Raw genomic sequence first — 115,777 nt, 5'->3', positions numbered from 1 at the left:
TGTTGCCTACCAGCTATGTGCCAGGCTGAATTCTAGGCTCTTAAACACAGATAAATATTCAACAGATAAACTCAAGCAATTTCTATATCTGAGGATAGAGCAGAAACCAAGGTCAATTTAGGACCCTGCCCTCCTTAGAATTTATACTCCATTTAGGGTTTTTCAGTGTGCTAGATAATGAGTTTTCCCCTCATATTATGGGATTTTTAGCACCATCTCTAGACTCTACCCACTGGATGTAATACCACCCCCAAGTTGAAACAACCAGAATTATCTCCAGATATTGTCAGGTGTCCTTAAGTTAGATTCAGGGAAGAGGGAGAGGGGTATTGAAGGGCAAGATTGCCCCAGCTGAGAACTGTCAATCTGTTGGGAACCAGAACATTAATTATAGATAAGGGTTAGGGATACAGAGTGGACAGCTTACTATAGTTAATAAGAACATGGGCTCTGGAACCATATTTCCTGGATTTCTAATCCTTGCTCTGCCACCTCCTAGCATGAAAGCCTGGGTAGGTTCCTCAGTTGCTTTATCTGTAAAACGGAATGTTAGTAACATCTATTTCATAGGCTTTAAAGGGGCTTCCCAGGTGGTGCTAGTGGTAAAAACCCTGCAATATAAGAGATGTGGGTTCGATTCCTGGGTTGAGAAGATCCCCTGGAGAAGGACAACCCACTCCAGTATTCTTAACTGGAGAAACCCATGGACAGAGCAACCTGGTGGGCTACAGTCCATGGTTCACAGTCGGACACAACTGAGGCGACTTAGCATGCATGCACAAAGAGAGTGAAGTACTTGGCCAGTGTCATCCTCCAGGTCAGTATTTGTGTTGTTTCTTATTTTGTATCCTGCTAACAGAAATAGGGCTGGGGTTTGGCAAATGCACCATTTGTCTCCTATACAAAATAACTGCAGCTTAGGAATGCAAATAATGGACTTTTCTGGTGCTTAATGGGGGGGGGGGGGACTAAAAATAAGTCAAAAAACTTGAGTTCTTTTTCATGTCCCCAAGGATACTTGGAGAAAGGTTTAAGTTTTTGGAGAAAACAGTGGTATTTCACTTTTTTCTAAAAAGTGTAAAAACCCTGTTTTAACTTTCATGTTGATTCAGCTCTTTTTCTTAAATGTATAGTCTTTACCACATGTGGATATTATGAGTAGGAAGTTTTAAAATCTCTATTTATGAAAATGTTTGCTTTTTTAAAAGTCATCTTTAGATGTGGGGCAGCGAACTTAGAATCAGTACTTTTTAGTGCAACATTTTTTATTCTAGTTTATCTGTTTTTCATTGAATTTAATCCTTATCTATTATTCTACCTCTTTAAATCATGAAGTGTAGAGTTTGTTAGTATTTTATAATTAATACTCCTATGACCTTGTCTTAGAAATCAGTGTTTGCAGTTGTATCTCTCAAACTAACAATGAGCCTTAAATTGTGACTTATAAGACTCAAAAAATTTTAATCCATTCTGTAATTTGTTACAGTGCATCCATACATCTGGTATTTTGTGACTGCATGAGAGAAGTGAAATAGATTGAAAATAGAACTAAACTTCTGTTCCCTTAACTGACCATTAAAAGAAGAATGTATGAGTCCTTGTTATGATATTGATGATACTTGTCAAAACTCTAAACCTGTTAATGAAACAACTAAGTTTGTAGGCTTAACATTAGTTTATCTTTGAAAGGTACAAATAAAATACTGCTAAATAGGTCAGTTTTCTTAATTCTGCAGAAGCATTCCATATGTTGCACATACTCTGAACTTGGTCCCTTAAAATCCTTTGGGTTACCTATAGATTACTGACCTTGGAAATGATTTATTTTTTCCAAAATTAGGGGTATCCACGCACATTTTGTATCATAAAGCATCAACAAACGCATTTGGTATCATATTTACTATGTTGCAGGCACTGTTTACTATGCTAGTGGGGATAGAGCAGGGATGTTCTGTCCTCACAGAGCTTAGATTCTACTGGAGGAGAGGGAGTCATCAAATGAGCATTAAATATCTCAGAACTTTCATTTGGGACAATTGAATGATTTAGGAAAGCATAGTATCATTTAATATGTATAAAGATTTTATCATTTATCGGCAGAATTGTCTGAAAGGGTATGGAGAGAATTTTTACTGTTCTTTTGTTGTGTTACAAAACGGTCAACCTGATTTTTAACCTTACAAAAGCAGGTTAAACTTAGTTTAACCTGATTTTCCTTATACAATGTCTTAAATGCAAAATTATCTATATTTAGTGTTTGAGTCAGAACACAGCTTTTTTTTCCTGAAAACTAAATAATGCAGATTCTACAAAATTTGAATATGAATAATGTATTCAGTTACATCAAAAGGTTATAGGAGTTTTCAAAAGCCTTCAGTGTTTTTGTCATCTGTCATTATTACTCACTCAAATTTCTATTTATAGTGTGTTACTTTATGTCCCCTGGGAGAACTAAGTTCATAATGGGAAATTCTGTTACTGTCAAACTTCTGAATAAGAAAGGTGCTGTGCTTGGAGGAGAGGGGAGTAGCAAAAAGTAAATGAGAGAATAAACCCAGTCCCTGTTGCCAAGTTTCTTAATGCTTCAGTGGTGGGGAAGGCCAGTCAGAATAAGCAAAAATCCAATACCTCATTTCTAACCACAGAGTTCATGCTCCGTTATCCATACTAATCCAAGTGACTAACATAAAAAATTGTATTTTGCTTTAAAATGTATGGACTGTTGATTTATATTTCTCTTTTATTCAGGTCAGTGTTAATTAGATTCTCAGAGCAGATCAACCAGTGATGGAAAACTAGACAGAAAGAAATGAGTGTCTTTACATACTGGAAATGGAGAAGATAAAGTAGTACAGAGGGGGTAGTTACTAGAGAGCCGCTCTGCTGTTCTAAATGGGAGTAAAGGAAAGCAGTGTAATTTTTTTTCAAACTTAATTGAAGGAAAATCACCTCACAGTATTAATATTGTGTTGGCCTCTGCCATACATCAACATGAGTCAACCATAGGTATGTGCGTGTGTGTATATACATACATATATATATATATATATCCTCTCCCTTTTTAATGCCCCTCACACGTCTTACCCTCGAGTCCCGGTTTGAGTCCCTGAGTCGTATAGCAGATTCCCATTGGTTATCCGTTTTACACATGGTGGTGTATATCCTTCCATTATTCTCTTCATTCAGCCCACCCTTCTGCTAGGCCATGTCCATAAGTCTGTTCTCTATGTCTGCATTGCCATTTTTGCCCTGTAAATAGGTTCATCAGTACCATCTTTCCAGATTCTATATATATGCATTAATACACAGTATTTGTTTTTCTCATTCTGACTCAGTTCAGTTCATTCATTCGTGTCCGACTCTTTGCAACCCCACGGACTGCAGCACGTGAGGCCTCCCTGTCCATCACCAACTCCCAGAGTTTATTCAAGCTCATGTCCGTTGAGTCGGTGATGCCATCCAACCATCTTATCCTCTGTCGTCCCCTTCTCTACCCACCTTCAGTCTTGCCCTGCATCAGGGTCTTTTCAAATGAGTCAGTTCTTCGCATTACTGGAGTTTCAGCTTCAGCGTAAGTCCTTCCAATGTATACTTAGGACTGACTTCCTTTATGATTGACTGGTTGGAGCTCCTTGCAGTCCAAGGGACTGTCAAGAGTCTTCTCCAACACCACAATTCAAAAGCAAAAGTGCCAGTTCTTTGGCACTCAGCTTTCCTTATAGTCAAACTCTCACATCCATACATGACTACTAGAAAAACCATAGCCTTGACTAGACGGACCTTTGTTGGCAAAGTAATGGCTGTCTAGGTTGGTCATAACTTTTCTTCCAAGGAGCAAGCATCTTTTAATTTCATGGCTGCAGTCACTGTCTGTAGTGATTTTGGAGCCCAAGAAAATAAAGTCTGTCGCTTTTGCCAGTGCTTCCCCATCTATTTGCCATGAAGTGATGGGACCAGATGCCATGATCTTAGTTTCCTGAATGTTGAGTTTTAAGCCAACTTTTTCACTCTCCTCTTTCACTTTCATCAAGAGGCTTGTTATTTCTTTTTTGTTTTTCTGCCTTAAGAGTGGTGTCATCTGCATTTCTGAGGTTATTGATATTTCTTGCAGCAATCTTGATTCCAGCTTGTGCTTCCTCCAGCCCAGCGTTTCTCATGATGTACTCTGCATAGAAGTTAAATAAGCAGGGTGACAATATACAGCCTTGACATACTCCTTTCCCAATTTAGAACCAGTCTGTTGTTCCATGTCCAGTTCTAACTGTTGCTTCCTGACCTGTATACAGGTTTCTCAAGAGGCAGGTCAGGTGATCTGGTATGCCCATCTCTTTCAGAATTTTCCACAGTTTATTGTGATCCACACAGTCAAAGGCTTTGGCATAGTCAATAAAGCAGAAATAGATGTTTTTCTGGAACTCTCTTGCTTTTTCGATGATCCAGTGATGTTGGCAGTTTGATCTCTGGTTCCTCTGCCTCCTCTGCCTTTTCTTAATCCAGCTTGAACATCTGGAAGTTCATGGTTCATGTACTGTTGATGCCTGGCTTGGAGAATTTTAAGCATTACTTTACTAGCGTGTGAGATGAGTGCAATTGTGCGGTAGTTTGAGCATTCTTTGGCATTGCCTTTCTTTGGGATTGGAATGAAAACTGACCTTTTCCAGTCCTATGGCCACTGCTGAGTTTTCCAAATTTGCTGGCATTTTGAGTGCAGCATTTTCACAGCATCATCTTTTAGGATTTGAAATAGCGCGACTGGAATTCCATCACCTCCACTAGCTTTGTTTGTAGTAATGCTTTCCAAAGCCCACTTGACTTCGCACTCCAGAATGTCTGGCTCTAGGTGAGTGATCACACCATGGTGATTATCTGGGTCATGAAGATCTTTTTTTATAGTTCTTCTGTGTATTCTTGCCACCTCTTCTTAATATCTTCTGCTTCTGTTAGGTCCATACCATTTCTGTCCTTTATTGTGCCCGTCTTTGCATGAAGATTTCCTGTGGTATCTCTAATTTTCTTGAAGAGATCTCTAGACTTACCCATTCTATTGTTTTCCTTTATTTCTTTGCATTGATCACTGAGAAAGGCTTTCTTTCCTTCCTTGCTGTTCTTTGGAACTCTGCTTTCAAATGGGTATATCTTTCCTCTTCTCCTTTGCCTTTCGCTTCTCTCTTTTCTCAGCTATTTGTAAGGCCTCCTAAGACAACCATTTTGCCTTTTTGCATTTCTTTTCTTGGGGATGATCTTGATCCCTGCCTCCTGTACAATGTCACGAACCTCTATCCATAGTTCTTCAGATACTCTGTCTATCAGATCTAATCCCTTGAATCTATTTGTCACTTGCACTGTATAATCATAAAGGATTTGATTTACGTCATACCAGAATGGTCTAGTGGTTTTTCCGTACTTTTCTTCAATTTAAGTCTGAATTTGGCAATAAGGAGTTCATAATCTGAGCCACAGTCAGCTCCCCGTCTTGTTTTTGCTGACTGTATAGAGCTCCATCTTTGGGTGCAAAGGATATAATCAATCTGATTTTGGTATTGACCATCTGGTGATGTCCAGGTATAGAGTCTTCTCTTGTGTTGTTGGAAGAGGGTGTTTGCTATGACGAGTGTGTTCTCTTGGCAAAACTATTAGCCTTTGCCCTGCTTTATTCTGTACTCCAAGGCCAAATTTGCCTGTTACTCCAGGTATTTCTTAACTCCATACTTTTGCATTCCAGTCCCTTACAGTGAAAAGGACATCTTTTTTGGGTGTTAGTTCTAGAAGGTCTTGTAGGTCTTCATAGAACCATTCAGCTTCTTCAGCATTACTGCTCAGGGCATAGACTTGGATTTCTGTGATAGTGAATGGTTTGCCTTGTAAACGAACAGAGATCATTCTCTCGGTTTTGAGATTGTACCCAAGTACTGCATTTCAGACTTTTGACTGTGATGGCTACTCCATTTCTTCTAAGCGATTCTTGCCCACAGTAGTAGATATAATGGTCATCTAAGTTAAATTCACCCATTCCAGTCTATTTTAGTTCGATTGCTAAAATTTGCCATCTCTTGTTTGATCACTTCCAATTTTCCTTGATTTCATGGACCTAACATTCCAGGTTCCTATGCAATATTGCTCTTTCTGACTGACTTCACTGTATAATGGGCTCTGGGTTCATCCATGTCATTAGAACTGACTCATGGATTCCTTTTCAATGGCTGAGTAATATTCCACTGTGTATATGTACTACAGTTCCTTTATCTGTCTGTGTGATAATGGACATCTAGGTTAAAGCAACAAATTTTGACAGCTGTGTGAAAGATAGCTCAGGAAGTGTGATGTTAGAGCTAGAGCCAACCCGCCCAGTGTGTATGCTGCTTGATTCTGTAAGCATGAAGTGATTCGCTGGAGCTGTGGTGAGAAAGGGAGCCCAAAAAGTTTTTAAAAGGAATAATTGGAGAATTGGTTAGTGGCTTAGGTGTGGGAGCTGAAGGAAAGACAGACAGTGGATTATATTAGCCAATTTGGAGGAGATGAACACCAATGGTGATAAAATACAGAAGCCAGCAAGGAATTTCGGGTTTTAGTGCATGAATAAAGAACTTTTTGGTATGACAAAGTTTAAGTGAGATGCTTTAAAGAGTATCTTCTGAGGAGAGATGGATTTTAACAGACTTTGAAGTCATTGGTGTACAAGAGGCAACTGAAACCACAGTGAATAAAATTATAAGGATTAAATATAGAGAAATATAAGAAAACCTGGTCTAAATGGGGTGGGGAAGAGAAAGATTGGAGTGCAAAGGATTGTTCTTAGAAAGATAAGGGCAAAAAAAAAAAAAAAAAAGATAAGGGCAGAGGAGGCAGCAAATAGCCTTCTATAGCCAGAGAATACAGCATCTTCAATGGCAAAAGAGTAAGACTGTGACCCTACTATTTGTCTTGCACTGTTCAGTTCAGTCGCTCAGTCATGTCCGACTCTGCAACCCCATGAACCGCAGCATGCCAGGCCTCCCTGTCCATCACCAACACCCGGAGTCCACCCAAACCCACGTCCATTGAGTCAGTGATGCCATCCAACCATCTCATCTTCTCTTGTCCCCTTCACCCCCTGTCCCTGGTCCCTCCCAGCATCATAGTCTTTTCCAATGAGTCAGTTCTTCGCATCAGGTGGCCAAAGTATTGGAATTTCAGCTTCAACATCAGTCCTTCCAATGAACACCCAGGACTGGTCTCCTTTAGGATGGACTGGTTGAATCTCCTTGCAGTCCAAGGGACTCTCAAGAGTCTTCTCCAACACCACAGTTCAAAAGCATCAATTCTTCAGCTCAGCTTTCTTTACAGTCCAACTCTGACATTCATAGGCCAGCAGTAATTCATTCTCTAGATGTATCATAATTTATATTTGTCTCTTCATATACTTCTTGGTGGGGAATTGGCTACTGATCTGAGGAAATGATAGGATAGTTTTGGAAATACCATCTTCTTGTTAGTACCAGGTCCGTGTATGTCTGCAGCAGCTACAGGTACACTTCAGAGTTATTGGCAGGTTTAATTCAGACCACTCTAATAAAGTGAATATTGCAGTAATGGAAGTCAACGAATTTTTTTAGTTTCCCAATGCATGTAAAAATTGTACTATACTGTAGTGTATAAAGTGCACAATAACATGTCTTAAAAAAAATACAAACATCATTTAAAAGTACTTTATTACTAAAAAGATGCTAATCGTCATTCCAGCCTTCATCGTGTCCTAATCTTTTTGGTGGTGGGGAGTCTTGCCTCAGTGTTGATGGCTGCTGATGGATCAGGGGAGTACTTGCTGAAAGCCAGAAAGGCTGTGGCAGTTTCTTAAAATAAGGCAACAGTGAGGTTTGCCACATGGGTCAGCTCTTCCCTTCATGAACAACTTTTCTGTAGCATGCAATGCTGTTTGGTAGTATTTAACAGGAGGAAAAGGGGATGACAGAGGATGAGATGGCTGGATGGCGTCACCGACTCGATGGACGTGAGTCTGAGTGAACTCAGGAGATGGTGATGGACAGGGAGGCCTGGCGTGCTGCCTGGCGATTCATGTCACAAAGAGTCGGACACGACTGAGCGACTGAACTGAACTGAACTGAACCCACAGTAGCATTTCTTTCAAAATTGGAGTCAATCGTCTCAAACCCTGCTGTTGTTGTATTGTTTACATAATATTCTAAATACTTTGTTGTCATTTCAGCATTTTCATAGCACCTTAACCAGGAATAGATTGCATCTCAAGAAACCACTCTGTTGATCCATAAGAAGTGACTCCTCATCCATTTGAAGTTTTATTGTGAGATTGCAACAATTCCGTCACATCTTCAGGCTCCACATCTAGTGCTAGTTCTTTTGCTACTTCCACCACATCTACCGTTACTTCGTCTACTGAAATCTTGAACTCCTCAAAGTCATCCATGAAGTTGGAGTCACCTTCTTCCAAGTTCTATTAATGTTGGTATTTTGACTTCTCTTTCTGAATTAGGAGTATTCTTGGGGTTTTTTTTCCCATTATGATTTATTATAGGATATTGAATATAACTGCCTGTGCTATAGAGTAAGACCTTGTAGTTTATCCATTCTGTATATAGTAGTTTGCATCTTCGAGTCCCAGACTCCCAGTCCAACCCTCCCCAACCTTCCTACCCCTTGGCAACTACAAATCTGTTCTCTGTGAATTTTCTGTTTCAGAAATAAGTTCATTTGTGTCATATGTTAGATTTCCAGTGTAAGTGATACCATATGGCATTTGTCTTTCTGATTTCACCTAGTATGATCATCTCTGGGTCCATTCATGTTGCTGCAAATGGCGCTGCTTCATTCTTTTTTATGGCTGAGTGCTATTCCTGTGTATGTGTGTACACACCACATCTTTATCCATTCTTCTGTCAGTGGACATTTAGGTTGCTTCCATGTCTTAGCTACTATAAATAGTGCTGCTCTGAACATAGGGGAACACGTGTCTTTTCCAGTTATTGTTTTGTCTATATATGTGCCCAGGAGTGGGATTGCTGGATCATATGGGCAACTGTATGTTTTTTTAAGGAACCTCCATCTAGTTTCCCATAGTGGCTGCACCAATTTACATTCCCACCAAAGTGCCAGAATGTTCCCATTTCTTCACACCCTCTCCAGCATTTGTTATTTGTAGACTTTTTAATGATGGCCATTTGAATTAGGAATATTCTTAATATCATCTAGAAAGGTGAATTCTTTCCAGAAGATTTTCAAATTACTTTGCCCACATCCATCAAAGAAATCACTGTGTGTGGCAGTTATAGCCTAACAAAATGTAGTTTTTTAATAAAACTTGAAAGTCAGAATTACTTCTTGATCCATGGGCTGTAAAACAGATGATGTGTTAGTAGGCATGAAAACAACATAAATCACCTTATATATCTCCATCAGAGCTCCTGGATAACCAGGTGCATTGTCAATGAGCAGTACTGAATTTGAAAGAATCTTATATTATGAACAGTAGATCTCAACAGTGGGCTGAAAATCTCAGTAAACTGTTGTAAACAGGTGTGCCGTCATCCAGGCTTTAATTTTCTATTTATAGTGCATAATCATAGGAGGGAGTGAGTGAGTGAAGTCACTCAGTCGTGTCCGACTCTTTGCGACCCCATGGACTGCAGCCTACCAGGTTCCTCTCTCCATGGGATTTTCCAGACAAGAATACTAGAGTGGGGTGCCATTTCCTTCTCCGAGAGATCTTCCCAACCCAGGGATTGAACCCAGGTCTCCCGCATTGTAGGCAGACACCTTACCGTCTGAGCCACCAGGGAAGTCCGCTGCTGCTGCTGCTGCTGCTAAGTCGCTTCAGTCGTGTCCGATTCTTTGCGACTCCATAGACAGCAGCCCACCAGGCTCCCCTGTCCCTGGGATTCTCCAGGCAAGAACACTGGAGTGGGTTCCCATTTCCTTCTCCAATGAATGAAAGTGAAAAATGAAAGTGAAGTCGCTCAGTCATGTCCGATCCTCAGCAACCCCATGGACCACAGCCTTCCAGGCTCCTCTGTCCATGGGATTTTCCAGGCAAGAGTACTGGAGTGGGGTGCCATTGCCTTCTCCAGGGAAGTCCACTAAATTATGCTAAATCATAGTAGATTTAGCATAATTTTTAAGGGCCCTGGGATTTTCAGAATGGCAAATGAGCATTGGCTTCAACTTAAAGTTGCTAGTCATGTTAACACCCTAACAAGAAAGTCAGCCTGTCCTTTAAAGCTTTGGAGTCAAGCATTGACCTCTCTAGCTATAAAAGTCCTACATGGCATCTTCTAATAGAAGACTGTTTTGTCTCATCAATAATCTATTGTTTAGTGTAGCCACCTTCATTAATTATCTTAGCTAAATCTTCTGGATAATTTGCTGCAGGTTCTCCATTAGCACTTGCTGCTTCACCTTGCACTTTATGTTCTGCAGGTGGCTTCTTAAATCTCAGGAACCAACTTGTGCCAGCTTTTGTTCTGCAGTTTCCTCATCTCTCTCAACTTGTGTAGAATTGAACAGAGGGCTTTGCTGCGGATTAGATTTTGGCTCAAGGGAATGTTGTGGCTGGTTTAGTAGTTCCACTACAGCTTTCTCCATAGCAGCAATAAAGAGTAGCACTTTTAATTTCCTTCAAGAAGTTTTCCTTAGACTCACACTAGGGCTGACTGGTACAAGAGGCTTTGGACATGATTCTCTCACTAATTTTAATCATTTCTGGCTTCTGATTTAAGATGAGAGACATTCAACTCATTCTTTCAGTTGAATGCTTAGAGGCCATTGTAGGGTTATTAACTCGCCTAATTTCAATACTGTTGTGTATCAAAATAAGGAAGCCTGAGGAGAGGGCAGGGGACAGGAATAGCCAGCCAGTGGAACAGAAAACCATGCACAAAGTTTGAGGCCATACACAGACATCCCATACAGTTACAATACTAACATCAGAGATCACTGTAGCAAATATAATAATAATGGAAAAGTTTAAATATTACAAGAATTATCAGAATGTGACAGCAAGCAAAATGTGAGCAAATGCTGCTGGAAAAAATGGTGCCCTTAGAGTTACTGGATACAGGGTTGCCAAAAACAATTTCTAAGAAACTCTGTATCTGCAAAATTGCAATAAAGTGAGGCATGTATAAAGTCTGTTTCAGAACCAGTGTTGACAGCTGTACCAAGTCCACAAGGCATCTTTCAAATATGTATCATTGAAATATTTCTCCTTTGCAATGATACATTTTTGTTCCTCTTAATGTTACCAAGTCCAAGCTTGCTCTGCTTACTGCACAGCAGACCAATGAGAGCCAGAGCTGAAGTGTTAAGAAATACAATGTTATTCAGTAAGTCAACTGACTGAGAAGATGGCAGACTAATGTCTTAACCATCTTATTTGGGTCTGGATGCCAGGTTTCTTTTTATGGATCAGAGATGAGGAAGCGAAGTAAGGCCATTAATCTTGCAGATATCTTCTAGAATGGCGAGCCTTCTCCAGGGAATCTGTTTACTTCTTTCCTGCCATCTACAGGTGGACAGAGTTCTGAACAAAAGCACTATAGTTGAACAGGTAAGGGGCAGGATTCTCTGAGGCAGACCTTTATGTATGATTATAGTAACAAAAACAACAGAAAGCAAGTCAAATAGTTTGAACATGGAGTCAGAATTGACTTCTTGCGACATTTTTTTTTAATGTGACAACTTGGTGCTTCACCCCATAAAAATATCTTAGGAAGGTAAATTACTGTTAACTGGGTTCTCATTATTTTTACAACATGTTTCTTAATATCTTCTAAAAAGATACTATTGTCCTAGCTAGGCAGTATATATTAGTTCCTAGGACTACTGTAACAAATTACCACAAATTTGGTGACTCAGAAACTTTATGAGGGTTCTAAAGGCCGAAAGTCCAAAATCAAAGTGTTGGCAAGCCTCGCTCCCTCTAGTAGCTCCAAGAGAGAAATCGTTCCTGCCCATATTCCTTGGCATGAGGCCTTGGTCTCTCCAAACTGCCTCTGTCTCCGTATATCTGTATGTGTCTCACCTCTCTTTTAAAGATACTTGTGTTGGCATTCAGGACCCACCTCAATAATCCAGCATAATCTCAGGATCCTAAATCACACCTGCAAAGACCTTTTTTTTCAAATAAAGATAAAATTAACAGGTTTGGGGATTAGGACGTGAACATGCCTTTGGAAGCCATTATCCGCCTACCACACAGTGTTATTAATTTTGCAATGACAAAGATCAGCATAGGTCTACTCTAGGATAATCCAAAATGTGCCGAATTGAGTCAACAGACCCACGGGTCTCTAGAGAGATCCTACCTACGAAAGCTTCAGAATTAAAGCTACTCTGCAGAGATCCTTCTAAGGGAAACCTGGAGAGTCAGTAGAGACCTTCAGGAATCAATACGAGGTCCAGTCTGGGCTATTTCCACAATTCTAGAACCAATAGAGTGAAATTCTGTTAACCATTATCCCTGAATTACTTTATTACTTATTACTGAATTACCTTCCACTTGGGTTAGCACACATCCTGTCTGTGCAACATGTTTTGTATTATTCATTGATCAATGATGACAGAAACTTCCCCCTTCTACTGACTTAGATTTAGGAGTGATATAAATAGCAAACTTTATTTTCTCTGCTTTTCATTTCCAGACACAACAAAAAGGGTTTTCCCTCCACCTCACCCTCTCACCTTTAATCAGACTTGAATGATTCATATGAGAAGAAAATGAGTGCTTCTGAAACCAGTGTCATGATTTAGAAGGTTTTATTCAACTCCCACACTGAATTGAATGGTTTGTTTACTGCCTTTGTTTTTAGAAATGAGAATAATGGATGGGCACAAGAATTAAATAGTAAAAATTCATTTGGTTGGAGTAAACTACATTGAACATTCAAGCAAAGTAGGGATTAATTCAGCCCAGTAGGGTTTGGGGTTTTATATTTGTTAGGACATACTGCATTGAGTTTCTGCAGGGTTTCTCAAAAATGAATTTGGACCTTCTCCGGATAGGCTTTATCTGTTTATTATTTCTGGTAACTATTTGAGGTAATGGTAAAATGAGAGTAACCATCTGTAGGATTTACACGTTTAAGATTTACAAACTTAGAGTTCCCAGAAGTTGATTGAATCATTCTCTACCAGAACTATTGTGGAAAATGTTCTCGTTTCATTCATTTATTCCTTTGGATCTTCAAACTTCACTAAAGCATGACTTGGATCATGCAAGTCATAGAGGATGGCACCACAGAAGAAAGAGGCACCCAGCATGTCTCCCTTCATCCTTCTCCTCTGAGCCAGTATAGGATATTCTGATGGTCAGGGCTTCCTCCCCTTGTCAGGATGTGGCTAATGCTGGATACAGAACTAATGATTTTGTTGCCCTGGGCTCCCTGCAGGGAGGGTAAAGAGAACAGATCAGGATGTCATCCAAATAGGAGAGAAGTAAAATGTCAAACCATGTCACCCCTGGACAGTGAAGACAATTTGCAGTGCCACCTCCCCCCAGTTGTCTGCTGGAAGATACCAACAGCTCATCTCCCCAAGGCTATTGCATAAGGGAGGACTTTTTTTCTTAGCTCAGTTACTTGTGAAACTCACTGAGAGGAGCAGTAGAATTAGTCAAAATTGGCTCAACTGCTCTCTCTCACTTTGAAGAAGAGAGAACAAATTCTAGGAAGCCATAGATTTTGTGACAGGTCTTGACCTGCAAACAATAAACTGAAAAACACCCCATGAGTTAAAATATATTCAATATCTAGCATTAAACCTAGTGTGTAACTTCTCTTTTTGAAAGGAAGATAACTGTGAAGTGGTAATGTTTCCTGAGATAGTTGTTATAAAAAGTATGTATTAATTTTTATTTATTACATAATAATCTATACATAGACTAAATTTCTCTGCTCTCTTGCTGTCATTGTATCATGATGAAAGAACCACAAATAAAAGCTTAAGAAAGTTGTTATCAAGGCTCCACAAAACCAATTAAAATGGAGAATGATGAAAGAATAAGAAAAATCAGCGATAGCTGAATTCTTATTCTTTGGCATGATGTTCCCATGAGAAACTTGAGATTGAAGAACTCATAAACTCTTGATAGTTGAGAAGTAATAACAATATTAATTATTTCTTGGACCCCTTACTATGTGCCACCCACTGCTCTAAGCAATTTCAGGTGTTTATCTTAGCTTTTTGAACAATGCTATAAAATGGTATAAAATATTAGTGTTCCCTAATAGTGCTTATGGATGTCTTGTCAATAGACTGAAACATTAGAAACACTAGAAAATGAAAGTATTACAAATGAATACCCTAAAGGCTCAAAAAGTTTATTAGAATTATTCAGGAACTTAGGAAAGTAGGGCTTCCCTTGTGGCTCAGCTGGTAGAGAATCCGCCTGCAATGCAGGAGACCTGGGTTCGATCCCAGGGTTGGGAAGATCCCCTGGAGAAGGGAAAGGCTATCCTCTCCAGTATTCTGGCCTGGAGAATTCCATGGACTGTATAATCCACAGGGTAACGATGAGTTGGACATGACTGAGCGACTTTCACTGCTGCTGCTGCTGCTAAGTTGCTTCAGTTGTGTCCGACTCTGTGCGACCCCATAGATGGCAGCCCATCAGGCTGGGATTCTTCAGGCAAGAACACTGAGCCACCAGGGAATCCCTGTCATATCAACTTAGGAGTTGATATGAGGGTAAATATTATAACAAAAATTATAAATGTCTCAAGGAATAAAGCAAACAAAGTTATATAAAAGTCTTATTGGGGCTTCCCTGGTGGCTCAGTGGTAGGGAATCTGCCAATGCAGGAGACAGGTTCAAATCCCTGATCTGGGATGGTTCCACAAGCTACAGAGCAACTAAGCTGGTGCACCACAACTCCAGAACTGTGCTCTGGAGCCCAGGAGCTGCAACTACTGAGCCCACGAGCCACGACTACTGAAGCCCGTGCACCTAGAGCTCGTGCTCCACAGAAGCCACCACAATAAGACTTGCACCTGGCAGCTGGAGAGTGGCCCCCACTCCCCACAACTAGAGAAAAGCCCGTGCAGCAAAGATCCAGCACAGCCAAAAGGAAATTAAAAACTATTTTAAAAAATAAGGCTTATTAAAAACATAAATCATAAATCTAAACAAATTCTTTATTCTTGAATGGGGAGACAGCATCATAAAATTTCCCCATATTAACATTTTAATGTAATAACGATTCTAATTTGAATTTCAACTGGTGAACTATTGAAATTGACCTAAATGATCTTAAAAGTTCAGGTGAAAGGAGAAATAACCTTAATTGGTAGAGTTGAACTGAATCCAGAAGTAGCTTCTAGTATACAACGAGTTACTCTTATGACAAAATTTTATTTCAATAAGAATGTTACTTGGAAAATGCTAACACAGCTAGCTATCTGTTGGAAGAAAATGAAAGTGCAACCCCTTTATCACACAAAAAGCAAATTCCAGATATATTAAATTTTTTAAATTAAGTATAAAGTAAAACAAAGCTAAGAGACTGGAAGTATAGTCTGGAGATAAGGGAGAACTTATTAGCAAATTTAAGAAACTCAGAAGCTACTTTAAATGAAAATATTTTATACATTTAAATTAATGAAATTAAAGAATTTATAAATTTAAAATTTGGCAAAATACATTACAAAGTCAATTGATTTGGGAAAATACAACAAAATATATAATTGTTGGTGCTGCTGCTGCTAAGTCGCATCAGTCGTGTCCAACTCTGTGTGACCCCATAGACAGCAGCCCACCAGGCTCCCCCGTCCCTGGGATTCTCCAGGCAAGAACACTGGAGTGGGTTGCCATTTCCTTCTCCAATGTATGAAAGTGAAAAGTGAAAGTGAAGTCGCTCAGTCGTGTCCGACTCTTCACGACCCCATGGACTGCAGCCTACCGGGCTCCTCCGTCCATGGGATTTTCCAGGCAAGAGTACTGGAATGGGTTGCCATTTCCTTCTCCAATGCGTGAAAGTGAAGTTGCTCAGTTGTGTCTGACTCTTCGCGACCCCATGGACTGCAGCCTACCAGGCTCCTCCGTCCATGGGACTTTCCAGGCAAGAGTATTGGAATGGGATGCCATTGCCTTCTCCATATATATAATTGTTAATATCTATAAAATACAAAAGGTTCTTAAGAATGGAGAAGAAACAGTCCAAAAGAAAAATGGGTGAAAGATGTTATAGGCAGTTCAGAGGAAAGCAAATTCAAATGGCCCATAAACATAAAAAGTTGCTCAAAGGAACTAGTAGCCAGAGAAGTGCAAAACCATGTACCAAAGAACCCCAAACACAGGCAAAATTTGAAAAGGAGATAACAATCAGAGAAGGAAGGTGAGAGGGCAAGAAAGGAGTCATGTATGGCTGATGGAAATGTGCCTTGTAGAGATTTTGGTAAGCAAAAATCTTAATTTGCTGTCTGCTATTATCTATTACAAGTCAAACTAGGCATATTTGACTCAGCAATCCTATTCCTGATAACTACACCAAAGACACACACACACACACATACAAGGCTGATACAATGTAGTAGAAAAAACAGAACCAGGGTGAATGATCATCAAAAGTGAATAAATTATGATGCATTCATCATATAGAATATTATACATCCATTAAAAATGAATGTGATGTTTGATCCATTCATTTGACTTAGAGGGATTTCTCTGAGGTATTGAAAGTGAACAAAGTAAAATGCAGGGAAGGCGTGTGTGTGTGTGTGTGTGTGTGTGTGTGTGTGTGTGTGTGTGTATTACATGAGCCTGGAAAAGGTACTGAAAAATACCTTCCAGGTTGTTAACATGGTTATAGAGGACAGGAAGGTTAAGGAAGTTAGAGCTAGGGAGATCTGAGTACGTAAGGGAAGAAAAGCAAAAACATACCTATGGGAAAACAAATCAGGATCACAAGGACATAGAGAATTCCTTATTGTCAGTAATACATAAATAAATTTCTGGAATATAAAAGCTATCTGAATATCATTACTGTATGTAAAATATCAGTGTCAACATGTGGTAGATAACATGCAATAATAAAAATTATTGTCCTAAGCAGTTGTAATATGGATGACTTAAATTATTCCTTTTCCCCCTAACATTCTTATGCTACATCTAAGTAAAGATAAATTTTTAAAAATTTGAGTAAAGTCATAATTTTATGAAGCTAAATCAGGAAAAAAAAAGTCATTGTTCAAAAAGCCAAAGGAGTTTAGCTTTCTTCTATTACTTGAAATTCAACCTTCTTACATAGCTGAAGAACTTCAGTTGATCTTGTGAAGGACAAAGAAGCAGAAGGACTCCCCTAGGATGGCAGGCAGTTTCCTAAAGAATTAAACTCAATCATTTAAAGATGGCAAATAGGAAACCAGGATGGATTTGGAAGCACAGACGTACCTAATGCCCTTTTGTGGCACAGACTCCAGCTTCCTAACGAATTTCAAGGGCAGACTGACACAGCTTTTTCTTGGCATTATATCCCACTGCCAATACTTACATTATATCATTTTAGGCTTTTAAATGTTCTTCTATTTATAGAACCTGCATAGTTGGCTCCTATATGACAATATGTTTGTGGCTCAAAATATCCTTAAAGTATTTTAAAAGTCAGTTCCCGCTCTTGATTTATGAACTACATATGCTACATTTTCAGTCATGAAAATAACCCCTTGAAAATTGTGTTGTTAACAGATTCATAGCATCGTGGGTGCATGATGCATCCTCTTGAGGATACATTTCCATAGAACATCTAATAAGGTATTTACTTACAGGAAAAGATAACTGTACACATATGGTGTCCATTACAATTTTAAAATTATTTGCTACATTGTTTCTTAAAAACAGATTACCATTTAGTCACATAATAATAGTGTGCTTGTTTTCCCTGTTTTCTTTTAACCCCTCCTTGCCCTCTTCGACTGGGTATGCTGCATATGCCTCCCATCTTTCTGACATTTGTCAGACGCAGAGATCTGGACAGTGACCTGCATTTGGTAAAGTGGAGTGAGGGCTAGATATCTTTATTTGTGTGCCTAGCACCATAGAAGCCACCCTATGGATGATGCAAACCCTAGAGAAGAGGAAAGAACCCCTATAATGTGTGATGTTGAATTTCCTGCCTTCAAACCTCCAAACCAGGCAGGATGAGGGCTCAGTTAGAAATAAGATCATATAAGAAAAAAATTTTAACGTGACTTTTCTTAGTCAAATTTATGGGGTAGGTTTCATGCTAGCTCCCTTCTTTTTACAATAAAAGCTAAACAGAGTGTAAATCATGCTATTTAGAGAAAACAGAACAAAGCAATGCTGTCTCAAGGGCCCTAAGAAATCATTCATCAGAAATGAGAGTGTGTATTTGATTTACAGGATTTCTATGCCAAGCAGAGAAGTATCCAAAAACAGCAAAGCAAAATGCATAAACTGCAATACTAATTTGTGATTTAGCTGGAGAATGTCCCGTATCAACAGGGAACAATGATTTTAGTTTTTCAATCACCCCCAAGATCATGTTCTCTATTGATGCCTGAGATGTCTGTAGGAAATCACTGAAATTGATTTATTTGTCCAGCAAACTTTTTGTCAGCAAATTCACCACTACCTTCAAAATGTCACTGACCACTCAATGCCTTCAAGCACAAGCCACAATGAAACCTGTACTGAGCTCACCCTTACTGTCAGAATTCTAAGAAGCAATAATATATTTATGATTTCATGTTAAAAATATCTCAGACATCACTGTTTAAATCACAATTCAGCAATACCAGTAACTTGAAATTACAAAATTTTACATTTCACCATTCCATTTTCCTCTTCACATTGCACACAATTTGAAAGGATTAAGAGAAGAAGCTGTAACATAAATTATTCAAGAGTTCTTCCTGTTTTTAAGCTCCACAAGATTGAGATGATAAATCTTTTGAAGTGGTAGAGAGTACTGTGAGATATCTGTATATGACTGAAAATAATATAAATGCAAGTAAGTTCAGTCTGATTATATAAAGGTAGATACTCTTTGTTGAGGGATTGAATGTAGTGCATTCAGTTGGGCTTCCCTTGTGGCTCAGCTGGTAAAGAATCCACCTGCAATGCGGGAGACCTGGGTTTGATCCCTGGGTTGGGAAGATACCCTGGAGAAGGGAAAGGCTACCCACTCCAGAGTTGTAGCCTGAAGAATTCCATGGACTCTATAGTCCATGGGGTCGCAAAAAGTTGGACACAACTGAACAGCTTCCACTTTGACTTTGAATGTAGTTGTATCAGTTGGAGATGACCCACTCATTCAAGAAAAGTTTGAGCACCTACAAAGTGACAAAAGGTAGAGATGAATGAAACAGATACAGTCCCTGGCTTCTTGGAGCTGAACATACTGAACCTTTGTATAGCTACATATATGGTATCCATTCAATACTGTATGTGATCCGTTATTGTATTACCCTATGAAAGGACAGGGCTTCCCTGGTGGCTCAGAAGGTAAAGCGTCTGCCTGCAATGCGGGAGACCTGGGTTCGATTCCTGGGTCGGGAAGATCCCCTGGAGAAGGAAATGGCAATCCACCCCAGCACTCTTGCCTGGAAAATCCCATGGTCGGAGGAGCCTGATAGGCTAAAGTCCATGGGGTCACAAAGAGTTGGATACGACTGAGCGACTTCACTTATGACAGGACAACCCACTCCAGTATTCTTGCCTGGAAAATCCCATGGACAGAGGAGCCTGGTGGCCTACAGTCCATGAGATGGCAAAGAGTCAGACACAACTGAGCAACTAAGCAGCAACAGCATTGAGTGGTTTTATATACCAAACACTGTTTTAAGTGACTTGTCTATGTAAGTTTATATAATCCTCATGATGAATTCTTGAGTAGGTACTGTTATTATACAGAAACAGGGAGGTAATTTGTCCAAAGCTCCACAGAGTAAGTAGGGGAGCCAGGATTCAACCCAAGAAGTCTTTGTGTTCTCTGCCACCTCTCAAATTGCTACACAAATAATATTTAATCACCAGGGCAAATTTTTGAGGACAATACTAAATTTTACAGAAGAGGAAACTGAAGTCTGAAGAGGTGAAATAACTCATCAAATGTTAACTGACAAGATCCTACCCACAACACACGGCATTCCTAAGATGGACAAACAAGGGTCAACTAGGCTCTGTATTTAAACTTTGACCCCATTTGACCTCAGGGTAAAGCATTTGCCTTCGAACCACAATGACCACATCCTTTCCTGGCCTCCTGTCAGTGTCTCAAGGAGTCCTTCCATTAGCATTTCTCTTATACATGAAATTCCAATAATACATCTGAATCTTCAAGAGCACACGCAGTTTACACTCCACACTTAAGTATATTTTTCCTTCCCTGACTTATGAACTTCTTAAAATTTAACATTTTTTTTCTGTCCTTTTTGCTCCATGATCTCTCCAGAACAAATTCGTATCTTGCAGATTCCTCCCTAAAATCCATTCAAATTCTGTTTTGCTTACCATCACTAGTGTTTAACTGCTTTACAATATCACTTCTACTTATGCATAAAATGTGTGTCAGAATTTGATTCTGACCACCAAGATGCAGCTTGAGCAGGAAGCCAAATTAAAAATAATTTAAGGTTCATTTTGGCTTATAGTTTGGTGTATATGTTTAAGGCTAAAATATTTCTTTGCACAGCAATGTGAAATGTATTCAATGCCGCTGAATTGAACACATGAAAATGGCTAAAATGTTAAGTTTTATGTGATATGTATGTCACCACAATTTTTAAAATAAATAAAAGCTAAAAGATCTAGTCAATGTCAAGAAGGGGAAAAAAAGAATAAAACATTGCCAACCAAGCCTTAATATCAATTTACAAGATCTAACAGTTTTACCTCATAATAGGTTTTGAGACTATTTTAAGAAAATAACGGCCAAATTTTATGACTACAATGGTGACCTAAAATATTTATGTATTCCAAGTTTATTATCAATTAAAGATGTTTGAATAGGTAAGTTTGCATGATTTAAAAATCAGCAAAGTCCTTTATCTCCCAATCAATATCTTCTAGGTACAAGCAGAGTGCTAGTACATAATAGATACTTTATAATTATTTGTGAATGAATGAATAAGGATTCTTCAAGATTATGTCTATTGAACTTCTTTATACAGAGAATAAAAGGAAGCTTTGCAGTTATATTGATCAGTGGTGGTGGTGGTTTACTCACTAAGTTGTGTCTGACTCTTGAGACCCCATGGACTGTAGCCTTGCAGGCTCCTCTGTCCATGGGATTCTCCAGGCAAGAATACTGGAGTGGGTTGCCATTTCCTTCTCCAGGGGATCTTCCCTACCCAGAGGTCGAACCTGGGTCTCCTGCAATGCAGGCAGATTCTTTACTGAATCTAAGCCCATATTTATCAATATAAAGTATTAAATATAAAGTATCAATATAAAGTATTTTGAGCTTTTTATATAAACAGGGAAAAACGCTTTTGCATCACAAAAAAATGCATCACAAGAAAAAAAAAGATTGGAATTGGTTCAGTTCAGTCTACGTTACTAATGCCTCTATCACTACATCTCAAGTTTGATGTTGTAAAACAAATGGATAATTATTATCAGTAAGAATAAGAAAAATTTTAATATGTATAACATGCCACACATATAATGACTGCTACTATTGTAAGGCTTTACACATATTCAGTTCAGTTCAGTTGCTCAGTCATGTCCGACTCTCTGCGACCCCAGGGACTACAACATGCCAGGCTTCCCTGTCCATCACCAACTCCCAGAGCTTGCTCAAACTCATGTCCATTGAGTCAGTGATACCATTCAACCATCTCATCCTCTGTTGTCCCCTTCTCCTCCTGCCTTCAATCTTTCCCAGCATCAGGGTCTTTTCCAATGAGTCAGTTCTTTGCATCAGGTGGCCAAAGTATTGGAATTTCAGCTTCCCCATCAGTCCTTCCAATGAATATTCAGGACTGATTTCCTTTATGATTGACTAGTTGGATCTCCTTACAGTCCAAGGGACTCTCAAGAGTCTTCTCCAACACCACAGTTCAAAAGCATCAACTCTTCAGCTTTTTTTTTAAAGTTCAACTCTAACATCCGTACAAGACTGCTGGAAAAACCATAGCTTTGACTAGACGGACCTTTGCTGGCAAGGTAATGTCTCTGCTTTTTAATATGCTGTCTAGGTTAGCCATAGCTTTTCTTCCAAGGAGCAAGTGTCTTTTAATTTCATGGCTGCAGTCACCAACTCACTAAATTTTCTTAATAACCTTATGATCTTGTATACTGTTACACCCCAAAAAACTAAATGGAGGCAGACACTTGCACCCAAGGTCACGTAGCTAGTACTTAGAGGATCTAGGATGTAACCCCAGGCAATCCAACTCTCAAATTTGAGCTTTTGACCACTTTGCTCTATTGCTGTTTTTGTGTTTAGTCCTCAACTACCCTAAGAGAATATTTTCATTTTCAGAGGTGAAAGTGAAGTCGCTCAGTTGTGTCCAACTCTTTGCGACCCATGGACTATAGCCCACCAAGCTCCTCCGTCCATGGAATTCTCCAGGCAAGAATACTGGAATGGGTTGCCATTTCCTTCTCCAGAGGTGAGAGTTAGAATAAATAGCTGATAAATTGCAGAACTGACATCCAAACCTGGGAAACCTGAATCCAAGACCCTTCTTGATTCCTCTAAGCAATATTGTCTCCTGAGTCAAGCTAGATCTTAAAACCTGCACACAGTTTTGATATACATTCTGACAGCAAATGTGCTGTGTGATAAATCACTTAAGTCGTGTCCAACTCTTTGTGACCCCATGAACTGTAGCCAGCCAGTCTCCTCTGTCCGTGGGATTCTCTAGGCAAGAAGGGTTGTCATGCCCTCCTCCAGGAGATCTTCCCAACCTGAGGATTGTACCCACATCTCTTATGTCTCCTACATTGGCAGGTGGGTTCTTCTATACATGTGGTTTTGGTTCAGCCAAAAACTGATATTTGTATTCAATTAATGATTCATTGTTATTTACTATACTTTTGGTTTGTGATTCAATTTAGTTCAAATCCATGACCTGAAATAAATCACTCCATCTTTCTGTAATTCTACTTCTTTAGATAAAAAGACTATTAGGAAATTTTAATAGCATGTTGGCAATTAGAGATACCAAGGGAACATTTCATGCAAAGATGGGCTCAATAAAGGACAGAAATGGTATGGACCTAAGAGAAGCAGAAGATATTAAGAAGAGATGGCAAGAATACACAGAAGAACTGTACAAAAAAGATCTTCACGACCAAGATAATCACGAAGGTCTGATCACTCCCACTCACCTAGAGCTGGACATCCTGGAATGTGAAGTCAGGTGGGCCTTAGGAAGCATCACTATGAACAAAGCTAGTGTGGGCGATGGAATTCCGGTTAAGCTATTTCAAATTCTAAAAGATAATGCTGTGAAAGTGCTGCACTCAATATGCCAGCAGATTTGGAAAACTCAGCAGTGGCCACAGGACTGGAAAAGGTCAGTTTTCATTCCAATCCCAAAGAAAGGCAATGCCAAAGAATGCTCAAACTACCGCACAATTGCACTCATCTCACACGCTAGTAAAGTAATGAATGCTCAAAATTCTCCAAGCCAGTCTTCAGCAATATGTGAACCGTGAACTTCCAGATGTTCAAGCTGGTTTTAGAAAAGGCAAAGGAACCAGAGATCAAATTGCCAACATCACTGGATCATCGAAAAAGCAAGAGAGTTCCAGAAAAACATCTATTTCTGCTTTACTGACTACTCCAAAGCCTTTGACTGTGTGGATCACAATAAACTGTGGAAAATTCTGAAAGAGATGGGCATACCAGATCACCTGACCTGCCTCTTGAGAAACCTGTATACAGGTCAGGAAGCAACAGTTAGAACTGGACATGGAACAACAGACTGGTTCTAAATTGGGAAAGGAGTATGTCAAGGCTGTATATTGTCACCCTGCTTATTTAACTTCTATGCAGAGTACATCATGAGAAACGCTGGGCTGGAGGAAGCACAAGCTGGAATCAAGATTGCTGGGAGAAATATCAATAACCTCAGATATGCAGATGACACCACCCTTATGGCAGAAAGTGAAGAAGAAATAAAGAGCTTCTTGATGAAAGTGAAAGAAGAGAGTGAAAAAGTTGGCTTAAAGCTCAACATTCAGAAAACTAAGATCATGGCATCTGGTCCCATCACTTCATGGCAAATAGACGGGGAAACAGTGGCTGACTTTATTTTTCTGGGCTCCAAAATCACTGCAGATGGTGACTGCAGCCATGAAATTAAAAGACGCTTATTCCTTGGAAGGAAAGTTATGACCAACCTAGACAGCATATTAAAAAGCAGAGACATTACTTTGCCAACAAAGGTCCATCTAGTCAAGGCTATGGTTTTTCCAGTAGTCATGTATGGATGTGAGAGTTGGACTATAAAGAAAGCTGAGAGCTGAAGAATTATGCTTTTGAACTGTGGTGTTGGAGAAGACTCTTGAGAGTCCCTTGGACTACAAGGAGCTCCAACCAGTCCATTCTACAGGATATCAGTCCTGGGTGTTCACTGGAGGGACTGATGTTGAAGTTGAAACTCCAATACTTTGGCCATCTGATGCGGAGAGCGGACTCATTGGAAAAGACCCTGATGCTGGGAAAGATTGAAGGCAGGAGGAGAAGGGGACGACAGAGGATGAGATGGCTGGATGGCATCACCAACACAATGGACATGGATTTGGGTGGACTCTGGGAGTTGGTGATGGACAGGGAGGCCTGGCATACTGCGGTTCATGGGGTTACAAAGAGTCGGACACGACTGAGCAACTGAACTGAACTGAACTGGCAATGTTTTGAGCTCAGAGAAGAAAACTGCTCCCCAAATGTTAAAATTAAAACAAAAGCCACCATTATCTGAACCATATTTGAACATCCTGTTAATTACTTACTGTTCTATATAAGCTACAGAGTATCTTCTTGACCTGCAAACAGATTTCTCATGAGGCAGGTAAGGTATGCAGGTCAAGAAGCGACAGTTAGAAGTGGACATGGAACAACAGACTGGTTACACATCAGGAAAGGAGTACGTCAAGACTGTATACTGTTACCCTGCTTATTTAACTTATATGCAGAGTACATCATGAGAAATGCCAGGCTGGATGAAGCACAAGCTGGAATCAAGATTGCTAGGAGAAATATTAATAACCTTAGATATGCAGATGTCACTACCCTTATGGCAGAAAGCAAAGAAGAACTAAAGAGCCCCTTGATGAAAGTGAAAGAGGAGAGTGAAAAAGTTGGCTTAAAACTCAACATTCAGAAAACTAAGATCATGGCATCTGGTCCCATCACTTCATGGCAAATAGATGGGGAAATAATGGAAACAGTGATAGACTTTATTTTCTTGTGCTCCAAAATCACTATAGATGGTGACTGCAGCCATGAAATTAAAAGACGCTTGCTCCTTGGAAGAAAAGCTATGACCAAAGTAGACAGAATATTAGAAAACAGAGACATTACTTTGCCAACAAAGGTCCATCTAGTCAAAGCTATGGTTTTTCCAGCAGTCTTGTACGGATGTGAGAGTTGGACTGTAAAAAAAGCTGAGTGCCAAAGAATTGATGCTTTTGAACTATGGTGTTGGAGAGACTCTTGAGAGTCCCTTGGACTGCAAGGAGATCCAACTAGTCAATCATAAAGAAAAGCAGTCCTGAATATTCATTGGAAGGACCGAGGCAGAAGCTGTAATTCCAATACTTTGGCTGCCTGATGCAAAGAACTGACTCATTGGAAAAGACCCTGATGCTGGGAAAGATTGAAGGCAGGAGGAGAATGAGATGATTGAATGGCATCACTGACTCAATGGACATGAGTTTGAGCAAGCTCTGGGAGTTGGTGATGGACAGGGAAGCCTGGCGTGCTGTAGTCCCTGGGGTCGCAGAGAGTCAGACAGGACTGAGTGACTGAACTGACTGACTGATAGTATATCTTACACCTATATTCAAAATTCTTCACTGTTTTGGATATGGCAAAAAAAATTTCAGCACCTACCATAGTTTAATTCACCTGATTCATATCTGACTCACTGGAATTTTGTTTTTCCTTTTGTTTTTTTATTGAATTTTTAATGAATTTATTAAAATATTCCTTTGAATTTCAATTCAACTATGTTATATGTTATGAAAATAAACTGCTTTTTATAAAAAGGCACAGTAAACTAGACAATAAAAACAAGACAGTTTCAAATCTCACCAAAGACAACGACTATCAACATTTCATGTGATCTTTCAGATATTTTTTTAATGACTTGCTTTTTTTTTTAAGATCAGTTTTCGGTTCATAGCAAAAGTTAGAGGAAAATACACAAGTTTCCCATATCTTCCCCTGACCCCCGTTCACAGATGTAGTGCCTCTCCCATTATCAGCCTGTATCACCAGAGTGGGATATTTTTTTCACAATTGATGAACCTGCATTAGCGTCATAATCATTCAACATCCACAGAGTTTCCAAAAGGGTTTACTCCTGATATTGACATAAAGGTTCATTCACTCTTGGTGTTGTACATTTTATGGGTTTGGACAAGTATTTATGATATGTGTCCACCATTATATTATCATACAGAATATTTTCAGTGCCCTAAAAAAACCTCTGTGACCAGTTCATCCTTGATCACTATCATCCCAGCCCCTATTTAGTATTTTTACACTGTTTCTGAACATACTGATGTATAATACATGTCCACCCACTTTACTGACTTAAAACAGAAACATTTCCAGGTTATTATGAACTATCTCTAAACATCCTTTTATGACTGCATAGCATTTGTGATGTGGGCATTGATTACTCCTTATTTGCCTCTGCTGGTAGACCTGGAGAACGTATGGCATGTGTGGAATTGTATCTGAACATGCCTACAACACAGAATTTGAGATAAAGAGAGTGGTAAAATGATGCCAGAAGGCTGAGTCAAATAGTTTGAAGTTAAAAATTGAGATCACATAGAAACTGAAATTTGAGTGACATGATCAGACTTATATTTTTAGAAGATCACTCTCCCAGCAAGAGGAAGAAATAAGTTCAGCTGGAGGATCTACAGTGAAGAGATGAATACCTCTGCCCTGTGAAACTTCCCTCCTACTGAAATCAAACCCCAGCTTTTGGCCTGGGCAACTGCATGTGGCCATTTGCGAAGATGCAAAATATATGAGAGATAGGGTTGTAGTTCTGTTGTTTTGGTGGGACGTGAGCAAGGAGGCAGATCTGTTGAGTTCAAGCTTAGAATCAGAACATATTAAATTTCAGGTACTCTGTATCCTCAAAGTGGACATGTTCAGTAAAAGCAAAATATGGACAAGAAGTATAGATTGAGAATCCTGGAGGGAAAAGTTGGTAGTTTAAAGACTGAGGATTGTGCAGGGTTGAAAAAAAGAGAGCTTAGGTTAGGATTCTGAAGAAAATGAATCAACATTTAAGGGAAAGGCAGATTTCAAAAGCCCACATAGGAGACTAGTTAAGAGAAGCCAGACAGGACTCAGACCGGAGAAGCCCATTAGTAAAGTCCCAACACCCACCTTTAGGAAGGTGGCAAACAAGAAAGTGGTCTACAGGGTCAGATGCACCCAAGATGATGAGAGATGAAAAGTAAACTTTTACTGACAAAGAGAGCTTTGGTGACTTTTCTTGGAGCAGTTTTCATTTAGCAGTGAGTGTTGAAGTCAGACTATGTTAAGCTGTATTTTTAATGTAAATAGAGACAAAGTTTCCTCTTTTAAAATATTTGGCTAATTTAAGAATGATGGAGATGAGTAATACTTGACATGATAAAATGTTCACACTGTTAAGTGGAAAAGCAGATTATAAAACAGTGTTATAGTCTAATCCCATTTGTTCCAGTTATCTATGGCTATGTAACAAGCAACCCCCAAATGTAGTGGTGTAAAACTGAAACAGAAGAGAATGGGGCAGGGTACATCCTTTTAAAAAATGATATAGACTTTGAACTTCCCTGGTGGCTCAGTGGTAAGGAATCTACCTGCCAATGCAGGACATCTGGGTGCCATCCCCGGTCTGGGAAGATCCCACATGAACAACTAAGCCCATGCACCACAACAACTGAGCCTGTGCTTTAGAGCCCAGGAGCCCCAACTACTGAAGCGGGCCTGCTCTAGAGCCTGTACTCCTCAACAAAAGAAGCCACTGCAATGGAAAGCCCACACACCACAACTAGAGAGCAGTCCCTGCTTGCCACAAAGAGAGAAAATCCTGCTCAGCAGTGAAGCCCCAGCACAGCCAAAATAAACAAAATTATTATTTAAAAAAATGACATAGCCTTTGAGAATATGACATAAACTGTTAGAACCAGTCAGGTCCAAGATGACAGAAGATTCAATTTCCCGTAGACACTGAGCCTCATAAAGTGAAGTGAAAGTTGTTCAGTTTTTTCTGACTCTTTGTTACCCCATGAACTATACAATCCATGAAATTCTCCAGGCCAGAATACTGGAGTGGGTAGCCTTTCCCTTCTTCAGGGGATCTTCCCAACCCAGGGATTGAACCCAGGTCTCCCGCATTGCAGGTGGATTCTTTGCCAGCTGAGCCACAAGGGAAGCCTGAGCCTTATAAGCTCATTATGATATATTAGTCTCTAAATAACAGTTGCCATGACAGTTCTGAGGCCCACCCACCGTAAAAGGCCATCAAGTGGTGGTGGCCTAATTCCTCGAAATCCTCCTGCCTTCCCCAAAATAGTTGAAATAATTCTTCCACTTGTTAGCCTATGAAATTACTGCTGCTGATTAGTTACTAAATCATGTCTGAATCTTTTGGGACCTCATAGACTATAGCTCTACAGGCTCCTCTGCCTATGGATTCTCCAGGCAAGAATACTGGAGTGGGTTGCCATTTCCTTCTCCATGGTGTCTTCCTGACCCAGGGATAGAAACCACGTCTCCTGCTTAGCAGGCAGATTCTTTACACTGAGCCACCTGGAAAGCCCCAGTCTATGAAATTACCCAGCCCACAGAAATCATTCCTTATTTCTGGGCTTCCTAGTGCCTTTTGAATGAGGCACTTTTAATTGTTAATTTTTTGATGTGGACCATTTTTGAAGTCTTTATTGAATTTGTTACAGTGTTGCTTCTGTTGTTTATGTTCTGGGCTTTTTTTGTTGTTGCTGTTTTGGCTCAGAGGCATGTGGGATCTGAGCTCCCTGACCAGGGATGAAAACTACACCCATTTCAGTGGAAGGCAAAGTCTTAACAATTGGACCTCCAGGGTAGTTTCCTGGTACACTTTTTACACAAATGTTCTGGACAGGGAGGCCTGGCGTGCTGCGATTTATGGAGTCGCAAAGAGTCGGACACGACTGAGCGACTGATCTGATCTGATCCCTCTTTACATATGAACTGAACCTTGGAGGTAATCCTTTGCTCCAAACTGCTCTTCCCTTTTACTGTGTGCCTTATGGTCAATCACTGCAAATACATTTTACAAATAAAACACTTTACAATTCATTTGCCAGGGGACACATGGCAAGAACCTGAAACAGGCTCCTACTTTGAATAAACCTGATTCCAGTACTGACAAAAAAACATTAAGGCCACATTTCATTTTCCATTAAGAGACAAGTACTCTTTTGTACAAGAAAAATTAGAATATGGGGAAAAACGAGGGTACTAGAGTGAGACTCAAGTAGTTATTGATGGAGGAGAAAATTAACATTTCGATGACTACTATGTGCAATGCACATTTGACATCTCCTTTTAATCCTCCCAACAACTCTGTGATGAACGCGTTATCTCCGTTTTACAGGCAAGCAATCTGCAGCGCCGGGGTTTCTAACCTAGATGGAGCTCAACGCCACGTTTTTTCAAAACCCCACGCTGTCTCAGCAGGAATTAGGTATGAAGTCCTCCTGGAACGACATTGCCCAGGATTAGGGTGGAATATGTCGACAAATGCCTAAGGAAAACGCAAATGTATTCCTTTAGGGCTAGAATATACAGCTCTTTGACTACTGCATTTTGAAATAGAGGGCGATACCAACACCTTTTATACTTTTTAAGACAGGCTGATCATTTTCCCCTTAATAGGGAAATATACCAAGTAAAGAATAATTAGCCACTATGGAAAACAGTTTCAAAAACTAAGCGGTTTACACTACAGCTCAAACAAGGTGCGTACAGTCAGAGATATAAGAACCTCCAAGATGTAGGGCAGAGCCGGCACGTCTGAATTCAACGTCCAGGGTATGAGGAAATGGCTTCACGTTTTTCTATACCATCAATATACATCAGGACCTCCAGTAGAACCCCGGTGCCTGGATCACGCCCACAAATGTCAGTCAAGCAAAGTGGCAGCCGCGCAGTACGGGTAAACGATCAGGCCCCGCCTCCTACCCCACTCCTACCCCGCCCCTGGTCCGGTCCTGCCCAGCCCGGAGCCATTAATCGCCGACCCAACTTTGCGCCTGCGCAGACCGAAAGTGCGGCTGCCGGCGAAAGAATTTGTGCATGCGCCTAAAGGGAAAGTTGGTTCTTTTCCCCTCCCACCCCTCGCGAGAACGTGAAAACTTGCTTCCGGGTCGAAGGGTTTACTTCTGGTGAGCGGGTAGACTGAAACGCGGTTGCTAAACTGGAGGTGAGTTTGCGAAGTTCTCGGTGGAGAAGGCTGTAGCCATGGACAGGTAAGTTCTGGTGGTGACGGCTGAAGTCGGTCACTTTCCTCTCCAGCGTGTTGGAGGAATGAAACAGGTGAAACCCGACTCAGAGGAAGCAGACGAGGGCCTGGAAGCTGACCCTAGGCCTCCTTTTCCGGCTAGGAGACTGCAGCTAAGGGAGAAAGGCCGCTTGGGCCGGGGACGGATATAGTTAATGATAATCTGGTTCCCCCGGAGAAGGCAATGGCACCCCATTCCAGTACTCTTGCCTGGAAAATCCCGTGGACGGAGGAGCCTGGTAGGCTGCAGTCCATGGGGTCGCTGAGAGTCGGACACGACTGAGCGACTTCACTTTCACTTTTCACTTTCATGTATTGGAGAAGGAAATGGCAACCCACTCCAGTGTTCTTGCCTGGAGAATCCCAGGGATGGGGGAGCCTGGTGGGCTGCTGTCTCTGGGGTCACACAGAGTCGGACACGACTGAAGTGACAGCATAGCATAGCATAGCAGTCTCTTTCCCACGGCAACTCTGCCATCTACTCTTTTTCACGCAACACCTTAGGCTCCAGGGGTGGGCGAGGTCGGAGGTGGCCCGGCATTCGAGATGCTGAGTTACTGCCCGAGATCACAAAGCCAGACAGCGACGGAACGGGCTCTTACCCTAGGCTTCCTGATTACAGGTTTCAACACCAGATAGTTAATCTTTATGTGACCTCGAAACTATGGTAGGCTCCTGCATAAAGATGAGTTATTCAAAGTTCTTGGCCTCGGGGAATGTATAGTGAAGGAGACATTGCGGAGCAGTGCGGAATGATAAATGTTTTGTACTACTTTGTGGGGAAACAAATGGAGCAATGAAGTCTCCTTGTCATGGAAAGTATCAAGAAGACCTCTCAAAGGAGGGTACATTCTAGGTGGTCTTTGAATAGTGGCAGTAGCCGACATCGAGTGCCTTAACCGCTTTAAATATATTATTGTTGTTCAGTTGCTAAGTGGTGTCCGATTTTTGCGACCCCAGGAACTGCAGCCGGCCAGGCTGCTCTGTCCATGGGATTCTCCACGCAAGAATACTGGAGTGGGTTGCCATGTCCTCCTCCAGGGGATCTTCCCGACCCAGAGATCGAACTCGCGTGTCCTGCTTTGCCGGGGGGGTGGGTGGGTGTGTGTGTGTAAGCATTTGTGATGCTATATTAGCTATTTTAATCCTAACAATCCTAAGAGGGACAATCCTATGAGGGTAGCTACTGTGATCCTCTTTTCACACATAACATTGAGGCTAAAAGAGGTTAAGGAACTTGATCAGTTAGGAAGCTAACAAAGGAAGCTAAGAACCAAGTTGCCAACCTGGATATGTGTTTCTAGATTCTAGGGAGCTGTTTGATGAGTAAGACTTATTCACCAGATAGACCAAAGAGGTGAATGTAGGCCTCTGAAAAGAAGCATGGGTACAAAGGTGTAAGGATATGAACGTGTAGCTGAATGGTCACATGCAGTGTGTGTTTGTATGGAAGTGATGTTTGTGGCTGAATTGGTAAGCTGGGGTCAGATTATAAAAACCATTGTAGGAAATTTGGACTTGATTCTGTAGGCCAGATATATCTATCTGAAGATTTTAAGTGGAGGAAATACACATTAGATTCTTATGATACAGATCTCATAATACAGTTTATTTTCTAGATGTTGGGCTATACATCTGTGACTATAATAGTGCTGAGACAGGAGACACCCTTAGTGTTCTCTGGGAAGAAAAGCTTGAAGGATCATTTCTTTCCAATATATTAGATTTATTTTTTACTTAGTCTCCCAAGTCACCAGCTTAAATAGAGGTATCCATGGTTTGAAGTACTTTGGAGACTACAGAACATCCTTTTAAGAGTTCCTGTAACTTTAGGAACCTCCTCAATCCAACGAAGAAAGGTTTATCTTCACGAAGCAATTATTTAAAGCACCGTTAGAATATAGATTTAGATTCCAAGTGTTAAAATAATTCCAGAGGAGGAAAAAATTAACAAGTAAGTCAGAGAAGACTTTATGCAGGTAAAATTTAAGCAGGACTTTGAGAGATAAGCTGGATTTGGAGTCAGAGAAGTATTAGCAACAAAAAAACAAAGACTTGGCAGTTGTGATGATCTGCGCCTTAACTGACTTAGGATCCTTTGCTTCAGTCATAATGATAAAGTTTTTTGCAAATGCTCCATTCTCATTTCATTCACGTGAATTTGGTTATTGCCATTTTAGGAGTGGCTTTGGAGAGATGTCATCTCCTGTGATCCGGGAGGCAGAGGTGACTCGGACTGCACGCAAACAGAGTGCCCAAAAAAGAGCTTTACGTATCCTTTGCATTTTAAGCATCATTATAGAAATTGTAACATGTTTGGAATTAGCATTATAGACTTCATGAGCGATGTTAAACACCAGCTGTAATAAAATACTGTGGAAAATAATTTTTTTAACTCTCCCCATGTGTTATTTGGTAAATATAATGCTGAAATTCAGTGAGATTCATATTTCCTTGAAAATAAGGATGTTCCATTTTACTGCTAACTATCATATTGTGGTTAGCTTTTGCTGAGATTAGATTTTCTTTATTATTTGAGATCTAAGAACTCTTAGTTCAGTGTGTGGTAACCTAAGACTTGAGCTCTTAGTTCAAGACTGTAGTAATTGATAACTAGAATTTAAAGGGGAAAAGGAATTATTTACTCTTTGCATAGAAAATATGGTAGCTGTAAAATACCTTGTCTTTGAAAAACATTCCCATATTTTGTATAGTGTAAATATGGTTCATGCTGGGGGGATTGGGGGCAGGAGGAGAAGGGGACGACAGAAGATGAGATGGCTGGATGGCATCACCAACTCGATGGACGTGAGTCTGAGTGAACTCCGGGAGTTGGTGATAGACAGGGAGGCCTGGTGTGCTGCGATTCATGGGGTTGCAAAGAGTCAGACATGACTGAGCGACTGAACTGAACTGAAATATGGTTCATTCTAACTTTAATGATGTTTTTTTCTATACGAAAAACTTTCCTTAACATTTCCTGTAGTTCGGGCAGCCCAAGATGAAATTTTTTCTAATACCACTCCAAGAAACCAGGTTATGCCCCGAACTCCCAGCTCATTTCGACAACCTTGTAAGATTTTTTTGCTTTTAAAGCATTTAATAATGATAAGAGTAATAGCAGCTAATACTATAATATATATTATATTTTTAAGTTATTTTTAATTAAGAGCAAATAATAGGGATTGCACTTACTGTTTGTTGAACTCTTACCATGTGTAAGCCTTTACCTAATTGCATGATAGCTGTGAAGTAGATATTGTCTCTATTTTGACAAATCTGAACATGAGACCTAGAGAAGTTGATTAAAGCAGATAAAATAGCTAGGTAAGAATGTAAGTAATGGAACCAAAATGCAAATCATAATCTGCTTACTTCAGAGCCCATGTCTTCTATACTATAGTATGCTTTATAAAATTAGAATTTGATAAACTCATGAACTCATGAGTGTCTTTTTTTTTTTTTTTTTTAATGTTCAGTTATGTTATAATGAAAGCATCTCTGTTTGCAGTAAAGTTTTTTTTGGTGGGCTCAGTAGTGCCAAAAGTTCGTATTTAGAAAAATAAGTTAAATCTTTATATTATAGAAATGTTAATATTGAAAGTATTTATTCACTTAGAATCTAAATAATTGAAAAATGAAAATTATTTGTTTTTATTTGCTTGTTTCATTGTCATGATCAATGCTCATGCACTTCGAATTCTTTTTACTAACTTCTTGCTTGTAGTTACTCCACCAAGCCGGAGCTTACTGAGGCAACCAGATATATCCTGCATTCTTGCAACTGGAGGGAGGTCTCCCCGGCTTACACAGTCTTCAGGGTTCTTAGGAAATCTGTCTATGGTATGTAGAAAAATGGGGCTGAAATTTTCTCCCTTTTTTAACTATGGTATGATATTTAGCTTAAAAATTTTTTTATGAGGATTGAAGTCTTATTCATAATAAAAGTAACTCAGTTATGTAGGTTGAAATTATTTTTTGGTTAGACTTCCAGAAAACTGAGACCCGTAAGCATCTCACGTCATAGGTGGAAACTGTGACACCAGCAGCAGTTAGATGCAGATAAAATGTATTAATCTGACAGTTTACTGATCAGATTTACTGATTGGTTGCTAGTGGCGGTAAAAACTGAGCCCTGTTTTGAAGCATAGAAGAGGAGGCCAAGAGTAATCAATGAAAACTGTCATAAGGAAGAAGAACAAAGCATTAAAGGAGAGAAAAGAGAAAATTTGAGGAAAAGTTAAGTGAGACACTCTTCAGGAATCATTATGATACAGTATTAAAATAGCAAAAGAAATGTCATATAGACTGTGATCCAGAATGACCTGACCTACGTGCTTAAAATACACTATAGAGAAAGAACGAATTGTGCCTAACTGAGAAGATGAAAACGAAAGAGTTTTGTCGGACTAGTAGAGTGTTATGGCTCATTTAGTTCCAAGAACAAGATGAAAAGGGCTCTTTATTTGGCTCTGTGGTTATTGAAAAAACAGAGAGTTTTACACACACCAGGAATGGCTCTGTGGTTACTGAAAAAACAGAGTTTTACACACACCAGAAATTGTCTAAATTATGTGTTTTCAAAGGAATGGTTTTGCATATTAAACCTCTCCTTGTCTTAGAAGGTTAAATCAATCTTTGAAATATTTTAGAGTGTTAGTATCTGATAGTGATCTAGTCATTGAACAGTTTTACTCTGGTTATGAAGCTGGTTTATTTTGGGAACATTTATTCTTATTCCACTTAAAAACATAAGTGAATTGACTATTTCTAGGTTTCAGCATAAGATGATGAGTTTTATTATTTAGTGCTTTAGAACTGCAAGTTTAATAGTAAAATTATTACTCTTCTAAAGGCCAGGATAGAGTAAATATGTATTGATTATCACAGAGTGTTTGGAAGTTACTTTGTAGTAAAAAATGTTTTCTTGATTTTGTTTTGCCAATTTTAGTATCAGTTATGAGAGGTGTTTGAAGGAAGTACAATTATTTGTTACGTTGGTTGATTTTAAGTACACCATGTGTACACCATGTGTCTACCTACAAAACATTTTTATGAATGCAGAATATCACTACTGTGTAAGATTTTCAGTTTGATCTGGGTGCTAATGATGATGAGTACCCAGAAGGAAATCAGTCTTGTGATAGCTGAGGCTAAAGTCTCCTCAGCCCATAGTTACTATCTCATTAATATATAGGGTCCTGGCACCCATCTTTAGCATTTTCCCTTGGGGAGACTAATTTAAAGGAAATTTTTATTGTTGTTCATGCCTGAATCTTTTAACATATTGCATTTGCTTGGTATGTCTCCAGTACTTAAATCTGTAAGTTTCTAAATCATCCTTTTTTTTCATTACGATTTATATGTTTAAGAAACTGAGTCATTCATCTCATAATATTTCCCCAAATTAAAAAATTGATTTGAAGTAGTCCTAGAGAGTAAAATTCATGAACAGAGGAGCCTGGTGGGCTGTAGTCTATGGGGTCATGAAGAATTGGACACAACTGAGTGACTAACACTCTCACTAGAGCATAAAAGCATGGAGTAGTGCAAAGAAGAAAACAAAGCCATAACATCCTTAACAAAATAATCATGTGGCTATCTTTTAAAAGTGAAAAACACATGTGTTTTTAAAAAAATGTAGTAGTATTAAAGTCTTTATTCACTCAGTGGCAATAACTACATTACTTTTCTGTGTCTCCTTTATCTTTTAGGTGACTAACCTGGATGACAGTAACTGGGCCACTGCTTTCTCATCACAGCGTGCAGGGCTGTTCACAAACGCAGAGCCCCACAGTGTAACCGAGGACGTTACCCTCAGTGCTGTTATGTTACGAGAGGATGATCCTGGAGAAGCTGGTAAAATAGCTTTGGTCTTTGTTTATAACACAGTAGTTTGCCATTTTACTAACATCAGGGAAATCATCTCCTATTCCTGAATATTTAAAAATATTTTTTGTTATGCTTGTTAGTTACTGTAATGGCTGTGCCACTTGATGATAACAGGTTAGTCAAAAGTTTGTTTGGGTTTTTCAGTGAAATTTTTGGCCAACCCAATAGTAACTCTAGAAAGTTGAGAACCTCACCTTAGTTCTCAGTTGGAGCAGCATCCTGCCATTTAATCATTTCAGTGTAAATAGCTCCCTGTTAGGTTATTAGACTAGTCGTTAATGCTTTTATTCTTTCCAAACTTGTGCTGTTGAGAGAGCTTCTCTTTTTGTTTAATTTTTATCTGACATTGTTGACATGTTTTATTTTGGCCTGAATGCTAATGCTGTTTCTTCAAATAGTATTGTGACCATTCTGACTTTAGGCTGGTTATTACCATTCCCTTTTGGGAAAAAACATTTGCTTTTAGTGTGTTTGTACCTGCACATTAGGACATAGATGCTTCGTTAATTTATCATCACAGACTAACATACATGAGTGCTAGTCAGTATGCTACCACTGTGTGCACGTTAACTCATTTCATGGTCCATTAAATAGATACAATAACGATTTCATTTTCGTGGAAAGGAAACAGCTGCTCAAAAAAATTAACCTATTTGAGCTCACCTGGCTAGGAAATGATGGCTGCTGCTGCTGCTGCTAAGTCGCTTCAGTTGTGTCTGACTGTGCGACCCCATAGACGGCAGCCCACCAGGCTTCCCCGTCCCTGGGAAGTGATGGCACCAGGATTTAAAACTGAGCAGTTTGATTTCAGCACCCTTCTCTTAACAATGTGGTGACTACTACTCCTTTGTAGTATATGCCGGTGATAAGCATCAAAAATGCTGTGTACTTAATATATAAAATATAAGAATTTCATGTTTAGTATGAACCATGGCTGAGGCCTTAGATATTATACAGTATTATAGTAGGATGTATATATTTCCCCTGAATAAAGCATGTCGTTTTAGGATCTGCTATAACTTTCCCAGTTACTTTGTTATGGTGTACTTATAATATAATTCAGGTGTTTTAAAATTTGGCTCATGTTTTTGAAGTAATTGTTGACAGACTAATAACTAATATATCTTTGGAATCTTAAAAGACTTGTAGATGAGAGAAGACCAAATAGATAAATTGGACTACATCAAAATATGGATCAGAAAATATAGTCAATAGAGTGAAAATGCCACGGAATGTGAGAATATATTTGCAAGTTATATATCAAAAAATTAATATTCAGAATATAAAAAGAACTACAACTCAACAGTAACAGAAGACAATCCACCTAAAAAGTGGACAGAGAACTTGTATAGATATTTCTCCAAAGAAGATACAAAAGTGGCTATCATGCACATGAAAATTTGCTCAGTATAGCTCAAGTGGTAAAGAATCCACCTGCAGTGCATGAGATGGAGATTCAGTCCCTGGGTCGGGAAGGTGCCCTGGAGAAGGAAACGGCAGCCCACTCTAGTATTCTTGCCTGGGAAATCCCATGGACAGAGGAGCCTGGTGGGCTGTAGTCCAGGGAATCACAAAGAGTCAGACACGACTGAGCACTGGAAGGAGGTAGTAATCATTAAGGAAATGCAGATCAAAACCACAGGGAGACAGCACCTCACACCCATTAAGATGGCTACTCTCAAAAACAAAAAAATCCCCCAATAAACAGGAAATGGTAAATGTTGGCAAGGATATGGGAAAATTGGAACTCTTGTGTGTTAGTTGTGGGAATGCAAATGGTGCAGCACTATGGCAAACAATATGGTCGTTCCTCAAAAAATTAAAAACAGAATTATCTTTTGATTTAGCAGTTCTACCTCTGGGTGTATTCCAAAAGAAGTGAAAACCAGATTTTAAAGAGATTTGTATTTCCTCGTTCATTGCCCTGTGAACAAAAGATAGAAGGAACCCAAATCCCATTGATGGGTAAAGGATAAAATATGATAAATACTTTTTAGTGGGATATAATTCAGACACATGCTACAACATGAATGAACTTTGAGGACTTTATGCCTGATGAAATAAGCCAGTAGCACAGGGACCAAATACTGTATGATTTCACTTATATGAGACACCTAGAGTAGTCAAACTCATAGACATAGAAAGTGGAATAATGATTGCAGAGGTCTAGGGACAGGGGAGAATGGAGAGTTACAGTGTTAGAGTTTTTGTTTTTGTTTTTTTGAAATTGACATTCTGTAAGTTTAAGGTGTATGACATATTGCTTTGATACACTCGCATATTGTAATATAATTATTAGTGTTAGCTAACACCTCCATGATACTTTCACATTATATAATTATCATTTCTGTGATAAGAACATTTAGGATCTCATCTCAGCAACTTTGAACTATGTAGTGCAGATTTATTGACTATAACAATGCTGTGTGTTGGATTTTCAGAATTTACTCATCTGCTCACTGCAAGTTTGTACACTTTAACCAACATCTCACAATTCCCTTATCCTCCAGACCCTGGGAACCACCGTTCCAGGCTCTGGTTCTTTGAGTTTGGCTTTTTTAGATTGCTCATGAGTGATACAGTACAGTATTTGTCTCTCTGTTAGCTGTTAGATTTATTTTACTTAATGCCTTCAGGGTTTATCCAGGGTCTGTCCTGTTACAAATAGCAGATCACTTTTTCATGGCTGAAAAATATTCTGGTTTTGTGTGTGTGTGTTTATGTATGTATTAATATCTTGTTGTTTAGTTGCTAAGTCATGCCCAACTCTTTCTGTGACCTCATAGGCTGGGTAGTTTCCCAGGCAAGAATACTGGAGTGGGTTGCCATTTCTTTCTTCAGGGGATCTTCCTGACCCAGGGATTGAACCCACGTCTCCTGCATCAGCAGGCAGATTCTTTACCTCTGAGTCACCAGGGCAGGCCTGTATATATATACATACACATACATACATATATGTATGTGTGTATGTGTGTGTATACACACACACCCCGCTTTTCTATTTATCTGGTGATGCATACTTGGGTTTTTTCCCTATCTTGGCTGTGGTGAACAATGCCACAGTGAAAATGAGAGTACAGCTGCCTTTTCTTTTTATTTATTATTTTTGGTTGCACTGGGTCTTCATTGCTGTGTAGAGGCTTTCTCTAGTTGGGGCAAGGGAGTTGGGACTACTGTTCATTGCAGTGCACAGGCTTCTCGTGGAGCACAGGCTGTAGGTATTGGCTTCTGTAGTTGTGGCCCACAGGTTTAGTTGCTCCACAGCATGTGGAATCTTCCCAGACAAGGGATCAACCTGTGTCTCCTTCATTGGCAGACAGATTCCCATCCACTGTACCACTGTATCTATAGGGAAGTTCCTATGGATACCTTTTGGTTGGCCTGTTTTCATTTCCTTTGAATATATACCCAGAAGTGGTATTGCTAGATCATTTGGTAGTTCTATTTTTAATTTTTTAAGAAACCTTCATACTGTTTGCCATAGTGGCTAAACTAATTTACGTTCTCACCAGTAGGGCACAAATGTTCCCTTTTCTCTGCATCTTCACCAACACTTGACATTTCTTTCTTATTGATTGGTGATATTTGTTCTTATACATGTGTGGTGATATCTCACTATGGTTTTGTTTTGTGTTTCCCTGCTGATCAGTGTTGTTGAGCATCTTTTCATGTACGTGTTAGCTATTTGTATGTCATCTTTGGAGAAATGTCAGTTCAGTTCCTCTGCCCATTTTTAAATCGTATTGTTTGTTTTTGAGTTTTATGAATTCTTCATATATTTCGAAGATTAACTTTTTATCAGATATATGGTTTGCAAATATTTTCTCTCATTCCATAGGTTGCCAGTTCATTTTGTTGATTGTATCTTTTGCTGTGCAGAGCTTTTTAGTTGATATAGTCCCACCTGTTGAGTTTTTGCTTTTGTTGCTTGTGCTTTTGGTGTCATATCCAAAAATTATTCTCAAGACAGGTGTCAAGAAGCTTTTCCCTATGTTTTTTTCTAAGCGTTATACAGTTTCAGGTTTCATATAAGTTTTTTTTTTCTCTCCAAGTTTTGGCTGTGCTTGGTCTTCATTGCTGCTCATGGGCTTTCCCTACTTGGGGGAAGCTGGGGCTACACTCTAGTTGCGATGCATGGGCTTCTCATTTCAATGGCTTTGCTTGTTGCAGAGCATGGGCTCTAGCGCTCAAGGGTTCAATCGTTGCAGCACATGGGCTCCAGAGCGCAGACTCAGTAGCTGTGATGCACAGCCTTAGTTGTCGCGAGTCATGTGGATTCTTCCCGGACCAGGGATTGAATCCCTATCCCCTTCATTGACAGGCAGATTCTTAACTTGACCACCAGGAAAGTCATCATTTAAGTCTTTAATCCATTTCAAGTTCAGTTTTATGAGTTGTGTAAGATAGGGATCCAGTTTTGGTTTTCTGCATGTGATTTTCCAGTTTCCTTGGCACTGTTTATTTAAACAAACTATTCTTTCTCCATTCAGTATTCATGGCTCCCTTGTCAAATATTTCTTGACTATATATGTAGGAGTTTATTTCTGTACTCTCTGTTCTGTTCCATTGATTTCTGTGTCTGTTTTGAATACTAGCTTCTGTTGTGTAGTGTGAAATCAGGAAGTGTGATGCCTCCAGCTCTGTTCTTTCTCAGGATTGCCTTGGCTCTCTGGGGTTTTAGGTTTGCAAAAAGCAAAGAGTTCTGTGGTCGGATGGTGGTTATGGTGGCACAGCTCTGTGAATGTACTTTCTCCCACTGAACAGTTAAAAATGGTTAAAATGATAAATTTGGTTACATGTATTTTACCACAATTATGTATTTTAAAAAACACAGTAGTTTCAAGAAAGTATTTAGAGCTGTGTTTTAAGTTTTCAAACAAACAGAATGACTTGGAAGTATGTCACTTAATTTGTCTGTTTATTGTGTTCTAGCATCCATGAGTATGTTTTCTGATTTCCTGCAGTCTTTTTTAAAACACTCTTCAACTACTGTTTTTGACCTTGTAGAAGAGTATGAGAACATTTGTAGTAGTCAGGTAAGTTACTTCACGTCATTGTTGGTCAGACTTCAGTAATCAAGTTTTTTTCTGAACAACATTAGTTTGTGAATTTCCTTCCTGTGTTTAAGGAGGATGTCTTAGAGATAGAAAGTCAGCCAGAGCAGATCTACTTTTTACACATTGAGAATCTTACAGTATTTCTTTTAAGGACAGAAGGGTTCTGCAACTTTGACAAAGGAAAACCCAAAGTATACCAAGAACTTAAAACTCAACCATAAGAAAATGAACAATCCAATTAAAAAATGGACAAAACATGTAAACAGACACCTCATCAGAGAAGATCTGCAGACGGCAAATAAGTATATGAAAAGATGTTTAATATCAACACGACATTGAACATCAACTCTACTCTAATATAAAGTGAAGATTGAAAAAAATTTTTTAAAACACATCATGTGTCATTAGGGAGTTGCAAATTAAAAAAAGATGCTACTATACACCTGTTAGAATGACCAAAATCTGAAACACTAACAAAACCAAATGCTGACAAAGATGTGGAACATGAATTCTCATTTATTATTTTTGGGGATGCAAAATGATAGCACTTGGGAGCATAATCTCTCAGTTTCTTAGAAAACTAAACATACTCTTGCCATATAATCCAGCATTCATACTCTTTGATATTTATCCCAAAGATTAAAAGATTTATGTCCACATAAAAGCTTACACATAGATGTTTATAGCAGCTTTATTCATAGTAACCTGAATTTGGAAGCAATCAAGATGTCCTTTAGTAAGAGAATGGGTAAGTCAACTGTGGCTCATCCAGTCTGTGGAATATTACACAGCCCTTAAAAGTAATGAGGTATCAAGCCATAAAGAGTTGAGGATGGACCCTGAATGTATATCACTAAGTGAAAAAACCCGATATACAAAGGTACATATGGCATGATTCCAACTGTATGATATGTTGGAAAAGGGAAAACTTAAAGAGAATAAAAAAATCCGCAGTTGCCAGAGTTCAAGGAGAGATAAAGATAGAAAATGAAGCACAGTAGAGTTTTAGGGGAGTGATATTTAATGAGTAGAAGTAGGATTTGTAGGAGATGGTAACCCATTCCAATATTCTTGCCTGGAAAATTCCAGGGATAGAGGAGCCTGGTGGGCTATAGTCCATTGGGTTGCAAAGAGCTGTACGAGACTGAGCACATTATAATGATATTACATGATGGGTACATCATTATACATTTGTCAAAACCCATAGAATGTACAGCACCAAGAGTGAACCCTTCTGTAAATTAAGGACATTGGGTAATAATGACATGTCAATGTAGTTTTATTGACTGTAACAGATGTACCACTCAGGTACTGGATATTGATAGTGGGGGGAAAGAGTGTGTATATATGGGGCAGAAAGTAATGAGAACTCGCTGTACTTTATTCAGTTTTGCTGTGAATCTAAAACTGCTCAAAAAGTTGTCTATTTTAAAGAAAAGGAAAACAGCTTCAAGAATAATTGAAATAATAGTAATAGCCAACTATTTTGAGCATTTAAATCAAGAAACACCTGGAGTAACAGGCAAATTTGGTCTTGGAGTACAGAATGAAGCAGGGCAAAGGCTAGTAGAGTTTTGCCAAGAGAATGTACTGGTCATAGCAAACACCTTTCCAACACCACAGAATACTCTACACATGGACATCACCAGATGGTCAACACCGAAATCAGATTGATTATATTCTTTGCAGCCAAAGATGGAGAAGCTGTATACAGTCAGCAATAACAAGACTGAGAGCTGACTGTGGCTCAGATCATGAACTCATTACTGCCAAATTCAGACTTAAATTGAAGTAAGTAGGGAAAACCACTAGACCATTCATGTATGACCTAAGTCAAATCCCTTACGATTATACAGTGGAAGTGAGAAATAAATTTAAGGGACTAGATCTGATAGACAGAGTGCCTGATGAACTATGGATGGAGGTTTGTGATATTGTATAGGAGACAGGGATCAAGACCATCCCCAAGAAAAAGAAATGCAAAAAAGCAAAATGGCTATCTGAGGAGGCCTTACAAATAGTTGTGAAAAGAAGAGAAGCCAAAAGCAAAGGAGAAAAGGAAAGATATACCCATTTGAATGGGTTCCAAAGCCGAGTTCCAAAGAATAGCAAGGAGAGATAAGAAAGCCTTCCTCGGGGATCAATGTACAGAAATAGAGGAAAACAATAGGAAAGACTAGAGATCTCTTCAAGAAAATTAGAGATACCAAGGAAATATTTCATGCAAAGATGAGCACAATAAAGGACAGAAATGATATGGACCTAACAGAAACCGAAGATATTAAGAAGAGGTGGCAAGGATACACAGAGGAACTGTACAAAAAAGATCTTCATGACCCAGATGATCACAAAGGTGTGATTACTCACCTAGAGCCAGACGTCCTAGAATGCGAAGTCAGATGGGCCTTAGGAAACATCACTACAACCAAAGCTAGTGGAGGTGATAGAATTCCAGTTGAGCTATTTCAAATCCTGCAAGATGATGCTGTGAAAGTGCTGCATTCAATATGCCAGCAAATTTGGAAAACTCAGCAGTGGCCACAGGACTGGAAAAGGTCAGTGTTCATTCCAGTCGCAAAGAAAGAAATGCCAAAGAATGCTCAAACTACCGCATAATTGCACTCATCTCACACGCTAGTAAAGTAATGCTCAAAATTCTCCAAGCCAGGCTTCAGCAGTACATGAACTGTGAAGTTCCAGATGTTCAAGCTGGTTTTAGAAAATGCAGAGGAACCAGAGATCAAATTGCCAACATCTGCTGAATCATTGAAAAAGCAAGAGAGTTTCAGAAAAACTGCTTTATTGACTATGCCAAAGCCTTTGACTGTGTGGATCACAACAAACTGTGGAAAATTCTGAAAGAGATGGGAATACCAGATCACCTGACTGCCTCTTGAGAAATGAGAAATCTGTATGCAGGTCAGGAAGCAACAGTTAGAACTGGACATGGAACAACAGCCTGGTTCCAAATAGGAAAAGGAGTCTTAGGAAGAGACTGGTACAAAAGTCTTTGTACCAGTAGGAGAATTTTTCTTAATGTTTTTTATATGGTATAAATTTTTCAGATAATTTGAAAGTATCTTGTTTTTAATGTTCATTCTGCTCTGTTGGTTCATGATATATGATTTTATCAGGCATAGGTTAGATTTAGCTATCTTCTGGGTTGATCTACAGGGAGAAAAATGTACTCATGACTGTTACTGTTGAATCTGAAGTCTAGAATATGTTAAACTTCTACATACACACTCACCTAGACACACCTTACTTCAAAGTAAGGCCCTTTCTAGTGGGAATGTTATATTACATTTAATTTAAAAAGGCAGTAGACAGGAAAAATTTGTAATGTAAATGTATACTTTTGGCACTATGTACTTGAAAAATACAAAGTTGTGACTCAGAATTACAGAAAACCTCTTTACATTTGTGTCTTTAATTCAGGTAAATATACTGAATAAAATAGTGAGCCGAGCAACACCTGGACTTCAGAAGTTTTCAAAAACAGCCAGTATGCTCTGGCTTCTTCAACAGGAGATGGTCACATGGAGGCTGCTGGCTTCTTTGTATAGGTAAAGTTGTGTAGGACTCAGAAATAAACTGGTGATTAACTTAGAAGTTAGAATGAGGTGTGTTTGGAAATACGTTCTGCCATTTTATCGGAGAAGGCAATGGCACCCCACTCCAGTAGTCTTGCCTGGAAAATCCCATGGACGGAAGAGCCTGGTAGGCTGCAGTCCATGGGGTCGCTAAGAGTCGGACACGACTGAGCAACTTCACTTTCACTTTTCACTTTCATGCATTGGAGAAGGAAATGGCAACCCACTCCAGTGTTCTTGCCTGGAGAATCCCAGGGACGGGGGAGCCTGGTGGGCTGCCATCTATGGGGTCGCACAGGGTCGGACACGACTGAAGCGACTTAGCAGTTAGCAGTTCTGCCATTTTATGATGCTTATCATGTCTAATGCCTTTAGTTGTCAGAAGTGAGTTAGGAGGAAAGAGGGGAATATTAAATCATAAAGTTGGTAACTATCAAAAATTGGATATTTGTAAAGATTTAAGGAAAGTGTTAAAAACACAGCAATATTTAGAAGAAGATAGATTAAGGAAAAAAGTGACAGATACACTTGATAGTGTATCTCAGGTAGAAAGTCTGAGAGAAGTTAATCAAATTTTTCTTAGATGCTCCTTGGTTTTGGCTCTCATTCTGTTGCTTTCTCATCCCAGTGAGAATACCTAAAGAGAAAATCGTATTTTTTCATTTTGGCCATGTGAAAACGTTACATTCAGAAGTTAAGTTTATGCATTAGCAGGTGGCCTTCAAAGACTTTGTATTGTGTTTATTTTTAGTAAATACTATTTTTTTCAATATAAGAGTCAGAAGGCATTTACTACTTGATTCTTGTTTTTAAAGCATGTTAGCTAAGTTACCCCAGATGGAATGCAAGTTTGTGCGTGTGTTAGCTTAATGGTGATTTCATTTCTCTTGTGAAATAAGGCTTTTTCATTTTGTGTTGTTTTTCCCCAGAGACCGAATACAGTGTGCATTAGAAGATGAAAGTATGTTTGCAATTACTGTAAGTTTTATATTGTTTTTTCCCTTATAAATGCTTAAAAATTTAAATGGTTTTTATAGAATTTGATTTTTGATGCTCCTCTAGAGTTTCTCCATTTTTAAATTTTTACAAGTAAATAAAAGATACAGTAAGCAAAACTGATGTACCCTGTAGAGTGAAAGGTGTAAGTCCTGTTTTATCCTTCGTGCTTTTCAGTCTAACAATTCAGTACGTATCCTACCAGACATTTTCTTTGCATCTTTATACATATATATACACAGAAGTTTTATGGGTGTTTTTTTAAGATCAAGTTGAGAATGTCATTTTGAAATATTTAGTTAAACCTTGGGAAGAGCAGTCACAGTGTTCTAAAAATGCCTTCCTTCAGACCAAGGACCCTCTTAAGTGAAGGGTGTGTCTCACTGAACTTGAAACATTGAATTTCTAGGAAATTTGAAGGAGTTGTCCCTTAGGCCATTCAGCAGAAGCTTTTTTTTTAGTGCAATTTGGGTGGGGTGTTGCAGTGACTTGGTTCCTAGCAAAGGTATTAGTTGTTGTTCAGTCGCCAAGTCGAGTCCAACTCTTTGCAACCCCATGGACTGCAGCATGCCAGGTATTAGTCAGGTTGTTAAATTGTGCAGACTTGTTTGCAGTGCTGAATGTATTTTGTCCTCTCCTAGAGACTCCAAGCAGAGAGAAGATAGAGCCTGAAGGGAATGAGTCACCCGACTCTGTCTCATTCTGTAAATCATCTTCTCATAGTTTTCTTCACCTCCCAGCAGACCTGTGGGAACCTAGCCACTTTGCCCCCCTTCAGAAGTCAGCACCTTCTGCAGTTAACTCCTGAACAACATGGGTCCACCTAATATGCAGATCGGTTTTTCCCCCACTAAACGCATACTACAGTATTACGCAGTCTGCAGCTGGTTGAATTCTCAGGTGCAGAACCTCCAGTACAGAGGAAACCAGCAGTGTAGAGAACCAACTGTAAAATTATATTTGGATTTTCAAGTACAAGGAGGATCGATAACCCTGACTAACCCTTGCATTGTTCCAAGGTCAAATGTATTTCTTTTTTTCTTTTAAAGCAAAATAATTTTCAAGTACAATAACTCCAACCTGTCAGAAGTCAAACCCACTCTTGTTTTTCAGTGGATAGCACCATGACCAATGAACATTCCCTAAGCCAGCACTTCTCAAACTTTGCTGTGCACATCAGTCACCTGGGGATCTTGTTAACGTGCAGATTCTGATTAGGTAGGTCTGGGATGGGCCTACAAGTCTGCATTTTTAACAGGCTCCCAGATGGTGCTGGTGTAGTTGGTCTGTAAACTGCACTTTGAGTAGCCAGGGTCTAGACTGGTCTCTGCCTCATCTCAGAAACAACTGCACGTTGTGTATCAGACTTTGCTGACTCTGTCTCTTCTGTTGCAATTCTGCTCTCTCATCTTGTTTCTGTTGCCACCACTTAAGCCAGAACTTTCATCATTTTTCTTAGGAATTATGCCAGTAACTTTTGTCTAGTCTCCCTGGCTTTCGTTTGGCAGGGATGGTTTGGGCGGGGGTTCTCTTTTTTTTTTTTCTTTTTTACCATATAGTATGCTCTCATTTATACGTTATACTGAGAGTTTTTATTTTTTTTATTTAAATTTTTAAAAACTTGATTATATTTTTGGCTGCACTGGGTCTTCATTGCTTTGTGCCGGCTGTCTCTAGTTTCGGTGAACAGGCGTCTCACTGTGGTCACTTTTCTTGTTGAGAAGTACACGTTGTGAGCACATGGGCTTCAGTAGTTGTAGTCTGCAGGCTCAGTAGCGGCGGCTCAGGGTCTTAGTTTCTCTGTGGCATGTGGAATCTTCCTGGATTTAACCTGTGTCCCCTGCATTGGCAGGCGAATTCTCATCCCCCAGGAAAGTCCACTGAGAGTTTTTATTATTCATCAATATAAATATATACTTTCATGTCAATTTGTATAAGTTTACCTTATTTTTTCATAGTATGCTTAAGTATAAATGTACCATAATTTTTTTCAGACATTCTGCTGGACATACTTAAATTGTTCCAGTATTTTTCTTATAGTAATCAATGCAATGAACATTCGCACCTACATATTTGAGGATTTCCTATATTTCTGGAAGTGAAATCATTGGGACAAAGTTTGAGAGATTGTCGTGTTGCCTTCCTAATGAAATGTACTAGTTCACACTGTCATAGTATGTGAAAATATTTGCTCTGCTATCAGTCATTTGATTTTTTCCAGTTGGAGGGGAAATACCTCACTTTAATATGCATATCATTAATCATTAATAAGATGGAGTGTTTTCATTCTGAAGTATTTATATTATATGAATTCTATTCTTTGCTCACTTGTCTGTTCATTATTTTCTTTTTCTTTCCTCAACATGGTAAAGATAGTCTTTCTGTCACTTGTCTTTCAGCTTTGTTTCAGGGGTCTTTGTCAAGCAGGCATTTCCTTCTTTAACTGATCAACATCTATCCTGCTTTCCTTTATCATTCACCATATGTTATTAAGGAAGGCCTTTCTTACCTATGTGAAAATTATTCTCAATGTTTTCTTCTACATGAAGTTTTTTTTCCTATACAAGAAGTTAATTCACCCAGATTGTTTGTGAAGGGAGCAAGAGATTTAACTTTTCCTCAATAGATATCCATTTATCCTGACACCCTTTATCATATTTATGAAAGTAAAAGTCGTTCAGTCGTGTCTGACTCTTTCTGACCCCCTGGTCTATACAGTCCATGGAATTCTCCAGGCTAGAATATTGGAGTGGGTAGCTGTTCCCTTCTCCAGAGGATCTTCCCAATCCCGGATCAAACCCAGATCTCCTGCATTGCAGGTGGATTCTTTAGCAGTTAAGGCACCAGGGAAGCCCAAGAATACTGGAGTGGGTAGCCTATCCCTTCTCCAGTCGATCTTCCAACCCAGGAATTGAACTGGGATCTCCTGCATTGCAGGCAGATTCTTTACCAACTGAGCTACCAGGGAAGCCCTATCATATTTATACATAGATCTTTTTTGTTTTGATTGCTTTATTTGAAAACCAGTACTACACAACTGAGTCACTCTAGCTCAGGAGTTTTGCTGTTTTAAGTTTTCTCTTCATTTGGGGTTATTTTTGCCCACGTTTTCCCAGATAAACTTTTTCATTTCTTTTTTTAAAAATCCTTTTGGGAAATTTTTTGAAATAATATTGAATCTGTATATTAATTTGGGAAGACCTGACGTCTTAACTACGTTGGATTTTCCTAGTAATGAATATGGCATCTCTAATTATTTAGATCTTTTATAGATTATATAGATTTGTGCTCTTCGTAAAAGTCATTTATAAAGGATTTACATTAATCCTGTTGAGAATGACTTTCCTTTCCTATTGCATTTTCTAATGATTTACATGTAAAGCTCATATTTGACCATCTTTTGGACCTGACATTAGCTCCAGCAAGTTTTAAATTTGATTTTATTGGGTTTTCCCTGTTGGCAGAAATCATCTACTAATAATTAATTTCTTTTAATCCTTCTATTTGGTATATTTTTAAGGAAAGTTTTACTCTTTATTTAAAAAATTTTTTGGACTGTGCTGGGTCTTCCTTTCTGTGCGTGGGCTTTCTCTAGTTGGAGTGAGCGAGGGCTCCTCTTGGTTGCAGTGCATGGGCTTCTCATTGCTCTGGCTTCTTTTGTTGTGGAGCACGGGCTGTAGGCCAGTGGGCTTCAGTAGTTGGGGTACACAGGCTCTGTGGTGTACAGCATGGGAGCTCTAGCGCTGAGGCTTAATAGTTGTGGCACATGGGCTTAGTTGCTCCACAGCAAATCTTCCTGGACCAGGGATCAAACCCATGTTCCTTGCATTCTCAAGAGGATTCCTATCCACTGTACCACCAAGGAAGTCCATAGTCTGTTATTCCTCTTACTTGCCTTATATCATGGGCCAAGAACTCCCATACAATTATATCAATGATAGCAGGTATTCCTTTCTTGTACTTGACTTTTGATAAGAATGATTTTGTGTTAGTGAAGAATAAGAATTTTTTTTTCTCTTAACTAGCTAAGAGTTGCAGTCAAGTGCTTTTTATCTTCTGTAGATACCTGTTTTAAGTTTATTTTATTTTTGGCTGCACTGGGTCTTGTTGCTGCGTGGGTTTTCTCTAGTTGCAGTGCATGGTCTCTAAAGTTCATGGGCTTAGTTTTCCATGGCATGTGGAATCTTCCCAGACCAGAGATCAAACCTATGTCCCTTGCATTGGCAGGTGGATTCTTAACCACTGGACCACCAGAGAAGTCCTATAGATAACTGTTTTAATTTATTAGCATAATGGTTTGCATTAATAGTTCTCCTAATGTTGAACTATCCTCAAACAGAATAAACTTTAAGTCATGATATATTCTTAAATATGCTACTAAATTTTATTAGCTGATTTTTTTTAGAAGTTTCCCAAATATATTTTCTTTTTTAGTTACTTTTTCATATCTAGTTCTAGTGCCTAGAATTGTGCCAGCTCTGCAGAACAAGTTCATACATCTTCCATCTTTGTGTGCGTGTGTGTGTGTGTGTGTGTATGTGTGCACGCATGTGTGTGCTTTGTTTGAAAATTATAGTAATTAACCTGTTCTTTGAATCCTTAGTAAAAATATGCCTTTAAAACCATAAAGACCAGGTGCTCTTTTAGGGTTTAGCTGTTTTTGTGTTCTCATTACAAAAAGTAACCTATGTTTAAAGCAACTATGAATAGTCAAAAAAGAAGAAAAGATACTTTTATTTTATAATAAATGATTTTAACCACATTTGTTAACTTGCTTTTTCAAGTATCTTTTTAAAGTATCTTAAAATATTTTAAAATATTTTTTCAATCTTTTAATTTATTTATTCTACAAATACTTATTTCATTCCCAGCTAGTGAGATGCATATCTTGGAAGATTATTTATCTTATATTTGGCTATTTATTGAACTCACTTATATGTTTTAATAGTTTTTTGTTGATTATCATGCTATTCTAGGTAGGTATTCCTGTTAATCTACAAATAGTGATGACTGTGACTCTTTTTCCCTATTTTTAACTACTTAGTGCTTCTTCTGGTTTTATATATTAGCTAGAACTTTTAATAGTAAATTTGAGTGATTTCAGCAATTTTTTTTCCATCTTCTGGATTCTAAAGGGAGTGTCTCTCTTTACAGTTAAGTAGGGAGGCCTGGTGTGCTGCGATTCATGGGGTCGCAAAGAGTCGGACACGACTGAGCGACTGATCTGATCTGATCTGATATTTGCTATACTGCTGCTGCTACTGCTAAGTCGCTTCAGTCGTGTCCGACTCTGTGTGACCCCATAGACGGCAGCCCACCAGGCTCCCCTGTCCCTGGGATTCTCCAGGCAAGAATACTGGAGTGGGTTGCCATTTCCTTCTCCAATGCATGAAGGTGAAAAGTGAAAGTGAAGTCGCTCAGTCCTGTCCGACTCTGCGAGACCCCATGGACTGCAGCCTACTGGGCTCCTCCATCCACGGGATTTTCCAGGCAAGAGTACTGGAGTGGGGTGCCATCGCCTTCTCCGATATTTGCTATAGGCTTCACTATTAATAGATACTCCATTACATTGGCAAAGTATTCTTTTATTTCTAATTTACAAGGATATTTTTATCAAATGACATTTTGGCGTCTATCAGGATCTCCTGGAGAAGAGAATGTCTACTGACTCTGGTATTCTTGCCTGGAAAATCCCATGGACGGGCAGCCTGGTGGGTTACTGTCAATGGCGTCACAAACAGCTGGACACGGCTGAGCACACATACATGTTCGCTAGATTCATGTGTCTCTCTTTTCCTTGAACCATGAATAAGATGAATTAATAGATTTGGTCATTGTGTGTTATCCTTTTACTGTGTTGCTTGATTTAACTTCTTAATATTTATGTCAAGTTGTCTAAGTCAGTCTTTAGAAACTTGGATTATTCCTAAGTTTTATCGTCCATCAACTTCAGTGTAGAATGAAAAGATTTAAAAAATTTTAAATGTTAACTTCCTAATATGCCTCGTGACTGCATCCTGCCCTTTATTGTGAATTGTTTCATTTTGTTTTATGTTTTATTGTTCTCTAAAACAACATCTTTGGAGAAATAGAACTTAAAAATTTTAAGTGTAACCAAGAATTAAAATATCAAGTAAGAGTAGCTGCTCATTGATCTAGCAGTTTGAAATTTATTTATAAAAAATTTTCAAAGATGAATATACAGATTTGCTGTCTTAAAATAGTTATGGGTGATAAAATATACTTATTTCAGATTCTCTTTTACCATTCTGTTGAAATAATGTTCCTTGAGCATCTTCTTTTCTTTTTTTCCATCAAATTTTTAAAATAGGCTCTTAATGCCAGTGAAAAAGCAGTTGTGGAAGCATTGTTTCAGAGAGATTCACTTGTCCGACAAAGTCAGGTATGACTAGAGTTTTTACATTTTAGGGGTGAAATATGGAGAAAAGGTAAATGACCTTTAAAAAATGAAGTTTTTTAGATTTGAAACTTTTTCCTTAAATTTTTTTCTTTTTCATCTTTTAATTTATAATTAAAAGGAAGTAAGCACCTTGTTTTTTGGTTTTCAAATAATAACCCTAGCATTTACAGGAATAGCCTGTTGAAAACTGTAATATTCCTCTAGAAAATTTCTTTTGCCATAATATTTATACATCTTTAAAAAGTAAAAATAGTGGTAGAAAAAGTTATTACTTGGTATTTTTTGAAAGAGAAACTTTGTTTTAATTGTGGGAGTAGTACTACTTCAAATAAAATCCTTAACAAAATTTATAGTTAATGCTCTTTTTTTATCCCCTTCCCTAGCTGGTGGTAGACTGGTTAGAAAGCATTGCCAAAGATGAGATTGGAGATTTTTCTGATAATATTGAATTCTATGCAAAGTCAGTGTATTGGTAAGTCACTAAACTTTTATTCCTGAAGTCACTTAATGTTGATTTTGTTTATCCATCTTTCAACAACCATTTATTCAGTTCTTGCTGAATTCAGTCTGTGAGCAAAACAGATAACAGCCCTACCTTTATGGGATTTATAATTGTATAAGAGTTAGACAGCAAATAAATATATCCTGTTAGGTGTTAATAGCTTTAAAAGAAAAAGGAATCAAGAGTTGATAGATAGAGGATAATAATGGGAGTTATTTTAAGTAGAAGAGGTGACCAAGGAAAGCCTCTCTAGGGAAATAAGGTTACAGGTAGTAAGAGTAAGAGGCTTTTAAGAAATAAAGGAGGTCAGGCATGCAAAACTTGAGTGACAAGTGCTCTGGGCAAGAGCAGGAACTGCAGAGACTTTAAGAAGGTAAAGTATTTGTACATGAAGGCCAGTGTGAACACAGCAAAGAAAAAGAATAGTACTTAATGAGATTGAAGAGAGCCAGCTAATATATTGACAGTCAGCTGAGCTCAGGGTTTGGAACTTTATCCTAAATGTGATAGGAAGCCTTGAGAATAAAAGAATGACATGATCATGTTATCATGATCAAGCACTCATTTTCTTAATAATCATAGTTTGATCATCAAGAGAATTCTACTGTGTTTCTAGCTACTTATGTGTGTGTTTTTTCCCCCTTGCCTTACATTCTGCAATGCTTCTAATTTATTGTTAAAACCTTGAAACCAGAAAGCAGCCCCCAGGTTAAAGGGACAGTTTATTTCAAGAGTTAAAGGAAAAGTTCACTAAATGGGAAGGAACTCAAAAAAGAGGGGATATATGTACACATATAGCTGATTTACTTTGCTGTACATCCGAAACTCACACAATATTGTAAAGCAACTATGCTCCAATAAAAAGTAATATAAAAAAGAGAAACATTTAGTTTGCCTTTGAATTCAGTAACGTGTATAAAGTCTGCAAATCAATTTTTTTCCTGCTTAACTAGAAAATTAATGCTACCAAATATATACAACTTCTAAATCTTGATTCGTGTTGACTTTTCTGAAAGAAATTTCCATTTTCAGAAAAAATGTTAAAAATGCTTGTTTAACTGTGTGGCATATGGAATCTAGTTCCATGACCAGGGATTGAACCCAGGCCCCCCTGCTGCATTGAGAGTGTGGAGTCTTAGCCATTGGGCCACCAGAGAAGCCCCAGAAAAAAAAATTTTAAGTTAAAATATCTGTTAAGATTTTTGCAAGTTTTTGCCTGTTGGTCTTCTTTTTTTTCCCAATCAATAAAAGAGAATAGAGAATCCTAAAACAAAGCCACACATATATGGTCATTTGATTTTTAATAAGGCATGGAAGCAGCCCAGGATGGAAAGAAATGTTCTTTGAACCAACCATACAGAGAAAACTGCGTATCTGTGTGAACAAAGATTAACCTTGATACCTCCCTTGCACTGTGTGTGCATGCTAAGTCGCTTCAGTCATGTCTGACTATGACCCTGTGGACTGTAGCCTGCCAGGCTTCTCTGTCTATGGCATTCTCCAGGCAAGCATATGGGAGTGGGTTGTCGTGCCCTCCTCCAGGGGATCTTCCTGACCCAAACACCGAACCTGCATCTGTTAGGTCTAACCTGCATTGCCAGGCGGGTTCTTTACCACTAGCACCACCTGGGAAGCCCCCCTTGGACTGTACCCAATAGTTAATTCAAGATGGATCATAATCCCAGTTGTAAAAGCTAAAACTTAAAGCTTTTTAGAGGAAAATATAAGAGGACATTTTTGTGACTTGGAGAATAAGTGATTGTCACAGAAAGTAAAGGGGAAAGAGTGATTTGACTTTAACAAAATTAAAAACTTCTTATTAAAAGATGTAATTGAGAAAATGAACTGGTGGTAAGCCACAGATTGGAAGAAACATAAAGAACCTGTAGTTCATAAAGAACTCCAACTTGTAACAAAGAGATAACCCAATAAAAAAGACAAAGATCTGAACAGATACCTTACAAAAGCAGGTAAATAAATGGTCAATAAGTCATGAAAAAATGTTCAGCATTGTTGGTCATCTGAGCTAAAATGCCCCTTTGTATTTAGTGTTGTGCATGTTTTTTCTGAGTTGGTAGTCTTACTGTGACTTGACTTGATTCTTTAAGTAGACCTATACAAATAGTTCTTCTAAAAAGAAGTTGTACGTATATTTTCAGGGAAAATACTCTGCATACCTTGAAACAGCGGCAGCTCTCTTCTTATATAGGAAGTGTCCGTCCTCTTGTCACTGAATTGGTAAGTGTTCTTTGAAATGAAAGTTGCCCTCAAAGTTAAGTGATTTTCTTAAAGACAGAATGTTCTTCTCTTGGATCCTTGTTTTAGATTTCTGAAGGACTGCATATACTGTTTAACTCTTAAAAAGCACTAAGTTGCATTTGAATTTAATGGCATGTATTGAGCCCATCTGTGGCCTATGGATTGTAAATTGTAAAAGAGAATGTAGAAAGTATTCCTGATTTGCCAGCATTAAAACAAATTAATTTTGACCTTATAGCAAGGTTTAACTCTTTAACTATAAGATGGTGACCTGTGAAGGTTCTTCTATGTAGAAAGCAGGGAGAGAAAATAAAGCTTTGTGAATTAGCTTGAGGTTAGAAAAAAGTCATTCTAGGATATGAGTAATGAGAGTAACAGTGGCTTTGAAAAAATGAGAGTCTAATAATTGTAGAAATGACAAAACAGAGCTTTGTGATAGGTGGAGGCATGTGAACTAAAAGTTTATAGTGAAGAGTGAGAGAAGTAAGTAAGAACTGAAAAAATGGACTACTCTGTGAGTAAATAGAGTAAAACTATTTTGTAACAAAAGTGCATTTTGATAAAAATTACTTGGAAACTACTGACAGTGCTTGTAATAAATTGTAGCAAAATTATCCCACAACAAACAACTAAAAATCATTTATCCTTAATTTCTGGAAAGTGATTTCCTTTAGTCAGAAAGAAACCATCTTCCAAAATTGAATGATTATATCTGCAAAAATATTTGTGGAACTAGCCAGTTGACCTATTATGCATTCCATTTTTTGAACTGATACTCATATTACTCAGTAACATTTGGAATAAGAATTACTTCCTCCCTTTAAGTCACATTAAAATAGCTTTTCATCTGAAATTCATCATGTAGATAATGTGTGCTCTTTGCTGCAGAAGTAAGGCCAGTGTCATCCTTAGTGTTTAAATGCACATTTCTTTCTATTCATGAAAGGTAGTTAGGAATAACTGTCGGAGGGTAGAGGTATTTATCAGAAATCTATTTTACAATTTCTTTAGTTGGACATGGGTTTATTTTTATGTACTTTTAATCCCATACTGGGCTCTCTTCTCATATATTCTCAGGAAAAACCAGCTATGTACCTTCTAGTCACGGCATGCATTGTGATTCCTGGAGTTTCTCTGCTCATTCTCCATCTAGGCCTGATTCTACTTAGGATTAACTTGGCCACATAGTTGCTACAGCAGGGTAGAGTTCAAGTCTACTTAATTATGAGTAGAATTTCTAGAGTTTCTGGGCTGGGCTAGTGATATCTCTGCCTTGCCTGACTAAGGCATGCAGCTTTGTGGACCAGTGGAGTCTGTTTTGAATGGGCAGCAGACAGTTATGTCTATTTGGACCACTTACCACTTTTTCATTCTGTTTGTTACCTAACTAAATTAAATTAGTTTATTTCAGTATATAAACTCAGGAGATGTTTATCATGTCTCGATAATGTTTAAATCATATATGTATATCAAGGATTTATAGTTGATTGATTAATTTTTGTAGGACCCTGATGCTCCCATAAGACAGAAGATGCCACTTGATGATCTGGATAGAGAAGATGAAGTCAGATTACTCAAATATCTTTTTACTCTAATTCGTGCTGGAATGACAGAAGAGGTAAATGATACATACCCTGCTTGTCCAGTGTCAAAAAGTCACAGACTGTAAGTTAGAAGGGATCTTAGTATACTTCCTCAATGCATTAATGTTTTTCACAGTATTTCTGGGTCTAACACCTAACATTTTCGATGATAAAGAACACATTGTTTCAGAAAGCAGTGCACTTTAGTTTGCGTATCTCTGGTAGAAAATTCTTTATAAGAAGTTAAGCTTTGGCTTCCCGTATTTGTACTTTGTACTCTAGGCATAGCCTCATTATTTCTGGTTTGGATTTTTAAGAGTTAAGAATAAATCTGACCCTGATTGCTCTTCTAGTTGACACTGTGTAGCATTTGAAGACTATGATGCCCTCAAACTTCTTCCTTTTAACTTCACCTCTTTAAAATGTAACCTCCTTTGTGATAGTTAGATAGAAATATGTTAGTTCAAAGTGTTGTTTGTTCTTCTCTGTTATAAACCACCAGCATATATTAAATAATTTCTTATAGTAGTAACCCTTGGATTATTAAACATCATTCTTATTTTTTAATTAAGAAAAGAAGTAACATATATTCATTTATTCAGAAAATATTTAACGGCCAGCCACTGTGCCAAGCCACGTGCAGGATATTAGGAGTCACAATGGCAAACGATATGTATTTTTAACAACAGAAAACAAAAATATAATCACATGACTGAGAGGCTTGAAAAACAAAAACTTTTAAGGTCCTACTACTTTTGCATAATCACAGATAGGTTTTAAATAAAAATTTACTTACAACCCTTTTTCTTTTGTACCTTTTTGTAATAAAATTATACTTTATTGCTTTTGAATGATAATTATGTTTATGAAGATTTAGTTTCTGTGTTATGATTAAGTAGAACCTAGTTGACTCTAAAAGAAAAGAAAAGCTGATTGTTCTTTTTCACAGTATAAAATGAATTATTGCACAGCCAACTCTTGATGAACCACACAAGAATTATTCAGTTTGTGAAATATTTTGGACTTTCCCCGGTCCTTCAACTGATTGCACTTGTTACAACTGGGCACTGAGTGAGACAGCTTTTGTACCTGTTTTTAACATAATTGTAAGCACAGTATACCTCCAGGTTTTTTTTTTTTTTAATCTTTATGGAGATATAATTCAAATACTGTACTGTTCACCCACTTCAAGTGACTAACTCAGTAGTTTTTTGGTATATTGCAATATTGATTTTTTTCATTATGATAAAAGATATATAACAAAATTTGTCATTGTGACCATTTTCAAATGTTAATTTCAGTGGCATTAAGTACTTTCATAGTGTTGTGCAATCATTACCACTGTCTGTTTCTAAAACTTTTTTGTCACTCCAAACAGAAACTGTAATCATTATGCAGTAATTTCCCATTTTTCCTTTCCCTCAATATTTGGTAACCTAATCTACTTTCTGTCTCTGTTAATTTGCCTATTTTAGCTATGATGTAAGTGGAATCATATAATACTTGCTCGTTTGTGTCTAGCTAATTTCACTTAGACAAATGTTTTTAAGATTCTACGTTCAGATTTTGTCCTGCCTTTTTTCACATAACATACCAAATATTTTAAAAATATTTTTCCATGTTGCTACACTGTAGCTTTAATTATAGCTTTTATTACTTTTATGAACCATAAATTCAAAATATGTTTGGAGTATTATGCTTTTTAACTGGTTGTATTAATCAGATTCTGTAGGTTCAAATGATAGAAACCTAACTCAGATTACTTACAAGCAGGGAATTGATTGGTTCCTGGAACAGAGAAGTGTAGAGCGTTATATCTGGCAGGATCCCGGGACTCAGAAGATGTCATTAGATACTGTCCAGGCTCTTGACCCTGCATCCTCTCAGTGATTTCATTCTCAAGAAGCCATTTGTGTCGATAACAGCCACCAGCAGCTCCATCCTTATCTTCCTGCAAGCGAACAACCCTAGCAAAAGGACTGTCTCTTTCCCAGTATCTCTGGCAAGAGTCCTAGGAGTGATTCTTGTTAGATCACATGCCTAATGGTTGAGTTCAGAGGTGGAATCATATGATCTACTCAAACCATGTGAACTAAATGGGGGAGAGATGGTTCCTGAAGAGATTCTGGACCAACAAACATGTGTCTTATCTCAGTGGTTCATCAGGTGCATCTGATTGGTCACATTTAACATAAAGACATATCATGGTTATGGCCTGAATGATCAGTAGCACCCCTGTCATTATAGAGACTAACTATTTTTACATAAATCAGGGGTCATCAACCTTCTTAACCCATTTGTCTTTAGCAGAACTAAATGCTTGCGGGCACCATGAGCATCTAGTGGTGAGCCCAAAATCAAAGAGCAAAAGGATTATTAGGGAAAGAAAGATAGGGACCACAGAAAGACATGCATGTGTGAAGTGTCATTACTAATTTGTCTACACCGTCCTTTTGTGACATCTGTGCCGTAAGTTATATAATCCTTTGTTAAATCACTTATATTTTTCTACAAAGCACACGTATTTCTTTGGTACTGCGTTGGTTATATGGCCAACCATCTTTTTCTTGTTTCTAAAGGCACAGCGACTCTGCAAACGCTGTGGCCAGGCATGGAGAGCTGCAACACTTGAAGGCTGGAAACTCTATCATGACCCCAATGTTAATGGAGGTATTTTAATAGATTTTATTCTGAAAGTTGGGATATATTTAACTGTAAATAGCAATTTTGTGAAGTATAGCTTTTGTTTTTAGAAATTATTGAAGTAAGATATCATTTTAAACTGTAAACTTTATTTCTTTTACTATTTTATAGGAACAGAATTAGAACCTGTTGAAGGGAATCCATATAGATGCATTTGGAAAATAAGTTGTTGGAGAATGGCAGAAGATGTAAGATATAATAAAATATTTACTGATACTGATTTTTACTTTTAATACATGGAAGGCCTGCTGAAAATGCTGTGGAATTTTGAGAATAGTTAAGAACTAAAGTTCCTGTTTTTTAAAACTTTCAATCAGACTGAAGAATAGGGTAGGCTTTATTAATCAGAGGCTCAGAGTATAAAGCGTCTGCCTTCAATGCGGGAGACCTGGGTTCAATCCCTGGGTCGGGAAGATCCCCTGGAGAAGGAAATGGCAACCCACTCCAGTATTCTTGCCTGGAGAATCCCATGGACAGAGGAGCTTGGTGGGCTACAGTCCACGGGGTCACAAAGAGTTGGACACAACTGAGCAACTTCACTTTCACATTCAGACACTGAGTACTAAGAGTTAAGTGCTGAAATAAGACAAAAATACCAAAAAAAAAGAAAGAGTAGCAAATGAAGTCACAGAATAAGCACTAGGCTGGGTTCCCAAGAGAGCACTGAATCGATCTTTTAAAAATTTGAGTTGTTGGTCATGAAAAACAGAGGAGGGAATTCTAAATAGGATGCCTAGGTTGGGAAAACTCAAGGGAAGGCAGGTGTGTCAGGTTGGAGCAGAAAGCTCACGAAAGGAAATATTGTCATTTCTGTTGTGACATGACCCAGGCATTCCTAGCAGTCATTGCAGCAGGGCAAATGGTGCAGAAAATCCAGAGCTTTGAGGGAAAATGGAGTTAAGAGCACAGTACTCAAAAACCATCAGTAATGCTTAAAAAGAGAAAAACTTAATAAAAGCCACACAGTTTCACTCTGTTAAATAAACAGGAAATACATAAGTAACTGCAATAAATAGGCAGTTTACCTTAAAAAAGAACTGGAGTTTGCTTGTGGTACTGGATATCAGAGGGTTGCAGCTTGTGAGTTACTGAGAAGTGATAGGAGGTTGCTATCTGAAGTCAAACAAAATTGTAACAATTGATGCAAAAGGATTTAATTTAACACACACCTGGACAGCCCAGGGGGCTGATAGATGTTTGAGGAGTGTCAGTTTTGTGTATTTCTAAGTGGCTTGGTTCAGTTAGGTGTTGTTTCCTGTATTCAACCAGTGTTTCTTGTGGATGAAATTGTGCATAAAGAAATGGGAAGTTTGTATTATGTTCAAATTGTTCCTTGATAAATCAATTGCATTGGAACAAATTCACATTTTCAAAACAAGCACTGTAGCCGAACTGACTAGGCAGGCAGTGGTGATCCTCAAATGCTGCTCTAAGATGAGTGAAAAAGATTAAGAGCAGGCAATGGTGGTCCTCAAATGTTGCTCCAAGGAATGGGAACTTTGTACCGTAGATAGTAGTGAACCATCTAAACCTTGAGGGCACGTGACAGCAGTACTTTAAGAAGATTAGCATGGCAGTGGAAAATAGGCTTAAAATTGAATGAACTAAAGACTGAGAAACTAGTTAGAAGCCTGTCAGAATTATTCAGACACTAAGAAATAAGGGCCTGTCCTAGGTTACTTTGGCGAGTAGAAAAGAAAGGAACAATTTTGGTCAGGACCAGAAACTGGAAATAGAAGGCAGAGGAAGACTCAATTATGTAGTGAGAGTCTCTGAAGTCTCTTGTTTGGATGATGAGAAAACAGGAAATGTCATTAATAGAATCCAAAAGTAAAATGGGATAATTTGGTGAAAATAATTAATTCTGCTTAGGAATTTGATGCAAACTGGTACATGTCAGGCTCCAAGGGCCTTGTTTGATGTTCTTAGAACAGTATCAGGTAGTGTTAGGTATTTAGAAATTTTATAGGAGAAAACATCTATGCGGATTCTATCTGGAATAAAATTTGACTATAAAATAATCAAAGCATCCATTAGAGTTGAATCTGCTTTCACTCTGTATTTGAAATTTAGCTGTTTGACTTTTCTGGAAGATTTCATTATTGACTACATCAAACTAAGGGATCCTTCCTTCTTAGTCCCCTAGGAGATCTTTTACTAAAGTTTAGAAACTGTTCGGGAACAAATAAGTTCAGTTTAGAAGATACTGCAGAATTCCAGATTATGAAAAAAATTGACATACTGAGATAAACAGTAGTTAATTTTATTTATATTCATTGTATTTCAGGAGCTTTTTAATAGATATGAGAGAGCAATTTATGCAGCTCTAAGTGGGAATCTCAAGCAGGTATGCAATGTATCTTAATCTTTTTTCCTATGGAATGGAATCAGCTGAATAAAATATTCTAATATAGTAATCATATAAGCTTAAGCTAGTTTCTAAGAATAGCAGTGATAAGATTATTATGAAATAGAATGGTAACTTGAGCTACTTAATTTGATGTATCCCGTATACCATATGATGTTTTAATCTGTGCAGTCAGACTTCAGTTTCTCAAAATTGTAAATATAATTACAATACACATTTATAACTTTTGTTACCATAGCTTTATCCAGAAATGTGTCACCAAGGCACAGTATGACTTTGAATTGTCTCACGTATGTGTGCTTCTCACAACCCCCTCGATCCCCTACATTTTATAGCTATTTTGAGGGATGTTATTTTAATTAGTTGAAACCCATCTTATATCAGCATGGAAAATTGATGCTATAAGAGTCCAGACTTCTTAGAAGATGTGGCTTGAGGGATCTCCCTGATGGTGGTTAAGACTCTGCGCTTCCACTATAGGAGCTGCTGGTTCCATCCCACTGTTTCCATGTGGGAACTAAGATCCCACATGCTGCCCACTGTGCCCCTCCACCAAAAAAAGTTGTGGTTTGGGGAGAAGTTGGAGACACAGGGTTATTTGGTGTGATAGTTTATAATCCATATGTTTTATGTTATTATAGTGATTTTATAGTTCACATCAAGAGGTTCTGCTGCTTTTCCTTTTTTTGTTGACTGTGTCTGCACGTTTCTCTTTTGGAACGGGTGAAGCTGCTTCCTGTCTGTGACAGCTGGGAGGACACAGTGTGGGCCTACTTTAGGGTGATGGTGGACAGTCTGGTCGAACAGGAGATCAGGACATCGGTCATGACTCTGGATGAAACTGAAGAACTCCCTAGAGAATATTTGGAAGCAAAGTGAGTCTGTTGGCTTTTTTTTCATCATGAGGATTTGTAGTATGCGCTAAAGTTTTATTCTATAGTCTTTGTTCATATTATATATTAATGTTACTTTATCCGTTTTCTTGATTTTTCTTTCAAAAGTTGGACCTTAGAAAAGGTTTTTGAAGAACTTCAAGCTACTGATAAAAAGGTAAATATTAATGTTTCAGGATAATTGGAATCGGAAACTAAATGTTACATTGTTGTGTACTGTAGCTGAAAGGCACAAAAGTATGTGGAATCTTGTTATATTCTCTCTTTCTTTCCTCACAGCTTATTCAAGTAAGAGATTGCTTTGAAAGGAAGAAATTTAATTGCATATTTAAATGATATATCATTTCTGTTTATTTGGTTTAGAATTTATTTCATTGAAATATATGGCATGCATGTAGGCTAGTTCATTTCTTTCTTCTTGAAAAATTAAATTGGAATGGAAAGTTAACAAAACTTTATTTTCCTAGATCTCAAAATAATCTAGTATTTTTTAAAGTAATATTCTTAAAACTTTTAAAAAATGACCTTAGTATATACTTGTAACAAAATAATCTAAAAATGTATTATATAAGACCTTTATAAAATTTCCTCCCAGCCTCTTTTTGATTATTCTCATTCACTGAGATGATAAAACATGGATATGTATCCTTTGTATCCTTCTCCACACTCTTAGAAATATATGTAGATATTCCAATATAGGATTTTAGTTTTTGAGGTTGTTTTTCGTGTCATTCTACCTGCATTCGTTTATGGCTCCCTCCTTTGCCCCACCCCCTCCACCCCTGTTTAATGAGACTGTCTTTGAGTTAATGCATATAAATTTAACAACCTAACTTATTATTTTTAATAGGTATATAATATTCTATAGAATTATATATCCTTTTTTAATCATTCCCCTTTTGGTAATCATTTGGGTTACTTCTAGCATTGCAATGAATGTTCTTGTTAGTCTTATTTATGCTTATCTACGAGTCCTGTTTCTTTACAATAAGTTTTCTGAAAGCAGGGCTGCTGAGTTAAAGGGTATATGTATTTTACATTAATTCCCCGGTTGTAGCAATTAATTCATATTCCTACAAATAATTTATTGATATGGCCATTTCCCTGCCTTATCACTAGCCTCACATGTCATACTTTGTTTTTGCCAACCCATCAGATGAGGTGGGAAGTAGAAACTCACTGTTCTTCTCATATTTCCCTGTCTATTCATAAGGCTGAGCAAGTTTTCCTGTGTTTATTGACCATTTTTGAATTTCCTACTTAGAACTTTCACTAATTTTTTTGTTGAATTTTATCTTTTCCTTTTTATTGTATAAGATCTCTTTGTATAGTGAAAAAAAGTTACTTTCTCTATCAAATTTTTCTTTTTTTTAAATCAGTCTGTTTTGGAGATTCTAGGAAATGAAAATAAGTCATTTTATTTTCCAGCAAATGAAAGTCAAGGAATAAATACAAATCTAAAAAGAGGGGAACATTTACATATGATAAAAGTATAAATCTAGAAAATTTGTGACTCAATAAGTTACTATAATTAAGAGCATTTTTAAAGTATCTAAATTCAAGATAAAGTTATGAAAAAATTATAGCCTTTTTGTACTTGCTACAGCTAGTAAGAAAAGGATTTCGGTTCAGTTCAGTCACTCAGTCGTGTCTGACTCTTTGTGACTCCATCAACTGCAGCACACCAGGCCTGACTGTCCATCACCAACTCCTGGAGCCTACCCAAACTCATATCCATTGAGTTGGTGATGCCATCCAGCCATCTCATCCTCTGTCGTCCCCTTTTCCTCCTGCCCTCAATCTTTCCCAGCATCAGGGTCTTTTCAAATGAGTCAGCTCTTCGCATCAGATTGCCAGAGTATTGGAGTTTCAGCTTCAGCATCAGTCCTTCCAATGAACACCCAGGACTGATCTCCTTTAGGATAGACTGGTTGCATCTCCTTGCAGTCTCTTGCAGGGACTCTCAAGAGTCTTTTTCTAACACCACAGTTCAAAAGCATCAATTCTTCGGTGTTCAGCTTTCTTTATAGTCCAACTCTCACATCCATACATGACTACTGGAAAAACCATAGCCTCGACTAGATGGACCTTTGTTGGCAAAGTTAATGTTTCTGCTTTTGAATACGCTATCTAAGTTGGTCATTACTTTCCTTCCAAGGAGTAAGCGTCCTTTAATTTCATGGCTGCAATCACCATCTACAGTAATTTTAGAGCCCCCCAAAATAAAGTCAGCCACTGTTTTCACTGTTTCTCCATCTATTTGCCATGAAGTGATGGGACCGGATGCCATGATCTTAGTTTTCTGAATGTTGAGCTTTAAGCCAACTTTTTCACTCTCCTCTTTGACTTTGATTAAGAGGCTGTTTAGTTCTTCTTCGCTTTCTGCCATAAGGGTGGTATCATCTGCATATCTGAGGTGATAGTTTTCCTGGCAATCTTGATTCCAGCTTGTGCTTCCTCCAGCCCAATGTTTCTCATGATGTACTCTGCATGTAAGTTAAATATCCCCCCAAAGTCTCATTTAAATTACTGACCGAAACTGTAAGATGCCTAGGAATAAATAGCCAAGGGTTTGAGTACCTCCATAAAAAACTATAGAATCTTATTGAAAGACACAAATAAATAGATTTAGCAGATTCCTGGATGAGATGATTTGTTGTTAATATCAGTCATTCCAAAGTTAACATTGAAACCTATTGCTTTGGGGTATTATTTCTGGACAGAAAATTTCCATGTAAAAGAGTAAGTGAGAATAGAAATAAGATTTAGAAAAGAATAGTAGTTATGTGTTCCTTAATAATAAAATAATAAAAAGATTTAATAAAACAGAATGGAATTGGCACAGGAATAAATAGATCATCAGAACATAAAAGTCTGTATTAGATTCAAATATATATGAGAACCTAATAAAGGACAGATGACCTTTCCTTTCAGACAAAGAGGGGTGGTTTATTTACATATATGGTATGGACATAATTGATTTTCCATCTGAAATAAAACAAAGCTAGATCTCTGTCTCGTGACATGCATTACAGTCAGTTCCAGGTGGAGCAAATATTTGTAAAAAAGACAGAAAGACTGCTGGAAGAAAATTTAGACAAATAAAAATTAAAACCCTCCTACAAAGGCAGGTCTATGGTTTCCTATCTTTTGGACACATAAGAACTGGAGGCAAGGAAATGTGGATTTGGAGAAGTCTGGTGCCAGCTTCCTTGCTGCAAGCTCAAGATTAACCATCCCACATAGAAAAAAAAAAAATTGACCAAAAATATAGGAATTATTTTCTTTAGGAAAAAAATCTAACAGCAGGTAACTTGTAAATTTTTTCTACTCTGTGCCTAATCACTATTTTGATGGATTTTATTGGTGCCATTTGCAGATGAATGCTTTCAAAGACCACTGTTTATGTTGAAGGAAATCTTATAGTTTATTTTGCTTTGGTCACCTGTCCCCTTCTCTTCTGGTTCACCATGGATGGTCAAGGAAAACAGTAAAATACATTAATACAAATAAAAGTTTCATAACATTCACAGAGATTAAATTGTTTTATCACAGTTCTCTGTTTCAAAAAATAATGTTCAACCTTGAGTCCCAATGGCAGTATCTTTCTCATACTTTATTTAAGTTTCCTAATACCCTTCATTTCTAGCTTTTTCTTTGTCTGAATGCACGTGTGCTAAGTGGCTTCAGTCGTGTCTGACTCTTTGCGTCCCCATGGACTGTAGCCTGCCAGGCTCCTCTGTCCCTGGGATTCTCCAGGCAAGAGTACTGGTGTGGGTTGTCATGCCCTGCTCCAGGAGATCCTCCTGACCCGGGAATCGAACCCATGTCTCCTGTGGCTCCTGAGTTGCAGGGTGATTGTTTTACTGCTGAGCCACCGGGGAAGCCCTTTGTTTGTATATGTTCCTTCAACACTTTATGTTTTTAGCTTACCAATGAGTATATGCTACAGAATGACCATAATAAATTTATAGAAAATGTAAAAATTTTTTCAGAGAGTTCTAGAAGAGAATCAAGAACATTATCATATAGTTCAAAAATTCCTTATCCTGGGAGACATTGATGGTAAGATATATTTTATTTTACTTTGCATGAGTTCTTTGGTTTTTTAAAGTAATTTTCTAAAAAGTTATCAAAGCAGTGCATATGACTTACCACATCTTGTCATCTCTTTCAACCTATTTGACTGCAACTATATAATTTTTAGAAAATAAAGTTTTAATTTAATCCAGAGGCTGTTTTATATGGTAGTTCATAACAATAAGTGAATTGATAGAATGCTATATGAATATAATAAATGTCCTTGGATAGTGTTTATATCTCTTTTTTGATTTGTATCCATCTAAATCTTTGCTTTAATGGTTTGTAGGTTTGATGGATGAATTTAGCAAATGGCTTTCCAAAAGCAGGAACAGTCTACCTGGACACCTCCTCCGCTTCATGACTCACCTCATTTTGTTTTTCCGCACTCTGGGACTACAGACCAAAGTAAATAAAAATGAGCTGTATACTCTTCTCTGCAAGGCTGACGCTTCATACATCTATTGTCAGGAAAACATGCTACTTTGGGGTTTTGTTTTCTAGAAATGGTGACCATAGTCTCACATTGTCGCTCAGTGATAACTCACTGCAGATGACTCATTAATGTTCTAATCTGTGAGTACAGAGTGCTGATGGTTACCTAGTTTGGAGACAGTTTATAACTTCAGTCCTCATCAGTACCCAACTCTAAATCAACCAGCTAAGCTAACTGAACCAGACTAAGTTTTCTGTGGGGTTTTAAACCTTTGTTTTCTTTCTTTCTCTTCTGTCCTAAATGATTGGTAACATTTTGGGCAGAGTATGCATAGAAGGCAGAATGATGTAGTAGTTGAAAGCTGGGGTTTTGGATTAAAAATCTTGGATTCACATCTTACTCAGAAGCTTCTAGTGGTGTAAATCTGGGTAAATAAAATCTCTTTAAGTCTTACTTTCTTCCTCTGAAATGTAAACAACAATAGTAATTACTCACAAAGAGTTAGGGTAAGTTAATACAAGAAATTTGTTAAGCAGTTAGCCTGGCATGTAGTAATTGCTCAGTGGTAAATACTAAAAATCATTATGGCGGGATTTTTATTAAATATATTGGTGGTACATATAAACAGCTGTATTTATAATTTAATTATATCTTTTTTTTTTCCTATGAAGGAAGAAATTTCCATTGATGTTTTAAAGACATACATACAGGTAAATTCTAGTAAAACAGGTAAAATCAAACCCACAGTTTGATTCTTTTTTTTCCTTTGACTATTTTAATGAAAACATAAATCAGAATGATAGTATTTTAATATCTAGTGGCAGAAAGGTTATCAAAATACATAAATATCTTAATTATCATAAACACTTTCTTTTGGAATTTTAAATTAATCCTGTTTAGCAGTACAACTCTATGTCTGTATGCATCTCTCCTAAATATGTTTAAAATTTTGAATTGAATAATGCTGTTATTCCTAGAACTTGCTTTATTATTGACATATTAACATTTTGATCTTTTTCTATTTTTCAGCTTTTAATAAATGAGAAACATACAAATCTCATAGCATTTTATACCTGTCATTTGCCTCAAGACCTTGCTGTTGCCCAGTATGCATTGTTTTTGGAAGGTGTTACAGAGTTTGAACAGCGCCACCATTGCCTGGAGCTGGCTAAAGAGGCAGGTAAAAATGGAAGGCTTCACCTGTTGGGCTCTGTAGGCAGATTATCATTTTGTCTTAGTAACATATATCCTTCTAGTTTTAAATCCTGTTTTCTCTTGAGAGGAAAAGAAGGAATGAAATTTTCAATGAAATTCTGTTTTGGAATGAAATAACTTATACTGTATCTTGTGTAAAATATATTTTAATTTTGGCATTTTCTTTTATAATTTCTTTCATATTTTAATGAATTGTTATCCCAGATTTACTGAATCATTGTGATTATTTAAAGAATATTAGTGTGAATGATTAATTCTTGTTTTCATCCTTTCAAAAAATTCTTTAGATTTGGATATTGCAGCTATAACAAAAACTGTAGTTGAGAATATTCGAAAGAAAGATGATGGTGAATTCAGTCATCATGACCTGTCCCCAGCACTGGATACGGGTACTACTGAGGTAATATGAGGGTAAAAGAAGTGTATTATGTAACTGAATAATCCCTCATGTTCAGCTTTTTCTAAATGTCTACTTTAAAATACTCTGGCTTCTTTCTTTTTTTAAGAATTTTTCTTTGTTAGCCAAGTTATGAAAATTGACAGCAAACTTAAGGTCTGTGTAAGGAATTGCTTAGTAGTAGTTATATGTTAAAGGAAGCTTCTTTAATAGTAAAAACTTGAGCATTGAATTTTTACTCATCAGATTATTCTAGATACTTGATCAGTTAACTAATTTTTATGTAGTTTACTTATTCCTTATTTTCAGAAAAGAATAGAAAGTTTTATCTAGGAAAGAAAAAGCTGTAGAATAGCACTTAAAGGAGTCATAATTAAATTGGTGGCATATCAGATATATAATTCCAGACTGACAGTCCAGTAAGTTTTTTCTATAATTTAATAGAGAGCTATTAAATGTGAAAATAAACTAAGAAAAGCTATTTTCTTTAGTAATTTTGTATAACCTGAAGGAAAATATTCATTAGTAGTACAGATGTAAGCCAATTCTATTAATGTGCAGAATATCTTAGGAAAAAAGCACAATTGACATTTTTTTTTTCCAATTAAATGAATAGGAAGACCGATTAAAAATTGATGTAATTGACTGGTTGGTATTCGACCCAGCACAGAGAGCAGAAGCACTGAAACAAGGCAATGCGATAATGAGGAAATTCTTGGGTATGCTCTATTTTATATTCTTTTTTCAAAGTTTTTTTTTCTGTTCTTAAATTTTGTTGTTTTTCTAACCCTTCCAGTAGGGTAAGGTACAAAATACCCACTCTTACGGCTGATATTGTGAAACAAAACATATTTAATAGTGACTTACTATGTCCCACTCAATTTTATATATAATCTCAAGGTTTTGAAAGATGGAATTTTTTTTTTAAGACAGTATGTAAAAGTAACTGTAGGATTTCCTGGTGATCCAGTGTTTAAGACTCCGTGTTTCATTGCAATGGATTTGGATTCAGTCCCTGGTTGGGGAAGTAAGATTTGGCATGCTCTGCAGTGCAGCCAAAAATTGAAATAAATAATGAAAACAAAAGTAATTACATTTAATTAATCCTTTATGTGACTGTCACACTGAAATAAGGAAAAGCCCAGCCATTAGGTAGAAAGATCACCCAAACCTTTAACAGAAGTACCTTGGGCCCTGAAATGGTTACAGGTCATTGTGAAAGTCACAGACTAATAATTTGACTGCTTTAGAAACTACTACACAGAAATCCATATATATTGGAAAACTATATATCTTTTTCACAGCCTCAAAGAAGCACGAAGCTGCAAAAGAAGTATTTGTGAAAATTCCTCAGGATTCAATAGCAGAGATCTATAACCAGTGGGAGGAACAAGGAATGGACAGCCCACTTCCTGCTGAAGATGATAATGCTATCCGAGAACATCTGTGCATCAGAGCTTACTTGGTGAGATTGTAGAGAAAACCATGAAGTGTCCTCCTTTATGATGACTTCCTGATTAACTCTCAAACCTTAAACTACTTTTTTGAAAAGTGGTGATTGACTTACTATCTTACCTCCCTTGTGACTCTGGGAATCACCGATCCCTAAGAACTTGGAAGTCCTGACCTTGTCTTCATGTGCGAGACCCTCTAATCATTGTTAACCAGCACACAATGTGTTCCTTAAGATTCTTTGAATTCTTAACTCAACTTTAGCATTTCTGCTTTTGGCAACAACTGAAAAAAAGCAAGATAATCTGTATTATGACTAAAATAACAACATACTCATTCAAAATTCATTCAATAAATAATGAAGTGATTAGCTAGGTTTTAGGACTAAGTCTGAATTTCTTTGCTTCCCTCTGGAAGCTAATAGGCTCATCAAGGACACGGATAAGCACGTGAATATCACAAACAAAATACTTATTCACTGTAATTTTTTTGTATAAAAAAGAAATATCGTACAATTTTATTTCTTAACTGCTGCAAAATTACTTCTAAGAACAAAATTTTTAAAAATTTTATTGAACATATGTGAAAAGTTTTCATTTTTTGTATTTTTCTATTTTACTTTACATTTTAGGAAGCCCATGAAACCTTTAATGAGTGGTTTAAGCATATGAATTCAGCTCCACAAAAACCTACTTTGACAACTCAAGCAACTTTTACTGAGAAAGTGGCTCATGAACACAAAGAAAAGAAATATGAAGTAAGTTAAATGTAGATGAGACATGTCTCATTGCATCTCAAAAATACAAGTCATATATGTAAGGAGATCATTTCTTCAACAGTTATATTCCTACTATAAGATAAGAGTTGATGTTCCTTATTACTGTTCTACTTTGAAGGAAGAAATCTGTTAGTTACCTTTTTGTAGATAATTAACCAAACATGAAACGTACCTTCAGGTGACAGTAGTGTTCATTTACATGGTAAACATTTTAGTCTTGTATTGAACTTCAATCTGTTGATGTTTATTTTGTATTTGGCTTACTGAATGTTAGTTCTTTAGAATGATGTTCCATATATGTACATCTTTGTACTTTGCAAATATAGTCCATTATATATCTGCCTTATATCTTTTCCAGATGGATTATGGTATTTGGAAAGGGCATTTGGATGCCCTAACTGCTGATGTGAAGGAAAAAATGTACAATGTCTTGTTGTTTGTTGATGGAGGGTGGATGGTGGATGTTAGAGAGGTAAGCTCTGTGCATTGTTTATAGCTAAAAGCAAAAACAAACAAGCTACATCTTTTTATTTAAACTTCTTTCTCTGAATAGGAGCAGTTACGGATCTTATATAACCTTTGTACTATATTATAACTGAACATCCCATAATTTAAGTCTAACCTGAAATACTAGTTAGGGAATATATGAATGTCTGATTCCTAGGTAAACTGTTTCTCCATATGTAATATGTTCACTCAGTATAGTATAGTAAAATCTAATTTTTAAAAATTCTGGACCCAAAATCAACTATTCATGTATTCAACTCCGTCTGTAGAGGTAAAGGTGAGTCTAGTAGAGTGAGTAAGACATACATAAAGCAGTGGCTCTTGCCTCTGAACTGTCCATTTAAGTGACCTGGAGAACTTTTAAACAGTACTGGGTTGATTCCATTAGTGGCTACCAGTGGGGAGAAGGAAGGAGAAGCAACATAGGGGTTGTGGGGTGGGAGGTACAAACCATTGGGTGTAAAGTAGGCTACGAGGACATATTGTACAACATGGGCAGTAAAGCCAGTATTTTGTAATAGCTAAATGGATTGTGACCTTTCAAGATTGTATTAAAACAAAAAAACCTTTTAAAGAGTCCCAAAAAGACATGACAATTAAATACAATATGTGATTCTGAACTGGATCCTGTGTTGGCGAAAAAAAGATGCTATAAAGGACAGTGTTGAGTCAGTGATGTTAAGGTATTATGTCACTGTTAAATTTTCTGAAGTCATTAACTGCACTGTGACTATATTAGAAAAAAATTCTCTTTGTTAGGAAATAAACTCTGAAACATTTAGATGTAATGGAACATGATTATGCAACTTGCCCTCAAAGGGTTTAAAAAAAAGAAAGTGTGTTTATAGATGCACACACACAAGCAAATCATAAAGTAGACAGGGTAAAGATTGAGCAAAGCAGGGTAAAGGGTATTGAGATATTCTTTGTACTGTTGTTGTAATTTAGTTTGTTTGAAATGATTTTCAATTAAAAATTTGTTTTAGATACTAAAAAAGAAATACTGGGTTTCACCTCCACAGATTCTGGTTTAATTGGTCTGAAGTAGGGCTGGGCTTTAAAAAAAAAAAGTTTAAATTACCTGGAAAGCGTTGATGTGTAGCCTAGGTTGAGAATCAGTTACAGAAGTACTAAATGCCAAAAAAAAAAAAAAAAAGCACAGATGAAGTATTTTGTGACTTCAGGAAAAGAAAAGGCTGCTTCTACCCAGAAGAGATCTGGACAGAATGCTTAAAAGGTATAGCATTTGACTGAACCTTGAATGAGGGGTAGATTTGGATGAGTAGAAGTGGGCGAAAGGAAGAATGCTGGAAGTAATAACATTGTGAGGGAAAGGTATTGAGGCTCGCTCCTGGGGCGTGACAGAAACGGTGCATTATTATAAATGCTAGATTCTTGGATAACCTTATTTTGAATAGAAAAATCCTAAGAGTGTCTTTGGTATCTTTCCTTCTGCATTCCCTGAATCCTAATATAGTCACTTCTTTTTTATTGTTTGTTTTGTTTTTTGCTACTACACTTTTTCTCACTTTACTGGCTTCCATTTTCTGGCCAGAAGCAAAACATTAAGGACAGCTTGCTGTTTAAATGGCAACCTACTCCAGTATTCTTGCCTGGAGAATCTCAGAGACGGGGGAGCCTGGTGGGCTGCCGTCTATGGGGTCACACAGAGTCGGACACGACTGAAGTGACTTAGCAGCAGCAGCAGCTGTTTAAATACTAAAAAATACTAAAGCTTCCCAGGTAAATTAAATACTAAAGCTTCTTAGGCAATTTAATTAAAAAAAAAAAAAGGCCAGCCCTACTTCAGACCAATTAAACCAGAATCTATGGAGGTGAAACCCAGTATTTCTTTTTTAGTTTACTACTACTGTTTGCTACTAATGATCTTAAAAGTCTCCACATCTTATATATAAATTCATAATAGAACCCTGCTAACTTCATAGTTTTGAACCATTTTATGTGTGTGGGGGGGTTCTTTTTATTATTTCATTAATTCATTAATTTATTTTTTACTGTGCTGGGTCTTCATAGTTGCACGGGCTTTTCTCTAGTTTCGGCGAGCAGGGCCACTCCCTAGTTATGCATTAGCTTCTCACTGCAGTGGCTTCTCTACTGGGGAGCACAGGTTCTAGGTGTATGGGCTCCTTAGTTGCGGCACACAGACTCAGCTGCTCATGGCATGTGGGACCTTCCTGGACCAGGGACCAAAACCCTTGTCTCCTGCACTGGCAGGCGGACTCCTCACCATTGAGCTATCAAGGAAGTACAATAGTTTTGAATCTTTAGCAGGTTCCTTAATGTTAAACTTTTCTCTCCTGATTTATGTTGGTGCTCATGAAGATAAAATGTTAATGTTGCAAAATGCTATCGGTATTTAAGGTTTGAAAAGACTCAGTGCCTTATTTATGCATAAATATTTATACTTATGTATTTGTTATTCTAAGAATTGATCTTAGATAGTGAAAGTCACAGAACAGACACTTTGGAATATTTTTAAAATGGAGTTGGAATGGAAAATTATGAATGATACCATTTTGTTTACAAATATTTTTAAATCAACATTCTGTGTCAGTCACTTCTTCAAATCTAATCCAAACAAGAAGTGATTTCTTGAACTAATTATAAAGGATGATATTTTGAGTTGAGTTTAGCTTAATACTCTTACATATTCAGTGAAGCAGAAAATTATTCAGGGCTCCTGCTAGCACTTACATAACTTGTATAAGGATTAGGAAATGGTACCCACTCTCTTACATAGATAGATTTCATGTCAAGTGCACATGACCTGTAGAATGGAGCACGGATTAGATTTCAGCGGCCACTCCTTTACTGTCCAGCACCACTGTGCAAGGCGCAGCTGTTCAACAAAGCCCTGACCTGATATGCTGGCTCTTACATCTGCACCTCACTTTTTACATAACTGCAGAATGGTCCCATTCATGTTGGAGGCTGGTGGCACACAGGGATGGCAGAGCAAATGGAGCAGGCAGGCCATCTCTATCTAGTCTTCACCACCTCTGCCTCAACCACATTCTGGTTGAAGTGTCAGCTGTCTTTGCCTTGCTTCCACTCTTCTGTATGCAGCCCCTTTGTATAGTATTTTCTTTTAAAATCAAAGAGATACTACTCTCCTACTCTGATCCTTCTGATGGCTTCCCATTACACTTTGAATAAAAACCAAAGTTCTTTTCTTGACCAACAAAGTCACACATACACTGGTCCTGACTGCCTCCCCAGTCTTTGTATCCTATTCTTCTCCCCTCATTTGTTCTAACTTTCCGGCCTCTTTGCTGTTCTGCTTATAATGCTCTTTCCCTGAGATATCTGCACGGATGACTTCCTTACTTCCTTAGCAGCGTACTCCAGAGACCCTGCTGCAGCCCTGCCCCCTGTCCTCAATAGGATACATACGTATATATACATATCAACACATCCCAGTTAATGATCTTTTCTCACATATAAGGCACTGTACATCCCTGATGGAAAGAATCTTTTTTTTTTTAATACATATTTACAGGATTTTTCAAAGCTTTTGTTCATTTCAGATGAGAAAAATATCATAGGTAGTAGCAGAGCAATTTGTTGTTTTCCTTGAGGGAGACTGCTGGGCCCATCAGGCATGATTCTGGATACTTGATGGCAACCAGTCTGCTGGTGTGGGAGTCCCCTGCAGTCAGCAGAAGAGATCACACCCTAATACTTGGCAGCAACAGGATTTAGGAGAGGCAGGTGCCAGAATCCATCCTGTGAGACCAGGTTATCAAAAAGCCAGCTGCTCCTTCAGTTGGTAAGAGATCTGGGAGCCCCAGGTACTTTGCCTCTTCAGCACAGGGGAAGGAGTATATTGGAGCACAAATGGCATGACCCAAAAGGCAGCAGTCCTCTCAGCCTTACCTAGGCGCCAGGTGGGACTCACCAGTGTGAATTACGAGTGAGGCCTCGAGGTGTTTTAAATCTACCTCTGAAGGGAATGAGTGCTTATTTGAGAAAATAAATGAAGGTGCTTTCCCTTTTAAAGCTAAGAAAATACAAAGCACGCATTTTGATATTTGCTTCCATGTATCTGTATCTCAAAACAGAACAAAAAGATTGATAGTAATTTTTCCTATGCATAGAAACCTGACGTACGTCAACGTTATTCTTTGGTATAATTTCCAGATTACATTCTGTTGCTTCACACTTCTACTTACATCTACCTTCGAAAAATGTTTTAACAATTTAATATCTCATGTGAACATATTTTTAATGATGAATATAATTGTCATAAGGAAAAAATTTAATTAAGTATCTTATTAGGCTTTTCAAAGGAGCAGTTGTTATTTTTGCTTGTCCCGTTTTCTTTCACACTATTACACAGGACTTCTCTGGTAGCTCAGCTGGTAAAGAATCTGCCTGCAATGCAGGCTGACCCCAGTTCGATTCCTGGGTTGGGAAGACCCCCTGGAAAAGGGATAGGCTACCCACTCCAGTATTTTTGGGCTTTCCTGGTGGCTCAGACGGTAAAGAATCCGCCTGCAATGTGAGAGACCTGGTTCAATGTGTGGGTTGGAAAGATCCCCTGGAGGAGGGCATGGCAACTCACTCCAGTATTATTGCCTGGAGAATCCCCATGGACAGAGGAGCTTGGTGGGCTAGAGTCGAACATTACTGAGCAACTAAGCACAGCACACAACATATGATACATGTTACCTTTTTTGTCTTGCCTAGCTTGCAGGATCTCAGTTCCTCAAGCAGGAACTGAACCCAGGCCATAGCAGTGAAAGCCCAGAATCCAAATCCCTGACTAGGCCACCAGGAAACTCCTTATGTTTGTTTTACACTTAGTCCTATGGATTTCCTTTCAAGTTTTAAGATTATTTCAGAATTGGGGTACCTTTTTATTATTTAAATTCTTTTACTTTTCAACTTTGTTATAAGAAAATGTAGTGAACATAAGAGGTCTATTCTTTTTTCTGTACTCTTGAGTGTCTACAAAACTTTTTAGAAAGATCCCTGTATACTTATAAAGAAATGCTCATTGTTTTCTCTACAGTAAGTTTTCTCATATATGTTAGTTCTGTCCCATTCACTGTATTATTCAAATCTTTGCATTCTTTTAATTTTTCTATTTTTATAAAATTATACAGAAGCATCATAAATTCATTCTAAGTATTAAAAAAAAATATTTGCAGTGAAGTTGTCCTCCCTGTGCACCTCTCCCCTCATCCTGACCCTTCTTCCCAGCAGGAATCACAGGGTATGAAATGCCCTTTCAGACTGCCCAATATCTGCCTCTGTTTCCTTCTATGTATATCCAGGGGAATAGTTACTATTTTCTATTCTGATTTTTGCTCTAGTCTTAACGTTTTTCCTTTTATGTAGATGTTTATTTAAGACATAGTAAATACAGTTTCAGAAGCATTTTGTTTTCATTATCAGACTTGTGACTCCTCTGAAGTGTATTTTGTTCATCTTCATGGTTTTTGCCAAAAAATCGTGTCTACTCGATACTGTGATTGAAACCTTACCTTGGGAATATGTTTGTGGTCCGGTGGTTAGGACCCCAAGCTTCCACTGCAGGGAGCACAGGTTTGATCCTTGGTCAGGAAATTAATATCCCACAAGTCGAGTGGTACGGCCAAAAAAAAAAACAACAAGCCTTGCCTTGTTTTATTTTTAATGGGCCTAATAAGCTTTACAGAAACTCTTTAGCTTCTACTTGTTGCATTTTGGTTTGTGTGTAGGATGCTGAGGAAGACCATGAAAGAATACATCAAATGGTTTTACTGAGAAAGCTTTGTCTGCCAATGTTGTGTTTTCTGCTTCACACCATACTGCATAGTACCGGTCAGTATCAGGAATGCCTGCAGTTAGCAGATATGGTGTCCTCTGAGCGCCACAAACTGTATCTGGTAAGTTCCAGAGTGTTTGCACTTTAAAATTTTAATGATTTGATGTCCTTTGTAGTAATATTTGGGGCGTCCCAGGTAGCATTAGTGGTAAAGATCCCACCTGTCAGTGCAGGAGACACAGGGACTCGGGTTTAATCTCTGAGTCAGGAAGATCCCCTGGACGAGCACATGGCAACCCACTCCAGTATTCTTGCCTGAGAATCCCCATGGACAGAGGGGCCTGGTGGGCTACAGTGTATAAGGTTGCAAAAAGTTGGAGAAGACTGAAGTGACTTAGCATGCACGCACGTAGTAATATTTAATTTTCTGAGATGTATATATTCTTTAAGTGTTCTTAGATTTTCTTAAAGTAATGATCCAGTTTTAATGTTTGTGCTTTTTAATATGGAATATGTTTACATATCTAAGCAGTTAGAAGTATATTGACTGGCCCAGAGAAGTAGCTTTGAGCTATGCTAGTATAATGACCTCCGGCTACATAAATCTTAAAGAGGAATTTCTTCTTGAATTAAGCTAATCAGGTTGGTTAGGTGACTATAAATTTACACTCTTCTTTGTTCTCATTCTTAACATTTTTTCTGTTTTAAAAACAGGTGTTTTCTAAGGAAGAATTAAGGAAATTGCTACAGAAGTTAAGAGAATCCTCTCTAATGCTCCTCGACCAGGGCCTTGATCCATTAGGATATGAAATTCAGTCATGATTCATTCATTCTTTGTAGTCTAGATAATTTCCATGATAAATGGAGTTTTTTTGTAAAATATATGTATTTATAATTACTGGGTTTTTTCTTTTGCATTATCATGGGGAAAATGTAAAATTTAGGCATTGAATTTTGTACTTTTAAGAATATTATGGTGAGACTTTGAAAATTTAATGTATTATATAATTTCCCTGTTTATTAATAAAACTATATAAAAATTAAAATTTTTGTTCATATGAATTCCAGGAATGCCCCTCTATGGTGTAATAAGTTAAATTTTCTATTCTACTTTTTCCCTGTGATCATAAGTACTCTGAAATCTTAAAATTATAAAAATAGAAAGTCCTGATACATTTTTAAGCCAGATACATAATTCCTCATCATAAAATTTAGTGTTTTTTAACTATTACAATTAGGTGAACAAAGCAAGAATGTTTTCTAAAATAATATTATGCTGTTATTTTACTTTGAAGCCGCTTCTAGTTTATTAATTCTCATTCAGTAAACCTGATCTCATAAGTTGCAGCATGTAAAGACTTAGCATCTATCTGGTACACAGCAAACACTGAATACATTGGGGACTATAAAATGAGTAAGATCTTATCTAGCCCTTCTAGGAGGGGAAATACAATAAATATGTCTTTTAAATGCCATTTAAAAATACAAGTAATCTGAGTAGGAAGGAGCTATTTCCAGCTAAGAGATTTGTGAGGAAGTAGTATTTGAGCTGGAGTCTGGGTAATGCATTGAATTTGCAAAGACAGAGATCAAGAAAGGTAAGGCATTACAAGTTTAAGAAATCAGTATGAGCAAGGCCTGCAAATGATGAGTGCATTTTTGTGAATCAGCATGTGCGCCAAATTGACTAGCATGTAGCACTCATAAATAGGAGATTAACTAAAAGGGAGAATGTGACTCTTAAGAGGAAACGAGATGTAGAGTAGCAGCTCCCAAAGCTGGTTGATCATCTGACTCGTCTGGTGAGTTTCTTATATGTATTTACAGATGCTGTCCCAAGAGCCTAGGATGGGATTCATAGAATTTGTATTTGGCGTAAATATAATACACCATAAGTGATCTAAGTTCAGGACATCCTGGCTTAAATCAGAGATGGGTATTGATCCTTCTGTGTCCAAGGCAAACGGCAGGAGTTGACCATGAAACTGGCCTGGCATCACTTGGGAAGAGGTGTAGAGATTTCAGACTCTGCCTGAAGTTTTGATTTATGCTAGTTCAAGTGTTCTAAAGATGAATTGTTTACCTAACAAAACCTCTTTAATTCTTTTACCTCAGTAGAGCAGTATGAACTGACGTGAAAGTGTGAATCTAACAAAGTGTGTACCGGATTTTATTCAGAAAACTACAAAATGCTAATGAAACCAAAGGAGCAAAATAAGTGTGGAGAGATATGTTTATTAATTGGAGATTCAACATAGTAAAAATTTTAATTCTCCCCATGTTGGTATACAGGTTTAACACAATTCCTATGAAATTCTAGCATGAGACAGAGTATGCAAATTGGTATGGTGAAATTAATGCTAATTTTCTTAGGTGTGATACTGGTATTGTGGCTGGGTAGGAGAGTGTTCTGGGTAGGAAACATACTGAAATATTTAGAAGTGAAAGGTCATGAAGTCTGTACTTTACTTTGAAATGGTTTAGCTTTAAGATAAAAGTCTACATAGATAAAGCAAATAGGAAAAAAGGTTAACCAGTGAATCTATGGGAAGGGCACAAGATTTAAATTTGTCCAAATAAAAAATTGGGGTAGAGTTTAGTAAATTATGAAGAAAACAACTGAATATCTGTATGGGAAATAGTCAGCCTTGACCCTTAGTTGATATTGTACACAAAAATTAGTTAGAGGTAGATTATAAACCTGAATAAAAACACTAAAACTGTAAAACTTTTAAGAAAAATGGAGAATATCTTTGAAACCTAGAGGGTAGGTAAAGTTTTACTATACAACAGACAGAAAGCAGTTACATTAAGGAAAAAGATTGATTACTTAGACTTCATCAAAATACAAAATTTAGCTCAGATATGCAGATGATACCACTTTAATGGCAGAAAGTAAAGAGGAACTAAAGAGCCTCTTGATAAACATGAAAGAGGAAAGTGAAAAACTGGCTTAAAACTCAGCATTCAGAAAAGGAAGATCATGGCATCGGATCCCCTCATGGCAAATAGATGAGGAAAAAGTGGAAACAGTGACAGATTTAATTTTCCTGGGCTCCAAAACCACTGCGGATGGTGACCGCAGCCATGAAATTAAAAGATGTTTGCTTATTGGAAGAAAAACTCTGACAAGCCTAGACAGTGTATTAAAAAGCAGAGACATCACTTTGCCAACAAAGATGGATATAGTCAAAGCTGAGGTTTTTCCAGTAGTCATGTTTGGATGTGAGAGTTGGACCATAAAGAAGACTGCTGAAGAATTGATGCCTTTCAAATACGGTGTTGGAATAGATTCTTGGGAGTCCCTTGGACAGCAAGGAGATCCAACCAGTCAATCCTAAAGGGCGTCAGCCCTGAATATTCATTGAAGGACTGATGCTGAAGCGGAAACTCCCAATACTTTGGCACCTGAGGCAAAGAGCCCACTCAATGGAAAAAAATCTTGATGCTGGGAAAGACTGACGGCAACAGAAGGGGGCGACAGAGGGTGAGATATTTGGGTGGCATCACTGACAATGGGCATGAGTTAGAGTAAACTCTGGGAGATAGTGAAGGACAGGGAGGCCTGGCATACTGCAGTCCACCAGGGCACAAAGAGTTGGACATGACTTAGTGGCTGAACAACAACAATACTCTTAAAATACCATTAAGAAAATATAAGGCACAAAGTGCGAGAAAATATTTGCCAAAGGATAACTGGCCAAAAAAAAAACTAGTTTCCAGAATATATAAAGAACTCGTGCAACTCAGGGCAATTTCCTGTCGGTCTCAGTAGTTAGGGCTCTGCGCTTCTATTTCAGGGGGCTTGGGTTAGATCTCTGGTGGAGGAACTAAGATCCTACACACCTTGCATCGAGGCCAAAAAAAATAAAGGAACAGTTAAGTCCCTCAGTCGTATCCGACTCTTTACGACCCCATGAATTGCAGCACGCCAGGCCTGCCTGTCCATCACAAACTCCCGGAGTTTACTCAAACTCATGTCCATTGAGTCGGTAATGCCATCCAACCATCTCATCCTCTGTCATTCCCTTCTCCTCCTGCCCCCAATCCCTCCCAGCATCAGGGTCTTTTCCAATGAGTCAACTCTTCGCATGAGGTGGCCAAAGTATTGGAGTTTCAGCTTCAGCATCAGTTGGTCATATTGAAAGTTGGTCATAACTTTCCTTCCAAGGAGTAAGCGTCTTTTAATTTCATGGCTGCAATCACCATCTGCAGTGATTTTGGAGCCCAAAAAATGAAGTCTGGCATTGCTTCCAGTGTTTCCCCATCTATTTCCCATGAAGTGATGGGACCAGATGCCATGATCTACGTTTTCTGAATGTTGAGCTTTAAGCCAACTTCTTCATTCTCCTCTTTCACTTTCATCAAAAGGCTTTTTAGTTCCTCTTCACTTTCTGCCATAAGGATGGTGTTATCTGCATATCTGCATATAAGTTAAATAAGCAGGGTGACAATATACAGCCTTGCTGCTGCTCCTGCTGCTGCTAAGTCGCTTCAGTCGTGTCCCACTCTGTGCGATCCCACCAGGGGTGGTGTAAGCCCACCAGGCTTCCCCATCCCTGGGATTCTCCAGGCAAGAACACTGGAGTGGGTTGCCATTTCCTTCTCCAGTGCGTGAAAGTGAAAAGTGAAAGTGAAGTTGCTCAGTCGTGTCCGACTCTTATCGACCCCATGGACTACAGCCTACCAGGCTCCTCCTTCCATGGGATTTTCCAGGCAAAAGTACTGGAGTGGGGTGCCATTGCCTTCTCGAATACAGCCTTGACATACTCCTTTTCCTACTTGGAGCCAGTCTGTTGTTCCATGTCCAATTCTAACTGTTGCTTCCTGACCTGCATACAAATTTTTCAAGAGGCAGATCAGGTGGTCTGGTATTCCCATCTCTTTCAGAATTTTCCAGTTTATTGTGATCCATACAGTCAAAGGCTTTGGCATACTCAATAAAGCAGAAATAGATGTTTTTCTGGAACTCTCGTTTTTTCCATGATCCAGCGGATGTTGGCAATTTGATCTCTGGTCCTCTGCCTTTTCTAAAACCAGCTTGAACATCTGGAAGTTCACGGTTCATGTATTGCTGAAGCCTGGCTTGGAGAATTTTGAGCATTACTTTACTAGCGTGTGAGATGAGTGCAATTGTGCGGTAGTTTGAGCATTCTTTGACATTGCCTTTCTTTGGGGTTGGAATGAAAACTGACCTTTTCCAGTCCTGTGGCCACTGCTGAGTTTTCCAAATTTGCTGGCATATTGAGTGCAGCACTTTCACAGCATCATCTTTCAGGATTTGGAATAGCTCAACTGGAATTCTATCACCTCCACTAGCTTTGTTCGTAGTGATGCTTTCTAAGGCCCACTTGACTTCACATTCCAGGATGTCTGGCTCTAGGTCAGTGATCACACTATCGTGATTATCTGGGTTGTGAAGATCTTCTTTGTACAGTTCTTCTGTGTGTTCTTGCCATCTCTTCCTAATATCTTCTGCTTCTGTTAGGTCCATACCATTTCTGTCCTTTATCGAACCCATCTTTGCGTGAAATGTTCCTTTGGTATCTCTAATTTTCTTGAAGAGATCTCTAGTCTTTCCCATTCTATTGTTTTCCTCTATTTCTCTGCATTGATAGCTGAGGAAGGCTTTCTTATCTTTCCTCGATATTCTTTGGAACTCTGCATTCAGATGCTTATATCTTTCTTTTTCTCCTCTGCTTTTTGCATCTCTTCTTTTCACAGCTATTTGTAAGGCCTCCTCAGACAGCCATTTTGCTTTTTTGCATTTCTTTTCCATGGGGATGGTCTTGATCCTTGTCTCCTGTACAATGTCACGAACCTCCGTCCATAGTTCATCAGGCACTCTATCAGATCTAGTCCCTTAAATCTATTTGTCACTTCTACTGTATAATCATAAGGGATTTGATTTAGGTCATTTAATATTACAAAGACAAAAAAAAAAAAAAAGTAAATACTAGAACAGATGATTCTTAAAGGAGGACAAATACCTAACCAGTGTACCCATGAAAAATGCTCAGTGGTGAACACAGATTAAAACCATAAGATGTTACTACACATCCATCAGAATGGCTAAAATCAAAAAGACTAACAACGAAATGCATGGGAAGATGTGGAGTAACTTACTTGGACACAGTAAAATGGGTAGTCTTTGGGGGAATGTTTTGACTATTATAATCACCTACTCTTTAACCTAGAAATTTCATGCCAACATATTTACATGAGAAAAACGAAAATAAATTCCACAAAAAGACCTGTACAAAATATTCATAGCAGCATTATTTATAATAGCCTCAGACTGGAAACCCAAATGCCTATCAATAGGAGAATGACTAAACAAAGGAGTACTACTCAGCAACGTGAAAAGGAAAGAATTGATCTATCCAGCAAAACCTAGCCACAAATAGTAAATAATATATGATAATTTATATGAAGTTCTAAAACAGTCAAAACTATCCTAAGGTGAAGAAAAATTAGAACACTGATTTCCTCTTTGGTGTGTGGTAGGGACTTTCTAGGGAATTTGTGTGGTGGTGGAAATGTTCTATACCTTGAAAGGGGTGTGGATCACAAAGTGAATCCAAGTGTCAAAAACTGCATAATATAAGATTTGTGCATTTGAATGAATGTAAATTGGCTGTTTAAAAATTAAATGTGGGAGTGGGTATACAAGAAACAAAAATGGCAGTTAGTGAAGCCAGGAGATGGGTACAGGAAGGTTCACCATACTATTTTAATTTTGCATATGTTTGGAATTTTTCATAATGAAAAGGAGGGGAAATAGGCTGAAAGCCATAGAAATTTGGGTTTGAATCTATTCAACCCCAAAGAAAGGCAATGCCAAAGAATGCTCAAACTACCGCACAATTGCACTCATCCCACATGCTAGTAAAGTAATGCTCAAAATTCTCCAAGCCAGGCTTCAGCAATATGTGAACCATGAACTTCCAGATGTTCAAGCTGGTTTTAGAAAAGGCAGAGGACCAGAGATCAAATTGCCAACATCCGCTGGATCATCTAAAAAACAAGAGAGTTCCAGAAAAACATCTATTTCTGCTTTATTGACTATGCCAAAGCCTTTGACTGTGTGGATCACAATAAACTGGAAAATTCTGAAAGAGATGGGAATACCAGACCACCTGACTTGCCTCTTGAGAAACCTATATGCAGGTCAGGAAGCAACAGTTAGAACTGGACATGGAACAACAGACTGGTTCCAAATAGGAAAAGAAGTACTTCAAGGCTGTATATTGCCACCCTGCTTATTTACCTTACATGCAGAGTACATCATGAGAATCGCTGGGCTGGAAGAAGCACAAGCTGGAATCAAGATTGCCGGGAGAAGTATCAATAACCTCAGATATGCAGATGATACCACCCTTATGGCAGAAAGTGAAGAGGAACTCAAAAGCCTCTTGAAAGAGGAGAGTGAAAAAGTTGGCTTAAAGCTCAACATTCAGAAAACGAAGATCATGGCATCTGGTCCCATCACTTCATGGGAAATAGATGGGGAAACAGTGGAAACAGTGTCAGACTTTATTTTTTTGGGCTCCAAAATCACTGCAGATGGTGATTGCAGCCATGAAATTAAAAGACACTTACTCCTTGGAAGGAAAGTTATGACCAACCTAGATAGCATATTAAAAAAGCAGAGACATTACTTTGCCAGCAAAGGTCCATCTAGTCAAATCTACGGTTTTTCCAGTGGTCATGTATGGATGTGAGAGTTGGACTGTGAAGAAAGCTGAGCCCTGAAGAATTGATGCTTTTGCACTGTGGTGTTGGAGAAGACTCTTCAAAGGTCCCTTGGACTGCAAGGAGATCCAACCAGTCCGTCCTAAAGGAGATCAGTCCTGGGTGTTTATTGGAAGGACTGATGCGGAAGCTGAAACTCCAATATTTTGGCCACCTCATGCGAAGAGTTGACTCATTGGAAAAGACTCTGATGCTGGGAGGGATTGGGGGCAGGAGGAGAAGGGGACGACAGAGAATGAGATGGTTGGATGGCATCACCAACACAATGGACATGGATTTGGGTGGACTCTGGGAGTTGGTGATGGACAGGGAGGCCTGGCGTGCGGTGATTAATGGGGTCGCAAAGAGTCGGACACGACTGAGCAACTGAATTGAACTGAACTCATCTATTCTAGCTGCAACATAACATTCATTACCTCTATTCCAACATCTGTCAATGAGACTAAGGATAATAATCACGTTTCAGGACTGGTAAGGATTAGGGCTCCTGTGCTTTGGTGAAGAAGGTAGAGAAAGCCACTTCACCAACTATTTCAGCCTGGAGATGTACAAAAGTTTTGAAACAATGGGCAACGTGGTGAATGTCAGTAATTGAGGTTAGGCTCATGGATGCCTTGAATCAAGGCAGTTGTAATCCATTAAATATTTTTATATTTTAACCCAAATTTCAGAGTTCATATTTTAACTTCAAATATTCCAAGAGAAATAGAGAAGTGATAAAAATAAAGTTTATCAGTCATGTTAAGATTATTAGTCTAAATCTGTTATCATAAGGAAACAGCGAATTGAGTAGACTAAAAGAAGACAGGCTATCTAAGGCTAGGTTCTTAACTGGGGAGCAAATGAGGGTAAACAGTAAATCACTGCTGAGTTCTGCAATTCAAACTGGAAGAGAGGATGGCAGTATAAACATACAATTGAAAAGGCACACAATTCTAGTACGAATTGGTAGAGTTTGGTGGCATGACAGGAAGAAAAACGTTATCGGGAAGACCCTGTTAGAAAAGTCAGACTTTAGACTTTCCCTAATTAACTTCTCATCTTAATTTGAATCATTTCCTTGGGGGATGACTTCCTCCTGGTTAGATCAGGTTCTCTTAGTACACATTGATAGAACCATGTTTTGTTACTTCTTCAGAACTTTCATTTGTTGTGGTTTATAATTGTATGCCTTCTCTCACTGACATCTATGAGAAAGGGTTTTGTCTGGCTTTACTTGCCAGTATCTCCCAAGTACCAAATACCGTGTGCCTGGCACAAAACAGGTGCTCAATATTTGAATAATTCTGAATTCAAAGAGGAAATGAAAACTGTCAGTCAAACTAAAGGATAAAGGAAAATGAGAATATTACATTGTCCTGAAGATTGTGTGGATCACAATAAACTGTGGAAAATTCTGAAAGAGATGGGAATACCAGACCACCTGATCTGCCTCTTGAGATATCTGTATGCAGGTCAGGAAGCAACAGTTAGAACTGGACATGGAACAACAGACTGGTTCCAAATAGGAAAAGGAGTACGTCAAGGCTGTATATTGTCACCCTGCTTATTTAACTTATATGCAGAGTACATCATGAGAAACGCTGGACTGGAAGAAGCACAAGCTGGAATCAAGATTGCCGGGAGAAATATCAATAACCTCAGATATGCAGATGACACCACCCTTATGGCAGAAGGTGAAGAGGAACTCAAAAGCCTCTTGATGAAAGTGAAAGTGGAGAGAGAAAAAGTTGGCTTAAAGCTCAACATTCAGAAAACGAAGATCATGGCATCCAGTCCCATCACTTCATGGGAAATAGATGGGGAAACAGTGGAAACAGTGTCAGACTTTATTTTTTGGGCTCCAAAACCACTGCAGATGGTGATTGCAGCCATGAAATTAAAAGACACTTACTCCTTGGAAGGAAAGTTATGACCAACCTAGATAGCATATTCAAAAGCAGAGACATTGCCAACAAAGGTCCGTCTAGTGAAGGCTATGGTTTTTCCTGTGGTTATGTATGGATGTGAGAGTTGGACTGTGAAGAAGGCTGAGCACTGAAGAACTGATGCTTTTGAACTGTGGTGTTGGAGAAGACTCTTGAGAGTCCCTTGGACTGCAAGGAGATCCGTCCTGGGATTTCTTTGGAAGGCATGATGATAAAGCTAAAACTCCAGTACTTTGGCCACCTCATGCAAAGAGTGACTCATTGGAAAAGACTCTGATGCTGGGAGGGATTGGGGGCAGGAGGAGAAGGGGACGACAGAAGATGAGGTAGCTGGATGGCATCACTGACTCGATGGACGTGAGTCTGAGTGAACTCCAGGAGTTGGTGATGGACAGGGAGGCTGGCGTGCGGCAATTCATGGGGTTGCAAAGAGTCGGACATGACTGAGTGACTGAACTGAAGACTGTGTGCAAAGCTAGTCTAAAAGAGGAAACTCACAGCTTTACATCTATCTATTTCAGACTTAAATTGAAGAAAGTAGGGAAAACCACTAGACCATTCAGGTATGACCTAAATCAAGTCCCTTATGATTATACAGTGGAAGTGAGAAATAGATTTAAGGGCTGAGATCTGATAGAGTGCCTGATGAACTATGGAATGAGGCTCATGACATTGTACAGGAGACAGGGATCAAGACCATCCCCATAGAAAAGAAATGCAAAAAAGCAAAATGGCTGTCTGGGGAGGCCTTACAAATAGCTGTGAAAAGAAGAGAAGTGAAAAGCAAAGGAGAAAAGGAAAGATATAAACATCTGAATGCAGAGTTCCAAAGAATAGCAAGAAGAGATAAGAAAGCCTTCTTCAGCGATCAATGCAAAGAAATAGAGGAAAACAACAGAATTAGAAAGACTAGGGATCTCTTCAAGAAAATCAGAGATACCAAAGGAACATTTCATGCAAAGATGTGCTCGATAAAGGACAGAAATGGTATGGACCTAACAGAGGCAGAAGATATTAAGAAGAGATGGCAAGAATACACAGAAGAACTGTACAAAAAAGATCTTCATGACGCAGATAATCACGATGGTGTGATCACTGGCCTAGAGCCAGACATCCTGGAATGTGAAGTCAAGTGGGCCTTAGAAAGCATCACTATGAACAAAGCTAGTGGAGGTGATGGCATTCCAGTTGAGCTATTCCAAATTCTAAAAGATGATGCCGTGAAAGTGCTGTACTCAATATGCCAGCAAATTTGGAAAACTCAGCAGTGGCCACAGGACTGGAAAAGGTCAGTTTTCATTCCAACCCCAAAGAAAGGCAATGCCAAAAAGTGCTCAAACTACCACACAATTGCACTCATCTCACACGCTAGTAAAGTAATGCTCAAAATTCTCCAAGCCAGGCTTCAGCAATATGTGAACTGTGAACTTCCTGGTTTTAGAAAAGACAGAGGAACCAGAGATCAAATAGCCAACATCTGCTGGATCATCGAAAAAGCAAGAGAGTTCCAGAAAAACATCTATTTCTGCTTTATTGACTATGCCAAAGCCTTTGACTGTGTGGATCATAATAAACTGTGGAAAATTCTGAAAGAGTTGGGAATACCAGACCACCTGATCTGCCTCTTGAGATATCTGTATGCAGGTCAGGAAGCAACAGTTAGAACTGGACATGGAACAACAGACTGGTTCCAAATAGGAAAAGGAGTTCGTCAAGGCTGTATATTGTCACCCTGTTTATTTAACTTATATGCAGAGTACATCATGAGAAACGCTGGACTGGAAGAAACACAAGCTGGAATCAAGATTGCCAGGAGAAATATCAATAACCTCAGATATGCAGATGATACCACCCTTATGGCAGAAAGTGAAGAGGAACTGAAAAGCCTCTTGATGAAAGTGAAAGTGGAGAGTGAAAAAGTTGGCTTAAAGCTCAACATTCAGAAAATGAAGATCATGGCATCTGGTCCCACCACTTCATGGGAAATAAATGGGGAAACAGTGGAAACAGTGTCAGACTTTATTTTTCTGGGCTCCAAAATCACTACAGATGGTGACTGCAGCCATGAAATTAAAAGATGCTTACTCCTTGGAAGGAAAGTTATGACCAACCTAGATAGCATATTCAAAAGCAGAGACATTACTTTGCCAACAAAGGTTCGTCTAGTCAAGGCTATGATTTTTTCCTGTGGTCATGTATGGATGTGAGAGTTGGACTGTGAAGAAGGCTGTGTGCTGAAGAATTGATGCTTTTGAACTGTGGTGTTGGAGAAGACTCTTGAGAGTCCCTTGGACTGCGAGGAGATCCAACCAGTCCATTCTGAAGGAGATCAGCCCTGGGATTTCTTTGGAAGGAATGATGCTAAAGCTGAAACTTCAGTACTTTGGCCACCTCATGCGAAGAGTTGACTCATTGGAAAAGACTCTGATGCTGGGAGGGATTGGGGGCAGGAGGAGAAGGGGACGACAGAGGATGAGATGGCTGGATGGCATCACTGACTCGATGGACGTGAGTGTGAGTGAACTCCGGGAGTTGGTGATGGACAGGGAGGCCTGGTGTGCTGCGATTCATGGGGTCGCAAAGAGTCGGACACGACTGAGCGACTGATCTGATCTGATATGATTTTTAAATAAAAATAAATGAATTAAACTTTCTATTGAATAAATCAGGAGACGAATGAAAAAAGTAATGTAACAAAATCAGAATTTTTGAAAAGGCCAGTAAAATAGTTACCCACAAGGCTAATCAAAGGACAATGAAAACTCAAATGCATGTTTAGAATAAACAAAGTGATATAACAACAGACGAAATAAATTGAAAATATGGTAAAACACTATGGACAGTTCTGACGAAATACATTAGAACGTTTAAGTAAAATGGACACGTTTCTAGAACAATGAAAAGCCAAACAAAAAAAAATCTGAACAGTAACTATGATGAGTATATACGTAGGTTCATCATACAGTCTACTCTTCTGTATGTTTAGATTTTATAAATAAAATGTTTAAAAATATGCTTTCAAGAAGTAATGCTTTCCCCTGTCTGATAAGGACTAAATTTGCTCAACACTGCTACTGCTAAGTCGCTTCAGTCGTGTCCGACTCTGTGCGACCCCATAGATGGCAGCCCACCAGGCTCCCCGGTCCCTGGGATTCTCCAGGCAAGAACATTGGAGTGGGTTGCCATTTCCTTCTCCAATGCATGAAAGTGAAAAGTGAAGGTTAAGTCGCTCAGTCGTGTCCGACTCTTAGCGACCCCATGGACTGCAGCCTACCAGGCTCCTCCGCCCATGGGATTTTCCAGGCAAGAATACTGGAATGGGGTCCCATTGCCTTCTCCGTGCTCAACACTAACAGTAGCTAACAAGTCGATCCAACCAACACACAGGAAATGTCCAACAAGAAAGGGGTCCCTGATTGGTATAGCCGGGTTTAGCTAACTCAGGTGGTAGAGCAAGAAGGATTCGGCTCGCCTCATCCAGAGTGCCACGCGCCTGCGCAGGTGAGGCTGCTCAGCTAACTGTTCGAGGGCGGAAGCGCGGGTGCCCTGAGCCACGTGACCACGGGTGAAAGGGGGCGGGGCGCGCGGGACGCGCTGCCGCGTAGTCGCAGACTGAATAGGCGGCGGCAGAGCATGTGTGCTTCACTGAGGTTGCTAGTCTGCTGGGACCCGAAGGTTGAATGTCTCTCCGTAGCCGGATCGTGAAGCCGGCGGCTGCGAGAACGCGGCGGCGGCGGCGGAGGGAGAGGGCAGCCGGAGACAGGCCGGGCGCCCCTTTCCGAGGCTGACGGCCTCCGGCTACGCAAGAGTCATGGCATCGCTGGCAGATCGAGTACGGGGCAACGGGCGCATCGCGGCCGGGCTCCTACTCAACCTACTGGTGTCCATCTGCATTGTGTTCCTTAACAAATGGATCTATGTCCACTACGGCTTCCCCAACATGAGCCTGACCCTGGTTCACTTCGTGGTCACTTGGCTGGGCTTGTACGTCTGCCAGAAGCTGGATATCTTTGCCCCTAAAAGTCTGCCGCCTTCCAAGCTCCTCCTCCTGGCCCTCAGCTTCTGTGGCTTTGTGGTCTTCACCAACTTATCTTTGCAGAATAACACCATAGGCACCTATCAGCTCGCCAAGGCCATGACCACGCCAGTAATCATAGTCATCCAGACCCTCTGCTACAAGAAAACCTTCTCCACCAAAATACGGCTCACGCTGGTAAGTAGCTTCAGGCGGGTGAGGTGCGCCTCTAACAACTCACCTGGACCATCTTTCTCCCCCGGGAAGTTTGCGTAACCTTGCGCCATCCTCTTTCCCATGATCGTAAAATCCACACTTGAGTCATTTGTGAACTTCACGCTTATTTGGGAAAGGTGAAAAAAAAGCCATCTTGGCGCTCTGTTGGGCTTTCAGCACAGTAGACTGTACTTGTGTGAGTTTTAGTAACTACTGTTTGATGGAAATCCTTATGCTGTGATTTCTGAGTAAGAAAGAAAGCTGTATTGAGTGATGCAAATTCGTATCGGATTAAGTGGAAAATCTCAAACTGACTTTATGATAAACGTTAAATGTCTCACAGGATATGTTTGTGTTGACATACTGCAGAGGTTTCATAGTCTTTACATAAAAAAAGATGGGCTAAAATAATTTTAGTACTTCATAACTTAAAGAACTTAAAATCCTAATGCTTTTTTTTGTTATACCCTTGTGTTTACATGTTGTTTAGACATTAGTTTTGTAGTCCATTTACTCCGATGTGCTCGCATGTGGTATTTTCATGCAAAGTGCAATGCATCGACTCACTATTTTACCCAGAATTTTAAATAAAATTAAATGTGAACAAAAATATAGAATTATTTTATTCAACTTTGAGGAAGTAGGATTAACAGTTCTTTTTTTTTTTCACATGGAAGAATATTTGTAGAGGTTCATTGTTTCCTAGTGGCATTTTTATGGTTAACCTTGTAAGACACTGTGAAAGGAATACAAATTTTATGTCTCATAAATTTAATCTGAACAGCATCTACTTCTTTTTCTTTACAGATTCCTATAACTTTAGGTGTAATCCTAAATTCTTATTACGATGTGAAGTTTAATTTCCTTGGAACGGTGTTTGCTGCTCTTGGTGTTTTAGTTACATCCCTTTATCAAGTGGTTGGTAATTTTTTTTTTCTTTATGTGCCTTTTAGCAGGTTTCATAAATTTTGAAGCTGTGCCCCAAGGTTTAGGCAATACAGTATAGAGACAATAGACTGTTGGGAAGAAAGCATAATTGCATAAATTGTCTGACTCAAGTTGAAGAGAAGAAAGGAGACAGAAATGTGGGTGTATGGTGTTCACCAAGTGTCTCCCTACCTGTTTGTAAGTGTATAATACCCACACTTCACAGTCTGAGTTTCGGGTGATGGTATAATGTTTTTTGGGAAATCCTTACAAAATGAGTAATAAGACTTTTTTACTTGAGGATTGTGTTCATGGGTTTTATGGTATTTATCATTTACTCTTTAATTATGATGTTACTATGAAGGAGTAAGTACAGATCCAAAAAATTGAACAGGAAAGGAAAATTTCAGATTTTGTAAATCTTTGCCTCAAAAGATATGCTGCTGTTACAGCTTATATATTCTAATGATTTGTCTCTGTCAGTATTTTATAGCAATGAGTATCTCACTTCTTGCACTAGCCTGATGCCTTGCCTGTGGGAGGCATTTACTGAAAAGTTGTTCATGGATTTATTTCCTTCATTACCATAAAATCTCAACAAGTTTTTTTTGTTTGTTTCTTATATAGTGGGGAAAAGAATAATGAATGACGAAGGGTACAGTGAAACAGTATTTTCTCTATACTGAAAACCTTGGACCGAAAATTCTGGGTATGCCTGCATGGGGAATCAGAGCCAAATGTGTGATCAATTTTACTTTGTTCACAAGCATCCACTAGTTGTAAACTAAGGCATTTTTATTATGAATGTTAGGAATTTAATAATGCAGCCTTAGCATTTTCTAGTACTGGTTAGTTCAGAAACATTGTTACGTGAAAATTCTGGGGTTGAATAAGTTTCTTAGTGGCAGAGAAGCAGTTTAAATAAGAGAGCAGTGACATGAAAGGATGGAGCACCCACTCAATCTTGTCACTTGGCCCCAAGATATTCTTTTACTCCAGAGAGAAATCAAAGGAAGCTCAGGTTTGTGCTTTAAGAAAACTGCATTTGGGCATACTTCAATGAGTTTAAATTTTTAATTAGATACTATTTATCTTTTTTGTTAAATGGACTTTTTGGATTCAGTATGAATTATTTGTTAGAGCAAGAAATTTTATTTGTTGAACGTTAGAGTTTCTTGTATCCTTTACGTATAACTTCAATTCAGAGTACTCATAGTACTCACTGGCCATGCCAATATGACCATTTTTGTTCAGACAAGTTTCAAAATTGCTATAGATTGGAATCAAAGAATTCTGTATCTCTCAAGTAGATATTTGAAATGAGATTGACTAAGGAATGATTGTAGACTAAACTAAGTTATGGGCAAAGTTTTTGATTATTGGTAAATGGTAAAGTTATGGTTACAGAATAGATATATTCCCCCAAAAATTCATTTTAAGCAAAGTTGTATTTTCCTATTGTATCCTTGTATAATTTCCAAGTTATTTCTTCTCATACAACTAGGGCATTGAAAGGAATTAAGAGATGAGTTAAGAGCTGAAAGAGTTAAGATGAATTAAGAGCTGTTAGATTTAGCTGTAGAAAGATGATTGAGTCTTTCCTCCATTCAGCAGACATTTCTTCTGCTTTATACTCAGCCTTGATACAGAGATGAAAAGCAGCTATAATCCAGTATCGAAGAAATGCATGGAGAAGGCTGATCACAGGTAGTGTAGCTCAGGGTATGAGGAAAGTTCTGAGGAACACCACGGAAAGAGAGACAGTTCTGCAAGGAGGTGGTGGTGAGGTAAGGCTTTATGGGAAAGTTCAAATTGAAGAGCGCATAGGAATTTGCTTAGCAGAGTAATATAGCTGAGGTCTTTCTTTGCAATGATGTGTGAAAATACAGAGCATTTTTGGAGAAGTTGGTTCTTTTTGGTGAGACTGGACTGTAGTTGCATGGTGGAAAGACAAGGCTGAGGGGTGGGTGAGACCAGATGGCACAGTCTTGAGTATCATGTGGAGAAAGTATACCCTTTATCTTGCAGACACCAGGACTGGAGTTCAGAGAGGGCAGTAACTTGATCATTTCTTGTGTTCTAGAAACTTCTGGGGGCAGTGAAGGATGAATAAAAGGGAAGACAGGTTGACAGGCAGAGCAGTCAGAAAGTGCTCCATGGTTTAAGGGGAAGACAGGAAGGACATGAACAAGGACAGTGGTACTGGACATGAAAAGGAAAAACAAACTCCAGACACCTTTTGGAGAAAGAAGTAGTAAGACCCAACTGAATGTGAGAGTGCAGACCCTACTGAAAATGAGTCTGATCCTTGGAGGAGATTGTATCATTAATTATTGGAGCAACACAGGAGGAGCTCATTTGGGGAAAAAAGTAATCAGCTTAATCTTAAATAAGCTCCTGCAGATGATCTAAGTGAAATGATCAGTAAGCTGTTAAAGGAGTGACTTAAAGGATGCTCAAGGAAGAAGGTCAGAGCTCTAGGTGTCAGTGGATAGGAAAAGGTAAGTTGGGGAGGTAAGAGGAAAGCCAGACCTCTCCCTTACAGATAGTAGGGAAGGAAGAGGTGAGTGAGAAAGCAGCACAAACCAGAGGTCAAGTTCTTCCAAGAGCAGTTGCAGGTTCTGCAGAGGGCTCCAGCTGGAAGGGGGACGAGGGCAGTCCATCAGTGTGGCCGCTGGAGGTGAAGGTGCCCTGTTGGGGGGCAGTTTCATGAGAAGGGTGACAAGCAGAAGCCAGGCTGCGCTGCAGTGAGGGCAAGCGGAGGCCTGAGAGTCACCGCCATTCCAGCTGGGCCTGCTACCTCGTGTCAGACACGCAACTGCCCAGAGAGGCTGCTAGGCCACGCAGGGCTGTGCGTACACCCTCTGCATTCATTTTCGCTCACTGTGGTGTCCCAAGCAAAAGAATCAACTCTTTGTCCTTCATGTTCACAGCAGACTCTTATTAAGGCTGGCAGGATAATGCTTCACATTTCCGGCTCTTCTATTTTTGTCTTGGTGAATTTCTATAGACTTAGCGTTTATGTAACAGGATACCCGGACCTACAGGAAAAAGAATTATGTAGGAGCAGTTATTCAAAAAAGCCTGGCTGTTCTTGCCAGGTCTTATATTCAGACAGTCCTATCAAACTTTCTTTAAACCTCTTTTTCAGTTATATTTCTGAAGCATTTTGAGAACTGAAAGGGTTTGAGGCTGTGGAGTGTCTGTTCTAAGGATAGCCTTTTTAGGGGTTGTGATTATCTATAGTTTATTAGGGGGGATTTTTCACAGAAAAGTCAGCCATAGAGAGGGAGGTTCCTTCTACTCTGCCACTGATTGAGTTTTCTGAAGTTAACGAAAAGCCCTCACATACCTTTCTGACCACACACGTTGGTGGCCACCTGGGATAAATGAGGTTTCTGTTCGTCTCCAGTTAAGAGTCCGCCCTGCCTCCCAGTCTTCATTTTGGGGGCCATTTTTAGAAAGAAATGAAGTCTGACAGTGCATCTGTATTCCTGCTTATCCTGCTTATGAAGATTAGCCTGCTTATTCCTGCTTATAAATATCCATTCATGCCTAATTTTCCCAAGATCTCTGATACCTATGCATTGATTTTCCATATTTACTAGGATCTGGAGGGAAGAGAGAATTTCTTTTCCTCCTTTAATAGTAAGAAAATCAATGATCAGACATGGAATATAGAAAACTCCTTTTATGCAAGGAACTTACAAGATATACATATATATTATTGATCTTTGATATCTTAGGCATTTCCTCTTCCCTGAGCCCTGCTCCTCATTCCTGTGTTTGTGGCCAAAGTTGCATCTTTTCTTTGTTGAGTACCATTTTTTTTTTTTTGCCTAACTTGTTCTCTCTCCTGAATTTCAGTGGGTAGGAGCCAAACAGCATGAATTGCAAGTAAACTCGATGCAGCTGCTGTACTACCAGGCCCCAATGTCATCTGCCATGTTGCTGGTCGCTGTGCCCTTCTTTGAGCCCGTGTTCGCAGAAGGAGGAATATTTGGTCCCTGGTCAGTCTCTGCTTTGGTAAGTTCTAATTGTTTGGGTGGGTGTCTAAGAAATAAGACAGTAATAATTATTAATGCAATTTTTAGTTTTCAGAGTGCTAGCTCAGATCCATTCTCACATTTAATCTTTATAATCACACTTTAAGGGAGGCAAGGTAAGATTATTTTTTTTTTAATTTAATTTTATTATGTATTTAGTAGTGATTCTGGGGCTGTTCAGGGTCTTTGTTGATGCGCAGGCTTTTCTCTAGCTGTGATAGGCAGGGGCTAATCTCTAGCTGCGGTGCACGGGCTTCTCATTGCAGTGGCTTCTCTTCTTGTGGAGGTGGGCTCTGGGGCGGGCGGCTTCAGTAGTTGCGGCCTGTGGGCTCAGTAGCTGGGGCTCCTGGTCTCTAGAACACAGGCTCAGTAGCTGTGCCTGGGCTTGGTTGCTCCGAGTCATGTGGGATCGTCCCGGACCAAGGATTGAACCTGTTCTTGCACATTGGCAGGCGGATTCTTTACTACTGAGCCACCAGGGAAGCCCAAAGATGATTCTTTAGATGAAGACACTGAGGCAGAGAAAGGTTAAGGGACTTGCTTAGGGTGCAACAGCTAGTCAGTGGTAAAAACCAGGACTAGAATTCAGGTCTTCTGATGCCTGGTCACTATGCTGAGCATGCCTATTTGTCGTCCAGTCGCTTAGTTGTGTCTGACTCTTTGCGACCCCATGGACTGCAGCACACCAGGCTTCCCTGTCCTTCACTATCTCCTGGAGCTTGCTCAAACTCATGTCCTTGTCAGTGATGCCATCCAACCATTTCATCCTGTCGCCCCTTTCTCCTCCTGCCTTCAATCTTTCCCAGCATCATGTCGGCCCTTCACATCATCTGGTGGCCAAAGTATTGAAGCTTTAGCTTCAGCATCAATCCTTCCAATGAATATTCAGGGTCGATGACCTTTAGGATTGACTGGTTTGATTTCCTTTTTGGCCAAGGGACTCTCAAGAGTCTTCTCCAGCACCACAGTTTGAAAGCACCAGTTCTTCAGTGCTCAGCCTTCTTTATGGTCCAGCTCTCATATCCGTTCATGACTGTTGGAAAAACCATATTGGCTTTTCCACTATGGCTGCAGTCACCTTCCACAGTGATGCCAGGCTATATAGCCCACAAATATTTTGGGCATTTATTGTTTTATAATTAAAATATAGCTTTGTTGATTTTATTGTGATAATATCACAATAAAAAGTAGTTTATATTGTATATATTGTTGAACATACATAAAATTATAAAGTGAAAGTCCCCGTGAATCCTGCCACACTAGGATAATCACCTTTACTGCTTTGGTAATGATGATTTCATGGATCTTTTTGAATCCACAGATACATGCATGTGTGTGTATATTTAATTTCATATATATGTAACCATATTACTTATGCTGTTTTTATTCTGGGTTCCTTTTCCCCAGCCCCGCTACCCAGACACACTTCATCATCCCATTACCCCACTCCTTCTCCTTGAAGTAAGTCATGTTAACACTCTAGTGTTTGTTCTTGCATATTTTTCTCTGTGCTGTATATACCCTCATATAAACACATAAACATGCCCAAGCATACATACACATATGTATACTTAAATTATACACTTGTTTCTTTTACAAAAGTGGGATCATATTACACAGATTTTCTTTTTTTTAGAAATTCAAGCAAGGATTTTTTGGGACCCTGCTGTGTTAGCAGGGACTTATGATTTTCTATATCTTGCTTTTCGCACTTAACAATGTCTCATAAAAATATCTTCACATCATTCTCTTGATGGCTGTATAATAGTTGCAGTTCTTAACTACCATAAACAATATTGCATAAACAGCCTTGTACATGTGGCCTTATGAACTGGGACTTTTTATTCTGTGAAATAGAGTCTTAGAATGGAATTGCCAGATCAAAGGGGTCTGTACTTTGGGAACATTGTTTTAATAAAGTTAGAAAGTATAGTCCCCCTACTTAGGAAAGGAACTTCTGCTTCCCATACATTTAATGCAGGGCATGGGCATGTCTGTTTTGTTGGTGGTGGTAATTTATCAAACCACTGTAGTTTGGGCACCTTATACTAGGAGGGGAGAGGCTTTATGTGACTGGTCCTCTGACATTTAAAAATGAGGACCTCAGCAGAAAGACCATAAATAAAGGTCAAAGAAACAAGAGCACAGCAGTCTGAGACCACTGAATAAGGGAGAATCACCTTCATTTCTTCCTGTCTCTAGAGGGCATCATTGTCTCAAAGTGTAATTGTGTTTTTAATGATGTGAAGGTCATCAAGAAATAGGCTTGTGACATACTGTAAACTCTGTAAAATTAACAATGATACATTCCTAGAAACAATTTTTAAAATCTTTAAGGGGCAAATTTCTTTTAGTTAAAAATTTAGTGAGCCTCACTGTTGTTTAAAATACTAAAGTAAGGTATTACTGTTTCTAATTAAAAGATTGCAAATCCAACTCCCCTGGTCTAGTTACAACTGTACTGATTTAAAAACTGAGAAAACCCATATGGGACAGAAAGAGTCTTCAAATATGACATGTTTTCTTTGGAATTTAAACTCCGTAATAATTCAAATTGTAACTAATATTTTCTCTGAATTCTATTTCAGCAGTAGATAATGGCTTTATAACCTTTTTTAAATTTTTTATTTTATATTGGCGTATAGTTGATTAACAGTGTTATGTTGTTTTCAGGTATATAACAGAGTGATTCAATATACATGTATCTGTTGTTTTTCATATTCTTTTCCCAATTAGTTGTTATAGAATATTAAGCAGAATTCTCTGCACTCTACAGTAAATCCCTGTTGGCTGTCCATCTTCAGTATAGCAGTGGGTACATGTCCATCCCAAACTCCCTCGCTGTCCCTCCTCCCCACCCTTCACCCCAGTAACCATGAGTTTGTTCTCTAAGTCTGTGAGTCTGTTTCTGTTTTATACAAAAGTTCATTTGTATCTTTTTTTTTTTTTAAGATTCCGCATATCAGCGATATCATATGATATTTCTCTTTCTCTGACTTGTTTTCTGACTTTTAAAATGAAATTGCGGGATATGTGTGGACAAATGTCCTGCGTGTCTACAGTGGGACAGCCCACTGTCTCCCATCCTCAGCCGAGCAGGTTTACTCATGTCCCATGCACACACCTCGGCTTTCATTCCTCTGCTTTGACCCATACTGTTTCCTGCCCCTGTTATTTCTTTTTCTAATCTAAACATGCATTGAAATCCAAAGATTTTTTTTGCTATTCCAGCCCAAAAGGACATTTCCTGTCTAGAGAAGCCTATAGAACCTATTGCCTGTTTGCCTATTAATGAGGTTAGAGCTCAAGACTAATTTTCTCTTCTTGCCTGAGCTGTGCGTCTTGTATCGCACTGTTGTTTAGTTGCTCAGTTGTGTCTGACTCTTTGTGACACCATGGACTGTCCGTGGGAATTTTCAGGCAAGAATACTGGAGCGTGTTGTCATTTCCTTCTCCGGGACTCTTCCTGATCCAGGGATCGAACCCACATCTCGTGCAAGCCTCCTGCATTGCAGGCAGATTCTTTACTGCTGAGCCACTGGGGAAGCTTCATTTGGTTAAGAGGTAGCAGAGCAGAGCCAGTTAGGAGCAGAGACTCCAGAAGCAGACTGCCCTGAGTTTAGATCTTGGCCCTTCCACTTACTAACTGTGTGTCTTAGGCAAGTTACTTGACCTCTTTGTGCTGTTTTCTTGTCTGTAAAAAGGGAAAATATTTTATTCTCTCATGGCTGTTTGCAACAATTAAACGAATTAGTACATGTAATATATTTAGAACAATTCTTGTTGCTTAGTCAGCACTATGTAAATATAAGCTGTGATTATGTTATAAAGATTTTTATGATGTCCTTGAGTGGTTTCTGAAATCTTTGAGGGCAAGAACCCATTGTGTTCCTTATAAGGCCTGGCCTAGTTTTGTGGATATCGAATGAATGCCTACTGATTCAATTTAAATAAGAATAAAATGAGCAATTCAAAGGAAAAAAGGTGTGAAAGGATATATGCCAATGTATTAACTGCGCTGAATGGTTGGGATTATAAGAATTCCTTATGAGTTCTCTTCACAGGGAAAAGTACTTTTTCCTATATGTTTAATTTTGTGTATGTGTGGATGGTAGATGTTCTCTATTCTTGCTGTGGTAACCATTCCATAATGGTTGGTTGGTTTATGGTTTAGTTGCTCAGTCATGTCCAACAGTTGGAACCCCATGGCCTGTAACCAGCCAGGCTTCTCTGTCCATGGATTCTCCAGGCAAGAATACTGGAGTGGGTTGCCATTTTCTTCTCCAGGGTATCTTTCCCACCCAGGAATCGAACATGGGTCTCTTGCATGGCAGGCAGATTCTTTACTGACTGAGCTACAAGGGAATCCTATTTTGTAATGTGTGTAGGTCAAATCATGATGCTGTACACCTGAAACTTACACAGTGTTGTGTGTCAATTACATCTTGGTAAAAGTAAAAGGAAAAAAATTCCTTATGTTCTTTTTGTTCATCTTTATTTTCTAATTTTTCCATAATGAATAATATTACTTTTATAATAAGAAATTATTACAAAATAATTTTTCACTGGATAGATAAGAAAAACTAACCTGGAAATTTATATTCAGAGTCAGCATATTGTTGAAGAATTTTCCATTGGATTCTGTAGACAAAATTACAGTTTCAAATACTACTCATTCTGCTTTTTTACCCTCAGTTCTTGCTTTCTCCAAACTTGATTATCTCTTTTAAAAAATCTTATTTTGGGAAACTCCCTGGCAGTCCAGTGGTTTGGACTCCACGCTTCCACTGCAGGGGGTTCCAGTTTTGGTACCCTGATCGGGGAACTAGGATCCCACAAGGCACTGCGGTGCAGCCGAAAAAAAGTCTTGTTTTTAATGATTGATAGAAGTTCCTGATGAAGTATATTTTCACTTGATGATTGTAATGATTGCAGCTGCTTTTCATTAATGATTCTTTTGGTTTATTTGTAGCTGATGGTCCTGCTCTCTGGAGTAATAGCTTTCATGGTGAACTTGTCGATTTATTGGATCATTGGGAACACTTCACCAGTCACGTATCCTTTTCCTAACAATTCACAAATGTATAGTCTTTTATATTCTCCAAAACTCTGTCACATTGATTTCTTTATTTGAGTCTCACACTTACTATTGCATGGCCTAAATTGAGTAGATTGGGTTATTTTTAGTCTTTATGGAGATTTAACAAACTGTGAACTGGGGAGATGGGTTAGCTTTCTGTATCATAAATGCTTTTGAATTTTCTTAAGTGAGCTTTTCCCATATCAGAATTAATGCAGAGCACCACTCCTTGTACATAAACATTTGTTGAGTGAATACTGAGGTAATACTTAGGTTTCCCATCACTTTTCAGTTATTGATAGTTTGATAATAATACAAAGGAGTGGTTAATCTAAGTAACAGTAATTTCAGACTAGTCACTCTGACTTGTGAGTTTATTTTTGTACTTGTCTGGCTGGGTGTGCCTGCTTTTCTCAATATTACTTCATATCAAGAAGTGAAGTCATGACTTGAAGATCTTAATCAAACTCAGCTGCCCATTTTTAGCATTTCATCTGTAATGAGTGAACACTGAGCTGTCCACAAAGTATAAAAGCAGCATATTTGACGGCTATCAATAAATAACAACAGTTCTAATAGTAATAATTAAAAAAAAAAAAAGCAACACTTAACTAAATGTTTCTTCTGTGCCAGGCACTGTTTGAAACACCTTCTGTGTATTAACATTTAGTTTTTATAGCAGCTCAATGAAGTAAATTATGTCTTTGTTCTGCAGAAGAGGAAGTGGAGGTGCAGAGGGGTTGAATAACTCACTTGGAGTCACCCGCCGAGAAGTGTGGTGTCCAGGTTTGAACTTGGGTGGTCTAGCCAGGACTTGTGCTGCCAGATCAAGGCATCCAAGTATGTGCCCTAAGAACATCCATTCATTCATTCAACAAATATTAACTAAACGCCCACTGTAAACCATTTCTTGACTTAGTAAATATTCACATACTGAGTATCTACTGTATGTCAGGCACTGAAGATACAGTGATGAACCGAAGAGACAAAAATCTCTGCTTTCACAGGCTTAAGTTCTGGGGAGAAAGGCTATAAATAAGAAACGAAATGTGCATATGCAGTGTTAGATAGTGTAAAGTGATAAGGAGAAAAAGATGAAGCAGGGAAGGGGTTGTGAAATACTGGGGACAGGGTGAAGTTTTATGGAAGGTAGACAGGAAGGCCTCAGCAAAACAGATACTTTTGAGTAAAGACCTGAAGGAAGTGAGGTTGCTCCACGCAGAGTGGGATGGATAGCATTGCCAGGCAGAGGGAACAGCAGGTGAGAGACTGGAAGGAACAAGAAACCTGTGTGGCTGGAGCAGGGGGAACACAGGGTGGCTTTAGGAGAACTCAGGGTAATCGGGGGTCAAACTGAGCAGAGCTTTTACATGAGATGTGAAGCCGTTGAGCAGGGACAGGACACGATTTTATGTCTGTTTTAGTAGGATCCCTCTGGGCTATTGTGTTGAGAACAGGCAAGGCAAGGATTTTCAACCTCAGTGCTACTGACCTTTTGATCCAGACAGTTCTTTGTTGCAGAGGCCTGTCCTGTCCATTGGAGGATGTTTAGCAGCATTTCTGGCCTCCACTCACCAGATACCAGTAGCACCCTTTTCCCCAATTATGAAAACCAAAAACGTCCTTGCCCAGGTAACAGAATCACTCCCAGTTGAGAACTACTGCATTGAAAGGGGCAAGAGACGAAGGGAAGCCATCTGCTGCTGCTGCAGTATGCTAATTTAGAAACTACACTGGTTTGGTACCAGGAGAGTCACAGTGGACGCAGTGAGAAGTGATTGGACTCTGGATATATTTCCAAATAGAGCCAGCGGGTTTTGCAGGCAGATTGGATATGGAGAATGAGAGAGGAAAGAAGGTTGACTCACCCAGCTTTGAGCCTGAGCCCCTGGTGGAGTACAGTTGCTGTGGACTGAAATAGGACAGCCCGAAGGAGGTGTGGAGGTGGGGAGGAAGACCAGGTGCTCAGTTTGAGGTGAAACAAGTCTGAGAGTTCAAGATCGAGGTCTTGGCTGGAGGTATTCTGGAGAGAGTTGGTGGTGTATAGACGTGGTTTGAAGCAGTGAGTCTGGCTGACATTACTAAGCACACAGGAAGAGGAAAAAATGGTGTCTAAAGACCAAGTCCTGGGTCACTTCAGTGTTTAGAGTTTGCAGAGATGACAGGAGCCAGGCGGAAGGGGCAGTGAAGGAGCAGTCGAGGTGGGAGGAAGGAGGAGAGGGTGTAGAAACCAAGTGAGGAGGAGGGGAGTCAGCTGTGTCCAAGGCTGCTGCCAGGTCAGGTTCAGGTAATTGAGGAAGGGGCTTGGTGAGGTGGAGGCACTGATGATTTTGACAAGAACTTCAGAGTGTCCATGTAGAAGCCGACTGGAAGAAAGTGCAGAATTAGAGTAGTTGGAGATGTTGAATATAGCTTGCTCCTGTTTGTTTGTTTGTTTTTTCCCCTAATTTACAAAAGGATTCACTGAAGAATTTCTTTAAATTTGCCTTTCCTCTCATATAATTATCTTTAACAGACCTTGACCACTTAAAAGAAAGGCTGAGGAGTAAGGAAATGCTGACACGTGGGAGCCAGTGCACTTGAAGATGGCTCATAATTGAAAATGAAGCCTATTTTATTATGGTTATAATTAACATTCTTGAGAAGGTCCTCTGTCCCACAGGAAAAGTACTGCTGTTGAGGCAGGCAGGCACAGGTACCCTGGTGACCTGACCTGTGCTCTCCTGCCCAGGCAGAACTTCCTGGTTGCCTAGTTGGGCTCCGAACAGAGGAGGGAACCAGGACTTTGAGGTTGGACAGGTCCAGGCATGTAGCTGCAGCTCTGCTGCTGCCTCAGCGAGTTGTGGGAGATCTCTGGTCCCACTCTCATCATTTATGAAATGGGGGTCATGGTACCTACATGATTAGGTTGCTGTAAGTGTCTGAGAGAATATGTGTCCAGCACCTGGCCAGTGTTTATTAGGTGTAAGTACCACTGTTAATGGGCTTCTCTGGTAGCTCAGCTGGTGTAGAATCCACCTGCAATGCAGGAGACCCCGGTTCAATTCCTGGATTGGGAAGTTCCCCTGGAGAAGGGATAGGCTACCCACTCCAGTATTCTTGGGCATCCCTGGTGACTCAGACAGTAAAGAATCTGCCCACAATGTGGGAGACCAGAGTTCAGTCCCTGGGTTTGGAAGATCCCTTGGAGGAGGGCATGGCAACCCATTTTTGCCTGGAGAATCCCCATGGATGGAGGAGCCTGGCAGGCTATAGTCCATAGGGTGACAAAGAATCAGACACGACTGAGCGACTAAGCGCAGCACAACACTGCTCTAAATAGCTCACATACAGGGACCTTACTGGGTGCTCGAAGCCTTGCGTATATTAGCTTAGTTAATCCTCACAATGACACCGGGACAGAGTGGTAGCTCTTTCTAGTATTATTAGGAAGAGTACATGGGTACGTATCAGACATCTGAAATACAATAAAGTACTAATTCATATAGAAAAAACGATTTAAAATTCAGTAAGAATAATTTGTAAAGGTACCAGTTGTGTCTTTAGTTAGCCTTTTAAATAAACAGTGATTTGGAACTGCCTTAATCCAGCAGCAAGTTACAGGCACTAAATTCAACTCAAACATGGACTTTAGAGTTAAATAGACCCATCTATGTTTGACCTCTGGCCCTGCCACTTACTAATTCTGTGATCTAAGTTACTTAAAATCCTCGAGCCTCCGCTGTTGTAAACGAGAAGAGTGATTGCAGTGAAGGGAAATACGATGCTTAAATATTATGAAACGGTGTTAGATATGCGCCTGGCACAGTGCCTGGCATGTCACTGGTGCTCATGCTAGTCCCTCCCCTGTCCCCGATTCCCTCCTAAGCTTAAGCACACTGGCTGCGTTGCCCTTGAGTCAGCCCTCTGGCGCTTTACACATTTCATCTCACTTGCCAAGGGAAGTTTAGAAATGGCTCCATAAAACAGCATCACAAATTGCTCTACAAAAGAGCTTCTCTGTACCTTGTTCTGAATCCCTTTCCCAACTTTGTATCGCAGCCCCTTCTCTCTTCTTTGGGGAGGTCAGCAGGGAGAGTTGAAGGAGTCTCCTGTCACTGATTAATTACTAAAAGCTACCCGAAGAAACTAGGATTCACCCAGGACTTCACTGAAGTTCCTGTTCTTTAGACTTGGGAGCTGCTCTTCAGTCTGTGTTTCATGTACTTCTCTCCAGCCATTGGAAGCCTTTGCTTAGTGTGTGTGTGTGTGTGTGTGTGTGTGTGTGTGTGTGTGTGTGTGTGAGGAGAGAGAATACAAAACATCTAGCTTGTTATTCTTTTTTATCCTTATCTATAAACCTCAGCTATAACATGTTTGGACACTTCAAGTTCTGCATTACTTTATTTGGAGGATATGTTTTATTCAAGGATCCATTGTCAATTAATCAGGGTCTTGGCATGTTATGTACATTATTTGGCATTCTTGCCTATACCCATTTTAAACTCAGTGAACAAGAAGGAAGTAAGAGTAAATTGGTGCAACGGCCTTAATTAGGTTTTTGTAGAGAAAAAGTCACCTGAAGACAACAGAAAAAGTATTAGGTGGGCAAGTTACTTTCAAAGAAGAAATGAAAATTATGTTGCAAAATTCATTAAATGATCGTTTACAAAAAGTCAAGCAAAGGAAATTTTATTCATAAATATGACTTACTTGGGAATTTTCTGGTGGTCCGGTGGTTGAGATGCCATACTTCCACTGCCAAGGGTGCAGGCTCAATCCCTGGTCAGGGAGCTAAGATCCCGCAAGCTGTGTGGCATGACCAAAAAATAATAATAATAAAATTAATTAAAAAGTAAAATAAATATAACTTTCTCTTTTAGAGTACCTTTTAAGAAAAACTTTATCCTCTAAAGCATGGCTCATGCTTCCTTTCAAAGGTTATTCTATGAAGTATATAGAATGGTTTGGTTATATCAAATGAAGTACATGAAATTAAAGTTTTATAATGGTGACAAAGAAATTCAGATCACTGTACCACAAATGTGTAATGGCTTTTAAGGAAAGACACATAGGATTCCTCGACTTGCTCATAGGTGGTCCCCAATGTGAGTTCTGTTATAATTGAAGCCAAAGTATTCAAGTCAGAATTTAAGGCTAGCGTTTCTATTTTAGTTGTTTTAGTATAACTTCTTGCTTTTTTCATTTACAGAAATGACATATGATTGTTAGAAAGCAAAGTGCAGTAAAGGAGATCATAAAGCAAAAACCAGTTCTAAAAGTATTACTCCTCTAGTAGAAAGTGGATGTAAGATGTTAATGTTATCAAAAAAACTACAGTTTCTATGGGTGTTCTCTTGGTGAGCTCTCAAAACTATACATTAAGTTCAAAAATAAAAGAGCTCCATGTTTAAATAAAGAAAAGACTACAGGAGAAGCTGAGCAGGTTTCTTCTTATCCTGGTGACTGTTCTCCTGGCTTCTTTGAGCAATTCATGTTGATAATTGCTTAAGACTACCTCCCAGCCATCACTCCCCTACGCCCACATGTGAGGTATCTGTGGAGCGCTCTTTGACACTGAAGGGTTTGGAGTGAATTGTGTCAGCCTTTCTAAGTGGGCTAAGGAAAATTCTTGAGCAGCAAGTCAAGGTAGATGTTATCAGAGATTAAGCAGAAACTTGGTGAAGATATGAGGAAAGATTTGAAAGAGAAGTAGAGAAATAGTCAATATTTAACAAGTTCCATGAATTTTTTAAAAGGGATAATTAAATAAATTCTAGGGGAAATACATGATTTTACTTAAGAATATAATAGTGTCACATATTAAACTGCCAAATCTATTACTGGCTTCCCACTCTTGACATTTGAGAATTCAAAGCAGTTGTTGATAACCTCTCACAATAAATTGACTGAGCCAGATAATCCCTCTTATAATATTTCTTTTTCTAAATGTTATTTAGAAACTTCAAGTGAGAAAAAGAGCTCTTTGGAGGATGAAATGTCACATGTATAAAATACACCTTTTAGGACCATTTTTTTTCCCTGGCCTATTTGAAATGCGAAGCCCCACTGAAAATCGATTTTGACAATTTCAATGGATCAGTCAATCTGTTGTGTGATTTTTATGTGTGGTGTTCTGTTATTGTTTTAAATAATTTTGGTTCTTCTCAGTTTCCAAAGATACATTTTATTGTGCTAAGAAATACAAAGTGATTTGTCTTGCTGGATGAGCTTCAGGAGTTATGTCTGTCTAAGGAATATTCTCTGTGTTTTAAATGAACATATAATTGTTTACCAAAAGCTGGAGAAAAGTACTTCAGTATTTCAGAGGATCATTTGACTTCTGTGCACTAACAGCTGAGTCGATTTGTGCCATTTACAGATTCTTCTTAACTGTAAATACAACTTGGCGGGTTATAATAAATGTTGGGGGAGAGTTGTAATAAATGACTGATGTCGATAGGGATTCAAGGAAGGCTGGAGCAGGATAGCGTGGGGTGGGGTGGTTATGGATCTATAAGTGAATAAAGTATATACTATTGGAACTAGAGTCTGATAAACATTTTTTGCCCTGAAGACCGTCTTCCTTTGAAAAGGAAATTCCTGGGGGGAAAATGTACCAGATGATGAGGACCAACTGCGGAGACAAACCAGTAGTAATTCTGTGCTATGGAAGAAAACATGCTGGCTGTCCTTTTGTTAAGGATATAATTACACTTGTTTTTTTGTTGTATATTAGATGACTGTACTGCAGTTTTTACCTGTTATAAATAAAGAGAACCTGATGTTTTTATTTTCAAGTTGCATGTTAGAACCAGTAGAGGAAGGATGGCATCTATGTGTATGCAGGAGTGATGCTGGCCTGTCCAGTTCCCGAATTTGCATCACCTAAGGAAACAGAAGAGGAGGAGATGACAGAGGATGAGATGCTTGGCTGGCATCACTGACTCAATGGACATGAGTCTGAGCAAACTCAGGGAGTTGGTGAAGGACAGGGAGGTCTGGCTTGCTGCAGTTCATGGGGTTGCAAAGAGTCGGACATGATTTAGGGACTAAACAGCAACAACAAAGAAAGTCCTTATCTCTTTTTTAAAATAACCATAAAGGAGGGACATCCCTGGTGGTCCAGTGGTTAACCACCTGCCTTTCAGTGCAAGTAGTGTGGGTTCGATCCCTGGCCAGGCACCTAAGATCCCACATGACTTGAGGCCTCTAAGCCTGTGACACACTACTAATCCCACATACCGCAACTAGAGTCTGTGTGCCACAAGGGAGATCCAACATAACCAAATAAGTCAAAAAATAAATATTTTTATAAATAAAATCACATAAAAGAGGAAATCCTCTTCTCTGTGAAATGAAGCCAGTGTTCTCCTGTTCATTCTTAAAAATACTTTTTAAATCTTTCTAGTTTCAAATCACTAGTCATCTTTTCTAAAAAATCTATTTATAAGCAACTAATGGAGCACTCCACGTTGACCCCATTGGTGATGAGTTGTTCGGTGAATGAATATGCAGAATGGTCAAAGGAGAAGGTCTGAAGAAAAGAATGAAGACCATATATATTAGATATATTCTGTTTTGCCTTTCTGTTTGCAAACTTGAACTAGATTATAGCTGCTAACATCAGGACTAGGATGATCATTTCATTCATTGAACAAAGACTTACATTATGTGCCAGGTACTGTGCCACACACTGTGCAAAGACAGTCCTGTGTTTCCTGTGATATTAAACATTACTCCAGCAGAAAAGGTAGAAATTAATCAAAGTGTATTATTTCAGACTCAAATAGTAGAAGGCACATGGTTCTCTGGAGCATGTAACAAAACAGTCTGGTCCAGGATTCAGTTCAGTTCAGTTCAGTCGCTCAGTTGTGTTGACTCTGTGACCCCATGAACCGCAGCACACCAGGCCTCCCTGTCCATCACCAACTCCCGGAGTTGACTCAGACCCACGTCCATCGAGTCAGTGATGCCATCCAGCCATCTCATCCTCTGTTGTCCCCTTCTCCTCCTGCCCCCAATCCCTCCCAGCATCAGAGTCTTTTCCAATGAGTCAGCTCTTCGCATGAGGTGGCCAAAGTACTGGAGTTTCAGCTTTAGCATCAGTCCTTACAAACAACACCCAGGACTGATCTCCTTCAGAATGGACTGGTTGGATGTCCTTGCAGTCCAAGGGACTCTCAAGAGTCTTCTCCAACACCACAGTTCAAAAGCATCAATTCTTCGCACTCAGCTTTCTTCACATCTAGCCTTGACTAGATGGACCTTGTTGGCAAAGTAATGTCTCTGCTTTTGAATATGCTATCTAGGTTGGTCATAGCTTTCCTTCCAAGGAGTAAGCGTCTTTTAATTTCATGGCTGCAATCACCATCTGCAGTGATTTTGGAGCCCAAAAAAACAAAGTCTGACACTGTTTCCACTGTCCCAGGATTGGCTGTTAGCAAAGGTGTCCATGAGGAGAGGACAACTGAGCTGAAATTTGATGGCTGTGTAGAAGTTAGCTGAGCAAAGAAGGAGCTGAGTAAAGAGAGGGGGGATTGCATTCTGGTAAAAGGGAATAGTGCATACAAAGGCCCTTTGGAGGAATTTGTGATGAGTTTTAAACTGCAAAAAGGATGGAGTGTAGGAACTACATTTAGGGGAGATGTGGTATGACACAAAATTGGAAAGGAAGGCCAGCCCTTGGACCACAGAACAGCTTATAGACGGTGTTAGGAATCTAGTAAGAGCAAGACGGAGTGTTCTGAGCATCGTCCCAGTCAGCACCTTTGTTTTGAAATACATGAAAGCAAACCAGAGAGAGGTTAGGAGAGAGGAGACAGCTGTAGTGAGATGTGATCGCTTGGAGAGGTGGTGGTGAGATGACAGAAATGGGTAGAGCAAGAGGATTTTATAGATGGGATCCAGTGGGCTTGAGATAGATTGGAAATGGAGAGCATGAGAAGGGATGAAGTCAGGAATCACATGTGTATGATTTGGGCGGCTTAAAAGAGAAAGGTACCACTCGAGATAGGAAACACGAGAAGAGGTTGGGTTGGGGAGTGTGGAGACTGAATTCACACATAGCTATCTCGACTTTGAAGTGTCTTTGAGAAATCCAGTTAAAGTTATTAAGTAACCACATATATAGGTCTAGAAATGAGGAGTCTTTTTTTTTTAATTGATGTGTAATTGATTTACAATATTAATTTCAGGGGTTCACTTCAGTCTATCAGTCATGTCCAACTCTTTGCGACCCCATGGACTGCGGCACGCCAGGCCTCCCTGTCCATCACCAACTCCCGGAGTTTACTCAAACTCATGTCCGTTGAGTCGGTGATGCCATCCAACCATGTCATCCTCTGTCGTCCCCTTCTCTCACCTTCAATCTTTCCCAGCATCAGGGTCTTTTCAAATGAGTCAGTTCTTTGCATCAGGTAGCCAAAATATTGGAATTTCAGCTTCCACATCAATCCTTCCAATGAATATTCAGGACTGATTTCCTTTAAGATGGACTGGTTGGATCTCCTTGCAGTCCAAGGGACTCTCAAGAGTCTTCTTCAACACCACAGTTCAAAAGCCCCCCCAAATAAAGTCTGTCACTGTTTCCACTGTTTCCCATCTATTTGCTATGAAGTGATGGGACCAGATGCCATGATCTTAGTTTTTTGAATGTTGAGCTTTAAGCCAACTTTTTCAGTCTCCTCTTTCATTTTCATCACGAGGCTCCTTAGTTCTTTTTCACTTTCTGCCATAAGTGTGGTGTCATTTGCATATCTGAGGTTTTTGATATTTCTCCTGACAATCTTGATTCCAGCTTGTGGTTCATCCAGCCCAGCGTTTCGCATCATGTATTCTGCATATAAGTTAAATAAGCAGAGTAACAATATATATACAGCCTTGACGTACTCCTTTCCCGACTTGGAACCAGCCTGTTGTTCTATGTCCAGTTCTCCCTGTTGCTTCCTGACCTGCATACAGATTTCTCAGGAAGCAGGACGGGTGGTCTGGTATTCCTGTGTCTTTAAGAATTTTTCACAGTTTGCTGTGATCCACACAGTCAAAGGCTTTGGCTTAGTCAATAAAGCAGAAGTAGATGCTTTTCTGAAACTCTCTTGCTTTTTCCATGATCCAGCTGATGTTGGCAATTTGATCTCTGGTTCCTCTGCCTTTTCTAAAACCAGCTTGAACATCTGGAAGTTCATGGTTCATGTACTGTTGAAGCCTGGCTAGGAGAATTTTGAGCATTACTTTGCTACCGTGTGAGATGAGTGCAGTTGTGCGGTAGTTTGAGCATTCTTTGGCATTGCCTTTCTTTAGGATTGGAATGAAAACTGACCTTTTCCAGTCCTGTGGCCACTGCTGAGTTTTCCAAATTTGCTGACATATTGAGTGCAGCACTTTCACAGCATCATCTTTTAGGATTTGAAATAGCTCAACTGGAATTCCAATACCTCCACTAGCTTTGTTTTTCCTAAGGCCCACTTGACTTTGCATTCCAGGATGTGTGGCTCTATGTGAGTGATCATACCATCGTGATTATCTGGGTCATGAAGATCTTTTTTGCATAGTTCTGTGTATTCTCGCTACCTCTTCTTACTATCTTCTGCTTCTGTTAGGTCATACCATTTCTGTCCTTTATTGAGCCCATTTTTGCATGAAATGTTCCCTTGGTATATCTAGTATTCTTGAAGAGATCTCTAGTCTTTCCCATTCTACATTGATCACTGAGGAAGGCTTTCTTATCTCTCCTTGCTATTTTTTGGAACTCTGCATTCAAATGGGTATATCTTTCTTTTTCTCCTTTGCCTTTCACTTCTCTTCTCTTCACAGCTATTTGTAAGGCCTCCTCAGATAACCATTTTGCCTTTTTTCATTTCTTTTTTTCTTGGGGATGGTCTTGATCATTGCCTCCTGTAGGATGTCATGAACCTCTGTCCATAGTTCTTCAGGCACTCTATCAGATCTAATCCCTTTATCTATTTGTCACTTCCAGTTTATAATCATAAAGGATTTGATTTAGGTCATACCTGAATGGTCTAGTGGTTTTCCTACTTTCTACAATTTAAGTCTGAATTTTGCAATAAGGAGTTCATGATCTGAACTACAGTTAGCTCCAGGTCTTGTTTGTGCTGACTGTATAGAGCTTTTCCATCTTTGGCTGCAAAGAATAGAATCAATCTGATTTCATTGTTGACCATCTGGTGATGTCCATGTGTAGAGTCTTCTCTTGTGTTGTTGGAAGAGGGTGTTTGCTATGACCAGTGCATTCTCTTGGCAAAACTCTATTAGAGACTTTGCCCTGTTTCATGCTATACTCTAAGGCCAAATTTGCCTGTTACTCTAGGTGTTTCTTGACTTCCTACTTTTGCATTCCAGTCCCCAGTAATGAAAAGGTATCTTTTTGGGTGTTAGTTCTAAAAGGTCTTGGAGGTCTTCATAGAACCGTTCAACTTCAGCTTCTTCAGCATTATTGGTCAGGGCATAGACTTGGATTACCATGATATTGAATGGTTTGCCTTGGAAACGAACAGAGATCATTCTGTCGTTTTTGAGATTGCATCCAAGTACTGCATTTTGGACTCTTTTGTTGACTATAATGGCTGCTTCATTTCTTCTAGGTGATTTTTGCCCACAGTAGTAGATATAATGGTCATCTGAGTTAAATTCACCCATTGCAGTCCATTTTAGTTCGCTGATTCCTAAAATGTCAATGTTCACTTTTGCTGTCTCCTGTTTGACCACTTCCAATTTCCCTTGATTCATAGACCTGACGTTCCAGGTTCCTATGCAGTATTGCTATTTATAGCATCAGACTGTACTTCCATCACCAGTCACATCCACGACTGGGTATTGTTTTTGTTTGGGTTGTGTCTCTTCATTCTTTCTGGAGTTATTTTTCCACTGATGTCTGGTATCATATTGGGCACCTACCGACCTGGGGAGTTCCTCTTTCAGTGTCCTATCTTTTTATCTTTTCATACTGTTCATGCGATTCTCAAGGCAAGAATACTGAAGTGGTTTGCCATTCCCTTTTCCAGTGGACCACATTCTGTCAGACATCTCCACCATGACCCATCTGTTTTGGGTGGCCCCATACGACATGGCTTAGTTTCACTGAGTTAGACAAGGCTGTGGTCCGTGTGATCAGATTGGCTAGTTGTCCGTGACTGTAGTTTCAGTCTGTCTGCCCCCTGATCCCCTCTCACAGTTCCTACCGTCTTACCTGGGTTTCTCTTACCTTGGACATAGGGTCTCTCTTCATGGGTGCTCCAGCAAAGCATAGCTGCTGCTCCTTACCTCGGATGCAGGGTAGCTCCTCTCGGCCACTGCCCCTAACCTTGGGCATGGGATAGGCTCTCTGGGCTGCTGCCCCTGACCTATTTTTCTGGGCTTCAGAATCACTGCAGATGGCAATTGCAGCAATGAAATTAAAAGACACTTACTCCTTGGAAGGAAAGGTATGACCAACCTAGATAGCATATTAAAAAAGCAGAGACATTACTTTGCCAGCAAAGGTCCATCTAGTCAAATCTATGGTTTTTCCAGTAGTCATGTATGGATGTGAGAGTTGGACTGTGAAGAAAGCTGAGCACCGAAGAATTGATGCTTTTGAACTGTGGTGTTGGAGAAGACTCTTGAGAGTCCCTTGGACTGCAAGGAAATCCAACCAGTCCATCCTAAAGGAGATCAGTCCTGGGAGATCAGTCCTTCCAATGAATATCCAGGACTGATGTTGAAGCTGAAACTCCAGTACTTTGGCCACCTGATGCGAAGAGCTGACTCATTGGAAAAGACCCTGAATCTGGGAAAGATTGGGGGCAGGAGGAGAAGGGGACGACAGGATGAGATGGTTGGATGGCATCATTGACTTGATGGACATGGGTTTGGGTGGACTCCGGGAGATGGTGATGGACAGGGAGGCCTGGCGTGCTATGGTTCATGGGGTCACAAAGAGTCAGACACGACTGAGCGACTGAACTGAACTGAACTGATGGGAGTTCTCTTTTTAGTTTTTTGAGGAGCCTCCATCCTGTTTTCCTTAGTGGCTACACCAGTTTTCATTCCTATCAGCAGTGCAGGAGAGTTCCCTTTTCTTCATATCCTCATCAATACTTGTTGTTTGTAGACTTTTTGATGATAGTCATTCTGATAGGTGTGAGATGATATCTCATCATTTTGATTTGCGTTTCTCTGTGGACGTGAGTTTGAGTGAACTCCGGGAGATGGTGATGGACAGGGAGGCCTGGCGCGCTGCGATTCATGGGGTCGCAAAGAGTCAGACACGACTGAGCAACTGAACTGAATAATTAGCAATACTGAGCATCTTTCCATGTGCCTGTTAGCTATCTGTATGTCTTTGGGACAGGAGATTTTGTGGTGGAGTGGAGATAAACAGGGAGTTTCTGGGATACACCTGATGAGGATGAAAACACAGACCAGAATGAGTTTACCTTGGAAGACAGTATAATGCAAGAAGTCTACAGCTGAGCCTTGAGGAACTCCACCGTATACTGGTAGTGGTAGGTATTTCTACAGAGGAAGATGAAAAGGAAGAGTTCAAAGAAGTAGGAGGAAAACAGGGATGTTATAATGGGAGAGAGGGTGGCCAAAGGTGACCAACCTTTGGTATTGCTGGGAGGTCAAGGTAGACCTGCACAGAAAAACAAGCATTGTGTTTATTTACAGTTTATTGTGGACCTTAATGAGGCTGTTTCTGTGGTGTGATAGAGGCAAAAAGCAGGTTGGAGTAGGCTGAGTGGTCGGTGCATGAGAGAAGGATATGGATCCAAGAGTACAGACAGTTCTATTGCTATTGCAGGCAATATTGAATGCTGTTTGACATGAATGGGTTTTGCTTTTTTTTTATTACAGGATTAAAATTGCAAAGCACAAAACATTCCTGTGTACCTCTGGAAGATACTTCTGTAACAGAGATGATCTTTTACTCTGAAAAGGAGTTTTATTTTTGGTTATTGAATATATTCTTGAGATGTGGGTTACTGTTAATAAAATCAACAGTTACTTTTGCCAACTGCTGGCTTGCTTGCAAACAATCTTTCAAGCCCACTAAACGGTGATCAGTTATGCATTTTCTTATCTCTGTTACCACTAAAGTTAAAAAAGGGGAAATAAACCTACCACGAAAAGGACCAGTCTGGGGGCAGGTGAGTCCCTGTGGAGCAGGGCTGGCTTGGACCTCAGAATCATGGCTCCCAGTCCAAACTCTGCCTTTGACCAGGGT

At 39.0% G+C, this 115,777-nt stretch overlaps 2 protein-coding genes, 1 long non-coding RNA gene and 1 other non-coding gene across 15 annotated transcripts; all 4 read left to right on the top strand.

Annotated features, from left to right (window-relative positions):
• Nucleotides 1-30,583: 30,583 nt before the first annotated feature.
• Nucleotides 30,584-78,650, top strand: NUP107 (nucleoporin 107). Of its 5 annotated transcripts, none has more exons than XR_015163807.1 (28): nucleotides 30,584-30,621; nucleotides 32,880-32,971; nucleotides 33,686-33,772; nucleotides 34,427-34,542; nucleotides 36,414-36,558; nucleotides 41,524-41,627; nucleotides 45,087-45,214; nucleotides 46,171-46,219; nucleotides 52,569-52,640; nucleotides 53,042-53,130; nucleotides 55,320-55,398; nucleotides 56,924-57,037; nucleotides 59,582-59,672; nucleotides 59,817-59,893; nucleotides 61,993-62,052; nucleotides 62,803-62,948; nucleotides 63,075-63,123; nucleotides 66,962-67,031; nucleotides 67,336-67,454; nucleotides 68,154-68,192; nucleotides 68,512-68,658; nucleotides 68,985-69,097; nucleotides 69,711-69,813; nucleotides 70,399-70,559; nucleotides 71,178-71,303; nucleotides 71,683-71,796; nucleotides 77,558-77,725; nucleotides 78,319-78,650. XR_015163807.1 is itself a non-coding variant. In XM_086400085.1 (28 exons), the coding sequence occupies exons 2-28, from the start codon at nucleotides 32,896-32,898 to the stop codon at nucleotides 78,424-78,426; spliced, it is 2,754 nt and encodes a 917-aa protein (XP_086256211.1). In that variant the 5' UTR covers nucleotides 30,584-30,621; nucleotides 32,880-32,895; the 3' UTR covers nucleotides 78,427-78,650. The 5 variants fall into 5 exon arrangements, 3 of the variants coding, with proteins under 3 accessions (XP_086256211.1, XP_086256210.1, XP_086256212.1); XR_015163806.1 differs by having other exon boundaries at nucleotides 30,584-30,667; XM_086400085.1 differs by having other exon boundaries at nucleotides 68,512-68,662.
• On the top strand, nucleotides 66,081-66,212 carry LOC147371867 (small nucleolar RNA SNORA38). The gene has a single exon (XR_015164977.1). It is a non-coding gene; the product is annotated as a small nucleolar RNA SNORA38 (small nucleolar RNA).
• Nucleotides 78,651-90,864: 12,214 nt separating the features above from the next.
• SLC35E3 (solute carrier family 35 member E3) lies at nucleotides 90,865-115,567 on the top strand. Of its 8 annotated transcripts, none has more exons than XM_086400075.1 (5): nucleotides 90,865-91,500; nucleotides 92,326-92,436; nucleotides 96,313-96,471; nucleotides 101,464-101,546; nucleotides 105,917-108,095. In XM_086400075.1, exons 1-5 carry the CDS (start codon nucleotides 91,099-91,101, stop codon nucleotides 106,101-106,103), a joined length of 942 nt encoding a protein of 313 aa, XP_086256201.1. In that variant the 5' UTR covers nucleotides 90,865-91,098; the 3' UTR covers nucleotides 106,104-108,095. The 8 variants fall into 8 exon arrangements, with proteins under 8 accessions (XP_086256201.1, XP_086256204.1, XP_086256206.1 ...); XM_086400078.1 differs by lacking the exon at nucleotides 105,917-108,095 and adding an exon at nucleotides 102,006-102,182; XM_086400080.1 differs by lacking the exons at nucleotides 101,464-101,546; nucleotides 105,917-108,095 and adding an exon at nucleotides 115,408-115,567.
• On the top strand, nucleotides 93,073-94,329 carry LOC147371865 (uncharacterized). The gene is made up of 2 exons (XR_015163804.1): nucleotides 93,073-93,154; nucleotides 94,084-94,329. It is a non-coding gene; the product is annotated as an uncharacterized LOC147371865 (long non-coding RNA).
• Nucleotides 115,568-115,777: the final 210 nt, after the last annotated feature.

The sequence above is a fragment of the Bos grunniens genome, chromosome 5 (assembly GCF_055505025.1).
Source record: "Bos grunniens cultivar Pamir isolate PY7600 chromosome 5, Bosgru_T2T1.0, whole genome shotgun sequence".
Lineage (NCBI taxonomy): Eukaryota > Metazoa > Chordata > Mammalia > Artiodactyla > Bovidae > Bos > Bos grunniens.
Note: the sequence above shows the minus strand (reverse complement) of the source record. Positions and strands in the feature narration are given on the sequence as shown.

Coding starts and splice junctions, on each gene's coding strand:
- NUP107 (XM_086400084.1), top strand. Junction 45,215..46,170: donor CTGCTGGCTTCTTTGTATAG/GTAAAGTTGTGT, acceptor GTTTTTCCCCAG/AGACCGAATACAGTGTGCAT. Junction 59,894..61,992: donor GTTGGAGAATGGCAGAAGAT/GTAAGATATAAT, acceptor ATTGTATTTCAG/GAGCTTTTTAATAGATATGA.
- SLC35E3 (XM_086400075.1), top strand. CDS start 91,099: ATGGCATCGCTGGCAGATCGAGTACGGGGCAACGGGCGCATCGCGGCC. Junction 92,437..96,312: donor TTACATCCCTTTATCAAGTG/GTTGGTAATTTT, acceptor CCTGAATTTCAG/TGGGTAGGAGCCAAACAGCA. Junction 96,472..101,463: donor CCTGGTCAGTCTCTGCTTTG/GTAAGTTCTAAT, acceptor GTTTATTTGTAG/CTGATGGTCCTGCTCTCTGG.